This window comes from Crocodylus siamensis, chromosome 6 (genome assembly GCF_052110815.1).
Source record: "Crocodylus siamensis isolate JL-2025a chromosome 6, ASM5211081v1, whole genome shotgun sequence".
Classification (NCBI taxonomy): Eukaryota; Metazoa; Chordata; order Crocodylia; family Crocodylidae; genus Crocodylus; species Crocodylus siamensis.
In genome coordinates, this window is record NC_143400.1 from 50,051,553 (window position 1) to 50,193,654 (window position 142,102).

At 46.7% G+C, this 142,102-nt stretch overlaps 3 protein-coding genes and 1 long non-coding RNA gene across 5 annotated transcripts; 3 read left to right on the forward strand and 1 right to left on the reverse strand.

Annotated features, from left to right (window-relative positions):
• The first annotated feature begins 11,497 nt into the window (after positions 1-11,497).
• On the forward strand, positions 11,498-32,580 carry PTTG1IP (PTTG1 interacting protein). Its single transcript, XM_090053496.1, has 7 exons — positions 11,498-11,625; positions 21,155-21,207; positions 25,712-25,820; positions 28,417-28,519; positions 28,651-28,716; positions 29,521-29,567; positions 30,383-32,580. The coding sequence occupies exons 1-7, from the start codon at positions 11,559-11,561 to the stop codon at positions 30,427-30,429; spliced, it is 492 nt and encodes a 163-aa protein (XP_089909622.1). The 5' UTR covers positions 11,498-11,558; the 3' UTR covers positions 30,430-32,580.
• A 20,951-nt stretch (positions 32,581-53,531) lies between these two features.
• LOC149862807 (uncharacterized) lies at positions 53,532-55,374 on the reverse strand. The gene is made up of 2 exons (XR_016443026.1): positions 55,215-55,374; positions 53,532-54,656 (listed from the first exon to the last, which is right to left on the reverse strand). It is a non-coding gene; the product is annotated as an uncharacterized LOC149862807 (long non-coding RNA).
• Positions 55,375-55,541: 167 nt separating this feature from the next.
• LOC149862808 (small ubiquitin-related modifier 3) lies at positions 55,542-65,742 on the forward strand. Its single transcript, XM_090052270.1, has 4 exons — positions 55,542-55,704; positions 61,752-61,880; positions 63,445-63,516; positions 64,256-65,742. The coding sequence occupies exons 1-4, from the start codon at positions 55,684-55,686 to the stop codon at positions 64,316-64,318; spliced, it is 285 nt and encodes a 94-aa protein (XP_089908396.1). The 5' UTR covers positions 55,542-55,683; the 3' UTR covers positions 64,319-65,742.
• Positions 65,743-71,170: 5,428 nt separating this feature from the next.
• UBE2G2 (ubiquitin conjugating enzyme E2 G2) lies at positions 71,171-105,256 on the forward strand. Of its 2 annotated transcripts, XM_090053182.1 has the most exons (6): positions 71,231-71,405; positions 82,571-82,606; positions 82,695-82,740; positions 94,867-94,985; positions 102,887-103,027; positions 103,363-105,256. In XM_090053182.1, the coding sequence occupies exons 1-6, from the start codon at positions 71,363-71,365 to the stop codon at positions 103,473-103,475; spliced, it is 498 nt and encodes a 165-aa protein (XP_089909308.1). In that variant the 5' UTR covers positions 71,231-71,362; the 3' UTR covers positions 103,476-105,256. The 2 variants fall into 2 exon arrangements, with proteins under 2 accessions (XP_089909309.1, XP_089909308.1); XM_090053183.1 differs by lacking the exons at positions 82,571-82,606; positions 82,695-82,740 and having other exon boundaries at positions 71,171-71,405.
• The last annotated feature ends 36,846 nt before the right edge of the window (positions 105,257-142,102 follow it).

Here is a 142,102-nt window from a genome sequence, read left to right on the forward strand (position 1 = left end):
CAATAGGGCTGGAGAAAGAAGAAACCAGGCCAGCTGGACTCTTAATTGTAGTGCATAAAAGCGGCCACCTGCTCGGGTAGTATCTGGTCATGTGAGCCACAGACTGGGAGGGCCATATAAGATCTGAAAAGTACTTTCAACTTGCACAAAAAAGTCACCTGTGAATGGCATCTTTACAAATGTAATCAATTATCTGGAGAAATAATAGATCAATATAGTGCCAAACTGTGCAAGATGGCTACCACAGAAGATTATTACATCTGAACAGTAATAGGGATGAATGATGCTGGGGCTCAAATGAGAATGGTCAAGAGAACCCATACTGATTGTACCAGGCATGTGCAAGCTAAGGAATAAGTTCACGACCAAATGCAGAATATAAGAAGCTGATGCCAAGAAGATTCAACAGGGAGCTCAATGAAAAATACACTGAAATTCATACAAAGCAAATGCACAGATACAAAGCAGAGGAAATGCTCAAGATGTAAAAGACCTGAGGGTATTGTGGGGAAAAATATGGTAATGAAAGATGCCCTGCAAATGGGTTCATATGCAAAAGGGAAATAACTACATCAGTACTCGCAGACAAAAAAGCAATGTAAAAAATATGCACCCTATTGAGGATGCAAGCAGTGAAACTGAGGATGAGATTTTGCACATGCATGTTATTAAGTTAATGCAAAATAGTAACAAATAGGTGGCTTATAAAGCTCAGTCTGGGACCAAAGAGCAAAGACAAGGCAGCAGCACACAAACAGAAAACAGTATGTCAAATAGGTTGGATGGTTACAAAGACTTCCTCAGTATTATGCAGAAACTGCAACTAAGATCCAAACTAAAATTATACAATAGCAAGATAATAGTACCACTCAGAAAACATATGTTACAAGCCAAATTTGAAGGGAAAGGCGCACAGGCTGAAATTCCAGGTAAAACTGACAAAAAAGCCTTTGCTTTCAGCTACAGTAATTAGCCTACTAAGAATAAACCAGGGACAAAGAATTCAGGCAATGGATATTCAAGTAAAACAAAATAATAGGTTCAGCAGCAAACCACAACCCCTAAAACAAAGCTGTTAAAAGTGAAGGAAGGTAATGTCTTACAGAAAGATTAGTCCTCAGTATAGATACAACATCTCAGCCAGTCCAGCAGGAAAAGAAGGCATTATTGCTGAAGCCTCAGAGCTCGCAAGCTGGATAACTTGCTGGGTAGCCATGGAACAGGTACCTTAAACAAAGAGCTTACTACCAAATAGCTGTAAGTGTAGAAAGATTATCTCACTTGGCAAAAGAAAAAGCATTGGCAAGAGATCCTGGCTAAGGAAAGCAGGTCCCTAATCTCATTCTAGATACCAGAAGGCAATGGCAGATGGATGTGAATGCTGTTTGGGATTGAATCTGGAATGGAAGAACATCAGTGCCACCATGAACAAGTAGTATCAACAGGACCGACAAGGATCAGCCTCATGGCCAACAGCAGCCCAATGTGTGGACATGAAGACATTATGGCAGAGACTGTGGCAGTTCATGACCACAGCTGTCTGCTAGAAAGAGCCAGGGAAGCAAAACTAAAACTGAATTAAAACTAAAGGAATCTGTGACCACTGTATGTGGACTGCTTGCTGACTGCCTCGGGTAGATTAAGGAAAAGACATTAATAGGTAAAAGCAACACAGAAGAAGCCCACACCTAAAGCAGTTTAGAGACAGGTAGGATTTGTAAACTGATGGTTTCTTCCATGCCTCTCAGATAAATGGGAACCCCTGAAGCAAAGACAGGGAGTATGGACACTGTCATTGCATGTGATGGCAGTATCCAGGTGCATCAGGGACTTGGCGACCAATTCTATCCTATCAGAGCTGCCAAACATACAGCCTTTGGGGCTCCTGGAGAGGCCAGAAACTAGGGTGTAAGGAGAATGGTGGTGGGGCCAACTGCTGAATTCTGGGCTATCGAGCCATGTTGCAGACATGTTTTGGCAATGATGGGGTGAGCGATGGTTGCACTAACCGCTGCAACTCCCTTAGCTGTTACAGTGCCACTGCTGCTGCTCACTCCACCACCACAGGTGAATCTAGATCTGGCCTGCAAGGAGCCCCATGGTTTGGATCCAACCCAGGTGCCAAACAAGTTTGACACCCCTGTCCTTTGTGAAGGAAGAGGCAAACATACAACATGATCCTTTTCCCTAATCTACCCAACATGATTAAAAGTGCTCAGATCCATCCTTCTGTCAGAATGGTCAAAGAAAGGAGAAAAGCTTCACCTGTCTTTCAAGAGTACTGGAATTACCAAGGTAAGCTGCACACACCAGATGGCATCAATACATGCAGTCGATCACTGGGAACAGAAACTCTCTCTGCAATGCTTTGGAGCCATTCTGAATGAGAAATCTGTACCTGGTAAGACACTGATGTCATATACTGGTCAGATATGACCAAGGGTATCGCAATCTTAGTAAGAAAATACAGGCCAGAAGAAATACAAAATTCTAAAACTCTTCGTTCAGACGTGATACCTTTTATTAGACCAACTAAAAAATAGTCAAAAAAAGTCTTTCTTTCCAAACTTTCAGGCACACGTGCTCTTCCTCAGGCCTGAAGAAGGGTGCATGTGCCCAAAAGCTTGCAAAGAAAGACTTTTTTTTTGCTATTTTGTAGTTGGTCTAATAAAAGGTATCACCTCCAAACCAAGAGTTTTAGAGTTTTGTATTTCTTTTTGTCTCAGACCAATACAGCTTCAAAATAGATCGCTGAAAAATACAGGCCAAGCATTTAAAAGATCATGAAAAAAAAGTGTTTCCACAAGAAATCTTGAGGCAAAGTACAGATGGACCTTCTCTCCCCAAAACATGCAAACTTCTTCATTACTGTAGGTTATTATGCAAGTTCCTGGTAACTAGAGGACCTGCCAGACATTACCACAGCAACCATCACTGACAAAGCAATAAAGTGTTTCAGTCAGCCAAGGCTGTTTTACATTTTTCATTAGAAGCCATGATGCTTGCCCATCACCTGGCCCCACAATTCTGCGACCCTTGATGGCTCGACCCAGGAACAACAGAAAGGATAGAGAGCCCACCCACAACCTATTCGGTAGTTTAGAACACTCCCCTGGAAAATGAGAGATGGGGACTTGAGTCCCCTCGGGGGGAAAAGGGCATAGGAAAGATGTCTCCCACTTATTGGATCAGTGAACTAACAACTGGGCTATCATATACAGAAAGTGCACACTGCCACCACTAATACCACCTGCTCTGTGCTGGATTGAGCATGAAAGCTGCAATGGGTACTATGCTTGCATTGACCTGAGTGGTACTGGGAAATACCACCCCTTTGGGCACAGGACCCAGGATGATAGAGGCTCTTCCCTTGCAGCCCTGATTCAGACGCATAAACTCCAAGAAGAGGTAGGAATTCAGACACACACTTCTGCCTACGCATTTCCTTTAGGCCAGCTGCAAGCACCTGCTTGCTCAGTGCTCCAGAAGGCAAAGTAAAACTCAGTGCCTACGTGCTGATTGCACTTGGGAAGTGTAAACAGTTCTCCATTGACTGGATGGGAATCCTAGACAGCTGACCTGGGCCATCTGGATTGCTCTCACAAGATGACAACCTACCCATAAGCCTAACTCTTGCCCCGTATTCTCCCATGACCCTTATATCCCCCCTTCTCCTGGCCCATCTTCTCTACATATACACCTTGCCTATGGCCCCTGCTAATCCTTTCAATCCATGCCCTAATAGGAGCCTGGCTACCCCCATGTGCAGGAGGATGGCAGAGGGAAGTGTTTAGCCATGTGGGTCTGAAGTCAGGCAGAAGGCAGGGCAGATTTGCATCTTCTCAACAAAGTATACCAGAGATGCCCAGCATCTGATGGAGCAAGCTACTACTCTTGAAAGCTTTTACATCTCTTATTTAGTTCACCTAGAAGGTAAAAAATCTACCCTGCCTTCTGCCAGTAGTATTGAAGCCATCTGAGCATGACTTCAGTGTCACTGAATATAGTGAGATTTTAAAGCAAGTTTGTTGCCCCGGTGCAGCTGGACAACAGAGAACAGGCAACTGCCTTGCTGGCCTCAGCCTTACAGACTGGTGATGGCACCCATTTTAAATGGAGGAAACATTACAGCAGTGGTTCTCAAACTTTGTGGAAAATGCCTGCTCTGAGCTTTCAGTCATTTCTTGGCTACAGAAATAGTAACAGAACGATTCTCCTGTTGCAAAGATCTCAGAAAGACCACACCAGCTCCAAACGGCATGGCAACCTGGTTGAGAATCACTGAGCTGCAGGCAGGCCCTTTTCCACATTTCATCAGACAGGAGCAAAAGAACAACACTGAAATCTCGAGAGTTGTGAATAAAATGGTGAAAGCTGACAACAGGGAGAGTACCAACTGCAGCTGTTCTTGGTGAAAGAAAGGTCCATTTTAAACTCATGCTTCAAGGATTTCACTGATGATTGCATGGGTCAAAAAGGAATTTTTTAGCCATAAGACTAAAATCTGGAGAACTGATCCACAGGTTTATAGGCATTCCATCACCTTCCTAATGTACTTGGGAGCTTCATCGTGTTAGACACTGAATTATTGTTTATGTCATGGCAGGCCGTTCTTGTGATGCATTCTAGAGAAGGGGGTTGTAGGGAAGCCCCACGCTCCACTTTGGTCTGAAATCACCTTCCAAAGCCAGAATCATTATCCTGCAGTCCAGCCTGAGGGAGGTATACCCCCAGTCTACCTGTTTCATGTGATGGGCCATAAAGGGACCAGTGTAGTGCAGACCTGTCTGGGGGCTGCTTTGGAGCCTTTCAAGGAGTGCAGTGCATTTGCCAGGGCTCACAAAAGAAATTCCCATCTTCACTATCATACCTAATTCTACTGAAAACATTTGGTTTCTTCCACCAACCGTCCCAGCACAGGTAGTGCGGCACTTCTAGATACTCCAGCCTTCCACTTTTTCCACAAGGTGGTGACCAATATGTGGCTGATCTGATGTTTTCTCTTCATTCCTCCTTTCTTTCCTCTCTCTCTCTATCCCTCACCTTTCTGCAACTTGACCCTCTTGCTCATTCCTTTAACTTCTGAATGTAGTGGCAGTAATAATGGTCTGCACAAGGGTGAGTGTCAAGTGCTTGTCAGCCTAGATCAGTGGTTCTCAATCTTTCTGGACTTGAGGCACCCCTTGCTGGACTCAGAGCACCATAACTTTTGTGAACTGAGTGACTCCCAATGTCAAAAACTAATGTATGTATTACAATATTTAATTCCTTGCAGAGAGGCCTAGCAGTAAGGATGGGGGACTGTTCAGGCAAGGACAAGCCTGAACCTATGCTTATCTGCTTAGTTTATCTATCTGCTTATCTCCTAACACCTCATACCTCCTGATATCATTCAAAGGATCTGGTGGCACCTTAGGGTGCTCCAGGTCCCTGGTTGAGAATTCCTGGCCTAGATATTCCAATAGTGTGTGCCCAGCTTCTTATTCATATGAGTGCAATCTTGCAGCAATTTTGCCCACAGCTGGAATGACTAACTCTGCCAATGATATGTTTGCTCTTTAACCAGCTGATTATGTATGAGTTATGATTCCAGCTGTGACTACTGCTAGTTCTACCACATTCTGCTCCATCTGTGGTGCAACTAGTTTTGTGCAAATATTGCTCAGCCTGTTGACCTTTCCTTCTCTGCCCTATAAATCTTCTAAGCCGCTGTCCTTTCCTTCTCTGCCCTATAAATGGCTTTTTGAGTTGACAGTGAGATGCTATCTCAGATGCTGCTGGTTTGGCTGTGGTGCTGTAAGATGGGGTAGATCAGGTGGGAAGTTATAGTAATTCTTACTATAACTTGGTGAGTCTTACCATAACTTCTTAGGTTAGGTCATGCTGTGTAAGTCCAGACACTTCATGAAACCATCTCTTTGGTGATACACCCTCCAGCTCAGCTTAGACTGACTCCTGAAGAAGAGAAAAGTAGTATGAACGTTGTATTGGCCCAAAGAAAAATGATCCTACTCCGAGTGATTCATGTCTGAGAATCTACTGCTAGTCAGTGCTCTGTAACCTCTTTGACCCTTAAAGGCTCTCCAGGTCATGAGTTACTTCCTGCTGGCTGAGGAGAACAACACTGATCCCCATCAAGGCCCTTAGTCAAGTAGAGGTCTCTTTGGGAAATGGGGTTTCTCTCTGCAACAGCTGCAGGAAATCAGGCAGCAGGCTAACAGCACTGGAAAGTCATCCACACATAGTAACACAGAGCACTGGGCAAAGAGCTGTGGCTTGGCCTCGTGGGAGAGATGCATGAATGCTGTGATCTCTGGGAAACAGAAGAGAAGCTCCTGGATCACTTAAGGAAGTTTCATTTGTAGTACTGTCTAGAGCAGCAAAACTCGCTACAGCACGCCTCTGCACTATCATGCCACTACAGTAGCACAACTGTAGAGCAGAGATTCTCAGCCCGGGTGCCATGGCACCCTGGGATGCCTTAAGATCCATTCAAGGTGCAATGGGGTGCCCCACAATGTTTGCACGCATAGGTGTGCAAACATGATTCACAAGATAAAACCAGAGATTCAAATAGGAATCCATAGTGTGAAAAACATTCTGACCTGTTGTGGACTGAGTTCTTTGCAACAAAAGAGTTGCTCTATTATTTTTCTGCAGTCATAACTGAGTGAAAACTAAGAGCAGACACTGTCTGAGGGGTTCCTCAAGTCTCCTTAGGAGTGTCTCAAGTCTCAAAATGTTGAGAACCACTGCTGTAGAGTAATTTACTCTTTGTGCCCTCAGTCTTGCTGCAGAGAGCTTGCAATGGCCCAGATAAATATCTGCATCCCATCTGGATGCATCAGTTCATTTTGCTCATTGAGCAATGGACCTAGGGAGAATGGTCTGAACTACGCTACTGATGTGACCAGTCGATTCCCCAGTGGAGAGTCTGCAGGCCTAAGTCCACAGTTCCAGTGAAGGTGACAACGATTCTCCAGTCAGGTCCACCTTATGTGCTCCACACCTTACTGGGTTTCTTTTTCATTGCAGGTAGCTGCAGAGAAGCAGACTGGGCCAAGAAGGAAATGCTCCTCAGAATCAGAGAGGAGAAGCCAAGAGAGGCTAGAGTGAGTGAGGAGAAAATAGGGAACAGCATGGCACAGTGGGAAATATGCACTGTAGAACCCACATAAAATTCACCTCCATCATGAATGCAGCTGGATCCCTGGCCCAAGACCTGACCCTTTCCCCCATCTCCCTACAGCTTGATTCCCTGACCTCCCATGGACCTAGGGAGAATGGTCTGAACTATGCAACTGGGATGTGTGTCAGAGAGGGGAGGGGAGAGGAGAACTGCACCCCAGCACTGTGCTTAGCTTTCTTGAAGGGAGGAGGCCTTATGCACAGAGTGCAGGACCACTGCCTTGGCAGAGCCCCAGAGTACTGGCGGGTTCAGCACCAAGCCTAGCACCAGGCTGCTGTGGGGAATCAGGGAAATGAGCTCCAAAAGGCTTTAGATTCATCTCCACAGGGTATGAAACACTCATCTATCAGGGCTCCTTGCAGCCAGGGAAGGAGGGAGCTTTTTCTATTAGCCCTCACTAGAGAAGAAGAAACTGAGGCACTGAGAAGTAGAGGGGTTGGGGAGTGGAGCTGGGAGGATGAAACGGGGATGGGGACTGGCCCAAGGTGAGAGAGTAAGACTATATTTCTTTATTATATTAGGAAATTTACTTTTTTGCAAGAGAGCAGCTAAGAGGCAATGGGTCAGCTCCCAGCTAGTTCAAAGGTCCCACATTTCCTATTCACCCCAGCACACAGGGTGGGAAGGGGGCTTCATATGCTGTATCCCATTCCCTATTCTCAGGCTGCTTATGTCTACAGACTACCAGCCTTTCAAAGCTTGGATTATCTTTTTTCCATGGCTATGCAGCACCCTGCTCAGCAGGGGCTACCATCATATGTAGATAATGACAAGGAGAATCTGGTGAAGTGAATGAAGGAACAGATCCGCCTAGAGCAGGGATGCCAAATACATTGGCCCCATGAGCCAAATCTGGAACACAGGGCTTCCCACAGGCTGGATCCAGCCTGCAAGGCTTCCTAGAAGTGGGCTTTGAATACTGGCCAAAGACAAAGAGGTAAACACATGAGTTAATTATTTACTATTTGATAAGCATCCTCCCTATGGGTTTCATGAGATCCATAAGGGTTATGATTTTTATTAATTCAAAGTCCAGGTCTTGTCAGTTCAGTGCCTGATGGACACTCTCTGTAATTTGTGCCTTGTTTGCCTGGTGTACTTTTTCTTTATGCTTCATCTCTTCTCTTGTGCAAAGCACTGTTCCTCTGATGGATGTGGTCAAGAAAAAACCAGAAGAGGAAACTCGGTCTTTTTCTAGAACTTCACTCCCAGGCTGAAGAAGCTGAGATCATTTTTAGACATAATTCAAGCTCGTTGGCTTCTACCATGTTGGCTCTGGACATTGGCCAAAAGGCATTGGTAATGCAACCCATCCCTGTTGCCCCATGAGAACCCGCGACAATTCTCTTCTGAACTTGCTAACCAGCTCTTCTCCCTGCTACAGCTCCTTTGACCTATGGTGTCAGCATTTGGCACCTAGTTATAACACGCGAAAGCTCTGATTTCAGTCTGGATCACTTTTCTGGTCTGGCACCAGATTCCCCAAAGCCTCAGCATTACTATCAAACTGATGAAACTGCTGGCCTGCTCTTCAAATAGAAGCTAGAGAAACTGGCTCTCTACTGCTGGCTCCGACTTAGCCCAGCAAGGTCCACACCAGGTTCTGCCTGGGAGAACTGAACTCATTTGCTTGTTTTGATGTTGCTTCCTTCTCCCTGAAGAACACTTGAAGGTGGGGGAGGGGACTGGACTGTCTGATCCATCTGCTTAATCAACTTATTCCTCCTTCCAGAGGATGAGATCACAGCCTGAGCAAATCCTGACTCCAGGCCTAAAAGCACACTCCCTTCACCCTATGGCCTGGAAGCTGTGATTAGCCCTATGGCTGGAAGTCACTGGGTATGTGTCCACATGCGTTTTAATGCACATTAGCCTATTTTAATGCACATGAAAGCATCATAAAAAAATTAGCCTATTTTAATGCACATTAAAATAGGCTAATGAACCGTTTTTTAGTACTTCACAATGGAGGGTGCCTATACATAAGCGTGAAGGCTGTAATTACAGTGTGGCGGAGCAGACTTGATTAATTGTCTAATTACCATGGTCCAGCGGCCTCCTGTGATTTGTCGGACAAGCTTTACTTCAAGTGCCCTGCTGCCATTTTTAAGCATGGGGATGCTGATACCTGAGATCCTGTGGCACTTTAGTTAGAGCAGCTCTTGGAGCCACTCTAATAAAAATGCTGTCATCCCCATTGTTCCCCACCCCTGTCCCTGCCCCCATCACCCCTGAAGCACATGTAAAAGTGCCCAGAGGTACAAAATTTAATGAGCATTTGCAAATGCACATTAATGAACATGTAGACGTTTATCCATTGAGAGGGAATCTAATGCCCTTTCCACAACCACTTGCCTTGAGGGTACTGCCCTGTCTGTGCAGGAGGTGGCACAGTGAGGAAGAGGAGGGGATCTGTGGAGCAGGAGAGTGAGAGCCTTCAGAACGTGAATCAATAGCACCATTGTCCTTTTAACGTGGCCTGACCTCCAGAGCATCATAATGAGCAGCGCCCTTTACTGGGTCCGTGCTAGATCATGGGAATATGTCTGTGGTAGATTCATCTTGCCCCTGCTGCCCCCTGCCCTGCTGGAGCTTCCCCAGTGAGAAGTGGGGATCAGCAGAGCCTCAGAGTCCTGATTGCCATCCTTTTTTCATACTCATGTTCATCTCTGAAGACTGATACCAATCCCCACTCAGTTTTTCCCATCAATTGATGAAATAATCTTGATTCTTCCAGGCTTTCCTCACATGTCATGCTTTCTGGATCTCGATGGCCAGTCTCTGAAGGTTTGGGGGCACAGAGGAATTTTAGCTTCCAAAACTGGGCCAAGTGCTTCTCTGGCATTTCAGGGTGTAGCCCACACCCACAACTATCACCATCCTCTACCTCAGGTCATGTTCTCCAGGAACACTGTCAGCATCGCAGGTCTCTTCCTAAGTTCAAAGCTGGAGATATGCCTTGCTCCCCAGCTCAGAAGTGCCAGGCTGTAAAGGCCTGGCTGTTTCTGAGGGGCACCTTGCAGATAGTGTAAGGGCACCTCTATTCGTGGGTCCCCTGCCACCTTCCCTGGGCCTGACACTGTGAAGGTGGCAGCCTACTCCACCCTGGGAATGCTCGCCAGCAGGCCGGACAGACGCTGGGCTGGGCTGGGTTTGTCAGGGACGATCCTGCCTTGAGCAGGGGGCTGGACTAGATGTGACCTCCTAGGTCCCTTCCAGCCTGACTTCCCTAGGATCCTATCTCAGAACAGGGACTGTGTGGGGTGTGTGTGAGGGTGTATGTCTGTGTCAGAGTGGGGCTGATGCCTGTGCGCGTGTGTGAGACTGCATGAGTCACTGCGTCTGTGTGGCTGTGTGTGTGCCAGAGAGGAACTGTGTGTGCGTGCGAGTGTGTGACTGTGTGTGAGAGCGAGTCTGTGTGTGCAAGAGAAAAGGACTGTGTGTATGTATCTGTGATTGTGTGTGAGAATGACTGTGTATGTATAACTGTGTGTGTGTGAGAGAAGGGGGGGAGAGAGAGAGAGAGGGACTCTGTGTGTGTGTGTGTGTGTGTGTGTGTTAGAGAGGAACTGTGTGTGTGAGGGAGGGACTGTGTGGATTTATGTGTGTGAATGTGTGACTGTGTCAGAGGGACTGTGTGTCGGTGTGTGTGACTGCACCAGTGACCGTGTGTTTGTGCATCTGAGTGTGTACGTGCGTGTGTGAGGCACTTTGTGTGTGCGTGCATGTATGTCAGGGGGTCATTGTGTGTGTGTGTGGGTGCGTGTGCATGTATGAGGAAGGGTTAGCATGTGTGTGTGCTAGGGGGCCCATCAGAGGGGACAGTCCGGTTGTCATTTGCCCTCTACTGATATGAAACCGGACGCCTTTACATCCTCTATTTTTTTCTTGAACAGAAAACAGGACATAAAGGCGTGGGGAGCCGCATCAACAGAGGACAGGGCAGCAGAAAACCGGACTGTCCTCTGTGATGGCCACCCGGGCGTGCACACACGTGTGTCAGAGGGGCTGCGTGTGTGACTGCATAAGGGGCTCTGTGTGGGGGGGCTGTGTGTGTGTGGAAGCACGTGTGCACCCAAGGGACAGTCTTTGTGTGCGTACATGTAACTGAGTGTGTGTCAGGGAGGGACTCTGTGCGTGTGCGTGTGTGTGTGTGTAGGTCGGTGTGGGTGTCAGGGAGGGACTCTGTGCGTATGTGTGTGTGTATGCGCGTGTAGGTCGGTGTGGTCGCGCGTCAAAGTGGACGCGCGTGCGCGTGTGACTATGACGGGCTGGCGGGGCGGGGCGCAGGGGGCGGGGCCGGGGCCGGGGGCGGGGCCGGGCCGTACGTACCCGGGCAGGCGGGGCGGGCCGAGCCTGTCCCGCCGCCATGGGTCCCGCGCTGCTCGCGTTGCTGCTGGCGCTGGCCCGGGCCCTGGTCGCCGCGCCCGACGCAGGTAAGAGCGGCCCCGGGGCGGGGCGGGTGTCCGCGTACGGGAGCAGAGGGGCTGTCTTCGCCCGTCCGCGGCACCCGGCCGGGGCTCGCCAAGGGCCGACGCGGGGCGCCCTCCCCCGCGCGCCGGGCTGTGGCTGCTCCGGGGCCCGCGGGGTCCGCCCCGCCCGGGCCCCGCTGCGGCAGGGGCTTCGCGGGGGCCCGGTGCGGCCGCACCTGCAGGGCGGGCTCTGGCCCGCGAGCCTCGCGCAGCGGCCTCGGTGGGCGCTGGACTGACCCGGTGCTGACGGGCTTCCCTGGCCGGGGCGCGGGCGGTAGGGGTAGCGCCGTGGGATGAGGGGACCAGGCTCTTGGTATGGCTTATCAGCACCTCAATAGCTGGAGAAACTGGCCTCTGCAAGCTTTTGCTGCAAGTCTTTCCAGCTATCTTTTTTTTCCGCATTCTCAGCCAAATCGGTCTGACCAGATTTCAAATCCGAGAGTCCATCCTCCACCAGAAGTGGCCGTACCACTGGCAAACATCCTCGACTCCCATCTGGGCCTTCAGATGTTCCCAAATCCTTTGGCAGGCGTCCTAGTTGCAGTCCAAGTCCTCAGGCTTGGGGTTTGGGTGCCGCTGAGTTTTGCTTGTCCTTAGCCATATGGCTTCAGAAGCAAGCTAGGGAGGGGTCTCCCATTTCCATGAAGTGGGCATAAAGCCACGGTTAACTATTATGCATTACCTGTGTGGGTACTGTCCTATGTCAGTGGAGCGGTCTTCCCTAGGTGCAACTAGGAATGGTATTTCCCCTACCAGGAAAGCATAGGATTATGCTTGATCTGAGCCGAAAAGTTATATCGCATTTACCCAAAGCACCTTGTGCCTGTGTGCTGGAGCAGAGCTCTTTCAGCAGCTTTTCTTTTAATGGACTGTGAGGTTTGTACAGTCTTCACGTAAGTGAGCAAGATGCAGCAAAGAGGTTGAGAAGCTGGTGGAAGCAGCAGAGAAGGATGGAAAAACTCGTCTCTCTCCACCTCTTCTTTGAAGATGTGATGTTCTGTGCCCTGTCCCTGTCTCCACTGTTTCTCCTGTTTTCCCCTCCACCTCCCTCCTTTCCCCTCACCCCAGATTGTGACCAACTTCATACATGCTACACATGAACTTTGTTACTGAAGTGCACTTCTTAAATGGCATCACTGTGGAACTAATTCCAGGATTTCTGCCATGTGACTTCAGAAATCAGGCCCTCAAATGCATAGGAGGATGGTACCTCATGACTAACTGACATGAGGATCAAACTACAAGCATACTGCTGCTTAAGATGGTTGGTATTGGCCAGAAAATCCTATCAGAGAAAATGGGAAGCTCCCTGTCTTGGGATGTGGGGTGGCTGTTCTGCTAGTCATCCGTAGGACAATAAAATACTGATTTCTGGGCAGATGAAGATAAGTTCCCCTCTAGCACTCGCCATCATTGCTTCCTAGCTTTTATGCAGAGGTCTGCTTTAAATCTGGTTTAAGAGGACAGTCTCAGCTCTCTCAAAAAGCAGAGTTGCAAGTAAACTTCTTTTTCTCACTTTTTGGGTCATGAAATGCTGACTTGCTCCCCATGCTATAATGAGTAAATAACCTGAAGAATGGCTACATGGCTCCTTCATCATATGATGGCTATCTGCTGTAAATGAAAATGATAGTAGCCTACTGCATTGGAAGTGTGGAAAAGCAGCATTAAAATTTCTTACCCAAGTGTCTCTTTGGGACTAAAATGGCTTGCCTTCCACGTCATGTAGATAAGCGACTGCTCATTAATTCTTCACATTTGGAATGGAGTATGGCCAAGTAAAGGGGTTAAAGTCTCTATTCTACTCATCCTCAAGCAATGCTGAAGAGGAAATTTTTTGAGGCTTGTGAGGGGAAGGATGCAGATGGGTGAGGAGAGGGGTCTTGGAGAAGAAGGATATGTGGCCTACTCAAGCTACAAAAAAAAAAAAATAAATAAAAAGCAAGTATAGTACTGGCTTATTAACAGGGAGGTAGGTCTTGCGTCTTTCTGAGTTGAGGCTGCCGCAGCCAGCTTGAAGCAGCTGCACTGATGAGATATTGGAGCAGGCACTCAGGGGTGAGACACAGGGCCAGATAATTAGCTGATTATCTGGTCCAGTGCCAGCGTATTGCCTAAAACAGGGTGAAGATGTGCATTTCTCTTATTGCTCATGTCCACATATTGCTCAACATCTAATCTTTGTGGAAAAACAAATCCAGCCTTCAAGCCTGTATGGGGGGTGGGGGTAGGGGTGGACAGGAAGAGGCATGGAAACTGCATATAAAATGTGGGCAGATCTCCCTGTGATCCAGGGATTTCCATCTGAGGTCAGTACACAGTCTGAACAGATTTCAAGGCTGGAATATGGTCTTGTTTTGCTAATGAACGCTGCTGGAAACGCTGCTCTTGCTTTAATCCATGTTATGCCATTTGAGTTCAGTGACATGCCAATGTGCACAGTCTGAAAATTCTGGCCCCTCTTTGTAGGTGAAGCTTGAGATGGTAATAGCAGCTTGCTGAATGAGAGCAAATGATCTATCCATCATGTGTTTTCTCCTCTTTTTCTCTGACTCTTCTCTTCCTTGTTTCCTACTCCTTTCCTCTCCCTTCCCCCTGGAAAACCTTTCCTGTAGCAGTTGCTGCTTCCTTTTCATAGGTTTCACTCTATCCTATATCCTATTCCACATAATGCTGTGACTGGTGATTATGGATGATGATGGATAGAGAAGCCTACAGGATATCAAGTAGAATTTCTTTGGGGAGCAAAGAGACTCCCCCCCCCCCCACACACACACACACTCACTTTTTTGCATCTTCCTTCACCAGCCCTGTAGTTGCCTCCCACAACAGCAGTGCTCTAGTTCTCACTTTGCCACAGTTGCTAGAAGCTGGGGAGTCTGTGTGGCTCAAGAGCTGTTGTTGCTCACTGCAGTGGAAAGCAGTTAGTGTTAACTTGTATTTGGCTCTCACCTGGAAACTTCTCATACTCTTGAGGCTTGCTTGTAACTTAAATGTTGCTCTGCCTGTCCCATTCAATCTGAATAAGCCATCTGGGCTGTAAATGCAGCAGAGGGGCTGGATCTGCCTGGCCCTTATGTTTGACCCCTTCCCCCGTTGCCCAGCTGTACATCACTGCCGCAGATGGTTTGGCAAAGCAGACTTTGTTGCTTCTGGTAGAGCATTTTCAATATAAGTGTTGTGAAAGGTGCAAGTAAAACCAGTCTGTTTCAAATGGGGATGGCTGTTGAGCTTGATCTGCTTTTTGTTCCCTTGCTTTGTTAATCTTTGATCCCTTGCCTGTGAACACTTGTTTTGTGAGTCACATTGTATGCCTGTAGCATGACCCAGCTCCCTGCTTTGGTTAGCTTTAGGACACTGGGCCCAGCCGCTCCATTGGAAGGCCAAGGCAGAGATGGAACTGGGGCTAGCTTCCCAGATTAAGGACAATAAGAAGTCCTTTTTTTAAATACGTAGGGAGTAAAAAGAAGGTCCTGGGTAATGTGGGGCCCCTGCAGGATGCCATGGGAAACTTGGTCGTCACACCAGACAGCAAAGCTAACATGTTTAACGATTTCTTTGCCTCCGTCTTCCTAAGTAGGGACCAGAACAGCCACCTCCCTGCTGGGCCCCCCTCGGGCCCCGGGGGAGGCACACCTGGGCCACGGGTTAGCGAGGATTTAGTTGGGGAGCTTCTGGAGGGGTTGGACGTATTCAAGTCAGCCGGCCCAGATGATCTCCACACTAGAGTTCTAAAGGAACTGGCCGAGGTCATTGCAAGTCCCCTGGCACACTTGTGGTGCTCTGGTGAGGTACTGGAGGACTGGAAGAGGGCCAACGTGGTCCCCATCTTCAAAAAAGGCAGGAAGGAGGACCCGGGAAACTATAGGCAGGTTAGTCTCACCTCGATCCTAGGCAAGCTATTCGAGAAAATTATGCTGGCACACATCCAGGAGGGGCCAGCAGGGGACTGCATGCTTAGGGGCAACCAACATGGGTTCATCAGTGGCAGGTCCTGTCAGACCAACCTGGTGGCCTTTTACAATCAGATCACCAGATCATTAGATGCAGGGGTAGCAGTGGATATAATCTTCGTGGACTTCCGGAAGGCTTTTGACACTGTCTCTCACCCTGTTCTCAATAAGAAACTGGGGGGCTGTGGTGTAGACACCCACACAGTCAAATGGGTTGCCAACTGGCTGGAGGGCTGCACCCAGAGGGTGGTAATGGATGGGTCCTTCTCAACCTGGAAGGACGTGGGCAGTGGGGTCCCCCAGGGCTCGGCCCTCGGGCCCGCACTGTTCAACATCATCATCGGCGATTTAGATGAGGGGGTAAAAAGCACCCTATTTAAATTTGCTGATGACACTAAGATGTGGGGGGACGCGGGCACATTGGAAGGATGCAATGGGCTACAATCAGACCTAGACAGGTTACAAGGGTGGGTGGATGAGAATAGGATGGGTTTCAACACAGACAAGTGCAAGGTGCTGCACCTCGGGAGGAACAACTGGCACCATACCTACAGGTTAGGGAACTCCCCTCTTGTCAGCACGGAGGCGGAAAGGGATCTGGGGGTCATCATTGACTCCAAGATGAACGTGGGCCGGCAGTGTGGAGAGGCAGTCAGGAAGGCCAACCGCACCTTGGCATGCATCCACAGATGCATCTCGAGTAGGTCCAAGGAGGTGATCCTCCCCCTCTATGCGGCACTGGTCAGGTCACAGCTGGAGTATTGTGTCCATTTCTGGGTGCTGCACTTCAAGAGGGATGTGGACAGCATGGAGAGGGTCCAGAGGAGGGCCACTCATATGATCAGGGGACAGCAGGGCAGGCCCTATGAGGACAGGCTACGGGACCTGAAGCTGTTCAGCCTCTACAAGAGGAGGCTGAGGGGGGATCTTGTGGCCTGTTATAAACTAGTCGGGGGGGGGATCAGCAGGCATTGGGGGAGTCACTGTTCCCCCGAGCACCGCCAGGAGTGACCAGGAATAACGGTCACAAGATGGCAGAGGTCGGCCACAAGCTGGTTTAGGTTAGATATCAGGAGGCGCTACTTCAGTCAGGGCGGCTGGGGTCTGGAACCAACTTCCAAGAGAAGTGGTGCAGGCTCCTACCCTGGGGGTGTTTAAGAGGAGGTTAGATGAACATCTTGCTGGGGTCGTTTGACCCCCATACACTTTCCTGCCATGGCAGGGGGTCGGACTAGATGATCTGCTCAGGTCCCTTCCGACCTTAGAAACTATGAAACTATTGCTGTTGACCTGACTACATACCCCCGTATTCCCCTTTTTCTGGTATCTGTGTTGGTGATTGGCATCAGGATGCAAAATTTAATTTCTCTATGAGTGTGTGTGTGTGTGTGTGTGTGTGTGTGTAAAATATACACCAATGTATGCTGAGGTGAAAGACTCACAGCATTTCATTGTAGGGGATTTGTACCCTTCTCTTGGGGCATCTGTTTGTGGCCAGGGCTTGGTAACTTCTGTGCCTTAGCATGGAGCCCCTGCAGTTTTACAGTACCTCTTGGCTTGAACATGTGCAGTAGCAGCTTCCTTTCCTTGCTTACTGACGTTGGAGAGCCCCCCTTCCCCTTTCCGAAGCAAGAAGAGGAGCTGCTGTAGCAGTGGACATCATGGAGGCTGCCAGACTCTGGGTTATCATAGGGCCTTGCATCTTTTACCATCACACTCGAAGTTACAGTAAACCATGGGTCTGTCCCTGGCCCTCTGTTTTTCCCCCCAAGGTGGGCCTTGACAAACAAGGAGGCAAAGTCCCTGCAGAGAAGAGTGCACAAATTTAAATAAGTCTCTTGTGTATTGTGGGCTGGCAACTACTTCAACAAAGGCCTCATTAGCATTCCCTCTGGGGGGTAGTTGACACGGGGAGATGTTTTGTTCATTGTCTCATGGGACTGGAAGGGGCCTCCTAGACTCCAGATTCAATCCTCTGCATCAGCAGGGCACCCAAAGGTTCTTGAAAATTGCATCTTTAAAACCTTGCAGCACATGACTACAGGGCACAAGGCCAGAAATCCCAGACATGCCTTCCAAAAAAATTTTTTTCCAGCTGTTTAAGTTGGTCTAATAAAAGATATCAGAGTCACCCAAAGAACCTTGTCTGCCAAATGCCCCTTTTGCACATCCCAGGAAAAGCAGGAGAGATGAGGGTATTTTCAGTAGGCAAGAACTTACTAATACTTTGCCAACTCCAGGAAGAGGACTATGACCCATGTGTTGGAGAGGCACTCCCATCCCTGAGTCCATGCCAGTCTGACCGGGCTTGGGGAGGAGTGGACTTCTATTTTGATCTTGAAATTAGTTGTTAGCTGGACTCTGAGGAGAAGACCAAGATCTTGCAGTCCCATTAAGCACCTGACTACAAGTGCCTACCACACAGCAGAAGCATTAGATCTGTGCGCCAAAATGGGGATTGTAAGTACTTGAACCCCAGTCTGTCCCTGGAAAAGCTCTTAATTGTCTAAATGCTTGCAGGCTGGCTACATGCAAAAGCTGTTAAGCTGTGCCCTGACAACTCCAGCTGTGACACACCTTCAAAATAAGGATGCATTGTTTCTGGTCCATGCAGCTCCCTGGAGCAAGAGAAGTATGCGGTTGAGGCTTCCTCCTTCCAGCCAGATGGGGGTTGGGAAGTAGAGGAAGGTAGTCTCAGAAGCGTTTTATTCTTGAACACGGCTGAAGAGCAGTGAGCCCTGTGCCATAATAGCCATGATGGGCTGTGGTGTGCTCATGAAGTGAACAAAGAGGGACTTGTATCATGTGTACTTCCTGGACTAGGAGCTGTAGACTAGCTCACCCCCAAGGGTATTTAACTTGCATCTTGGGCAAGCTGCGGTTGGTATTGTGCTTTGATGTGCTGCTTGAGAAAACCTTAATTGCCCTTTGGGCTTGTGAACTGGTGCTGCTGCCTCTGCTGAGATGAAGCCCAGCTCTGTCTCAAAGAAAGCTCCCCACAGGGGCATTGGGGAAATGAATCTGTGGCCTTCAAGGAGGCTGCAGAAGTTACAGGGTGACATGCCATGCATGGTTAAGGCACAGAAGCATATCTGGCCCCTTTGTGGCACTGGGGAGGGTGGAGAGCAGCCAGCTAACCCAAGCACCTGAGGAGTCCTTGGGGCTTCAAGGAAGCTTCACTTGTGTTCTCCTTCCTGGAGTTCTAGACTTATTAAATAAACTCGTTAATAACACTGTTGCTCAAGCCATTAGTGCCTGCATTTGCTAGAGAAAATCTAGCAGACCTGATTTGAACAGATTCAGAAATACATGCATAGAGAAGATGACTTTAGAGGAGTAGATGCTTGCACTGAAATGTGTAAACATGGCTCTTTAACATCAAGAATAGTTTTTTCTACCCTCACCTTTAAATTTCAGTTCTGGATATTAGAAATAATCACATTTTAACTTGTGATATTTATGTTTGGTCTCTTCACTACTCTAGACCTGTTACTGCATCATCTTATTTAAGACGCAAGGGAAGCATTTGGCTATGGCTTGCATATTTGCATTTTATTGAACATGCACACCCCATCTTTGAAGAATTCTCATAGTCTTCAATAACTTGTGTACACTGATTTTTTTTTTTTTTTTTTTTTTTTTTTAAGCTTCTAAAAGACTGTGCGTATGTGTGGTTTGCATATTGTTTTTATTCAACCATAACCAAAGCTAAAACTGTCTAGTTCAAACTACATAAAACCATGGAAGTCGTGTGCCGACAAAATATACCGTTCTTTGGATCAGAAATGACTTAATGTGGTGTTTAAAAAATGAAACGAAACCAAACAAAAAATCATGTTATTGGTTATTGTCTATTAGTTCTGCCCAAATAGTTTATTCTTTCTTGTTGATTACCGTAGACTTTTCTATTGCCATATTTTTTCAGTGTATAAGGCTTCCCCTTTCCCCTAATAAATTCTGCCTCTTAAGGTGGCAGAGGTGTTGGCATGCTTTCCCTGGTAGCTTCTGCTCGGCAGTCATCCCAGGGTTGGGGATTGGTTGGGGCATTCACAGGGAAAGACAAGTGGGGTGCTGCAGCTCCCTGCACACCTTTACTCCCAGACCCACAGTCTTCTGCTAGAATCTTTAGGCTTGTCTTTATGGTACTAGTGTCTGTCTTCTGTTATGGGGGGTTCCCCTCCCCTCATCTCTAAGCCATAGCTTTCTCTCTTTTCTGTAGAGGGAGAGAGAGAACCCTGCGTTATGCCCTGGTAACATGGTGAAATGGATTGCATTTCTATAAGAAGTCTCTAAGAGAAGAGGCCTCCAGTGGGTTGTTGAATGTCCATAACTTGTAGTTGGACAGGTCTTGAGTGCTTATATTATCTGAAGGAAGTGCAACTGCAGCCAGTGTTTTTGTGCAGCCTGTTCTGATGGCAGATCATCTGCTTCAAGCACAGTTTTGCCCAGTTAAATTCTTTCTATGTTTAATACAGCGTCACTAGCAAAAGCCTGAGCAAAAACAGCCCCTCAGACTTTGGATTGTGACTAATTCCATGTTTTGGATATGGGGTGACTAGTTTAAATCACAATCAAGTACTACATTTATTACAATGGAAAACAGTAGACAAAACTTGTGGTAGCTTGCATGTGAAAGCTGCATGCTAACCTGTCCAGCTTCTGAGCCTGAATAGAGGAGCCCTCTAGAACCCTACATGCTGTAATTTTTTTTTTTGTCCCCCCCCATGTAAGTGTGTTGCTGGGAGTATTCTGCCCATATGTACACAGTTGAGTGGCAAAATAACCATGGTATGAGGTCCCCAGCCCTGATTTTGAAATGACCCTTATTTGCACTAGTGCACTAGTGCTGAGTTGCTGTGCTTAACATGGGTACTGGTCAGACAAACACTTGGCAGAGTTTTATTGAAGAACTAAGTATCTTTGCAGCCAGGGCATACTACTGAGTTCTCCAGTAAAACCTACCAGACATTGCTGTGACTGGGGGGGAAAAGTGCTGTTAAGTACAGCAGCTCCTGAGCTAAAAGCACACAAGGCTGGACTCTGACCCAAGAGGTCTGTTCTGGACTCTTGCTATTACAATCAGCTGGGCTTTATAATCCCACATGTGAACTCATCAAGTGCTATTTTTGCAAGTAGCTTTGATTTGAGGGAGGAGGAAAAGGGGCTTTTATTGGATTAAAGGTCTTGAGGCCTTTCCTGTTATGTAAGACTGTAAATGTTTGGGTTATCAAATGCTAATTGTGGAAAAGAGGAAGGGGTGTGCTCCTTGATTTTAGAGGATGCCGTGGCATTTTGAAATGAAAGTGGTCTCTTGTATGCATTGTCTGGCAGATGTTCTGACAGCTCTCTCACATGCTTCACTCTCAAACTGTCTTACGACTAGTAGATTGGAATTGCTGCTTTCCAGAAGTCTCCCACCCTTATGAAAAGTTAAGAGTTTTCTTATGAAAAAAGCAAATTATTGAAAAGCCCTTCTTTCTTTAAAATGCAGATACTGACATGACTCCTTTTTCTTTTTCTTTTTTTTTCCCCCTCCTCAGCTTGTCCCCAGTACACCAATACAAGTTGCGAAGAGTGCCTGAAAAATGTCACTGTAAGTAGTGCATAAGCAAAATCACAATTGCTGTACTTCTCCTTGATTTTTTTTTTTTTTTTAAAGGGAGCTGGATGCATTGTGTGGTGAGGGGCAAGCTGCCAAAGACCAGAATATCTGCCAGGTTCTAAAAGATTTGTCTCTGTGGATGAGGTAGTCAGCAGTTCTAATGACTGATTTCAAAGGGAGCTGCAAGGGGCAATGCTACAGCTATTAATCCAAACCTCTGGAAAGCGTTCCCCACCAAGCTTGGATCACTTCTGCCTTATGCTGTACTTGGCTGACTGGCTACTTCTGTCCTTCTCCAGCCTTTGCAGGGGCAAATTGCAATCTGTATGGATGCTTTTTTGGGTGTTGGCTAAATTCTAGCTTCCCAAGGTGGCTGACCATTGTGGCCAGCTCTAGTAATCCAGTCTGGGGATTTTCTGGAAAGAAATGTTAAGCGTCTAAAGCCCCAGTGGAATTTTAATTTGGGGGAGGGGAGAAGCGATAACATCCTCCCAATATTTTTGGAACTCAGTGTTGGCTTTAAGGATATGCAAAAGTGTGGGAGGAACTCCATCTCCCTCCTTGGTATGAAGGGGAGTCTTGCTGAAGTAATACCTTACAAGGTTGTGGAAGGGCTAAAACTAATTATGTACCTTGAAAATGGTCCCTGGTCTGGAACGTGCAAGGAGTGCGGGATGCTCAAAGTTGAGGCCTCCGTTTGGAAGGTACGTGTAAAATACAAGGGAATTCGGTATCCCAGTACATCTGTCTGCTTCTGCAATGCTGCTGACGACTGTTCTTTTGTCACCTAAGCTATGACATCTGGGGCTAGACCAACCTCATGCATTTACAAATATGCTTAATTGCTGTTGAGAAGCCCGTCCAGAAACTGGATTCAAAGCTCTCCCTCTTTAAAGCTTTGTCCTTTTTGTTCTTGTTCCCTGCCTCATTATTTAACCTCTTTTCATTAGCTTTGCAACAAACTGACAACCTCTTCCACAAATGTTTAGTAAAGGAGTGAGAAGATCTAGACTTCTGTCTTCCAAAGTAATGAGTTTTAGAATTGCAGTCATTTGTCATTGGGAGGAAATGGAGTGGTAAGCTAAATCTACGTGAGATCAGGAGTCCTGTTGAAATGGCAGCGCAGACATGCTATTGAGTAGTTCCTGTCCTCTTGGCTGGGTTTGTGTGGTGCTGATTCTTGAGTCACGAATCAAGGAAGTCAACAGACTACAGCAATGGTGTTTTGTTACAGCCTGAGAGATCTTCCATTGCTCTTTATAAATGTGCTTTTTTTTTAGAATACTAGTGTAAAATAACTGTAGCATGTCTTCCATGGTTTGTCTTTCTGCGGTATTGGCATTCTCATTTAGGTAACTAAGTGCAAAACTAGGGGAGGGAATCCTAATAAGGACATAACTACCCTGTAGTAGGCAAGGGTGTGACATGGGAATGGTGGAAAGAGACTACTTCTTTACCTGTGGGTCAGGAAGGGTTAATACCCCTGTTACATGACTAGGTCAGCATACATGCATTCCTCAGGCTGCAGTCCTATGCAGTTGTGCTGGATTGGGCGGTCTGGTTGGATTTCTTTCCTCTTCTCAAGAGGAATTGGATTGCTTCTAGGGTTCTGCAACTCCTTCTCCAAGGACCAACTATTTTAGGCCCCTAGCTGGAACAGGGAGACTAATGGGGACTACAAAATGGCTGGTGGACCTAATGGGATGTGGTAAATAATGCTATACTGTCCTCCAGAACTAATCCACTTTTCCTTTACAAAGCCAGGAGAGTGCAGTTCTGTAAGGGCACTTTCAGTCTGTGTCTCTGAGAAATACCACTTCAGTTCCCTGTATCTGGCCTCTAGTACTAATAACCTATCTCTGACTAAGCCAGATCCTGAGCTGGTAACCTTATGGGGGGAATAGACCTGAAAGGGGGGGTGGTGCACTGATAAGAGTAAAAATGGAAAAATCATTTGCACTTGGCATAGAGTGAGTTCCCTCATGCACATTTATAGTAGAGCAAAGTAGGCTGCCTAACGGTGCTTGTGCTTCCCTGAAACAGTTAATCTGTAAAGTGCCACCCTGCCTGACTTCTCAGCTTGACTTCAGACTAATCCTGCTGACCACCTCTTTGAAGACTTATAACACAGCTAAATGTCTGAGATCCTGTTGCTGCCACAGTCCAGCTCTGACATGGTTCATAACTTGGTGTGGGGGGTTTTAAACTATTCTAAAGTATGCAAAGAGCAACTCATTAAACTTAACTGTGGTAACATTCTGAGCCAACTAATGGCATCCCTGTGCTGCTTGATCTCAAAGAGCATATTCCACAAGTATTTATCAAATAGGATGGTAACCTTGTGAAAGCTTCAGGCTAACTATTGCCTGTTGTTTTGGGGATCTTAAGACTAAACATGTGATAGCTGGCTGTCATGGGTTTGAGGCTGTCTCACTGAGACAGCTGTATAGTAGGGAACTTGCTTTGAAGGGACTCCCATAGCTTATAAACTGGATGTGTAGTGCCTAGTGGATGGGCAAAGCATAGTTGACTACTATCTATTCGTGACAGCCAGTCTAAATAAATGCAGGTTTGAGTGGAGGGGAGTGGAAGTACTTGGGTGAATAAGGGAACCTGTTGATTTCCAGGATCTCAGGGCTCAATATGCTTATTGGACTCATGACTTGTAGGGTCTGTAAACTTGACGGCTTTAACCAAACCAGGTCTAAAGTTGTGTGGCTGCTAGGCCTAGTCTCACTTGAAAAGAAGTGGCACCCCAAGATAGCACCTTTTGAGTAGTGTTTGTTTTTTTAAGTCAGTTGTCAGAGGAGTACCTGCACCCATATCTCAGTCTGGAGAGGTGTGAAAATGTCTGCTCCCATGCTCAGCTTTTCACAAGGGTTCTATTAATAGTATAACCCCCGCCCCCCCCCCCCCCAACACACACACACACACACACTTTTCTCCCTCTACCCCCTTGCAGTTCAGGCCAAGTCATCTTGGCTTTTCTAAGCTAATATCATTGTGCTGGTTTGGGCCAAATATCATGGGTGGTACAGCAGTGCTGGGTGGCTTAGTTTCCCTATACTGTGTACTTCAAATAGATGGCTACCTTCTTTTCCCAAAGAACTTGTAAACTTGAGATGAGGGCTGTGGGGGAAGGGAGGAGGAGTGTTGCACTAATCTAGCTAGTCTGGTGATATGGACATTAACCATGTTATGACTGACATCCTATAATACCAAGGATAAAGGAGTGGATAAATCTCAAGCTTCTTGCATGTATTGCTGTGGGCTCTATCTGCTTTGTAAAAAGCTAGCGTGGGAGAATGTTATATTTGCCCTGTAACTTGCCTTGTAAGGGGCAGTATGTAATCCTGGGACTTTAGCATTTTAAAAGTCTCCTTTTTAAAAGGGTAAATTTGGGTATCTTAGTTATGTTTCCACACTGGCAGTGGCATCCCAACCCGCTTCTGTTTCAGGACCACATCGGGAACATCTGAGGCATCTCTGCCCATATCAAACTAGCACTAGGGAATTTGGAAGGGTACTGCATGTGCAGACACGACCTTCTCAGTGGATCAGTAGTGAGCTTCTCTATTTTGACTGGGTCTTTTGCTAGTAATTGAACGGCTTGCTTCTGAGATGAAGCGTTGTAATCCATAAAGCCTCATCCTAATCAGATGTTGACTAGAATGACTTGCTTCCGGACTCATGGGAAAATGCTTGTTAATATCCTTATCTTATCTGGTATGAAAACATTCTGTTTTCAAGCTTTTCTTGTGGGAAGGAGGGGGACACAGACATAGCTACAGTTGATGGCTCAAACTAACTCTTCAGTCATCATGACGGAATCATTTCACAGATTTTTTCAGCAGTCTTCATACAGTAGGTATGTTCATGGAGGCTTCTTTTAACATTTGTTTTTGCATTCCTTTGCTTGCTGATATGTTTGCCTGAGATGAGCCACCCTTTCTTATCAAAGGCAGAATTTCCTTGAACACTTTGGCAGAGGCCAAGGTGCTTGTATTTTATTATTTGCAAATCTCTTTCAATTGTTCTGGAGCTTTCCTCATGCACTCCAAGCCTACTCTATGTTCTCAACACTGTTAGCATACCAGAGCTTGTCTATACGAGGCAGCATCCCATAAAATAGTTGGAATATAAAGCTGATGAAAACAGCAGCAGCAGTTTTTTTAGAGGCCCCTTGCCTGTTTAGCTAAGTGCAGTTGGAGGACTTGTCTACACCTGAGTTGATTCAGATTTTACTCGTAGGGAAGCTGGGCTGGAACAGACCTCCAGCAGTCATCTAGTCCAAGTCCCCTACCAGAGACGGGATCTGCCCTGTCCAGCCTGTTAAAGTAAAACTCAAGTTGAAAAGGACATCTAAGATGAGTAATGAATGAATAGGTGTAGTATTGCAGTTGTCTATTTTTATTTATTTATTTATTTATTTTTTTCCCCTCTCTAGTCCCAGTTATATTGCAACACTTACATGCTTCCTTCTTACTACTTGCAGTGTCTCTGGTGCACCAACAGCAAGAAATGTGTGGAGTATCCTGTCAGAAGCATCCTCCCTCCCAGCAGTCTCTGTGAGCTGCGTTCTGCCCGATGGGGAGTCTGCTGGGGTAAGTGGGTTTTACTTAAGTAACATGTGAAACATACTGTAGTTAAACCTGATGATACCCTATCAGCTCATCATGGCCCCGTCGCTTGTACCACTGCCTGTAAAGGGAGAGACTTTTCCATTTTTCCCAGTGTCTAAAATTCTGGCCCTCTGTCTTAAATGATCCTAGATTGGGATTCTTCAGACTCCTCCAGGTGTGGGCAAATCTTCTGAACCGCCTTCCTTCCTGTTGGCTGGAAGTGACTTGTGGGTTGTTGCCTGCTTAAAATGTGAAACACTGAATATTACCATTGAACTCAAATGTGGCTTAGAAATGGGAAAATCTGCAGGACCTATGCAGGCATTTGGGATTGGTACAAGCTCTAGGGACTGCTCTTTCTCTTCTTTATGGACTGTAACTGTAGAAGGGAACCCTTCAAGAAGGAGCCAGGCTCATTCTACAGGAAGATATCCAGTCTCAGTAAAAGATAGCCTAGTTAAACCAGAAGTAAGCAAGGTGCAGGGAGCATAATGTGGAAAGCCTTCAGTCTGTGCTATACAGGAGGCCCCTTCTGGCTTTAGGACTATGAATATTACTTCCTTGAGTAAGGCAAATGGCTGTTACCTTTTGTGTTTGCACAAACAGCCCAAACCTGGCTGATTTTTAAAGGTTGCTTTTTCTACCAGAAAGCTTAGGGAGTTGGAAGGTGAGGTTCTTGAGCCTTAAATTGGGTATTGCATCAGCTAATTTAAGGATCAATAAATGCCTTCTGTGGAATTGAGGTGGGTGTGCCAGGATATGGGGTGAGGTAGGCACACTAGAAGGGAGGGACAGGATACATCTGGACCTGGACAGGTTACAGGGGTGGGCAAATGAGAATAGGATGGGGATTCAATACTGCCAAGTATAGGGTGCTGCACTTGAGTAGTAAGAACCAGCAGCATATCTATAGGCTGGGGAGCTCTCTTTTCAAAAGCATGGTGGCAGAAAGATCTTGGAATCATTATCGATTCCAAGATGAACATGGGCCGCCAATGCAAGGACATGATCAGTAGGGCTAACTGCACCTTATCATGCATCTACAGATGCATCTCAAGCAGGTCCAGTGAAGTGATCCTCCCCTTCAACTGTGACCTGACCAGTGTCGCATAGGAGTACTGTGTCCAGTTCTGGGTGCCGCACTTCAGGAGGGATGTGGACAGCATTGAGGGGGTCCAGAGGAGGGCCATTCACGTGATCTGGGAACAGCAGGGCAGACCCTACAAAGAGAGGCTCTGGGACCTTGACCTGTTCAGCCTTCACAAGAGAAGGCTGAGAGGGGACTTGGTGGCCATTTATAAACTTACAAGGGGGGGACCAGTGGGGAACATGAGAGACATTGTTCCCCCAAGTGCCTCCCAGGGTAACAGAATAATGGCCATAAGTTGTTAGAGTAGGTTCAAACTAGACATTAGAAGGTGTACTTCAGTCAGGGCGGCTAGGATCTGGAACCAACTTCCGAGGGGAGTAGTACTGGCTCCTACCTTGGGGGTCTTTAAGAGCAGGCTTGACGATTACCAAGCTGGAGACATTTGAGCCCAGTTTTTCTCTCCTGCCCAGGACAGGGTGTCAGACTAGAAGATCTGCAAGGTCCCTTCCAACCCTACATCTATGAATCTATGAAGTTGCAGGATTAGCATCAATGATGGAGTGGCAAGCAGAGCTCTGTTTTCCACACTCCAGACACTGTTGTTGCTATTTAATGATGTGGAGAAGATGAAAGTGAGGGATCTGCAACCCTTTATATCAAGGGTATCAAAGATGTAGCCCCTGGGCTAAACCCAGTTTACAGAGCCGTATCTGGTCTCCAGTGCTACCCCTGGGTCTCGGTTGATCCACATGCCACCCATAGCTATGGAACATGGAACCAGAAGAGTTTGACACCCCTGCTTTATACACAGGAAAAGGGTGTAGATGGGTGGAATGGAGAGAAGAGTGCCCACTTCCACTACAGTTGGGAGAGGACCAAGGGAAATCCAGACAAAGAACCCCAAATAACCTTGTCTGGTAGTGGCTGTGCACACATACTTTGGAGCCTGAAAGTTGAACTCTTAACTGGGGACAGACTTCAATTGACTCCTTTCCTCAGTGAGTAAAAAAATCTTATGTGGGGATGGGGAGGGGAGTAAGACCGGGAATGTGTATGAAGAAACTTGCCTTCAAGTTGGCTATGGAGAAGGTCTCTACTGATCTAATTCAAGAGCTGGGAACTTACCTACCCCATTGTGTGAAAAATGGACATTTGACTCGTGTCTAGTGGCCTGTTGATAGAATGCCACTTCCCCAGAGTCATCAGACTGCCAGGCAAAGTTCCTTATTCTCCGGTGAGTTCACCACTTATAAAGGCAAATGACTTATGAATGCTGGCATTTGTTCTAGTCTCCTAACCATTTCTTAAATAAATATACTTAAAAACAGCACTTGATATCTTGGGGTTTACAGCCAAGGGAATATGTGTGTTGTTGCAGAACTAGGCTACAGCAACACCAGTTTTGTCAGGTGTCTCTATATTGTTCAGTGTGGAGTGAATTAATGAACTACAATAAACAATAGCTGGTAATATTTCTCTTTCTTTCAGTGAATTTTGAAGCCTTGATTATTGCAATGTCTGTGGTGGGAGGAGCGATTCTTCTTGCTCTGGTCGTTTGCTGTTGCTGCTGTTGCAAGAAAAAAAGCAAAAAGCAAGTATCCTCACAGATTAGTCCCTCTTGTCACTTTTCAAAAGTACAGCTCAAGGTAACCTGAAGCTGCTGCCAGAATCATGGCAGGTGCTAGATGCAGTTAATGGCTAACAATGTCCTATTTCTTTCAGGCCAGACAAGGATGATGAAAGAGCTGCCAGAGAGCGGGAGAAGAGGAGAGTACGGCAAGAGGAGAGGTGAGTAGCCAGTGTGAGGACTTGATCATCGCTTCTGTCTCTGTACAGGAGAAATGAAGTGCTCCATTTTGCTCGAATTGTAAAGTAGTTACTGTCTGTTTACCAGTCACTTTGTTCAGGTAGTGGAGATGCTATCAGCCACTGCTGCATGTAGATCTGGATAGGTGCACACAGGGCTTAGTTACTGAATATTCCACATTCTGATAGGAATGCGGACATAAGGCTGTTTGGAGTCACAGTGTAGGAGATACCTTGGCACTGAAGAGAGCTTCTTCAAATGGCTTTCAAATGTCCAGTGCCAGCAGTGCACGTGACCTTGCACTTGCATGCAGCAGTGTCTGCCTGTAGTCGAATTTCATTCCAACTTGTATTATGTTCACAAATCTAGTTTGTTTGGATAGTTTTATGACTATTAATATTGTATTAAGAGATGCTATGATCCAATGGTGAGATTTGAGCATCTTAATCAAGAAGATGGAGCTGGACTGGGCTCTTGAGTAACTGTCAACCAAGCTAAAATATCAGCCTATTTGGAATTTTGATACTGTTACTTTTTAATCACCTCTTGCATCTGTACCAAAGCTTGCTTTCTTCTGTAGGAATGCTTATGTGTGTTGGGCTGCTGGCATTTGATCCTTTTCATTTTCAATTATTCTGGAGGCAAGACAAGTCTACATGCAGATGGAGTCTTTAGAGAAGACTTTGCTTCTCTGAAGGGAGATTAGGAAGAAGGCAGAACTTTATTTGCTTTTCCTCTTTCCCCCCACCCCCATAAAAACCTCTTGGTCTGCTCTTTTCCCACAGGAGAGCAGAGATGAAATCTCGACATGATGAAATCCGGAAAAAATACGGTAAAAAGTTGCAAGTGACTTTCAAGTGCATTTCTTTAAATCTGTGAGCTATGTTAAATCTTGCTGCCTTTCTGTGTACATGATGTGCCTTAATAGTGAGTGAGGAAAGCCGAAGCACTTATCCCCCACAGCTGAGATTATTGTGGGGTGTGGTCTGTAGGGGAACACGGCAATTGCCTGAATGTTCTGCTTGGCCTGCATGCCATGCATGGTGAACCAGGTGGGCAATCAGGAGATCAGCTCCCAGGTCTGGTGCCCAGTTAATCCTGCAGGCCCATTGCCAGCTGCTGGGTAGCAGAAGCCTTGCTATCCTCACCAGAGCATAAGGTACCTGCCGGGAAGGGTGGGGGATTTGCCAGGGCAGCTCTGAGCAGAGGGAGTGGATAAACTAGTTGCCAAACTGCCAACAGCTGCTGGACTGCTGCTGCTCATAATAGCACCAGTCCAAATTTGGTGCTAATAGGGGGCCACAGACCAATAGTGTTTCAGGACAAAATGGTGGGTGTGCTTAATTCACTCTGGGTGATGCCTCCTTTCTTTAAATGTGGAAGTTGGTACGATTTGGCAAATGACTTGTGCTTGTCCTGTTTTTAAATGACCTTTGTTACCGTTGGCATGCTAAATGGCTTGGTAGGCAGTATTTCTTGCTTTAAAGAGGGAGGGGAAATTAGCCTTGTGGTTTGTCACCTGCTCCTAATCTTAATTCAGAAAGGGAGGTTCGCTCACCTTTAAATGAGGAAAGGCACCAATTCATAGAGTCAACAGACTGGGACTGACATACGTATTCCTCTGACCTAGAGTTTTTTCTTCTCTAGGCTTGTTTAAGGAAGAGAACCCATATGCCAAATTTGAAAACAATTAATGGATCACCCTAAAGCTACCAAGCAGCACTGAAATATCCTCTTCCTTGGACACACAGAACTGTACAGCACAGAGGTGGAACAGGATACATTTCAGGCACCAAAAAGATTGGACATGTGCTCCACAGAGCCTTGTCCCAACCTCTGGATGAAGCCAGCTGAAATTCCAATGAGCTATTGAAACCAGCAGAGCTGCATTGCACCCCACTTGTTTTACCTCAGACTTTCCACTGCTGCCCATAGCGTGCAGCACTTTGTATCTGAAGTCCGTTTAATTTGCTGCTTCTGTTCTGTGCAAGACTCATGGCAATAACTTTTTCTCTTTGACTGTTTAATAGGTACGTAGGCAGTATTCTTTCCACCACAGTTCTCTCTCTTGCCCAACTTGTTTTAGACTGAATTAGCAAGCCAAGGCAGCAGTATATTTGCTTTTATCTTGAATAAGCAATATTGCAAGGAGCAGATTATCTTTCCAGTCCTTTGCTTGGTAAATACTTCACATCTGTGAGCAGAGCTGTTTATCTTCATGTTCCTTTTTTATCTGAAACATGAGATGGTGTCAATTCTTTTTCAAAGGCTAGATTGATTGATCGATTTGGACGACTTGTTCAAATTGAAGCCTTGGGTACTTTTTTTTCCCAAGTGACAGAGCTGGACAGTCTTAACTGTGTAGTGTTAGTATTGTTTCAACACACTTCTCTAGTACTGAGGATATGGGGGGTGGAATTAAGATCATACTTGCACTTTTTTTTCCTCTCCTTTTTTGGAATAGATGTTCCTTCTACTTCCAGAATTCATCTCGTGTAGATGAGTTCCTCAATCTTCTACCTCTGCTCTGTGCCTTTTCTATAACCTTTTGTAATTCAAGACTGAAAGCAGCCATTTAAGACTTGGGTATTGTGAGCCTATATTAGACACGTTAGTAAAAAAAAAAAAAAAAAAAAAAAAAAAAAAAAGCCTTGGCAATATTGAAGTGGTTACTGCTTAAGTCTGAACAAATGAATTCTGCTTCAGTATGAAGCATAGTTTGATTTGACACATTGCTTCAGCTAAAATATTGTTTTCAGTCATGTGTAATCTATAATGGAATATTCTAATAACCAAATAGGTTGAGTGAGGAAGTGGTACAGAAAGGACAGTATAGCATGGTAAGACAACTAGCCGGAAGTACAGGTCACATGGAAGCCTGCACGTGGTACAATCCAACAAGCTTGCATATCGTAATACAAGTAGTAGGTTCTTCTGGCTATGCTACACTTGTGCCCTGCGCATTGGGGTATGGAATGACTAACTCTGTGCTTGATGACCTGAGCCAGGTTACGAAATGCACACTAATCCATATTTTAAACCTCACAGGAATGTGGAAAGGGTGGATTAACAAACAGCCGTAAAGGTTGGGGGGGGGTTGTTTTTTATGAAACACTAGAACACAGCAAATGACTCCCATCCCTGACAGCAGAATGCAGGTGGGGCACTTGAGCCCTCTGGGCACATAGAGCAGTTGCATTTCACTGTTCCTCTGGACCATAGGCTCAAGTGCACTTGAAGAGGAACATATGATAATCCAGACTAAAAATAGCTGTAAAAAGTTCTGATGGGTTAAACTTCTTGCGCCAAAGTGAAGCCTGTCTGCCTTGCAGAGAATGGATGTTAAAATCCAAAATGTGGCAAGTCTCTTGAAAATGTAACCTGATTGGAATACTGCACAGCACCTGGGATGGAAGCATTGCTGTGGGCTTCCTTGGAAACACTTTGCTATAACTTCACATTTTTATGGCACTTTGGTCTCTTGATGTGCACAGTTTTTAAAATAAGAAGCCTTTTGAACTGAACTCTGAACTTTTTTAAAAAAAAAAAAATTATCTCCACAGGAGAAACACTGTTGTTTTTTATGTTGATTTTTGGAGAAGGGAGGGTATCTTAAAAAGGTCAAAGCAGTGTTGAGCTGTACAGAGCACTTCATGGTACTATGAAGGCACGTATTTGCTTCCACTAATCCTGGGTGTGAAATCCTGAGACTGGCAAGAGATTAAAAACTGTGCCTTTCTCCATGCTGCACTCCTTCCAGCAGCATACCATTCCAGATAAGGAAAACTAATTGATATGTAAATGACTGACTTGGCTAATAGCAAATAAACTGATTTAGTAAGTAATGTGGACTGGCTGAGTTCTTTTCTTTTTCTTTTTGTTTTGTTGGTATTATCCTCCTCTTAAAACAGCCCACATAAAGAGCAGAGTTGGCGATGCCTGGTTTCTTCTCCCCTCCCCCGCCACCATCCAAAGGGAAAAACTTTTTTTTTTTTCTTGGCTAACTGTCCTTCTACATCACTGGGGCCAACCTTTATTAGCAGGCATGCCCCAAATTATCATAGAATCATAATCATATCATAGAAGTTGGGTCAGAAGCAACCTTATAGATCTTCAAGTCTGACACCTGCCTGGGCGGGAGGAAAAACTGGACTCAAATGAGTCCAGCCAGGTAGGCATCAAGCCCCTTCTTAAAGACCCCCAGGGTAGGAGCCAGCACCACTTCCCTTGGAAGTTGGTTCCAGCTCCTAGCCGGCCTAACTGTGAAGTAATTCTTCTTACAGATGCCTAACCTAAACCTACTCTCCAACAACTTGCGGCTGTTATTCATTGTCATGCCAGGGGGGTGCTAGGGGAAATGGTGTCTCCCCCAAGACCTGGTTTCCCCCCTAGTGAGTTTATAGACAGTCACCAGGTCCCCCCTCAGCCTTCGCTTGTGAAGGCTGAACAGGTTCAGGTCCCGCAGTCTCATTGTAGGGTCTGCCCTGTTATCCCCGGATCATGCGGGTGGCCCTCTGGACCCTCTCCATGTTGTCCACATCCCTCCTGAAGTGCGGCGCACAGAACTGGACGCAGTACTCCAGCTGCAGCCTGACCAGTGTCACGTAGAGGGGGAGGATCAGCTCCTTGGCTCTACTTGAGATGCACAACAAGGTCCGGTTAGTCAATAATGACTCCAAGATCCCTTTCTGCCTCTGTACTCTCAAGAAGGGAGTTTCCCATCTTATAAGTATACTGTTGGTTTCTACTGCCTAAATGCAGCACCCTGCACTTGTCAGTATTGAAAGGCATCCTGTTTTTTGTTAGCCCACCCCTGTAACCTATCCAGGTCTTTCCCTCCCTGCTCACCTCACCCCAAATTTTGGTATCATCAGCAAATTTAGGCAGGTTGTTTTTCACCCCGTTGTCCAAATCACTGATGAAGAAATTGAACAGCACAGGCCCAAGGACTGAGCCCTGGAGGACTCCACTGCCCACTTCCCCCCAGGTCGATTATGACCCTCCCACCACCACCCTGAGTGACCCTTGAGCCAATCTGCAATCCATCTGACTGTGTAGGCATCAATGCCACAGTTACCTAGTTTTTAATGAGTTTGGGGTGGGAGACGGTATCAAAGGCCTTGCTGAAGTCTAGGAAGACTAGGTCCATAGCAACACCTGCATCCATTGCCTTTGTGACCTGATCATAAAAGGCAATCAGGTTGGTCTGACATGGCCTGCCCTTGATGAAACTGTGCTGGTTGCCCTTGAGCATCATCCCTGAAGCCGGCCCATCACAGATGTTCTCCTTGAGGATCTTCTCAAAGAGTTTCCCTAGGGTTGAGGTAAAACTGACTGGCCTATAGTTGCCTGGGTCCTCTCTCTTCCCTTTTTTTGAAGATGGGGACCACATTGGCTATCTTCCAGTCATCTGGCACCTGGCCCAAGCACCACAAGTGCTCATAAAGCTGTGTCAAGGGCCCTGCAATAACCCCAGCTAGCTTCCTCAACACCCTGGGGTGGAGAGCATCTGGACCTGCTGACTTGAAAACATCCAGCCCATCCAGAAGCTCTCTAGCCTGGTCCTCCCTAGCCTGAGGTCTGGAGGCATTCCCCTCAAGTCCATCTTGCATCACAGCAAGGCAGTCCTGGTCCCTGCACAAGAAAACAGAGGTGAAGAATTGGTTAAAGAGGTCCGCTTTCTCCTCTGGCGCAACCACCAGATTTGCCCAGCGTATTTTGCAGGGGCCCCACATTACCCAGTGCCTTCTTCATCCTCCCTATATATTTGAAAAAGGACTTTTTATTATCCTTGATCTTGGATGCTAGTCTTAGCTCTATGTCCATCTTAGCTTTCCTGACAGCCCCCCTACAGGCCCGAGCAGAGGAGGTATACTCCTCTTTGGAGATACACCTGGTTGGAAGGGGGGGTGCTATGCCGCCTTTTTGGCAATCAGGCATTCCTGGATGACCTTGGTGAGCCAGGGGGGCTTTCGGGCACTCCTGCCCCCCCTGCTTCTTGTTGGGATGGACACCCCTTGGGCCCTGAGCATCTTTTCCTTAAGGAAGACCACTTGTCCTGGACACTGAGTACCCCTGCCCTCAAGGACCCCAGTGCCTCTCCTACTTGTCTCCTCAACTTGTTGAAGATGGCCCTCGTAAAGTCTAGGGCTACTGTCTTGCTGCAGACCCTTGACACCCTGCGCTGAATGGTGAATTCCAGCAAGCGATGATTCTTATAGCCTAGGTGGTCAAGAACCTGGAGGCCCCTTACGAGGTCATTGCCTGTGGCCAGGACCAGGTCCAACAGGGCAATTCCTCTGGTGGGACTGTGCACCTCCTGAATCAAGTGGAGGTCCTGTATCTCGGCCAGGAACCTCCTGGAACAGTCCATCCTGGCTGACTGTTTCTCCCAGCAGATGTCTGGGTAATTAAAATCACCTGTGACAACTACATCCCTTGCCTTTAGTGCCTCTGCAAGCTGGCCCAAAAATTCCCGGTCCAGCTCCTCCCTTTGGTTGGGGGGTCTGCAGTAGACCCCCACCTTCAAATTGCCACTCAGCCTTCCCAAATGCTACACAAACCCCCTTCCTCTGCCTGATTTGGCTTCTCTGCTTCCTGCCCTGTGCTCCCTGTCTGATCTCTTGCTCTGCTTCATGCTTCCTGCCCTATCTGCTGCTGCGTTGCCCGTTGCCTCTCTGATTTGCCACGTACCGTACAAGGCTGCTTGTGGCCCTTGTGCTGCAAGTTGGCCCCCCCTGCTCTACACCTGAAATAGTCCCATCCACTGTTTGCAAAATGCTGGTGATGTCACGGGGTCAATGGCAATGCCCTATTGAGCATCAGCTGCTGCTCTCCCCACAACAAAGCCAAGTGCCATTGTCTTGAACTCCTCTTGTTGCTAGATGGAGTAATTTTAAAGCTTTATGCTTGCCTGCCACAATCTGGGTATATGATGAAGCTTTGTTTCAGACCTGGGTTGTGTGTGGATGTGTTGTGAAACTTTTTGGAAAAGGTCCACCTTCTAAATCTAAAGCAACTTTCCTCTGCAGAGCCAAGTAGTCTCACCTTGTCTGACTCAATGGAAGCCCTACAGGCCATGAGGGCAGCTGAAGTGGGCTGGGAAGGTGCCTGAGACTCCAGCAGGTAGGAACTAGAAGCAAGGGATTATCTGATAAAGATCTTTAGCTCTGAAAACTGCTTCCTCAATGGCATGGTCTAAATAGGATGCTTTTAGACTGTTACCAGACAGTCTGACCTTATTCATTTGTCTTTGGTGCTTTAGCAAGACATGGGGAAATGGGGATGAGTGCTATCCACTTGCTGCTGTTTAACAGTCACTAGCAAGGGTGCTCCTAAATAGGTGCTCTTTCTGGGGCCATTTCAGAACAGCTGTCCCACCTACACAGTTGGTCAAAAAAGATATTGCAGAGTCCTTGCCACTGGTCTTCTAGTATTCAGGGGGCAGTGAGGAATAGGGAGGTGGAAACAGCTGGTGAGTAATCTGGTTTACTCATGTGAACATATAAAAATGGGAGAGTGGCTACTGGAAGAGCAAATAAGAGGCCTAGTTCTTCTATGTAGATGCCTCTACAGCAGTAGTTTTCAACCTTTTTTCCATCTGCAGACCCCTTCAAGAATTTCAAATTGAGGTGTGGGTATTCACATACTTTTGACCTGATTACAGTCCTCTTTCGCAGACCCCTTTGACTTAATCTGTGGACCACAGCCTGAAAGCCACTGTTTTAGGGCAAAGTCCCTTCTATTCCCAAAACAGACCATGAGGAGGAATTATTCTGGCATAACCCTGTGGTATTCTGGTAGCGTCACCACATTTTCCCAGTTCAGCAAGGCATAATGATCTCCTAGCAAGCAAATCTCAGAAGGTGTGGGTGTGCTCCTTGACTTGCAAGCATCAAATGACTGATAATTTTACAGAAAAACCAGCTTTAGCCACAAGTCTCAGTAGTGACTATTTGAGCTCTTTTTTTTAAATATTTATTTTCTTTAAAAAATGCTATAGCATTTTTTAAATGGAATTTAAAGAGCTGAAGTCTAAAGCAATCACGATGGCTGCTTTTAGGCCTGTAGAAACAAATAATGCTTCCAACTTTCAAAGTTTTTTGTTTGTTTTTTTAAAGGGGGGGGGTAGGGGAGAGAGGTGGGGGGTTTTGGTTTTTGTTTTTAAGGCAGCTAAGTGATTGCTCCTGATCATTAAATGATGACAAAGCAGCTTGGTTCCTACTACAATTCATCTCCCAAAGTTTTTAGTCTTCTACCTATTAGAAGTTCTCAGCCTGAACATGCATCAAAAAAGAAACCTCTTCATTGCTTGCTTTGCGTGATGTGGGTGTTGTTGGCGCCGAGAGCGCCTTGTCATGGTGGGCCCGAGATGAGCGAACAGGTGGGATTAGCGGCGAGGAGTCAGCGCGATCGGAACACGTATGGTTTCAAAAGAAGGCTTTTATTTTTCTCTATACTTACGCCACTGATGGTATGGTAGCATAGGCCAGGTCAATCTTGGTTACAAACGGTACGAGAAAATGATGAACGAGAAACGAGGCCGAGTTGGTAATGATAACGGTGAACGAGAACGAAGTAACCCGAACAAGTTGACCGGAACGTGGTAAACGAGTAACCAGTTCGAGACGGATGATCAATAACGAGTAAACGAGTAATCGGAACGGACGGATGGTCGATAACGAGTGGTCGATATGAAGACGAACGTTTTCTAGGAAGGGGTACGCCGGGATACGACGGTGGCGGGGAGACCAATGGCTCTTACAAACCAGGATTCTAGGCCTGAGGCAGTCTCCGTTGTAGCAGGCTCTGCTGAGATCTGGTCTAGTCTCCGTCTGGTCTCTGCTGTGGGTGGAAACTCACTGGCCTTAAGTATGTTTCAGGCAGCCAATCACACGGCGTTCCCTATGGAAGTTTCTAGTTCAATTACATCATGCCTAGAACAAGACCGGGCATGCGCATAGTGCCAATTCAGGTTACCTCACTGTAAATTTCATAAAGGTCAAACGTGGGGCATGTTTAAGCATGCGTACTGGCCTCTTGGGGTTTTTCCATTAACTTGCCTGTACATGTTCAGCTTAACTCAGTGTTATCCAGCACCTTTCTTAAATTTGGTTCTGACAGGTGTGACCAGATCTAGCTAAAATGCCCTGTACAACTCCCCTGTCTCCAAAAATATCCTCCAGCCACGGTTTGGCCAGCTGAGACCAAAGGCAAAACTAGAACTTCTGGTCTTACCACTTGAGCTGCACAAAAGAAAGTTTACTTTACAAATCTTACTACCTAAGGCCTACCCTCCCCCGTCCAGAAGCTTGGCAAGTCTTAGATAGAGGCAACCTTTGTACACTCTTAACTTGCCCAGGCAGAGCTGCAGTTAAACCCAGCCTTATGAGGCTGAATGTCCAATATATATGTGCTTGGCTATCCTGTCTAAAGGTTTGGCCAGTGGGGGCCACAGGTTAGCCTCATATCCTTCTCAAGTGCCACTCTGATCCCTTTTCCTGCTCCATCTCCTGCTCTGCTTTCTGCTCTACCTGCCATTGTGCTACTTATCCCCTCCCTGACATGCCGCATGCCCTGTAAAGAAGTCGCCTATACCTAAATGAACTCTTACCTGAATCCCCCAGACCTTTGTGGATTTCTGCATGGGTACAAAGGTCTGCCCATGCCTATTATCTGCCTGTCATAAAGCCCCCTAGCTGCTATATTTTAAGTAAAGCATTCATTTGAATGTTTAAATTATTTATTCCTTAAAAAAATCTGAACCTGAAAACATTTATTCCTTTTTCATCTTTGGTGATCAAACTGTGCTTTAGATTTATGTTTACAACTGATATTTTTTGTTAGAGGTATCTAGCATTGAGTTATTCTTTGTATTATTGTTTCGGGGCAGGTTCTCACTTGCTCTTACTGACTTTTATTAATAGTACACAACAACTTCAATAAAACGCAGGAGAAACTTGATTTAAGATCAACGTTAGAAATCAAGATTATTTTAATGTGGTTTCCTTCCTATTTAACTGAAGCTAAGTTTTCTCTGTGTGTCAAGTAAAGAACTCTGAAAATAGAGACCTTCCTGCCTGCTGTCTCCTTTCACGCTACTTTGCCTGCAGTATCCAATGTTTTCTCTGAGGATGAAAGTATCTTTTAAGTGAGACAGGAAGGTAGCTGAATATCATATTAGTAAGTCTTTCCAGATCCTTTATTCAACTACATGTGTAAATAGAAAACCATACTCCTTTTCACTTGAAAACACTCAAAAGAGAGATTCAGTAGTTAATTATGTGGCTACACAAGGATTCCAATCCTCCTGAGAAAAGATGTTAAATGCAGAAGCTATAAATGTTTTGATTCACATCATAAAAATGACAGGGATTTGAGGCTGTCGGTGCCAACCTATAGCCATCCAGAGCCATGTACGGCTCCCATCGCGGTCAATGGGAATTTGCTGCACAGATATGATACAGCCTAGAGCAGTGGTCACCAACCAGTGGATCTCAATCCACTAGTAGATCTCAGAGCACCTTGGAGTCAATCCGAGGCTGAGGTGGGGGGCTGAGTGCCTGCGTGCGTGTACATGCATGCCCCAGCCCAGCAGGTCAGTCCGTGGTGGAGGGAAGGGGCAGGGGTTAGATTGAGGCTCCTGCAGTGAGGAACAGTGCTGCAGAGGCAGGAGTAAATTGAGTGGGGCCCCAGCCAGGTGGGACTTACCTGCTGGGGAGGATGCCCCCAAATAATTTTTTCTTCCTATGTCTTGATCTGCACCCCCCGACTTTCCCTCCCCACAGACCTGCCTGCTGGGTAGGATGGCAGCGGCACACGGTAGATCTTGGGTTGCTTTTAAATGCCAGAAGTGATCTCCTACTTAAAAAGGTTGGAGACCACTGACTTAGAGAAAGTTAGATGCCCACTGGGTACGTTTATGCTGCATCTTGTGTCAGCATAGACAAGCTAGCTTAGCTACTCAGCTGAATAGCTTATTTAAAGGTGGCCACCATGTCCACGCTATGCTCCCTGCTGCCACCCTTACGTTGGTTGCCATACCCGAGGTAGCTGGTTTGCAGCCATCTGGGGCATGCTGCTGTGGCAACAGTGACTGGAGTGTAGGTGTATCTATGCCTGCTCCAGCAGTGGACCTCCTCTGCTAGAGAAATGCTACAGTATCTCAAGCCTCAGAAGAGCATGTGGACAGAAGCCCTGCCAGGCTGGGAGGCCTTGTTGTAACTGAATTAGGCTAAAAAAAAAAGGACTGGTTTAATCCAGGGCTAACTGTTCCTGGTTTTGACTCCCATCAAACAGGCTAGGCTAAGAACTGCCATTGACTGGGTCAGACCATAGGTCCATCTTGCCCAGTCTTCTGTCATACCTGCTGGAAAAGCTGCATCTATGAACCGTCTGACCAGGGTTTTTTCCTCTCTTGCTTGCAGCCTCCAGCAATTAAGGTCTCGGAATCGCAGCTTGAATGGCAATTAACTCAAATTAGTCTTGATTGTCCCAGGCAGGCTGTTAATTTGGATCCTTCACAGGGACTTGAGTGCACAATGAGCTGGTACATCTGCCTGTAGGATCCTAAGAGAGAAGGTTTTTTTCTGAGATAAAGAGCAGTCTGTTTTTAGCCCTGTGGGGAGGCTACCGAGGAAGTGAAAACAGCAGGTCAGCAAGGAGCAGGGAAGCCTAGCACGAGTCATGGCAGCTGTGCTGTAAGGTCCCTCTGCCTGGAATAAGAGCAGCCAGGAATCTGGCAGGCACAGCTGCTGACCTTGCGGCCCACCGTGGTGCCCACCACTGCTGCTTCCTGGATGCCTTTCCCACTTGCAGAGGGCAGCATCTCAGACCTCTGCTGCAGGAATCTTAGGTGTTTCTTCACACGGGAAGACGCAGAAACCCTGGCAGGGGAGAAGGAGGCTGGCAACTCTAGAGAGCGCAGTTACAGAGGCAAACAGCAGGGAGGCAGAAGGAAGGTGTGGGAAGTTTCACAGAGCTGCTGGTGCCTGCTGGAGGGGGATGGGGGAAGAAATGCTGCCAGGGTGGAAAAAGACAGAAGGCGGAAAGGGAACCAAACGCCCATGCAAAACCTCCCAACATTGCCTGAGCCAGAGGCTCTGGCTTCAGTGGAGTGACTGGAAAGGGCTAAAATGCCTCAAACTTAGAAGCAGCTGAAGTTGCTCAACCTGACACCCTTGTTGCTGACACCCTTGTGGAAGGTAGGGGACGATGTGCTTGAGGCAGTTGAAGGGGACCAGGTACCAGACCCTGGCAGGGAGTGAAAGCCAAGAAAGGCAATAACCAGGGCAAGAAGGTAAAATGGATTTAATACCCAATTTGCATGAGAAACTGGAGCAACCATACTCCCATGCTGATCCCTTCAGCCCTGGCCGCCCCATCAGCTGTCTGACCACCAGCAAAGGCTGCTCTGTTTGCTAACCAGCGACTCATGCTGTGTGTCTTTAAACTTACAGACAAGAGCTGGGGGCAACTCCTAGCAGGGTAGGGAAGGATGGCCAGGGTGTGGTGGGTGGCCACAGCTGGCAGCAAGGAGAACTCTGGTATGGAGGGGAGGATTGCTGGAGGGCACAAGAGGTGGCATGTAGATGCCTTGCAGGGAGCAAGGAAAGAAGCCAGGAACCACTGGCCTGCAACAGCTGTGAAGTGTGGGACCCCCTCTTGGGAAGAAAAGCAGCTGGTTATTTTAAATCTAGCTAACAACGTGCATTCTTCTGTGTGTCTTTCTCAGACTGGGCTAACATTGTGTTAACATTAGCAATTTCCTATTGTGGGCAGTGGTCTGGGTGGTCATCACTGCCTTCTCCCCTCTTCCCTGCTCTTTAGGCCCAAGGTCCCCAGATGAGTTTATCCACCCCTGGCCAGAAGGTGAACTGCTTCCTTTGAGGGAAGCTGAGATGCAGAATCTCTGGGCATCACCCTGCCTGCACTGCTGGGAGAAAAGCAAGCAACAGAGCTAATCCACAAGCCTTTGGCTCGGTCCTGCCTGCTCATAGCACCTCCTTCAGGCAAGCGCAGGTCCGTGTTCTTCCTATGCTTGTTCCACGCTTGCTGACTCCGTGATGTTCACAGGGGCCTGGACACATCATGCTTGCGGGTCCTGCTTCTCTCCTGCTGGAACTGCTGGTAAGAGTGCGTCACCCCCCAAAACCGGGATTCAGTGGGAGCTGGGGGGGGGCACATGCTCACTAGTGATGTTCCACACTGGTGGTGCCTTGGGGATAGAGGCAAGCGGTGCTGGAAAGTACATCACCGGAACTGGTGGCTATGGGAGAGAGGACAGGGATCTCCCTGGGGCCCAGAGTAGGGGAGGGGGCATCTCCCAAAGGCACCTGCCTGCCAGGCCCACCACCTTCCCTGGCCAGCCAGGGACATTGGTGGGACAGTTGGTGTAGGTGGATGCAGCTGCCCTGCCTGAAATGGCTGTAATTCCATAGAGTGACCCTGCAGCACTAATGCACCTCCCATAACTGAGGCCCCGATGTGTGTCAGCACGTAACATCTGCCAGGCACTTGCAGAATGCACTCCTGCCCCTGTTCACTTACACATGCGTGAAACCTGGAGTTATGTGCAGGTGCACACTGCAAGGACCCATACCAACAGCCATGTGTACACACACACACACTCTCTTGCATGTGTCTGCTCCACAAATAGACCCATATGCTCAACAGCTAATTTTAAACACCCAACATACATGTGCACCACCTTCCTGTCCCCTGTCATTCAGGATGCATAGGTCAGGGGGCTCTTGAAGGTTGTTACCTGCAACCAGCCTCCTGGAGTTTGGGTGCAATGCAGAAAGAATGCCTCAGATTTGTGTCTGGGGGTGAAAGCTCAGAGGTTGATTGTGTCTTGCGCAGGAGCTAGTGGATTGGTACATCGGTCAGTCTAGCTCAGCAAAACTGCCCAGAAAATGGGAAGTGTTGCATGATATGCACTGATGACCCCTAAGTCGCTAGAAGGCAAGTCTCACAGGCCCTGTATTTATAGTCGATATCCATCCACCCCATGCCACCTCTTAGCTCTTTCTTGCTTCAGATAGCAAGGAACTAAGTAAAAAGGTGATTAAGTCCAGACACCTGTGGCTCAGTCCTTGCCAACATCAGCCCCCTGCTGCCCAGTTCAGGCATCTACGGCACACTCCCTGCTGATCTAGGGGGTCCCCAACGTTTTGGCTTGCTGCACCTTTTATCAGCTCATCTGGCGGTCAGTGAAGACTGTTACTCCCAAGGTCCTTTGCAGTGTCTTAGCTTCATTGCAGCTTAGCATCACTACAGCCTTCTCCAGACTCCTACACCTGCCAGGCAGAGCAGATCACATTGTGAACCCCGTGTAACAGTCAAGGGAGTGCCACACTCTACCACCTGGAAAGTAGTAGTAGCAGGAACCTGGGCAGAAGCATGGATCTGCCCTGTCCTTTGCTCAACATGAATCATGTAGGAACAGCCTGGTTTCCTCCCTGGGTAGACAAGGGATGGCACTGGACACAGCCCCCTTGGGGTGCAAGAAGGCTTTGTAAGGCATGGCAAGGGCAGTCATGAGGGAGGGGGATGGGGGCTGCTGCACACCCTGGCCTGGTGTGACTGGGCCCACCTGCCTGGGTCAGCACCTCTGCCCTCGGGGAGGATGCGCAGGGTCAGAGACAGGACTTGCACGTTCCTCTCATAGGAAGGGTGGCCCTGGAGATGTCCCTGCCTCATGCTCAGCTTGAAACTGGATAGAAGCCATCTAAAGAGCGGTTACACCCTTCCAAGCACTGACTTGAGACCTGGTTGGCTCTTTTTATAGCTGGAGAGACATTGTGATCTTGTGCTCATCACTTTGCACGTGTGGCCTGTCTATGTTTATTGTGTGAGTTGCCAGTGCATTGTGTGATGTATGTAACATGTATCCAGGCCCTAGAAGCCTGGAATGGGGAGTGAGAAGCACCCAACCCTTTCCTGCCTCAGCTCCCTACAGCAGCAGCAGAAGGCGTGGGTACTAGTCTGAAGCCACAGAGCAGGTGCAAAGGAAGTGCTGCCTGTCCAAAGGGGACAGGGGCAAATCCTGAGCCTCTTCTACACTGCCAGGGTGAGGGGGCAAAAGGTGGGGACCTGTGGAGGGGCCAGGGCGGGAGCCTCACGCGGCACAAGGGTAGGGCAGAGGCTGGTGCCTGGGTGCTGTGACTTAGGAGGTGGTGCTGGCAGGGCTGTTAGGGGAGGTGTTGGGCCTGGAGGTGGCTAGGGAGGGCTGGGGGCAGAGAAATGCTGGCAGCAGGGCTTGCAGCATGCTCAGGGAGGCCTGGGCTGCAGGTGGTGGGGCTTAGACAGTGGTGGAGCATTGCTTTTTGGTGTTTTGGCTAAGATGGAAGGTAGAAACTATCGACCACCTCTTCTGATACTTCCCATACACCAGGGAGGTGTGAAGAATAATCAGACTCTTCCTGATGGTGACAGGGCTCATCACCAACCAGAGGCAGTTCTGTATAGACACTTGACCAAGCATCAAGGGACTCTGACAGCCCACTTTGATCAGTTTGTCTCCTGCTTCAGGACCACCCTCTGGAAGACCAGGAACCTGACCAGGCCCTTATTCTACATGTATTTGCACTACATGCACAAAGAATAAGGGCTAAAATCAAATAGAATATTCTTGTTCTATTATTCATTGCTCCATTTTACTTCTTCTTTTAGATCATTGTACATTGTGTTCTGTTTTAATTTTTTGTAAACTAATAGAACGGATAATCTTATTGTATGCTTTTAGTAGAAATTATGAATAGGAGCTGCAATTTACAACGGCCAGTAAGCTGAATATAAGCCAACAGTGCACCCTTGTTGCAAAGAAGGCTAACAGCATACTGGGCAACATTAGTACGTGTGCTGCCAGTAGGTCAAGGGAAGTGATTATTCTCCTCTATTCTGCACTGGGGAGGCCACATCTGGAGTCCTGTGTCCAGTTTTGGACCCTCCATTACAGAACAGATGTGGATAAGTTGGACAGAGTCCAGCAGAGGGCAACAAAAATGGTGAGGAGGCTGGAGGACATGACTTCCGAGGAGAGGCTGAGGGAACTGGGCTTCTTTGGTCTAGAGAAGAGAAGGCTGAGGTGGATTTATTAGCAGCCTTCAACTACCAGCAGCCTGCAGGTGCCCTCCGGACAGGCTGCAAGTCCTTTGCACCTCCTCTGTTGCTGCAAACTAGTACCAGCACTTTCTACTGCTGTTACAGGGAGCTGGGGCAGGGCTAAGCTGGGCAGGGCAAGGCAGGCTGCTCCTCATCGTCCCCCACCCCCATGGCTCCTAAGGCCCTGCTACACATCAAATACATTACAAAATTCACTGGCGAATTGCACAATAAATTTAGACCAGCCACACATGCAAAGTGATGGTCACAAGGGCTGTTCAGCTACAAAAAAAAAAGCCAACCAGATACCAAGTCAGTGTTTGGAAAGGTGTAATTGCTTATAGGTGGCTTCTTTCCAGCTTCAGTCTGAGTGTGTGGCAGGCCCCTAAGGGACATATCGAGGGCCACCCTTCCTATGAGGAGAATGTGTTGATCCTGCCTCGGACCCTGCCACGTCCTCCCTGAGTATTTCACGGAACCTCCCAGGCAGGTAAGCCGAGCCACCCCAGGCCGAGGTGTGTAGCAGCCCCTGTTGCCCTCCCACATGACTGCCTTTGCTTGATGTGCCATGCCTTATAAACCTTCCTGCGCCCCAAGAGAGCTGCACCTGCTGCTGCCATCTGTCGGCCATCTGGGAAGGAAGCCAAGTTGTTCCCACTTAGTTTGTTCAGCCAAGGATGGAGTGGCTCCATGCTCCTGCCCAGAATTCAGGAACCCGCTGCTTTCTGGGTGGTAGAACATGGTGCTCCCTTGGCTGTTATGTGGGGTTTGCAGTCTGCACTGCTGACAGGCACCACATGTGACCAAGGCATCACAAGGTGTGGGGGTTGCATCCCTCCAAGCATCCTGGGCCCTGCTTCTGGCTTCTCCCCCGGTATGTGCAAAAGTGTTCAGAGAACAGAGATGTGCGGCAAAAGCCCCTTGCAAACCACAGGAGTCGGCCCGTTTCACGGTGGCTCATTTTCAAGTGTCCCCCACCAAGCCTATCAAGGACTGGCTGATGCCCAGAAACCGAGGGAGTGGGTGTGTTTTAGAGCTGTTCAGACCTGCCAGCGCCTATGCACAGCTGGGACATTTGTGCACACCAGCATTAGCTAGTGCAGGCATATGCACTTATAGGTAGAGACCTACTTAAATTGCAGCAAGAAAAAAGTGACTTTTTTGCAGGCATTTTGCAGTGCATGGAGCCAATTTTGCAGTCTTTTTATGGTGAACGTCCCCCCATCCCACCACTGATTGACCAAGGGGCCCTGGCAGTCCTGCCCTTCGCTGCTGATTGGCTGAAGGGCCAACTACTCATCTTCAGACTGCAGCATTGCATCTGGCTTTTTACAAGATGGTACCGAAACCCTTTTGTTTTCTTGATTTGTGCCTTCACTGAGTCTGTTACTAGCTCAGCCTCTCTTCTCAAACCACGTGCTCTATGGCTGCAGGGATTGCCGGGCTTTCTTTGTATTCTGGTAGGCTCTTTTTTTGGGGGTCGGGGGAGGATTCCACGGACAATTGTAGGAAATACCATTTTTCATGGTGATTGCAGAAACCACTGCAATTTAAGTAGATCCCTCCTTATAGGAGTATCTTGGTGCATCTGTATGCTTGCATGTGTACACTTGTTTGTGTGTGTGCATGTGCATGTATATGCTGGGCTATTTACATGCTTTGTGCATTTTATTAATTTGATTTCTATGTCATCTCCCATAAAAGGCTTAGGGCAGCTTATAATAACAAAGTCGTAAAGACAAATAAAAATAATAATTCCCCAAAGAACAACCAAAGGTTAACACTACCCTGCAGGTGCCTGCTCAAGTAAAGGTCATTCAAAAGATGTGCAGCTGGGATCTAACAGGCCTTAAGGGGAAGGGAGCAACAGCCTCCCATGTGGTTTGGCCAAGAGAACTGGTGCACAGATGGTGCTTGTTGGAGGTTGTTCTCTGGTAAGCTTAGGAATTGTGATTGAGCATAGCGGAGGAGAGCATCCATTATGTACATAGGACTGAGGCCATTTAGGACTTTATAGGTCAAGACCAGCACCTTGAATTATGCCTGGAAGGTTACAGGAAGTTATTGCAAACTCTGAAGCATTTGGTTAATCGTGCTCCTGGCACCCTACCCGTTCTGCACCAGCTACCACTGCCAAAGTGTCTTCAAGAGTAGCCTTACATGGAGAGCACTGCAATAGTCTAACCTTGAGGTCGTGGAGGCATGGAGGATGGTAGTGAGATCTGAATCTTGAAAGAAAAGGTTGCCAGATAAAGTTGGTGAAAGATGCTCTAAACCACTGCTGAAACCTGAAAATCCAGGTGTGGCAAGGGTTCCAGGAGCACCTCAAGGCTGTAGACTTGAGTGAAGAGAAGAGGCAAAACCGCTTAAATGATAGATGTCCCTATCTCCCCAAGTAATGAGATCTGCCAACTACCATCACCTCTGTCTTTTCTGGATTCAGCTTCATTGGTTCATTTGCATCCAGTCCTCAACTGGCACTGGGAAAGGACTCAGACTGGGGGACCAGGGTCAGAAGAGGAGAGGTAGAGTTGGATGTCATTAGTATATTGATGTCCTCAGATACACACTGAACATATCTTGGGGGACCCAATAACCAAAGTCCCAGAAGGAGGATGAGCACTCATCCATCATCACCCTCTAGGATCTCCCTGTTAGGAAAGAGCAGAACCAGTTAAGAATGATCCATGGAATACCCACCAGGTCGTAGGTGTGCTATCACTATGAGCAACTCCTGGTTAATTGTACCAAAAAGCTGCTGAAAGAGCCAATAGAATCAACGGGTGTGACTTATCCTGCTGATCTCCAGGCAAAGGACATAAGGACAGTCTCTATGCTATATGGAGGAAAAGAAAAAAAAATCTTTGCAGCTGGCACTGCCATAGCATAGCAGTCCTTTAAAAAACCATCTATGCCCGTATCTATCAGCTTTGGGACTGAGAACCATCTGAGCTGTAACCACCTACCCTACCACTCAGTTCCTCCCTTCAGGTCAGAAGGCCAGGTCAAAATGGTGCTATTTCACTTCCTCTTGAACCCGATGGGTATGTTTTTACTAATTCTGTAGTCAAGGGGTTGTAGACTCTGTGTGGGGTGAAACATATGGTTCAAGAAGAAAGAACTCTGCCTAGTCAAGGAGTGTTTGGAGTAGTTATATGTGCATTTTCCAAGTGTCAGTAAGGAGGACTAGTTGTTTTGTTGGAAGTTCAGGTAGCCTCAAATATACTGCTCCAAGATATGATTTATTTTCTTGGCTTGGTCATTCACCTGGCAATGGCAGGCAGACAAGAGGTAAGTGTGAACTCCCAGTAACTGTATAGCTTCAAACCAGAATTTGGAAACAAACGGCAGTCCTCAGTTGGATACAATATATTAGAATAATAGAATCATCATAGAAAATTAGGTTTGGAAGGGACATCGGGAGGTCACATCTAGTCCAACCCCTGCTCAAGGCAGGACCAGCCTCAACTAGATCATTCCACCCAGGGCTTTGTCTAGCTGGGTGTTAAAAACCTCCAAGGATGGAGATTTTAGCACCTCTCTGAGTAACCTGTTCCAGTGCTTCACCACCCTCCTAGTGAGAGTTTTTTCCTAATATCTAGCCTAAACCCTCCCTTGCTGCAACTTGAGCCCATTGCTCCTTGTTCTGTCACCTGTTACCACTGAGAACCATCCAGCTCCAGCTTCTTTGGAACCGCCCTGCAGGTAGTTAAAAGCTGCTATTAAATCCCCCCAGGATATTCTGGGAGTCCTGAGACTGACTGTGTCTTTTGCAGAAGGAAGGAACGTGCATAGGATGAAGTGGACTATCTCTGTAACTTGATCCATCACAGGTAGGATTGTAGGAAAACTGGTCAGACCATGGTGAGTCTGGGCAGGGTGGGAGATGTTAGGGTTAGGGTTAGAGTTGAGGTTGGGGTAAGTGAGGAGGAAGCGAGGAAGGATTGGAGGAATGAGCAGAGATTATTGGCCTTGTAGTAAGGGTACATACGAGTAAATAAAAGGCCTGTACCATCTTGTGCAGCTGTGGCCGCGCAAAGTAGCAGAAGTCCAGACAGTGCATTTTTTCCAGTCAAGGTTTCCATTTAGCAGAACTGTATCTTAAACAAAGTATGGTCAGCTTAGTACAGGGGTGGGCAAAATACGGATCCGGCCCACGGGCCGTAACAGCAGGGCCTGCCTGGCCCTGCCCCCCAGGCGGAAGCCCCACCTGGGGCTTCTGGCCTGGGAGCGCATGGCTGCCCCACACTGGAACCTCAGGTAAGGGGGTGGGGGCGAGGGCAGGGGATAAGCTGATGCAGAACATGGGGAAAAGCTGCCCCTCCCCTGCCCTGTGGATAGTGCTCCCTGCTGCAGCCGCTCACAGCCCACGTGGGGCTGTCCTGAGCAGGCACAGGCAGCTCCATGCAGGCTGCGAGAGGCTGCAGCACGGGGTGTCACCCACAGGGTGGTCGAAGGGCTGCTTTTCCCTGTGCTCCGCACCAGCTCTTTTCCTGCCAGTGAGAAGGGGGCCAGGGCTGTGCGCTGCCCCCCCGCCTGTACCGCAGGGCTGGGGGGCACTGGGAATGAGCAGGCGCAGGAGCACAGGGCCTGCACTGGTGTCCCAGGGCCAGCGCCGGGAGGGCCCAGAGCAGGATGGTAGAGGTGTAGGTTCCTGGCCACCAGGGGCTCTATGCAGCTGGGCCAGCTCCCCTCTCTCCCTGCTGGTGCAGCCTGCGCTCGGCTCCACAGACCCCTGCCAGCCTGCGCCCTGCCCTGGGTCCCACCGGTGCTGGGTCTGGGACATTGGTCCCAAGATGGTGGCCAGGGGGTTAGGCATCTGTCAAGGGGCAGGGCTACCCATGTGGCCCTCCATAGCTTGCCAAAACTGGGTAAGTGGCCCTCCACCCAAAATAAATGCCCGCCCCTGGCTTAGTAAGACCAAGAGGCACCACCTTTTTTCCCCTAGTAAAGATAACCCTGTCCTTGACATTATGTGGTTGCTTTGTGAAGACAGACTCCTCTGAGGGTATTTCTTCCCTGGTGGTTGCACAGAGCAGGGAGAGCAGATCTGAAGGTAGTGCAGTACTGCTGAAGTTATGGGGCTTTAGTATAGGGCTAAGTTCTGGATTGTCTCCCAGTGTGTCATATTCAGCCTTATGTCTGCTGTCCCATTTTGGGACCTGGGTTTGGCATGCTATTTGGAAATCAAACCATAAAAAAGAGTCTGTCAGAGCTGAGAGCCTTTGCTTTCCAAAAGTTTTCTAAAATTCTGTGGTCAGTAAAGAACCAAATTGTGTGGTGAACCCCTTCCAGGTAATGCCACCACTCTCCATAGGCCACTTCAGTGACTAGGATTGAAGATTTCATAATTTTGTTCTGTGGAGTGCGCTTGCGGGGAAAAGAGGCACAAGAATGTAGTGCCTGTTCTGGCCCTGCTGTTGCAAGAGTACTGCCTGTTCCCTGTGATGAAGGCATGTTTCTCCCACAAGGGCCAAAACTGAATCTGGGTAAGCCAATTCAGAGGCTGAAGTAAAGCCCTGCTTTTGATGCATGAAGGCCTGTTGGGCCTCAGGAAACCAAGATGACTGATCATTATTATTATTTTTTTTTTTAACAAAATGATGGCAAGAGGGGGGACAAGCTGGGCAGAATTGGTGATGAACCCCAGAAATCTCTGCAGCTGCCTGAAATATTGGGGCACCTTCCATTTGTGCACTGTCTGTACCTTCCAAAGGTCCATTTTCAGACCTTCTGGGGATAGGATAAAGCCAAGGAACTCAATGAAGGTCTGGCCAAGGGCATATTTCACGAAAAGGCCATGTTGGCTGTCTTTCCAGCACCATATGGACATATGACTGGTCTTGTACAAGGTCTTCCAAGAATTTTAGGATGTTGTCCAAGTAGGCAATAACAAACTTGTCCAGAAGGTCCCGCAGTACATTATTGATAGCGTTGGAATGTAGCTGGTGCACTGGCTAGCCTCTTGAAGATTTCTAGGGTAGGTGATTGCACCATTTCTGGAGGGAGCTTATTCTACAGTCTGGACACCCTAGCTGTGAAGTTTTCCCTAATGTTGAGCCTGAAATGGTTTTCCAGGAGTCTGTGACCATTACCCCTAGTTTTCCCCAAGGGTGCCCTGGTGAACACTTGTTCACCGAGCCCTTAATGTACTCCCCTGATGTAGTGTTAAGCAGCTACCAAGTCCCTTCTCAGCCTTCTCTTTTTCAGACTGAAGAGGTCCAGGTCCCTCAGCCTTTCCTCATATGGCTGGCCCTGCAAGTCTCTGATTATATGGGTGGCCCTTCTCTGGATTCTCTCGAGCTTTACCACATCCTTGTCAAAGTGTGGCACCCAGAATTGGACATGGTACTTTAGCTGTGGTCTCATCAATGCCAAGTAGAGTGGAAGAATCATTTCCTTGGTTTTGCTGGAGATGCATCGATTGATGCATTCAAGGGTATTATTAGCCCAGCTGATATGGTGTCACACTGCTGGCTCGTGTTCATACTGTTGTCTATTACTATCCCCAGGTCCCTTTCATTCATAGTGTTGCCAAGCCTGTAGGTGTGCAAGGGGATTGTTCGTCCCTGGGTGGAGCACTTTACATTTCTCAATGCCGAACTTCATCTGGTTCCAATCCGCCCAATTTGCCAGCCTGTCTAGGTCCACATGTATCTGCAGCCTATCTTCAAGTGTGACCATACTTCTCCGTAACTTGGTGTCATCCGCAAACTTGGCCAGTGAGCTCTTTCTTCACTGATGATGAAGATACTGAATAGTACTGGAACAAGCATCAACCCCTGTGGGACCCCACTGGCCACTTCTCGCCAAGATGACACAAATCCGTTCATTAGGATTCTCTGGGTCCATCCCACAGCCAACTTCCTATCCACCTGTCTTGCAGTTAAGCCCGCAATGCTCCAATTTTCTCGTGAGAACATCATGGGATACCAGATCAACTGCTTTTTGAAAGTCAAGGTATACAATATCAACCTCTTCTCTCTTATCCAGGTGGTGATTTACCTGATTATAAAAGGAGATGAAGTTGGTAAAACAGGATTTACCCACTGAGAATCCTACCTTCTGCAAGCCTATAACACACTGCATATCTCACCCCAGGTAGGACTTGAACCCACAGTCAGCCAGTGCCTTATCCATTAGGCCACTAGGGCTTATACTATAGGTTGGGAAGCTATTTTGTATTTGTCACCATCTGTCATTCTTACCAGGCTATATGTTCCACTGTAATCACATTTGGTGAATATGCAAGCAGTCTTTAAGCAATCTGGTAGCTCAGGGTTTAGAGTAGGGGTAGGCAAGTATTTTGGGCAGAGGGCCACTTACTAAGTTTTGGCAAGCCATTGAAGGCCATATGACAGGCAGCCCAGGGCAGATAAATATTAATTTTCTAAAATTATTAGGGGCCCTGCGGGCTGAATAGAATGGCCTGGCAGGCTGCATGTGGCCCCCAGGCCGCATTTTGTCCACTCCTGGTTTAGAGGTAAGGACTGTACTGATTTTGGATGGTGATTTGGTCCAGGACCTGATAGTCTACAATGAGGCAGAGGCTCCTGTCCTTTCTGATGAACAAGGTAGGGGCCCTGGCAAGAGATATGTATTTTCTTATAAACTCCCAGGCCAGGTTGTCCTGAAGGCAGGGGCAGATCCTGAGGTGGGGTGGGGGCGATGAAGTGATACAGTTGCACCCCTCTTTCATTCCTGCGCCACCCAAATTCTAGCTAAAAACCTTAACTCAGGTCTGGTAATATTAACTCAGGTTAATGAGGAAATGACTGACAGTGAAGTATTGGAGGCACTGGTGAGCCACTCAAGAAGGCTAGCTTTGGTTTAAAAAACTGAATAAGAAATGTGTATTTAACTGCAATGACTACAGGGCTAATGAAATAATATCTTTTGACTATTTTTTGCCTAGTTTGTGGTGTCTTTTAAAACTTTATACAGTATCTAGCAAATTAGTGCACAGTCTAATAGTTTTATTTGTTTTTGCTTTGACCTTAAACTAAATAATATACTACTAGCTCTTTAGTATATTAGTAAAGCATCTAATTCCTCTTGAACTAGAGAAAAATGTGTGTTGCATTATATGTGATAATCAGTCACACCATCTGCACCCCTCTTTTCAAAATCCTAGATCTGCCCATGACTGAAGGTACTCTCAGAGGGCAGCTAGTTCCTGCTCAGACGTGGTGTAGAGTGGTCTACCGAGATCCAACTCATGAAAGCTTATGCTCTATTATAGAAATTTGTTTAGTTTAAGGTTCAAATATACACTATCTGTTGGGATTCCAGCCTGAAATCATAGGGTGGGTCAACCATCCAGGGCTTCTAACAGTGTTTCCTGCAAAAACTGGATGTAAAACACTTCATAGCTTTTCCACGGGACCAGGAGACCATAACAGGCAAGCCAAAAGGATCTCAGGATCAGGGAGTAATGTGGGATCAGACTGCCCCAAAGCAAAATTTCCCTGTGTTTGCAGATTTCCACATCAAGGGTGAGGGTTTCCAACTCCCAGGGAGCCTGATGAAAGAGGGGAGCTATAAATTGTCTCAACTATTCCCAGCCTGAGCTGTTATCATAAAGGGATACATAAGGCTTGGATGATAGTTTCATTAATGAAATTTCTAGTTGCCCCAAAGTCCGGTAGGGTAGATAATACCAGCAGTAAAACAGGCTCAGCCTGGGATCTGCAAGTGAACAGGTAACTTTATCTGAAAGGTCTGCAGTTTGGTTTGGCTACAGGTTTCACCTTTATTGCAACCCCAAGTCAATACCCCTTGCAGGGCTGGGTGAGAGAAGGTGGAGGCACGTTTCCCTTCTTGTAGAGCAATAGTCAAGCACATGTCCTGATGTCCCACAACAGAAGCAAAAATTGTGCTGGCAGTGTCATTCCCACTTGCTCAGGGTAAGGTGGCAGTCCTCACCCATCTACTGGCACAGGTTCAGGAGCAGAGGACAGGGACAAGGAGAAGACAAAGAGTACCTCTTTTCTTCTTTCGTTTTCTGTAGAGTGCAAGACCGAGAATGCAGATCACTAAATCCACAAAGTCATGAGGTTTGGAGGGCACTTCCACCTAGGCAAGTTCAGCCTTCACCTCTTCTCATGGACCCTATCAATTAGAATTCAGCACTGTTGCAGTTGGTGTCTGCCACACAGAGCTAGAACAGAAAAGCATCAGCAGCAGCTGTACTCTGCTCCTCGTAGAAGTTCCACAATGCAGACTCTGCTGTACAGCCCCAGTGGGGCTCACTGTTGTACACAGCTGCAATGGCTTGGAGAAATGCCTCCCAGTTCTGAAGGACTGGGCTGCTATGCTCCAGGAACAGGGAGACCTGGACCAAGGCTTCCCTCAACAGGAGGTCTATCACAAGGTTTACTTCTGCTTGGTCACTGGAACAAGCTCTGGCCTGTGCCAGAAATGAGACAGCATCGATCAAGGAATCCCACAAAATGCTGCTGGTTCCCAATGTACCTTTCAGGTAATGGTCTCAAGCTCAGGGTTCCAGGTGGGCCCAGAACATACTCTCTTCTCTCAGCTGCCATGTTTCCTCCAACCAGGAGGTCTCCTGAAGACAGGCAACTGGGGATTGAAGGGTCTGGTTTGCAGTAGTCAACTGCAGCAAGTGAAGCTCCAAGACTTGTCAGGTAGAGGCAAGCTGAATCAGCCACTCCTGCATGGCCGGTAGGTCTCCTTGAGAATTGGCATCTAAAGCAGGTGGGTCTTAGAGCACCATCAGGGGAGAGTCATCCATAACACGCTCTCTTCGCCAAAGGGTAGTCCAGGCAGACTGGCAGCATCAGGTCATGGGTGACTAGACGTGGAGACCAATCAGAGATCAAGGTTACCAGAAGTGGCCACATAGGAAAGTGGGAGAGGGCAAGCAGAGTGCAGGGGCAACCCAGGAAATTAAGAGGAAAGAAAAGTCCGTGAATGAGCTGGGTCATAGAAATCAGACCATTAGAGTGATGTCTGCAAGCAAGATGAGCCAGAAAAGCAGACAGCCAAAAACCAAGGGTGCAGGCTGAGATCAGGAGAAGCCCCGTTAGCCAAATGCTCCCCACCCCATCCCTGCAAGTGTGTCGTAGGAACCAGCAGCTCAGGTGTTAGTATCGGGACTCTAGCACTGATGGGGCTTTTGGAGGGCCTCATCCGCGTTTAGGACCAGCGGCAGTGGGGCAGAAGGCCATGCTGGCCGATGGGGATCTAGGTCTTTAGGTGAGGTGCAAACACAACAGCGGGGTCTTAATAGCACCCAGCGGCTGCCCCTGTCTCCGCCCTCGGGCACGGGCACGGGCACAGGCACAACACACCGCGTCGGCTGCGTGCCCGCCCCGAGCAAGACTGAAAGGGCCCCTGCGGGCTGCGATACCTCCGGGCTGCGCGAGATGCCGCGTGCCTGCCATGAGCCTGCCTGACGCGCGCTGGTGCCGCCCTGCAGCCCAGCTCGGTGCCCGGCTCGTGCAGGTTGAGGCCACCGGGCCCTGCCAGGGGGAAGTGGGAGATACGCGCGCGCGGGAACGGCCGCGGCTGAGGGAGGGATGTGATAGGTGTCGCCCCTCCCCCACTCCTGGGCCACCCGCTGCAGCGCCGTTTCCGGTCCTGAGCTGACGCACTTCCCCGAGCTACCTGCCCCCGCCCCCTCCCGGGCGCGCCCCCGCCGGGCAGCTGGCTCGCGAGCGCGCCTCGTGAGCGCGCCCCGGGTCCACGTGGCCCCGCCAGCTCCAATCAGGGCCCGGGGATTTGGGTGTGGGGGAGGGGTGACGCGCGCTCTCGCCAGCGGCTGCGGCGGGAGAGAAGTGGGAGCCGCGAGCGCCATCGCTCCCCTCAGCGCCGCCGCCATGGCCGAGGAGAAGCCCAAGGTAACGACGCGGGCGGCCCCGGCTCCTCCGCTCTCCTCTCCGCCCCGGGGCCGTGCGGGTCCACCCGGGAGGCGGGTCCCGTCGGGCCGCGGGGGGCGGGGCGGGGCGGCGCCGCGTTCGAACGGCCGTTGGGGCAGTTAGGACAGTTGGGCTGGGGCGGCCGCTTCGCTCCCGTCTGCGGGCTGCGGCCCGGCCCGGGCACCCGAATGCCCGCGAGCGGGGCGGGCGCCCCGGCCGCCCAGGCCGCAGGAGGAGGAGCCCCACGGGGCAGCGGGCGCGGGAAACGCGGTCGGGAGCAGGTCGCCCGACCTCTCAGTCACGGGCCGGGCTCCGCACCTCGGGGCGGGGGCTACTGGCTGCCTTACCCGGGCAACGGGAGATGCCCCATGCAGCTCCCTTCCGGCCCTGCTGCTCTAGGGCACCAACACTCATCCTGCAGAGCCCGAGTCGGCCTTGAGGGATGAGCAGTTGCACGGTGTCAGGCTTGAGCCTTCATTATGGGTCTCCCATGCAGTGATGGCTCTTGGTGCCACTTTGCCTCAAACTAACACTGAAACTTTCAGTTCTGTGCGAATTAGATAAGTCCATGGAGACCAAGGGGCATTGCTCGAAGCTGGCAATGGAAGTCTGCCGAGGTAGCAATCTTGAGCTGAACTAAATGGGACTTGGCGGTGGGCCTCGTGGAGATAGATGAAGCAGATGTCATATTTCAGAGAGCTCACTCTTGAATGAGAATAGCAAGGGATGGGGCTCCTGCCTTTCCAGGGTTAGGTTAAATCTTCCTGCTCTTGTGATGCGCAGAGATCCCCCGACCATGACACTGCAGGCCATGCGTGTTGCCATCCGAACAGTTGTTCTTAAGTAAGTGGTGCGTAGTACTGTGCCTGGCAACACTCCTTGTTTCTTGGGGTGATGGAGGGGTTTCTGCAGCTCCTGAAACCTTCATCTTTCATTCAGGAAGCCCACTTCGAACTGTCTTTCTTCCTGCACTGGGCACTTGGCTGATGAGGTTTCCTCATCTGTAAAAGAAAGCAGTCTAACAGTGACTTCCATTTGATGGAGTGAAAAGGATGAAAAGTTTAAGCCAGTGTCAGCAGGGGTTTGTGGCCGGGAGCCAGAATGGCCCAGCTTGGCTCTGAGATGAGATGGGCTGGTGCTGGGACCTGGCCACCACCCCAGCAGTCACTTCTCTGCCACTGCTTTTTCTTGCATCTGCTGCAGCTCAGCAAGGTGTAGGAAAGCCTCTTGTTGGTTGGCCACAGTGCAGTATGGCCTAAGATGGACAAGTCCCAGCTGACAAGGCTGCAACTCCTCAGGCATAGCCAGGTCTTCCTTTCTTTCTTACCCACCCTCCACTCAGTCACCCACACAGTCGATTGGGTCGCCAACTGGCTGGAGGGCCGCACCCAGGGAGTGGTGATGAATGGGTCATTTTCGACTTGGAGGGATGTGGGCAGTGGGGTTCTGCAGGGCTTGGTCCTTGGGCCCACAGTGTTCAACATCTTCATCAGTGACTTGGACAAAGGGGTAAAAAGCACCCTGTTCAAATTTGCTGATGACACTAAGATGCGGGGGGATGTGGGCATGCTAGAAGGGAGGAATAGGCTGCAATTGGACCTACGCAGGTTACAAGGGTGGGCGGATGAGAATAGGATAGGATTCAACACCGACAAGTGCAAAGTGATGCACCTGGGGAGGATCAACCGGCACTGTACCTGCAGGCTGGGGAACTCCCTTTTTGTCAGTACAGAGGTAGAAAAGAATCTTGGAATCGTCATTGACTCCAAGATGAACATGGGCTGGCAGTGTGGGGAGGCAGTCAGGAAGGCCAACCGTACCTTGTCATGCATCCACAGGTGCATCTCGAGCAGGTCCAAGGAGGTGATCCTCCCCCTCTATGCGACACTGGTCAGGCCGCAGCTGGAGTACTGGGTCCAGTTCTGGGCACCGTGCTTCAAGAGGGATGTGGACAACATGGAGAGGGTCCAGAGGTGGGCCACTCATATGATCAGGGGGCAGCAGGGAAGGCCTTATGAGGAGAGGCTATGGGACCTGAACCTGTTCAGCTTCCAAAAGAGAAGGCTGAGGGGGGATCTAGTGGCCTGTTACAAACTAGTCAGAGGGATCAGCAGGCACTGGGGAAGTCCCTGTTCCCCCGAGCACTGCCAGGAGTGACCAGGAATAATGGTCACAAGCTGGCAGAGGGTAGATTTAGGCTAGATACCAGGAGGCGCTACTTCACCATCAAGGTGGCTTGGGTCTGGAACCAACTTCCAAGAGAAGTGGTGCAGGCTCCTACCCTGGGGGTCTTTAAGAGGAGGCTAGATGAACACCTTGCTGGGGTCATTTGACCCCAGTACTCTTTCCTGCCATGGCAGGGGGTCAAGACTAGATGATCTACTCAGCCTTCTGACCCTAGAAACTATGAAACTATAAGGGCTCAGGGCAACTTACAGGCAAAGAAACACAATAAAATACAAACACAGGAAGGTACAGCAAAATAACCCCCTCCCCCAAATTCAAAAGCAATCCATCTCCATACAGCCCTTTCACTACCCAGCGTCTGAGGAGAATTAGGGTGTGAATTTAATACTTCCATAAAAGAAAATAACAATTCCCCTCCTCCCTTCCCATAGTAATTTTTTTTTTAAACCTCCCCTCTTTCTTCTATCTCCATCCCAGCCAAAAGGTAATGACAGAGGATGCCCTTTGGCAGTTTTGGAAGCTCTGGTGGTTGGTTGAAACTTGTCCTTGAATCCCTGTCAGAGAACTTATTGGGAACACTTGTCTGAAGAATTCTTTAGTGCTTTTTTTGTTGGAGGTCACCTGAAAAATAATGCCACCAAAGGGAACTTTAATAAAAACATCCATATTGCTTGCAGACTCATATGCTTTAGCAAGCTAGAATGTTGCAGTGAGGAGGCCTTGGTCAGGAACTTGTTAATGTACGCATTATAAAAAGGCCGGACTTCACAGAGCGTAGGTTTTTTTTTCTTGATTCTTTTTGGCCAGTCTACTTATGTGCACAGAGCAGGTGATGCAGTCGTACAAGTGGTGATTGTGGACTTACAGTCCTTGTGTAGGATGATATGCAAGTATCAAAAGCCCGGATCCTGTGAGCTTTTGAACTTTCATTCCCCAGAATCTTCAGCCGTCCTTGCTCCATCCATGGGGAAAGAAGGACTTCCTAAGCTGAAGGAAACAAGAGGACCCAGGAGCACTGGTTTGGATTGATCAGGCTCTACCAGTACAGCTGTTGTGCTGTGCTTCTGATCGTTTTCTTCAAGTCTGGCTTGGGTTATTCTATCTGCGGTCATCATCTAGAGACCATTTTAGAGAAGACTGCTGCGTGTCTTGGGTTTATCTTGCAAGAATTTTGAGCAGGTTGCACCTGGGAGGGTGGGCCCTGGGATGACTGTCTGCCTTTTTCAAGAAAGAGTAAAATCCCATGTTTGTAATGGCAGAGGAAGTAACCCAAGTTGTTGGTCTGGGCTGAGGCTTATTCACTGACTTTGCCCTTCTGTGCTGGTAACTCAAGTGAATGTTTCCAGTAAAAAAGGAAATAGTTGAAGAACAGGGAAACAGGAGAGAAGCTAAAAATCTAACAGGAAGTCAGTGAAAATATAACTAGGTAAAAACTGGAAAACAAGAAAACAAAAAGTAAAGCAGGAAAGGGAGGGGGGAAAGGCCAAAAGGAAACACTACAGTGGTAATAATACAAGGTAAAGAAGAGGCTGTCAGTGGCAGAGCAGCAGATGTGGCAAGGAGCACTGACCAGGCAGTAGAAAGCAAAGCAGCAAATCAGGCAGGGAGCAGAAAGGGAAATAGTTGGAAATCAGGAAGGCAAGGGCAGCAAAGTAAGGGAAGGGAGGGGAGAAAAGGTGGGGCAAAGGAAGAATGTAAAGAGTCAGGTCAGGTAGGTACCAGATGAGTCAGATGTCAGGCAGGTTGTACTGTATCATAAATCCAATGTCTGTATTGAGTCCATGATGTTTTCTGTCCAGTTGATTTATAAAGTGAGGTTTGTAGGCTCATCTATGAAAGATGTTTTGTAAGTTCCCTTTGGTAGAAATGTCATCTAGGCAAACACTGGTGCTATCATGAAGTAGGCTGGAGAGTGTTGTGATGTCAGAAATTGTTGTTTGTAACGGTCCTGTTTAGTTTAAATGCATTTAAATGCATTTTAATTGTTCAGGCTTCCAGAAAATGTTAGAAAAGTACTATGGAATGCAAAGGTATGCATATCAGTTGTTTTTATTTTAAGGTAGTGCCTAGATTCCAGCTAAGACAAGGGCCGCTTGTTCTAGGCGAATGTGTTGATAGTCCCTTAACTCACAGCTTAAGTAGACAAGCTGGACAAGGGGAAGGGATAGAACATGAGAAAAGCAAACTGCAATTGTTTGCAAACATGTTAGTGTTAATGACTTTACAGACTTACAGGAAATTAGCTAAAGGGAAAGAAGAAGAGAGAGTCCTTGAATGGAAGGAGGGGCTGGGAATATAAAAAAGAAGTGGGAGGGAGGGGGAACATGGAGAACAGTTACAGTATGGTGGAGGTGACAAGATGGTAGGGGAGGGCACAGTTTGGGGGTGGAGCACATGCAGCTAATCTACAGAGGAGAAAGTCTAGCTAAGGGCAAAACAAGAAAACAATTTGCTATCCCAGCAACTGACAGTATGTGCTGCAACTAGTTGTGTTTGCTGCTGCTAGGTTCTTTGGCTGGCTCTGTCCAGGCATTTCTTTCCCAGATCCACAAGCTTGAAACTTACTGCCCCCCAAACCCAGTTCTTACTTACTGTCTCCTGTCTTCATTTTCATGTCATTACTATTCTTTATTCCTGGTTTGTCCCTGTTTCTTTCTTATAATGGGCATTGATTCCCCTCCCATAAATTAATAATTCAGTTGAAGTGAGTTGAGTGTGCACTCCTATTACTGCTGAGCAGGAGGTTCCTAGTGCTATATAGTAGTTCTCTTTTGTGCCTTTTGGAAGCCAAGGTGTGAGTGGCCCCTTGTCTCTGTTCTTTGACCAGGGATTGACAGGAAGAGATGGGGATTAAGAGATTTGTGAGAGAAGGACTTGCATTCACAATACATTATTTTGCACTGTTTAGAAAATATACTACATCCCATGTTAGCAGTCTGGAAGTAATGTCTCAAAGCATGGGAAGAGCTATACTGAGTCCTTTTACTATGAATGTTGTGATAATATACATGATCTAGGCATTTAGGGTGGGATTTGCAAAAGTGCAAGGAACGGATGTTGCTTCCATGGAAGTTATTGGAAATTGCATTTAATTTTTTATTTGACTAACCTACAAATCTGACACTTGTTAAGAAGTAATTGTAGTTCTGTAGTGCAAACAGGAGCTCATAGTTTATGAAATACTGACCTTTGTAAGGAGACTGATCTCTGTTTATCCCTTGATCTCTTCAACTCGCCATTGCCCTTCTCAGCAGCATCCCCTCCCCCTAGCCTTTCTCTCCCTTTTCCATAATTTTGCATTTAAGTTCTACTTTCCTATGAGTCCTATAACTTTATTCCTTTCTATTTATTACTCTGCAAGTCCATTTATAGCATCTGACAAAATAGACTATTGCCTGTGAAAGCTTTTGCCTTTTTTAATGAGTTAATCTCTGAAGTGCCACCCTGACCTACCTTCTGCATCACTTCAGACTAACTTGGCTAACAACTTTTAAGAACTTCCTAAATGTTGTAAAGCTGTAGATCTTTGCAGTTTCTAATACATGTAATACATTCTAATATATGTAATGCACTCACTTGTACCAAAAGTTCTCTCAGTTTACAGATGGAAATGTTGAGATCTATTTCCTTTTAAGGTGTTTTTGAAGTCTTTGCGTGCAAGTCTCAGAAGAAACCACGAAACCAGAATTCTTCCCCAAATGGCATGGGAAATGTTGAACTCTTTATAGGAAGGAAAGCTCCTGATATTTTAATAATTGGCTAAAGGATTATTAATCTGCTGGATTCTGTAGGAAACTTTTATGCATAAATACTGATACCTATTTTCACTTTCTGTTTTGCAGGAAGGAGTAAAAACAGAGAATGACCACATCAATCTGAAAGTAGCTGGTCAGGATGGATCAGTGGTCCAGTTCAAAATAAAAAGGCACACACCGCTAAACAAACTAATGAAGGCTTACTGTGAGAGACAGGTACATGCATTAAATGTAGTATTAATTAACTAACAAATGTAGTAATGAATATTGTAGTTCAGTACTGCTGTTGAATTAATGCTGACTAAGAGTCTATCTTGTGGGGAGACTCATAAATTATAGAAACATTACAACTTTTTATGACATACTAAATACTAGTATGTCAAGGAATAAACCCATTATATGGGAACACTATAGAAAACAGGTTTAGGAGCTTATCTTAAGGTTCTCAGGCTTGAAAAGATTGGTTTTATTTATGGCTTTAACTAAACAAATATTCTTTCCCCACATCTGCAGTGAAAGAAGTAGGGTTAATTTGGTTCAGAGAAGTCTGAGGTGGGCTTTGAATTAGTTTTCAAATACCTGAAGGGTGATTATAGAGAGGATAGAGATGGGCTTTCTTTTGTAGGGGACAGAACTAGGAACAACAGATCTAAGCTGCAGCGGGGGAAATTTAGGTTGAAGATTAAGAAGAGCTTTCTGGCTATGAGGGTGATCAGGCATTGAAACAGGCTTTCTAGAGAAGCTGTCGAATCTTCCCTCTTGGAAACTGTCAGAAGCTGGGCTGACAGGTACTTGGCTAGAATGGTTTAGTCAGGGATGATTCTACTTTGAGCAGGGGGCTGGACTAGATGACCTTGTGGGATCCCTTCCAGCTTTACTTTCCTATGATTCCTTATATATGTCTTGTTTTCTGTAATATCTTGTGATATTGAAGCCAAGAGTCAGAAGCCCCTGAGTTTTAATCCTCACTCGGAAGTGAGTTATTTTATGGCTGTAGCAAATCATTTAGGTTTTAAACCATTTACTGTTAAGAAAGGGGGCCAAATTTAGATTGCACAGGCCACTTTGATATTGGCTTTTTCTAACTTTTGAGCGTTTCACTTTGCAGCCTTAACTTTCTTCTTAAATTTTTTTTGGAAAGAGTGATCTGTCCAAAGCCTAACATCAGCTTTGCTTCATATTTCCCTGGTTTTATTGAACTAGGGAACTGGAATGGGTGAGGCTGCCTGGCAAAAATTGGAATATGGTTTCTTGTCTTGTGCCGGCCAAGACTTCATATTTCGTTAGTCAGAATGTAGCTGCTTCAGTTTTGGGTCAGTGGTCCCATTCTTTTGAGTAAGCGAAAAATGAAAACGTATGTTTTTCTGCTGCTGTTATATAAAGACATTTTTAAATATATGTGACTCTTTTTTTCCTTCTCGCTCCTTGACACTTCTTATTGTTCTGTTTTGGGAACTGGGGAAGTGTTTCCTCCTTTTTTGGTTTTTCTCCTTGCTTTCCCCTCCGCCGCCTTGGTGTTAAATGTTACTTTCTCTTTCCTTGGTAGAATGTATGCAGGCTAGATTTTGATGCACTTGCTCTCATGGAACAGAAATTAGATTCTGATCTAACAGTGTTCATCCAAAAGGGGGGCTGCGTTCTGAGACCTCAAACTAAACAGTTTTGACTATGGGATCATAGAGTAAGATTTCTTTTGTCACTTTAAAGCTTCAGTAACCATACTGTATTAGGTTCAACAGTAAGATATCAACATCTCATGTCAGTAACTTTCAACTTTCAGGGCTTGTCAATGAGACAGATTAGATTCAGATTTGATGGACAACCGATAAATGAAACGGACACACCTGCGCAGGTATGGAAAAACACTTAGTAATAACTGTAGCAAAACTCCTAACATTTTTGGATGACGTGCCTAAAGCAAACTTTAAGGGACATTTTGATTTAAAAAATAAACACTTCCTGTTGTATACTTTATGCAAATCTTAGTTGCTGTGTCTGTGGGAGGGCTTTCTTTTTCCCCTTAACTTTTCATGACTGCTACCACTTGCAGAGCTGCATCAGTTTGTGTGTGATTTGTAGTGGTGTAATATACAAATAGTTGTCAGAGTTTTTAAGAATTGTATTTTGAACCCTGCTTAAAGTAGGTTGGGACAAAGCCACAGCTGAAATGCTGGTGGCCAATGATGCTTTATTTACAATGGTGAGAACTTGCCGGTGGTTGGTTTGGAAGGAGGACTTCTCGTATTGGCAAGATTATAATGGGTAATTCAGGAAACGGAACATAGATGTTTTAGGTGGTGTCAGTTGGACTAAGGAGCCCCTCCAGTGATTGGTCTGGCCTTCTAAAGCCAGGAAGAAATTACACATGAAAACTAACTCATAAAAGAAAGAAGATCTAACTTGAAAAAGACCTTGACTAGCTGGCATCCTGGGGTGGCTTGCTGAGAAAGGAAAGGGGTATCAACCCTAAGTGGTGGAAGGAATTGCATTCTGATTTTAGCACTGCTGCTTAACAATGCTGTTTAAGAATGAGTGTAAAGTTGATACCTTTTAAAAGTATGTAGTTGTGGATTTGTGTATTTATTTAACAGCTGGAGATGGAAGATGAAGATACAATCGATGTATTTCAACAACAGACAGGTGGAGTGTGTTAAATATGCTGTCCTTTTGGGAAGAGAAGTTAAAAGACCCTCATCGCACCTCACTTTTGTCATCTGTCCTTGGATTTGCTATTAAATAGTAAATAAATGAACATGCCAATCACACAGGATTCTTCTAAAATTTTAGAGGACATTTTCCAAAATTGTTTTCCTGTCTCTGACATACTGCGTGTGCAACTCCAAACTGTATCTGCAGGGATTAATCTACATCTTTAATTTGGGCCAATCTGATTTAACTTTTCAGTTTAATTAAAGTAAGGGTTGTTTGTCTGCTGTTTTCTTGTTTCTACAAACCTGTGGCCTAAGGTTTCCAGGGCATGGATTGTTCTTTCCTGGTTCGTGTTATATTCTTGCCCTACTGCTTAAGTCTAATCATGTAAATAATTCAGTATATTCTCACTTTGGTAGTGAGCTTGATAGTTTCCTCCTAAGATATGGCTAAGAGGAGGAAAGGAAAAGTTGATTAAAAGCATCTAGTGTGTGTTGTAAACACAAGTACTTTAAAGCTATTAAGCCTATGATACAAGGCCTGTACATGCAGATATAATGCTTCGCATAGAGTGAAAGTTTAAAATATTGTAAATGTACATGTGCTTTGTCATAATGTGATAGCATAGACTGAAATGTAAACTTTGAGAATTAAAAATTAAAATTGGCTAGAATTAATGTCAGCAACTGAGCTGTTGCCAGACCTAGTGCTGATGGCTGAGCAGTAATATATTCTGTTCCATAAGGAAAATACATCTTGACAGTTAAATATCAATTTACTGAGGGATGGACAAAAAGTTAAGCAACTCGTTCCCTCGTCCTGTTTAATACAAGCATAACAACTGTATCTTTATTTTATCTTGGTACTTGTAACTATATGGCCTCAGGATTCTTTTATTGCTTGTTTCTGGTAGTTAAAATTGGTCTTATTAAAAAATCAAATGTTTTTCCTTGTTATGTATAAGTTTGTGGTCAAGGTGTATGCGCAGAAGTGCTATTGAAAGCTTGATAAACATATAAACCATGGACAAGTAATTTAAGGTTCTGCTGAGAAATTTCTGCTCTGCTGCTTTCCAAAATGTATTGAATTTTAAATGCATTTGTGTGGTGACTTTCAGTTCTATATGAAGTTTTGGGATCTATTCCAAATGAACGTTTTTAAAAGGTCATCCTATTGCCCTAAAATAGGTTGTCCGTTGCTGCTTGAGGAGGTCATTATCTGCTTTTTATATTTACATGACCAATTTGACAATGCTAGATCATCTCCTGCTTGCTTGAAATCTTGCTGAAAAAGTTCTTATTTTCTTTTTCATTTTATTGTATATGGACTAGGGTGGGATATCTTGTTAGATCTCATTGTTTTTTCACCAATTTGTACATTATTTGTTGTCCTTTACTACTGTATACAGTAAATATAGTTTGGTACTCTGTCTCTTGGCTTCTGTTTTTATGCTGCTGCATTTCAGATGACTTTACCGCACGTTAGGTCACTGAAGTGCCACTGCTTTATTTGTTGGCATGTCTTGTATAAAATTCTCAGCTGGGACACTTCTGATTTATTTACACTTAAATAGGATCAGTGAATGCGCGCTTCACAGTATTTCTGTGCTCACAGACACCTAGAATTACTGCAACGTAGTGCTCCCTTGCTTGGTAATTCAATCTCTGTTACTGTTAACTGGTAAGAAATATCAAATAAATTACGTGTATTAAAGACAATTACTTGCATAAAAAAAAGTGCATGATCTGAAGGTGTGTGTTCTAGTTGTTTGAAAGGTCAGCACAGTGTAACTAAAAATAACCTCTTATGGAACTACCTGTTTTTGTAGAATGCTTTTGTTTGTGGGTTGGATAAATACATTTTGTTTGTACCCCGGTTTGGAGTAAACAACAACAACAACAAATATGTGTGATCCTACTCAGCTGAAAAAGACATTTATGGAAAGCATTGTCTTTCTGTTTGAAGTCCTTAGCGAACAATGGCCTGTATGTTTTCCTAAAATCAGTAGGAATATCACTCAGTGTACTAAACCAGGTACAGCACCTAGCACCCGAAAGAAATTTGCGTGGTATATTCTGGTAGCAATGTTCCCTCAGCACAGTATCTGCTTTGGTGTTTTCTGCTCGGTGCTTCATACGCCTCACTTCATTGTGTCATGTCTTCAGAAAAAGAGCTTATAGTGCTATGGGTGCTGGGCATTTGGCTCTTTAGAAGAAAAAATAGTCTTTAATGTGCTTAAAATGGGCCTGCCCTGTCGTGGTTTCTCTTTTCCCCTCCATCACTCTGGACTGGTTGGCCTCTTAGTTGGCTTGTCACAGAAAAGGAAGGAAAGGCTCACCCTGCCCTTAGTTGGAGGGGAAGGGGAAAGCTCTCCCTCTGAACTTCCCCAAGAAGCACCCTTATTTGGTCTCCCTTTCTTCAGAGGATGCCTTGCAGCCAGCCCCAGTGTGGCTTCAGGAGGGGCAGCTGCTGACCGTGGCTCTTCTCAGTCCCTGGCTTCCCTAGTGATCCATAGCACCCTCACCTCTGGGAGCTCCTTTTCAACCAGCTCCTGGGGAAGGAGGGTGGTGGTGCGGGAGCATCTTCTTTATAAGATGGTTATCAGAGTGCTGATGTCTCAAGCAGCACAGCAGACTGCTTCAAAACAAGCAGTCTTTTTTGTGTCATTCCAGTTCCCTCTGTCCTCATTCAGACTTCACTTTGTCTGCCTTGGGACTTTCTCTCTGTCCACACTGGGACCATCTGCTCTTCCCCAGTTCTCTTGGAGCTTCTCTCATTCTTGTCAAGCCCAGTCAGCCAAATCTGCAACCAAACTAACAAAACTATAGTCTTAACTTGGGGACAACAACTCGCCCAGTACAGTGAAACATGCTACGAGTAACTGGTGAAAGAGCAACCTCTGGCCTGTTGTCAGGTCTAGACTGTCATCTGCCCCTGGGATGAAAAGGGGGCATCTAGACATCCTACATAGAGAATTATTTACAAGTACTATATACAGGAAAGCATGCCTACACTAAGCACCCTAAAGTACTTCCCGCTGGATTGGCAGGCTAGAATCCAGTTCACCTAGTTTCTTTCATCATATGACTGAAGCAGAGAATTTACCTTGCAGCTTCTACCGTTGAGAGCTGTAGGAGAATATAAAACATGGTAATGAGAAGAGGGGGCTTGTTTTTTCCTCTGCCCTGAGAAAATACTGCTCACTGCTGGGATAATTAGGTTTCCTTTCCATCCCCATCTCCAATGCTTTTTTTCAGGCTTATTGACTATGGTTAAGGTTCCACCTACCTGTGCTCCTGTCTTAAATCCACAAACTAGATTACATCTCTGAAGCTTTTGTCTGCATGTGTACAGTAACCAAAAAAAACCATTGAAAGTTTTTAGTGAGATCTTAGGCTGTTTGTGACTAACCATCAGCTTTACACACTACAAAGGAACTAGAGAGGGAGAAAGTTTCTCAATCAAAAAGCAAGAGCAGAAAAGGCGTGGACAGACATAACAAAACATTTCAAACACCTCTGAAATACTTCAAACGACCAGATCCAAAAGTGGCTGAAAGACTTCAAAAGTAGATCTTTATACAAGGTACTGTTTTGGAGCATTTCACTTTTTGGTTCTGGTTTCATAAGGAAAGGAGGGAGAACAGGTAGTCATTCTGCCAGTCAGCCATCCACCAGCCCTACTCCAGGTCAGGGTTGTGCTGGGTCTCTGTTGGGACCCCCATCTCCCAGAGCTGGGCACGCTTATCCCACTGACTCTCAGGGAATGGAAGTGAGGTGTTGCCCAGAGCTGGACTGTCTGGCCCCAGTCCCCTCTACATCTACTCTGCTGAGGTTGGGGAAGGGAGAGCTGGAGGGGACCTACAGCTAAGTGAGACTTTCTTTGATGGGACCAGGAAGCCCCCACTTACTTCTCTTCAGCTCTGCTCTCTCCACTCTACCTGTTGCTCTTTGAGGAGAGGGGGAGCCAGAGTAGAGCTAAGCAATAGGCTGCTGCAGTGTTTGAACCATTCCTGTTAGGAACTGCACAACAGCAGTGTGCGCATCCCTGGCTTAAATGTTTCCTTTGTGAAACATTTCCAAACACGTTTCAGTTGCTATGTCTGCACCCAAAGCAAGTCAGACTGAAAGCAGAAGCTAGATTAGTTTTTCAGAATTGGTTAGCCATTGAAGCAAGTAACGAAAGGTGGGCATGGATTCTACAGCACTCAACTCCTTTATTACTAATTCAACTGGTGATTGCTGAGCTGGAAACAAGTACCGGAGTGAAATTCTGGGTGCTGTGTTTCAAGGAAAGCAGATATGGCACAGGTTAGCCACCCCTGCTCTAAAAAGGCAGAGGCAGCTTTTGTGCATGCCACATGGCAGACTTAGGAAGAGACATGCAGCACAGTGGCAGATAGGGCAGGGAGCAGAAAACAGAGCAGCAGATGTGGCAAGGAGCACTGGCCAGGCAGTAGAAAGCAAAGCAGCAAATCAGGCAGGGAGCACTCAGGAAGTATGTGGGCCTAGTTTGTGGCAGACCTGCCAAAAAGATTGACCCCCACTGGATTAGAGAATCCTATTAGTCCTGTAAGTCAGTGGGATATCTCATCTGCTCATGCCTGGTATCACAGCCCTGCCCTTGCACAGATGCAGGACTTGCTGGCTGTAAATCATCTGAGACAGATGCCTTATGAGGTGAGCTGTTTTGTTCCTGAGTATATTCGGCCATTTTCACTGCTGCTGCAACCTATCATTGCAATTAGTGTCTGCCTAAGCACTTTGGAATCCTTTGGGTGGAAGATGCGTTGGAAGATACTGTTAGAAATTACAAAAAAAGGCTATGAACCTTTTTCTCTTGGTTTACCAATACCCAAAACTGCACCAGCAAAGGAGTAAATGGGGGGTCTCAGTTGTGAAGAAACTGCAGGAGCAAAACCTAGAATTGCAGAGCAAATAAAAGAGAACATTTGCCAAGTGATATGCCTTCACAGCTCAGTGCCTCACTGCAAACTCCTGTTGTTGCCCCTGAATGTTCCAGGCCTAAAAGGTGCAAAAATTAGTGTTGCTACGGTTGCCAAAAGTAAAATGCCTCCCCTGCCTCACCTGTGGATAAGATGTGGGAGTACTGTACAGTGTAATTCATTCATAGCCACTACTTAAGGCTATGTATTTGAGACACTGAATACACGTAACTGGAGATCCTGTGGCCTTTCTCTTGATTGGCTCTAAAGTGTCCCCTTCTTGGTAGTTTGTTGGGATCTGGGGTTGAATCCTGCTGTGGTGCACAGAGCCACCAGCTGTAACCACTACCGTGTGCCCATGGACATGGCTCCCCTGCCAGGCTTAGGTGATGTCTCAGTCCCCTCTAACAGTGTGACTCCCCTTCCAATGTCTGACCCCTTAGCTTTGCCCACCTGCCTAGTGACACTTGCATGGCACAGACCCCTGTGCTCTGGGCTCCCTCACACTATTTCTGTTATTCAGAATGAGGAGTGTTGGGAAAGAATCAGTCCAGCTTTTCTGTTGGCTGTAGCCTCTTCCCTGCATTCTCATTGTGGTCCATCCAGTTCTTACTGCAGCTGCTTCACTTGTATGCCCCTTTCATATCTCTGCCCTCCCCAGCCCATGAATAACCACCTCTCTCCCCTTCCCATGAAAGTGCATGTGCACCAAAAAGGAACTGGAACCAAATGTAAGCAGGGAAATGCATGCCTCTTTTGGCTTAGGCCTCACCTGCATGTATGTGTTGCTGCTGCCAAATACTGTCTGCTTGCAGTAGCCACCACTGCCAAGAAAGCGTGCACATCCATGCACATGGTTCCCATGCACGTGCTGTGCTGCTACAGCATGAAGTGGCCCCCAGGAAGGCACCGACAGCTGAAGGGACTGTGGCAGCCAGAAGTCATGGCCCTGTCTACATGTGCCTTCCATTGAAGGTAGGCTTCAGTAAATCCCAGAGAAGTGGAAAAGCAGAGTTGAATTTAGATGCTCTTGAAGTTTTTCCAGCAGACCAGGCTTTAGCAATCTTTACTGCCATCACCTGAGGCTGGCATTAGCTGGATTCCACCGCATGGACAGGGCTTACAGAAGAAGGATTTGAGTGGAATTGCTATCTTTCATCAGGGCGACAGGAGGAGAGGTTTGAGGTGGCTATTTTTTTTTGTCTTAAAGTTTGTTACTGACAAGTGCATCTCTCTAATTAAAATCTAGCTCAAAGAATTGGGTCAAAGAGAAGGACTGTGTGGTGTGGTCACTTAATTTTTTTTTTTTTGAATGATCTTCCTCCCCTTTTCCTTACCCTTTGTATACAGATTACTGTATTCCAGCCGCGTCAAACTCTTCCGGCCCCGTGGACTGAATGAAGGGTGTGGGGATGCTCTGCAAGCTGCATCAGGCCCACGGTCTGGCACAGGCACCTTACAGTGATCCCTCCAGCCGGCCGGTGCTTCCTGCAATGCCCGTGGCACTGGGCCCAGCTCCAGCCGCTGCGTGCAGAGCATCAGACCGGCTCCGCGTCTCGGGCCAGCGTTGGCCCATGCCACAGGAGGCGCGTGAGGTTGGGTCTGTCCGGGGGCGATCTGGTTCTTTCTTTGACACCCCTGCTCTATTCCTTTCTGTGTAGTACTGTCTGCCGGTCCACACGCAGCACCTGGCAGTTTGCTGCCTAACGAAGCAGTCGGTAACAGCCCTTCTCAACCTCTCAGGCCCCTTGGAATATCCCGGTGCCGAGCTTTCCCTAGCGTCTTGAGGCCAGAGTAACCGGGCTGTTGCAAGCCGCAGAGACGTCCCACCGGCCCCACCCCCTCAGCGGCCAGAGCGCCGCTCCCCGGCCGCGGGCAGTGACGTCATGGCCCCTCACATCTCACGCCAGCACCCCACCCTTGGGCGCGACAAGGCCCGCGCCGCCCCTCCCACCTCGCGCCCGGCGGACTGCCATAGAGAAGGGCGGCCCGCGCGGCGGCCTGACTAGCCACCGTCGCGCGCGCTCTCTATGGCGCTCGGCTGGCCCCGGAAGCGCTGAGGTGGCCGGCTCGGCTCCCTGCGGCGGCGGGGTCGCGGGCGGCCATGGCGGGCACAGCGCTGAAGCGGCTCATGGCCGAGTACAAACGTGAGTGGGCGGCGGGCGCGGGCGGTACCCCGGGGGGATGGAGGTCTTGGGCCCCGAGGCCTTCAGCCTACCGTATTTCTGGCAGACGCGCGCCCCTCGCTTCTCGGCGCCCCTGAAGCGCCGCCCGCAGCCTTACCATATTTCCCGGTGACGTGTGCGCGTGGCTTCCCCGGGCGGTGGTGGTGCGGGGGCAGCACGGTGGAGGGGGCGTCCCTGCGGGCTGTCACCCCCCCCCCCAGTCCCCTCGGGCGTGGGGCGCCCGCAGCACCGGGCTGGCCTGGCTCCTCGTCCCGCCGCGCTGCAGGTGGTTGTGGCCTGCCGGAAGGCGAGGTCCAAACGCAGGCCCATGTAGGCCCTGTGTACCCCATCGGGCTCACCAGGGCATTTTTGGGGAGTGGAGCCAGGCACCGGGCAGTTCTGCCACAGTGATGGAGGCCTGACAGCTGGCATCAGCAAGGAGCTCTGCCTGCAACAACAAGAAACATGCATCATCCCCATTATCTCCAGCCGGCCCACCTGCTGGCTCCAACCCAGAGTCACTGCTGGGGAGACATTGTTGCTCAGGGCAGGGTTCCGCCTGCTGTCCAGGCAGCGCTGCTGTTGAAGAAAGCTGAGAGCCACAAAGCCAAGTGCAAGTGAGATCAGTGCAGTTTTGGACTGAGACTTCAAAACATTCATCACCCCCTGCCCTCCTTTGAAAGCAGCCAGAGGGAGGCAGTGCCAGCAGGCGGTGCAGGCATCCCAGCAGAGGGAGCCCCCAGGTTGCTTTGCTTCGTCCTCACGGCTGCATTGTTGCTCCCGATCCCACTGTTGGCAGGTCTTTAAATGCATGTCTGAATAGAGCCAGGCTGATGCAGATAGCCTGCAGAGATGTTGCTCTGTGTTTTTTCTTGTTGCTTCTAAGTTGGGACAGCAGGCTCGACCTGCGTGGCTTGCAATATATGTTGTTGCTGGGCCTGTGGTATTTCCGTTCTTAATTTTCTTAGTTCTTTGTGACATGGAAAAGGAGAGGACCCTTTCCTCAAAGAAGAAAAGGTCACTTGCTGCAGGTGTTGGATAGATGTTGGACAGAAGGCAAGGGAGATATGCACCTTTAATAGACTAACTCACGGCTGCTCAACCTCTGTGGCTGATGGGCCGGATGGGCAGTGGCTGGTTCATGGTCCTTATCTGGCACCTGGGGCAGTTGCAATGGGAACCCATCTGGCTTTGCGGAGTGGGGGAAGGGTGCTTGGCACCTGATGTTGCTGCAGGGAGGAGGGGACATGGCCCATGTGGCCTGGCCCCGACCTGCTGCATGGTGGTTGGGGTTTAGGAATTTGGCAGTGAGGGAGAGTGGCCATATTAACTGCCACTGTTCTCCCACTGCCAAATTTCCCACTGCCTGGCAAGCCTCACAGGCCACATTTGGCTTGTGGGCTGCAGGTTGAGCACCCCAGACTAATTAAACAAGATCTATATAGAGAGAGAGCAAAGCTTTTGTGAACTAAAGTTCACCTCCTCAAATGACAGCATCTGATGAAGTAAACTTTGGTCCACGAAAGCTTGTGCTGCATGTGCATCTATCTTGTTGCGTTAGTCTATAAAGGTGCATTTCTACCCTGTGTTCTGAATGACTGCAGACTAACTGCGAGCTACCTCTCTCTGCTTATATATGGTGGAGTCACAGGTCTTCTGCTTGTCAAGTACATGCTCATTTTCCTAAACCTGTGGTTCTCAAAAGTTTTGGACTCAAGGGACTCTTTGTTAGACTTGAGGCATAGCTTTCGTGACTTAAGCAGCACCCCATTTAAAAAACTAATGTATTACACTGTTTACCTCTTGGCAGTGATGAGCAAGGGCAGCAGTGAGGCAGAGGGGAGCACTGAGAGTGTCCTGGCACTCTGGTTGAGAATTGCTGTAACATGACAAAATTAGTATGATAAATAGAAGTATCACTGCTTCCAGAATGGCCGGTAAGCAGCTTCAGGACCTGTTCTTCATTAAAACAAAGAAACCTTGGCAGTGTCTTGCTTGGTGGTCCAGATAGGAAATGCTTAGATAATTGTTCTTCTCCAGTAGGAGGTTGATGCCAGTGAAATCATCTGGTCGCATCAATCCATTTAATTTCTTGTGAGTAACTATACTCCAGATGGGATGCAGGAACTTATATAGGCCCTTGTGTGTTTTCACAGTGAGAGTGAAGATTGACTGGGCATGAAGAGTAAACTATTTGTGCAACTGCACATTAGCAACAGGTTAGTAGCAAGGTATGCTGCAGCTTCTTCTGATGCTCTTGACAGTCCTACAAATGAAAGTTCTCTTACCACCTTTCAGAAGTGCAGATTAAAAAAAAATATATCATCCACTTGCAATTGGAAGTCTCAACAGTTTTTTGTTTTGTTTTTTTTAAGGAAACATTCCCAGTTGGAAGGACTTAGCAAATTTCTGTTGGACAAAGCTGCTTATCCTGGTTTCAGTTGTTTGCCTAAATGCTCTGTCCTTGAAACAGTGGTCTTAGTAGTCTTAAAAATTGAGCAGAACAATAATAATGTTGAGCAGAACAACAATACTGCCAGGCATTGTATGAATTCCACAGCTCTGCAGCAGGTCCTGATTGGATTGTACTAGCATCATTTCCTATTCTAGTTCTGGGTCTCCCTTGAGATGAAACTGGCAAACTATAATAGAATGTAGTCTTATGAACAACTAACATCATTGGCAATATTAATATACCATGGAGTAATGTTGCCTCTGGAGGCTCAAGCTGGAAAGTTTGGTATGCTGAATCTCAGCTTTCATGTCTCTCTGGAGCATCCTCCATTTTAAAAGATGTGGAGTTCTTTGCTTACTGTAGTCAAAACCATACGTCTGTGCAGATAAGTATTTATAGGTAAACTATAAACTGTCTGATGCATTTTTTCCATCAGGGAGACATAATTGTACTAATAGGCTGTCTCTGTTACGTGTTTCTTACCAAAAGCAGAAGCAAATCTGAATACTAATTTCTCTTTCTTTCTTTTTTGCTGTATGATGAAGTATTAGAAGCAAATGCACAGTCATAGTACTTTATAGAAGTCACATTTCTATCTTACCCCTAGAATTTTTAGTTTAACACAGCTTTTGGAAGTGAAACATAATTTAAAATTTTACTCATAATCCTAGTCAAGTCCCTTGAGATGTTCTGTTTTCATTGTAAACTTGTATGCTTATATTTTTTATTTGAGTTCCTTATCATTTTTGCTTTTGTTTTTGGGCCTACACTTTATATAAAGTAAGCTACTTTACTTATTATGTTAGTTATCTTCTGTAGTAGTGATGTAGTTGTGTTGTAGCTGTGATGGTCCAGAGATGAGAATATGCAACTAGCAGGATTTGTTTGGCAGTATCTTTTTAGATCACCAGCAGTATAGTTGGGAGAGATGTTAGACAAGCTAAGCTTTTTGGCAGAATGCATACACAGTAGTTGGCATCTCTGCCAAATGCATAGTTCAGCCAATAAAAGATAGGGCTGAACACATCCAGTTTCTTGGTTATCTTCCATGGAAAGAGCTAACTCTGAACTGTGCCAGAGCCCAGATGCATTGCTTTTCAGGCCACGTCACAAAGCTCATTTGTTTTCTCTGACTCATGGATATTGCAGGGAGGTGAGTAGATAGGTGAGGGTGACTGAAGGCAGATTTAGTTTTTCTTATTTTGGTGGTGACTTGCATGTTGATTGATTTATATGGCAGATTCTTGTGTGAATCCCTCCCCCCCAAGCACCCCCTCCATATATCGTGTATTTAATAATAGAACAGTTAAGCTTGTGATCTTTAATTCTAGTGTTCTGAAGTTTTTACTGTGTAAAATGTGAACTTGATTTAACATTATCTTGAGAGAGAAGCTTTCTTTTGTTTGAAACTTGTGTTTGAAGATTAGAGTCCTCTTCCCAGCTCTGCTTCGGGTTGGCTGGGTGATCCTTGATGCATCTTGCTTCCCGTGCCTGAATCTCCCTGTTTGAAATGGTGATCCTTTTGAGATTGCATTTCTACAGTCTGCATCTAATAAAGCAGTAGTGTTTGATTATGCATGATATAAGAAAAATATTTCCTTTCTATTCATTGAGAGATTCATTGCTACTAGTTATTGCAGCCATTAGACATACACATACAGTGTAGATATGTAAATAACATGTGGCAAAGACTATCCATAGTTAGATCAGACAGTATTAAAAAGTACTTAGAGGGGATATGATCCTTCCTATTTCAGGACAGAAGCCAACATTGTTTCAGTCTGATTGCTCTTAAAATTGGAGAAAGCCCATCTGGAGCTGAAAGAGAAAAATCTTGCACTGCAGCTGGACAGGATATAATCGGATGCTCTGATGAAATAGCAAGTGATGAATGTTTAGGCAAGGTCCCTGCAGCTGGTAAATGTTATTTTGAAATCTGCCACTGAAAATGCCCTTCCATTTCTTGAATAGTATACTTAGAGCTTATCCCTAATTGGTTACTGAAACTCAGCCCCTAAAGAAATACTGTAACATGATCATAGTGTCATAAAAATGCTTCAGCTTCTGACAGTAGTGACAAGGGGGATTCACTTGCCATGACAAGGAATTGTAATAATAAGTGAGGTGGATGGGCTCAGTGGAGGGAATGTTTCTACTGTGGATAAGCTGGCAGGGCAGGATGGTACCTTAGGCTAAAAACAGACAACCAGCTTGAGGGAGATATTGGCTTAGTCTCTGACTGCCTGGCACCAAAACAGGCAGGATCTAGCTGCTTACACCAAGGCTTAAATGGTAATTAAGTGGAATTAGCTGAGGCAGAGTGTTAATTTGAGTAATTCACAGGTATTTAAAGCAGGCATTGAGTTTCATTGTCTGTATAGTCTGGATTTGGTGCACCCAAAGGTGTTTATACCCATGCTCTGGGCTGGGTGGGGGGAGCCTTTAATTAGCTCAGCTCTGAGATTCATGCTGATTAAAAGTACCTGGCGTGTCACATGTATTGGCATCCCTGCACTGAAAAATAGTGGTGGGGGGTTTTGAACTAAAGCTTGTTGAATGAGCTTTAATTTAAAGCTCCCTGCTGCCATTTTCAGTGTGGGGATGCTGATATGTGCGACTCCAGAGGCTGCTGGAGCATGGGAATTTCTGTGCTCCAGCAGCTTAATTGAGGCTGCCCTGATGTGCTGCCATTACAGTGCATTGGAGCAGGCTCCCTGCACATGTATAGGAACCCCAAAACACTCTGTTTTGAATCAGTGGTTGTCTGTTTTCAGCCGAGAGATTGACTACCGTTGTTAACCTACTTAACTAGATGCTATAAATGGACTTGCAGAAAGTAGGAGAATTTAAATGCAAAAGATAAAGGAAGGGGCACTGCTGAGAGGGAGGGAAGAAGGTGAGGGTTGAATAGGCCAGTAGGGATAAACAAGGCAGTTAACCCATTAAGGGATATAGAGTTTAAAAAAGGTAGGTAATGGGATAATAATCTGTAGTCTCACTGTGTTTAACACAATCCAGTCTGTGGATGATTTGTTCCACAACTTTGCCTTCAAATTGCCTTTTGCCTGTCTTCAGACTAACATGACTAACTTTTCTTGTCTTTGATAAGAGTGAGGAAAATATTGACTAATAAATGCTAGATAAAATACCTTCATCTTCAGATCGTCCCCATTTCTTCCGCAGCACTGGGAAGTATCAGGTTCTGGTTTTCCAGTGGGGATGTTGAGGCAGAAGTGGGGAGTGACTTGTCTACAGTAGGTTAGTATTGGAGAGGAAGGACAGACCCTTGGTTTCCTGAAGCCCAGTTTGGAGTCTTGTCAGGCACCAGCACTTGAGCAAATCTGTGCTCTTCATGCTTTCCAAGCAATGCATTTAATAACTAATTGGAAGCCATGCCAAACTGATGAGTGCATAATGAAGTTCTCAAAAGGCTTCTGAAAAGGCAGACTGTTTACACACCTAATTGGTCTTCAGTAAAATACATATTCTTGGTAACATTGTTTCATCTTGGGCTTTTTACAAACCACTGTGCTTTAAACTCCCTGCATCTTGCTTTTTTTTCCCTCATGAATTTCTTTTCTGATGTGATTTTTAACAGCTGCTGCCTAACTTAGTGTTAGGGATTAATACTATGTGCCACTTGGGAACTGGAATCCTTGGGCTTCACTTAAATCAGTAGGAGCCAATCTTTCTGGCGGGCATGCCATAAATTAAGCCCTGCACCACCCAAGTGTAGTTCTTACCTTCCTGTGCACAGTCTGCTTTTCCCTACCCTGTGGTCCCTGCTTGATCTGCGGTTCTTCCATCTGCTCCCTGGTGTATCTGTCATTCCTGGGTCCGCCATGCACACAGAGGCTTCCTTTACTGCTTGCAGCACACATAGGTTGGCCACCTCTGAAACTACTAGAGCTGGAGATAAATTGTGGAAATGTGAAAGGAGGGTTGACCCTTCTCTAATAGCAAAGCAAAAACATGGTTTCTTAGTTTCATAGTTGGTAGAGTCGGAAGGGACCTAAGCAGATCATCAAGTCTGACCGCCTGTCATGGACAGGAAAGGATGCTGGGGTCAAATGGCCCCAGCTAGGTGGTTGTCTAGCCTCCTTTCGAAGACCCCCCAGGGTAGGGGTGAGCACCACTTCCCTTGGAAGTTGGTTCCAGCTCCTAGCCACCCTGACAGTGAAGTAGTGCCTTCTGTTATCTAGCCTGCATCTACTGTCAGTCAACTTATGGCCGTTGTTCCTTGTTATTCCTGGTACTGCTCGGGGGAACAGGGACTCTTCCATTGCCTGCTGGTTCCCTTGGCCAGTTTATAGATGGCCACCAGATCCTCTCTCCGCCTTCTCTTGTGGAGGCTGAACAGGTTCAGGTCCTGTAGCCTGTCCTCGTAGGGCCTGCCCTGCTGCCTCCGATCATGCAAGTGGCTCTCCTCTGGACCCACTCCATGTTGTCCATATCCCTCTTGAAGTGCGACACCCAGAACTGCAGTACTCCAGCTGCAGCCTGACCAATGTTGCATAGAGGGGGAGGATCACTTCCTTGCATCCATAAATACATCATGAGTAGGTCCATGACAAGGTGCAGTTAGCCTTGCTGACCGCGTCCCTGCATTGGCAGCCCATGTTCATCTTGGAATCAGTAGTGACTCCAAGATCCTTTTCTGCCTCTGTGCTGATGAGAAAAGGGAGTTCCCCAGCCTGTAGGTATGGTGTGGGTTCTTCCCTCCCAGGTGCATCACCTTGCACTTGTCAGTGTTGAATCCCATCCTATTCTCGTCAGCCCACCCCTGTAACCTGTCTAGGTCTGATTGTAGCCTATTCCTTCCTTCTAACGTGCCCACATCCCCCCACATCTCAGTGTCATCAGCAAATTTGAACAGGGTGCTTTTTACCCACTCGTCCAAGTCACTGATGAAGATGTTGAGCAGTGCGGGCCCAAGGACCGAGACCTGGGGGACCCCACTGCCCACATCCCTCCAGGTTGAAAATGACCTGTCCACCACCACTCTCTGGGTACAGTCCTCTAATTTGCAATCTATCTGAATGTATAGATGTCGACACCACGGCCGCCTAATTATTTAATGAGGATGAGGTGAGAGACTAGTGTCGAAGGCCTATGTCCACTGCGACACCTGCATCCAAGGCTTTTGTGACCTGGTTGTAGAAGGCACCCAGGTTGGTGTGACAGGACCTGCCTCTAACGAACCCATGTTGATTGCCCCTAAGCATAGTCTCCTCTGCTGGTCACTTGCAGATGTGCTCCTGGATAATTTTCTCAAAGAGCTTCCCCAGGACCGAGGTAAGACTAACAGGCCTATAGTTTTCTGGGTCCTCTTTCCTTCCTTTTTTGAAAATGGGGATCATGCTGGCCCTTTTCCAGTCCTCTGGCACCTTGCCAGAGCACCACAAGTGCTCGTGCCCGGTTATTGAGATTATGTCAATTCAAGGCCTGCATCTCTAGCTGTCAGAGTTGGATATTCCACCAGCTGAACAGCTGGTGCCTTGCATGAGCCTACATCAGGACTGTCAAACTTGTTTAGCCCCTGGGCTGAATCTGGATCCAGACCCAGGTCTGGCAGTGGAACATGCAGCAGTGGCATAAATAACATCCGGGAGCTGCGGGGGTTAATGCAGTTGTCACTTGCTCTGCTGCTGAAATGTGCCCCAAACAGCTCTATACGGCAAATTTTGATAGCAAGCCCTGCCCCTGCTTATCCCTGTCAAACTCTTGGCCCCTCCAGGAGCCCTGCAGGATGTGACATGGCTCCAGTGTCTAGCTCTTTGATGCATCTGCCTTGCAGTGATACACATCCAAGGATTATTTACTGCTCTGTCAGCTCGGAGTCCAGCATCTGAGTGCTCCTCTACCATTTTGATAGCAAAAATGCCAGTTTAGAAGTGTGCTTACACTTAGGGGAAATAACACAAGTATTTCCTCTCTTGACTTAAAGGCACCATGTTTTCACAGGCCATACTACAGCCTCGATTACTGACATTATGCACTGTCTTGTCATCAAACACTCTTGGTGAGGCAGAGCGATAACTCCTTGAACTCCCTTGCTTGTCTTTTTTTCTTCTTTCATATCCCCCCTCCCCACCTAAATACTCCCCTTGTAAGGAAGTCTGTTATTAGGGATCTTTTCTACTCAGAGAGGTGGAACACTAGAAATCCTGTCTGTAACTGCCTGTTCCTAGTTTTCCAGAGGGTTAAAATCATTCATAAGCCTAAGTTTAAATCTATTCCTAAAATTTTATCAGGAGACTTCTGTGACAGGCTTCTATTCTGATCTTCATTCAGCTAAAGAGCTAGCTCCTACTGAAGCCATTCTCGTTTTTACTCCAGCAGGGCATGAGAAGCCTGGGGCACAGAGCTCCATTTCATACCAGTGTCTGAAATGAGATGCTCAGGTATTTAAGTCTACTGTAACTTGGAGAACTAGGAACAACATGAAGCTACAAATGAAATACATATTGATGAAGTAAAGGTTTGTTTTAGCCAGGCTGTGGCTGTCCTTAGCCCACAAAGATGCCTTAACTAGCAAGCTGCTTCAGCCTGTTCTGTGGTCATCTCCCTGCCTCCCCACCTTGTTTTCCAAGCCATAAACTAGGTTATATGTGTTCAGCGAGGGGGTATAACAAGCCCTGAAGGCAGTTATTCCCATCAGATCTTCTTGCTTCTTTTCTTTCTACTTCTGGTTCATGTCAGCAATGTAGGTGCCATCCATTCTGAATGAGTCCAGTGACAACCTAGACCAGGGGTAGGCAATGTTTTTTTGGCCGGAGTGCCAAAAAACACCACAATGCCTACTTAGAAGGTGCCAGAGTGCCGGCATGGCAGAAAAACAAAATGAGGGCAAGGGGTACATGGCAGGATGCCCTACTTGTCCCCCACCCTGCCACCCCGTGCCCCCCGCCCTGCGCCTCCCAGCCCTGCTGCCCTTGCCCCCCAACCCGGGCTCTGGCTGTCAGCAGCTACCCCAGCTCTGGGTAGCTACTGGAGCCCAGGCTGCTCCCAGCAGGGCTTGCAGCATCCCGGCTCCCGGCTGGTAGCAGCTCCCCAGAGTTGGAGCCGGCTGCAGACAGGAGGCTCCAAACAGCTGTGCTGGGCTCCAGGCTCTGGTATCAGCTCCACACCGGCACTTACATCTGCGCATAGGAACAGGCGGTAAGGGAGGGGCCTGAGGCAGCGCAGCCCCGGTCTCTCCCCTGCTCCCAGCACAGAAGTGATGGTAGGCTTTTGGAGCCCGGCGCAGCTGTTTGTAGCCAGCCTGGGCTCTGGGCAGCTGCAGCAGGCAGGCTGCAAATAGCTGCGCCAGGCTCCACAGCTCTAACATCAGCTCTGTGCTGGAGGTGACTACACGGGCACCTCAGGGCAGGCTGTGCTGCCTCGCTGTCCGCCCCAAGGTGCCCTTGCAGTCGCTGCCAGCGTGGAGCTGATGCTGGAGCTGTGGAGCCCGGCGCAGCTGTTTGCGGCCTGCCTGCTGCTTGCTTGCTGCAGCTGCCCAGAGCCCGGGGCTGTGCTGGGAGCAGGGGAGAGACCGGGGCCGCGCTGCCTCAGGCCCCTCCCTCACCACCTGCTCTCATGTGTGGGTGCATGCACTGGTGTGGAGCTGATGCCGGAGCCCAGCACAGCTGTTTGGAGCCTCCTGGCTGCAGCCGGCCCTAGCTCTGGGGAGCTGCTGCCAGCCGGGAGCTTGGGATGCTCCCAGCAGGCAGCTGGGATGCTGCAAGCCCTGCTGGGAGCAGCCCAGGCTCTGTCACTAGTGACAGCTACCCAGACCTGGGGCTGGCTGTGGAGTGCCAAGCAAAATGGCCTCGTGTGCCGTGCTTGGCATGAGTGCCAGGTGTTGCCGACCCCTGCCCTAGACATGCATTGCTTTATGCTGTTTCATACAGGTGGACAGATAAAATATAGCCCTCTTTCAGTATAACTTGAATCTGGTGTAGAATTATCCCATAGAAAATTGGGGGTAAAACCGCACTGGTGTAAGTAATGCAGATATAGTGGTCATGTCTGCAGCTTATCCTGGAGTAGCTTTTTACTTGTTGTAAACACATGGGTACCTGCTCCCTCCCCTTAGTAGTATTATAACAGTGCCTGCTTTTGTGTACAGTTACCTCTGCATAGCAGCATGTTTGTCTACTCTGGATTCTGGTGGACACTTTGAGTGTACAACACTGATGTAACTTAAATTGGTGTAAATGCATCCTTTGCCTCGGTGGTGAGGCGATAGAAGTAGGATTCTCTTCTTGTTTGGATTTCATTCACTCTCCATGAGAATTCAGGACATTCCACCTTTAGAAAGAAAAGCGCACATTTGTCCTGGGTTTGTGGAACAGGTGATTTTTTTCCTCCTAAAATTCAGATTGTTGTAATCTAGAAAAGTTGTCCTTGCTAGGCTTAAGATTTTAAGCTAGGTTGGCTAGCAATTCATTTCTTGTATTGTTTATGGAAAGCTGTAATATATTGGTCCTTCTGTTCAGGAAGTCTTGGTAGGGAGAGTAGAATATGATAGGAGGAACTAGACTGTTCCCAGGCTTTCCCTGATGTCTAGCTGTTCTTTATTGTCAAGAAATGGCATGCTAAGGATTAGTAACCCAGTTGAAAAGTTAAACATCCTCCTCTTGGAATTTTCAGTAATATGAAGAGATTCTTATGGGTCCATAACAGTCTTTTCTCATTTTGAATTTTACAGAGTTGACTCTGAATCCACCGGAAGGGATAGTAGCAGGTAAGAAGTTAAATAGATTTAATATATTATAGGAATGTGCCCTTTCCTGTTCCTAGTAAAGCAGTACTGTTCCTTTCTTTTAAAACAGGGCCTATGAATGAAGAGAATTTCTTTGAATGGGAAGCCTTAATCATGTGAGTCAATACTTTGAATCTACATTTTATCTGATTACCATACTCCATTATGACAAGCTAATGTAGACTATCATTTTTTGTGCAAGAAAACTTGGGTCATGTTCAGAGGGGATACCATCAGGCTGCGATCTCCTTTTGAATGTTTTCTGTGTTGGTGGATGTGTTACTGAAGTGACTGAAAAATATAGTGCTGGCTCAATATTAGCAGAGCCACAAGAAATAATATGCCAAGTATAACACATGAGGCTCCCTAGAGATCGCAGCTAGAATCATGACTTTTAACATATACATAAGTCACAGGATGAGTTGCCTGATTCACCAACTGTATAAACTGGTGGGGAAATTTGCTGAATTTACAGCAAAGGGGCAATTCAGAAGTAGCAAGTAGAACAGAATGGACAGTGTAAATTAGGTTTATTTTGGCCTCCAGCATAAATTTTCTTTTTAAACTCTCTAGCTCTTAACCAAGATGCTAGTAAGATTTAGCAGGCTTAGGTCCAGATCCTATTCAACCTAGTAGATCCTACACTTGATCTGAGCCTTCAAGAGGCATTCCACCCAAGTAAAGTCCCTGAAGAAATGATAATGCAAAAGGTGAACGAGTTCTCCTCCATCTCAGGTTTTTGTGTGACTTAGTATTAAGGCTGCAATGATGGTGTGTTACAGAAGTAGATGTAGTAATGGATTTTTCTGGGACTTGAACAGACTGGGATAGTACTTCAATAAAATACTTAGGTCCACTTAAGCACCTAATAGATGCAATAGGATCTAGTTTTCAGTGTTTATTGCTGGAGAGTTTACAGAATTCTTAGGCATTGTCTACCAAGATCACAGATGTCATCTTAGATTTCTGGAGGAAGCTCAGATAATATAGGGTTTGGTGTGATATAATTAACATCTTGCATTTCACCTAGAAATCAGCTGACAGTCGGCACAGATCAAGTGACACTGGTGTTCCTTATGGAAAGGTGCTGTATAAGCAGGCTGTCCCATTTGCAATAGCTTGCAGATGTACTTCTGTGCATAATGCCCTGCAATTATTCTAGTCTGGAGTGAACCGCTATAGCTTATTATAGCTGGCCTGAAAGGAAAGAGTGCAACCTTCTTGCTGTCAAACTGCTTGTCATGTAATCTCCACAGTGAGTGTTACATACCTGCAATAGCTTCTGACTTTTGCTGGAGAGCTTGCAGAAGTTATGGCCTTGACTCGGTGTTCAAAGGATTGTAGCAGGAAACAAACAAGTTACATCACATCAAAGGGAGTCCCTGTTTAAGAAACTTTTGTTGACAGCTCCCTCTAAATGGAGTCTAGTGACTTGGTAACCTTCTTGGTGGTAGCTGGGTGACATTCTTTCTTGTACTTCAAGGGCTGGCAGCCTTTAAGAAGTTGTGGGCTGGAACAGCTTGGCTCCAGTCTGACACAGGGCCAGGTGGCCTTAGTGGGATGTCAGCAGTGAAGGGTTTTTCCTGTGCCTGCACTGGGATGAGGCAACTAGGAGCTATTCCCTCTCTCAGCCCACTGCTTCCCATCCATGGCACATGTGCAGCTCCCAGCTGCTGGGGACTTGTGCTGGGGCTGGGCCATATGTTGTTGACCCCCCTAGTTGATGCTACTGAACTCTGACAGCTCTGGTAAGAGAGGATGGAGGGCAACAGATGATATTCCCCTACATGCATTCCCCCCCATTTAGCGGGTCATGGTCTTGTTCAGAGAACGTCATTTTGTGTTTGTTATGTGATCATGCAGACTCTCCCTTTCAAAAGTCTCCCATGCTTTGAAAGAGAAGTTATAACCTCTTCCAGGGTTGTTGGAGGCCATTTAGGAATGTATAACATCTGTTGTCACGGCTCCATTCTGCTGCCTGTCCCAACCCTGGGGTCCCATTCACCACCCTGGCTGGGTAACACCCCCAGCTTCAGCCTCAATGTAAAATTTTTCAATAGAAAATCTCTATTGTTGCACCCCTATTAGGTACCTAGATTGATATGCCAAATGATGGATATAAATATCTACCTTGTAGACATCTAAACCCCAAGATGCTGGGTGTGATGTCTTATACCTTGCCTTACATTAGGATGTGGTTTGTCAGTGTTATCAGAAGTAGTATCTCAGTAGTTGTAAGAATGGACCTCCCAGTCTGAAGTAATTTATAAATAGTGTCTCGATTTGACTGAGTATTGAAATCTCTTAGGGCTCAAAACATTCCTTGTAGTGGAGAAGTACTGATAGCTTGGAGTTTCTTTTTCTACACAGGAGTGCCTTGCTGTTGAATAGAACTTGCCCTGAGAACACATGCTGAAGACATTTGAATGTGTATGTTTAAATATAAAAGCATTTGTTTCCTTTGTTATCATAAAGCAGATGTAAATAACCAAAGGGATTCCTGCTGACATAGAAAATGAAATCCCCTTTAGTGTAGGCTTTCAGGTGTGTTTATTGTGGTTTTTGCCAGTGCAAATTAAATATTATTACGGTCTTATTTGTTTTTATTTGGTGTGCCCTGATAAAATTGCAGTTTAACACCTGCTAGATCTGGAAGGTAGAATATAATAATCAGAGAGGTTCCTTTAGCTTAGTCCTCATCTTGGTTGATTTTTCTTTTTTACAAAAAACCCCTTTTATTAATAGAAAATTTTAATGGCTAGAGAGAGCAAACATATTTACATGTAAACCTCTTCATTATGTGCAGCCCAAGATTGTGGTACTGTTTTAACACTGCATGAGATTCAAGCACCTAAAGAAATTATACATACAATGAAATAACAAGTATGGTCTCACATCCAAGCAGATGAAGTACCAAAGGTATATATGCAGTTTAATGGGAAAATAGTGAAGATAAAAGGTATTTGAGATTAGTCTAAATAAAAAAAACAAAAACTCTTAATTGTAGAGATGTGTGTGTGACTGTGTCTGTGTGTACATATATTAAAAAAATAGAGTGGGTAAAAAGCTTAAACTCAAATGTGGCCCCTATATAAATATAAAAGCTCCAGTAGGTCAAAATAACCTTGAGAAGGGGGAGGTGGGTGTGGAAATTGTTCATTGAAACTGAAGGGCAGGGTGGATTTGATTTAAATCATCCGGTTAAATCATAATTTAAATGACTGGGCAGGAGGCCTTAGTTTAATCATTGTTTTCTACAGAAAGTGCATTCTTGTTGGTTGATATCCTCTATTTATTTAACTTCTTGAAACCTTGCACTTTTACAGAGAGGTAAGGGCCTGACTGTGTGTATACAAACTTGCAGAGAAGAGGGCTGATGGGTAGGCAATTAGGTCTGTTATCCCTCATCTCCATATACTGCTGTTAACAAGGCTGTTATCTCTGGAGACACACATCCACAGTTTGAGATCTGAAACTTCTTTAATTTTTACTAATCTATAGAGGAACCTCTGGGAACCCGATAAGATTGGGTCCCTAATATAGTCCATGGCCAGTTGTGACATTTATAAAACTTTTCTAAAAAAGTTACATGAATATATTATCTCAAATGCTATATAATTAGAAGTTATCATTCCTATTTCATGATGATATTTTTGAGCTTTTAACCTATCTTAAATTAAAACAATCTTTATATAGGTTTATTTTTTTAAAAGCATCTTAACAAAAAATTAAGAATACAAGTAAATAAAAAATCTGATTAACTTTTTTTTAAAGAAACAACTCTCATTTAAAAAAACCAACAAATCATTGATTTTTTTTTTTTAATCCACCCTGCTGAAGGCATTTCTTTGCTACCTGAAAGCAGTTGAATAAACAGATTTCTGCAACTTAGATGTTGCAGCAAAGGCCCCAGTTGTCCATGTTGTATGTCGATAAGTCTCCAAATGTCAAAAAATGTCATCAAAATACTGGATCATACTTTGACACCATGTGGGGTCCAAGCTGTTTTAGCATGTTGTACAGGATCATAAGTTTAAAGTTTCAGGGGCAAGTACATTTGCCCCATTTAGTTATAGGATTCGGGCTTGTGAACTTCAAAAGCAGAATGCTCTGAAAGCATCTGTTGTTACAGGAACAGTTTAACTCAAAATGATACAAAAACACTCCGTGTTTACACTTCATTAGCCTAAAGGTTGTTTTGTTTTAAAACTGTAAACAGTACAAATTGAAGCCAATTTTTCCAAAATCTGTCTAGAAATGTAATTAGATCTCTGTTTAGACCTAGGCCTGTTGTTGAGAGCAAGTCTTCTTTGAGTGTGGAATTCCCCTTCCCAGGATGAGATTGTAGCTTTTGGTCTCTTTCCAGCTTCTTTCACAAATGAAAAAACAACCATTTACAAATGGACATAAAACAATTATTATAGAATTAACTGTCCTCTCATCAATATGCTTCCCCTGTTATTTTACCAGACACCTGCATGGTGGATTTCATTCCCTTGTCTTTTCCACCTCCCCTCCCTTTTAGAGTCATGGAAAATGAGGGTTGGAAGGGGCCTCAGGAGGCCCCATCTAGTCCAACCCCTGCTCAGAGCAGGGTCAGCCCAAACTAGTTCATCCCAGCCAGGTTTTTGTCTAGTCGGGTCTAAAAACCTCCAAGGATGGAGCTTCCCCAACCTCCTCTGGGTAACCTGTTCCAGTGCTTTACTACCCTCCCAATAAGAGTTTTTCCTGTTATCCAACTTCCCTTCAACCCATTGGTCCTTGTTCAGTCATCTGCCACCTCTGAGAATAGTGCAGCTCCATGCTTTTATTGAACCACCCTTCAGGTAGTTGAAGGCTGTTATTAAATCTTCCTCAGTCTTCTTTTCTCTAGACTAAATAAGCCCAGTTTCCTCAGCCTCTCCTCACAAGTCACATGCCCCAGCCCCTGCACCATTTTTGTTGCCCTCCATTGGAGTCTCCAATTTGTTCACATCCTTTCTGTAGTGAAGGGCCCAAAACTGGACACAGGACTCCAGATGTAGCATCACCAATGCCAAATAGAGGGGCACCTTCCCTGAGGTGTGAGACTTTTTTTTTAAAATCCTCCTTTTCCAGCATTCTGCCTAGGTTTCTTGGATTGGTGCTGTGCATGTGCAAGTCTGTGATGGGGATCTGGCTGTAGCAAATACAGGTGATCCAAACTCCAGCTTTCTTTAGGAAACTGCAAAAGCATCTTCTTTTGGAAGGGACCTCATGAGATCATCAGGTTCAGCCCCCCTTGCTCTGCGCAGGAAAGACTGCTGGGGTCAAATAACCCCAGCAAGGTGTGTATCCAGTCTCCCTTTGAAGATCTTCAGGGTAGGTGCCTGCACCATGCCTCCTAGGAGTGTATTCAAGGGTCTGGTCACATGAGCCGTGAAAGTTTTTCCTTGTATCCAGACTGAAACCTTCTAGGACTTTATGACCATTGCTCCTGGTTTTCCCCTGGGGCGCTTTGGTGAATAGTTGTTTGCCTAGCCTTTCATGCTCATCCCTGATATATTTGTAAGCTGTCACCAAATCCCCCCAAAGTCTTCTCTTTTCTAGGCTGAACAGTCCCATATCTGTCAGCCTTTCCTCGTATGGCTTGCTCTTTAGGCCTCTGATCATATGAGTGGCTCTTTGGACTCTCAAGTTTTTCCACATCCTTCTTGAAGTGCAGTGCCCAGAACTAGATGCTGTACTCCAGCTGCAGCCTCACCAATGCCAAGTAGAGTGGGAGAATGACTTCCTTAGTTTTGCTTGAGATGCATTGGTTGATTCATGCCAGCGTATTGTTAACTAGCATCGCACTGGTAGCTCGTATTCATTTTATGGTCACTAATGACGACCAGGTCCCTTTTGGATGTGGTGCTAGCTAGCATAGCACCACTAAGCCTGTAAGTTTGTTCCGGACTTTTCCTCCCGAGGTGAAGCACGTTGCACTTTTCAGTGTTGAACAGTGTCTGGTTCTGGTCCACCCATCTAACTAATGATGATCTTGGCTCTAGGACCGCAGCAGAACATGCTTGACACTGATGTGGTCCTGGAGCTGGGGCCGCCCGTCAGTTGACTCTGGATCCCAGCATCAGGGCTGCACTGAGGCTGGTCCCAGAGCCCCACCATGCCATCAGCATCAGACTGTATGGCAGGGACTCTGCTATACCTTCAATTTAAGGTGCAGTGGAAACCTGTCACAAAATTACGTGCGACTTGTGGAATCATTTTGTGGCTTTTTTCTTGTTTTATTGTGCCATTAGTAGTGTGAGCGTGTGGATGTGTTACTACTGAAGTTCTGATTCATTGGTTAATTGAGTCTTAAGTGTAACTTCTGCTATGGGCCTGACTGACTGCAATAGGATAACATTTTTATAAGGTTTATCTTGCCAGCCCTTGCTGGAGTATACATACACCTGCCATGTAAAACTGGCTGGTAAGAGCGAAGTCCCTAGTGGGCTGCATGAAGTTGTTTCATGCTTGTACTGCTTAAGATAGGATTATGCTTATTTGATTTGCTGGACCCTGGGGTCGGCAGTGACTATGTGGGAAGAGCTTGCATCATCCTCTGCCTTGCCATCAGCTTCTGTATCATCCTTCCCAGCCAAATAACGCAAGTATTTGACTCTGGCTGGCACAGTGCTTTATTGCTAGTGTAAGGGGAGCCCAGTCCTTGCATCAGCAAGAAGCATGCTCCCATGGGCTAGGAGCTGTCTTTCCTGAGGGGGCTCCCAGCCATGGGGACCACATGCAGGTGGGACTGAATATCCACACCTGATGGGAATTCCTGGTCTTGATGTGTTCATGGCAAGCCGTGGGGCACTGCTGCAATCTCCCAGCCGTGGAGGTGCCTGGAGCACCCTATGGCTGGCAAACTGCAACAGCTGTGATCTCCCAGCCACTGCCTGGAGCGCCCTCTGCACTCCTGCAACCAGGAGACTGCATTGGCTGCAATCTCCCAGCCCTGTAGTGCATTGTCCTTCTCAGTGCCTGAGAGATCACCTGCATGTGCAAATTTAAAGATGAATAGAACCCTGATATAAAGTTCTAACACATTTTCGAGCAATAATGTGGCTGGTTGGCCCTTTGTAAAGTGCAGTAGTTAATTTGCACATGTAGCCAATCTAAATTACTGCACAATTAAGATAATTGTGCAATAGATGTAACATGTAGAGGAGGCCACAAGGTCAGATGAGATCAAAGCATGAGGCACTGAGCCTTTGAGTTGTGTAAAGTTATTGAGACCTTTACACAACAGATGATGTGATTGCAAAATGATACCGTGCTGTTGAACATCAGTGCTTTTGGCAGACTGCTTGAACTTAATGTAGTGGGCCTGAGTAGTTTCAGCCTGAATGCACCTTTCTTTCTTGTGTGCCATATAGTAGTAAATGCCATTTTTGTTTCACTTAGTTTCTCTTTGAACTTGATCCCTGCACCAGTGATTGCCTAAAAACAAAGCCAACAGGACATTTAATACAGGTTGCTGCAACCCAGTGTGCTCCTTTTTAGTGCATCTTAGCAGAAAGGCCCTCAAGGCTTGTTAAAGTAGCATCTATCAGGGGAATAAGAGGCACAAGAAACCAGACACAGTTGCAGAATTTCAATATGCACATCTTTAAACTGCGGCTCAAATGGGTGCAAGCTCTTGGAATTAACTGCTGAAACACAGGACCGAATTATCTTGACTAAATGTGGAAAGACAAAGAAAGGGAAGAATGACAGGGATAGGTGTAAATGATTCTTGCTGTGTCATGGCTAATGTCTTTCTCTGACTTTAAACATGCTGCTTGTTTTCAGCCCTTTCAGTTTCTCTCCCTCTCATACCTGCCAGTACAGCCAGCCTTGCTGTATTTCCACACTTCTGCAGAATTGGAACATTTGGTCCTTAGGCTTGGTAGATCTCATGTGGCTTCCTGCAGGTTGCACTGCAAACTTTGTTCTGGGATTTGCGTCACTTAGCAGCTATAATGTTCCTTTGGTGTAAGTCCTGTTGTGTTCTGTGCTAAACTTTCCTCCCAATACCATCAAATTCCTGCTTCATGATCTTTCTGCTGGTCAAATCAGGTCTTGCAATTAAGACTCCCATGAGAAAACACATCCAGATCCTTCTGCTGAGGAGAATAATCTAAGGAACTTTTCCTAAACAATTTCCTCTTCTTCTGCTTTGTAGAAGCCAGAGCTATCCAACTGATGGCGCCTGAAGCCTTAGCATGTGGCCCATGGGTTTCCTCCCAGTCACTACTCCCAGGTCCTAGTTGCAGCTTCTGCACAGCTGGGAGGGGGCTTAGTGTCCAAGCTGCACACAGCAAAGGTGACAGGTGATGCGCAGAGCCCAGGGAGAGGGGCGATGGGAGTTGAGCTCTCTGTGGTGTGGGCCCCCACCCCAGCTGTGTACACAGCACCCCCTCACCCCCCACCAGCTAGCTGTATGCACCATGTGGTGGGAACCAGGCTGCCTGGAGGGGGAGCTGCCTCCAGGCTATGTATATGGTTGGGGAGAGCTGGGATACCTGTGCAATACCTGGATCCTAAGCCTCTTCTTTGGTGGTGGGGGGAGGTAAAGAGAGGGGTGGCAAGTATACCAGTGGGCAGCCAACATAGGGGGACTTGGAAGAGACCCATCTGTATGGCATGCAGCCTCCAGCTGCTTGGAAGCTGGATATCCCTGGTATAAGCCATGACTAATACAGACTTAGCTGTTTCTTCTCTGGTCTTCCAAGAAGGGTGGGTGGTGTGGTGGATGTGTGGGAAGTGGGGAATGGGACAATAATTGTTTCTGTAAATTAACTTGGCTATTTTATGAACTAGATGCATGTTACAGTACTTTCACTAGAGGTCTGGTGTGTGTGTGTGTGTGTGTGTGTGTGTGTGTGTGTGTGTGTGTGTGTGTAAGAGAAAGCAAGCTAAACACCTTAAGCTTGTCAGTACTATATATGGGACTCCAAAACCATTACATTTCCTGAAGCATGGGTTTTGGGTTTTTGTTTTTTCTTTTATAAAATATGGCTGTAGGTTTTGTATTAAATGGGACAAGTCCTGACATGCAGTTATATTCAATACTGGCAGTTCAGATCTTTTTGGGTCGATTAGAGGAGGCCTTGCCTACTAATCCTTGTTTTATAAGTTGGTTTCTGAGCTGCAGGATTTGACATTTCTGTCCATGCAGCACAACAGCACCTTCAAAGACACAGAAGCTCAACACCTGCCAGCTCTTCCCCTTGGCGTGCAGACTCTGCAGTCCTGGAACATGCCTCTGGGGCAGATTGTTCAGTTATACTCAAACACACCCTGCTAATTAAGCAGAGTGTTGTGACCTTCCCAGTAATTAAATGTACAAACTTTGATTTCTCCCTCCTTCTCCTGCCCCATATTTGGGTTCAGGTTGATGGGGAGTGGGTAAGAGGGAGTTAACCCTTTGTGTGCTTGTGAAAAGGACCCTTTTAAGCAAAGTTTCCTACTGGACTGATTAGTAGCAACTGTAACAAGACAGAAATCCCAGTGGCTAAATGCAGGATTATTGCCAGGTGTTGTTTTGGGCAGCTTGTTTTATAACAGCTGTGGTATTTGGATCCTGTTCTCCTAGCTACAGGTGTGGGGAGAAGGAGGAAGGAGCTGATATCCAGAGATTGGAGCTGCTAGACACCAGCCCTAGAAAAAATGCGGGACCCCAAGAAAGATGCTAGATGCAAGATTGGAACTCTAGGAAGAGGGTTCATGGAAGAAGGAAACTAAGCTACCCCCCACTACAGAAAGGGGAGAAGGCATCCAAACAGTGAAGGAGCACTAGGGGAGGCAGGAGGAGGGTAAAACCTTGTATGTAGCTAAGACAACACCTGCTTTGTTGCTGGGTTTTTGAAACATAAACGTGCCACAGGCACATTGTTACAGGGGTACAGGTTGTAGCTGTGTTGGTCTAAGGACATAGGTAGACAAGGTTCTTAGGATAAATCACAGGCATATTGTGTAATAGTGAATGAGAGGGAAAGGCATGGGCTGTGGGACATGCTCTCTTTAGTGCAAGGCCATACAGATAAGCTTCTGAATGCCGCAATGATCTCAAAGTCTGTTCTCCCTCTGCAGAGCATGAAGACATAGTTCCTAGCTAGGAAAGAAGTACACATGAACCAGAAGAGTTGGGTTCGACCCTTTTAATGAAGGAGATGGCAGCAGCAGAGTTGAGACTTTAGTGCATTGCCTTGTGCTGCACACATGCTGTGGAGCAGGTTGTACAGCTCTTCATTCTTCTGTAGGCTAAAGGCAAAATATTAATAGCCTCCTGGATCCTAAGTCTCTTGTTCCATGCTGTGCCAGGTGGGAGCCTGTTAGGGCTGAGCGAGGCTTTGGGTGCTGATCCAATTTGGAGATTAGGCCTGATTTGGTGGCTGAATCTCAAAATCCGGACTGAATTGGGGGAACCAATTAAAAAGTCTGAATTGATTCAGAGAGCTTTGGCAATTTTGGGCAGTCCTTGCTTGCTGCAGCAGGGAGCTGGACCCAGACTTGTGCTGTTGAGGAGGGGAGAGGGGTTCATGGGGGGACCCCAGCTCCCAGCCCTTTTAAAAAAAAACCAACCGAACAAAAATCCTGACTCACTGGCTGCTGCAGCAGCCTTGGAGCTTCTGGGGGCTCATGACAGAGCCCCCCCATGCAGCGTGGAGCAGTAGCAGGCAGCGGGGATTGCCGCCCCCTGCTGGGCAGGAGCTGGTGAGTGGGGGCTTTTTTTCCCCAAAATGCTGGGAGCTGGGGCGAGCGGAGGATGAGGCCTGTGTAATTCGGCAGCAGCCGAATCGATTCAGGACAGCGATTCGAATCACTGACTCAAATCACTGTCCCCCAAATCAGCCGAATCCGAAGTGAATACTAGCCACTTTGTATATGCCTAGGGCCTGTGTCTCTGGTAGATACAGCTTGTTTGCTGTACTCTGCTCGTTCACCTCTGGTAACTAGGCCTGTACGACAAACTACTCAGTCAGCAGTAATAATTGCACTGCAGATTGTGGTTTAGTATCTCGGGCTCTGGGAGGGGAATGTGATGCTTATAGCAGGTATTCAAATCCTTCTTTCTGCCTGGCAGTCTTTTGGGGGTGTTGCAGTTTATATGTATATGTGGTGCAAAGGGCCCTTTTGGTGGCTGGACAGTGATATGAAGGTGTACTGCACAGCCTTGTCTGCCATATTCAGGTTGCATTCGGTCACACACTTTGTGCTGCATAACCAAGGGCATAGATTTTACTGCAACTTGGCCCTTTCTTTTCTCCACTGTTTGCTGTGTGCCCCTAAAAGAAACTGAGATCTAAAGTAATTGAATGTCTGCAGTCCTCTATAAGTAATTCTTCAGCAGCAAGCCAAGGTGTGTGTACAGTAGAGGAAGACTTGGGGAGACGCTTCAGCTCCCAGATCCAACAGGCTCTTAGAACTTATGTGGTGGAGACTTTATACCTTAAAACAGGGGTTCCCAAACTGTGATTACATGTACCCCTGGGATATGCAAGACATCTCACGGGGGCTTGTGAGAGAAATTGTATAATGGCAGATTTCATTTTAATTATATTAATAATTGACCTTTTAAGGGTTTAAAATATAAAATGTATGCTGGTAGGGGTACACAGGCAGCTGGTAAGTCTGGAAGGGGGTACACAATAAGAAAAAGTTTGGGAATCTCTGCCTCTAAAAGAAATAACTTAGCAAAGCCTTTGACCTCATTCTTCTGATGCTTTTAATGGCATAGCATTCACCATGGGGAAAACAGTTTGCTTAGTACCTCTCAAAGGTGACCGAGTCACCTCTGTCCCGAGTTCAGCTCTCATGTTCCCAAGAAGGCATGTTGTGAGTGTGTGCATTACAGCTTACCTACTCAAGCCCCGGAAAGCGGTGACTGAAAGAAGCATAATTTTCCTTCCAAAATACAAACTTGAAAACGAATAACCTACTTCCATAGGATGTGCATACACACAATCTTGGCCATTAGCCAGCTTTAAATAAGGGAGATTGATGACAACACTACATGTCCTGGGAGAGGTGAAATTTCTTTTTAAATGCCTGTTAGCTTGGTTTTACATGTCTGGTTTAATTTCTTGTAAGGATTCTAGGGAACAACAGGGAATGTTGGTCCGATTCCTTTTTGACTGTTCATGCCATACAGGTTAAATAGTCTTTCTCGGATAAATGTGACTAATCAATGGTTACTATAGATGTGGGCATGTAACCTGCAGCAGGTATTTAATTATCTTCTTTGTCCCTAGGGGCCCTGAAGACACCTGTTTTGAATACGGCGTTTTCCCTGCTATTCTAAGCTTCCCTCTTGACTATCCTTTAAGTCCCCCAAAGATGAGGTTCACGTGCGAGATGTTTCATCCAAACAGTAAGTTTAAATCATTGTGGGGTGTTTTTGGTGGTTTAAAAGCTTTCTTTTTAACAGGCAACTGTCATAATAGGACAGCAGGCATTTCTACCAATGGACTCTTCTACACATTTAACCTTAGAACAGCAGTACATGGTGGGAGGTCTCTCATCCAGTGTCCAGTTTTGTTTCATCATGAGACTTGTCTCTTCTCCTTAAACACACTTTCATGCTTTCCTGGTGCAGTAAAGGTGGGCTTGGCTGTGGTACGCAGGAGTATATGCAAGTGTACCAGAACTGAATTCTCTGAGCCTGCCCCACACTGAGTGTCACTGGTGCTATGAGGCTTAAAAAAAGTAAAGATGGGGGAGCCCCTTCTGTGCTGTTCTGTAACTTAAAAAAAAAAAAAAAGTCAGTAATGACTGTTGTTAATAGAAGTTGCCTCCACTGGAGCAGATAATGTTTGTGTCCAGACTTATGCAGAAAAGGCTCAGTTGTCAGTTATATCCAAGCCAGAGGCTTCTTGACATGATCCAACATCTAGCACAGTTCAGAATCTCCCAGTTATTCACTTCAATATTGAGAGAGTCCTTTAGCTTTTTTTAACTTTCCACTGCAATACTGGGAGATTGGTATATTCCAGTTGTATCACCTTTATGAGACTTTTTATGTCAGTGGCTGCTTAAAAATGTCCTGATGAATAAAACCAGCATTTGTGTCTAAAAGCACACATTAAAAACATCACAAAACTCAGCTCTTAAATCTCATGATCTGAACAAATCCATCGCTTTCAGCACAGGATTGCTGTTCTCGATTTATTAAATGAACATGGAAAAGATGTTCAAACTCTTTATTACAGTTCAAATTGATATGGCTTGGATGCATCTTCCAGTTAGGTCAGGGCTATCCAACTGGTAGTGGTTAAATTACAGCTTATTGGTGCCACTTCTCTCTTCCCTCCCCATGCTGGCAGCCAAATTCTAGGTATTGCTGTTCACAACTAAAATCAGTGGCAGGGGAAAGAAGGTGCAGGTAGCAGTGGTATTCACTCCCTGGGTTCTAGAGCTATGTTGACAAGCTACCCTCTTGCTGCCTGGAGGTGTCTCCAGCCTGCATCAAGCCCCACAGTGTGGATCTGGCCCACAGGGTAAAATGAGTTGGACACCCCTGCATTAGGTAATTAACATAATTTCATAGTTTCTAGGGTCAGAAGGGACCTGAGTAGATCATCTAGTCCGACCCTCTGCCATGGCAGGAAAGAGTACTGGGGTCCAATGACCCCAGCAAGTTGTTCATCTAACCTCCTCTTAAACACGCCCAGGGTAGGGGCCAGCACCACTTCTCTTGGAAGCTGGTTCCAGACCCAAGCCGCCCTGACCGTGAAGTAGCGCCTCCTGATGTCTAGCCTAAATCTACCCTCTGCCAGCTTGTGACCATTATTCCTGGTCACTCCTGGCAGTGCTCAGGGGAACAGGGACTTCCCTAGTCCCTGCTGATCCTCCCCTGACTAGTTTGTAACAGGCCACTAGATCCCCCCTCAACTTTCTCTTGTGGAGGCTGAACAGGCTCAGGTCCTGTAGCCTCTCCTCATAAGGCTTGCCCTGCTGCCCCCTGATCATATGAGTGGCCCGCCTCTGGACCCTCTCCTTGTTGTCCACATCCCTCTTGAAGCGCAGCGCCCAGAACTGGACTCAGTATTCCAGCTGCGGCCTGACTAGTGCTGCATAGAGGGGGAGGATCACCTCCTTGGACCTGCTTGAAATGCACCTGTGGATGCATGACAAGGTACGGTTGGCCTTCCTTACTGCCTCTCCACACTGCCGGCCCATGTTCATCTTGGAGTCAATGATGACTCCAAGATCCTTTTCTGCCTCTGACGAGAAGGGAGTTCCCCAACCTGTAGGTACAGTGCCGGTTGTTCCTCCCCAGGTGCATCACTTTGCACTTGTCTGTGTTGAATCCCATCCTATTCTCATCCACCCACCCTTGTAACCTGTCTAGGTCTGACTGTAGCCTATTGCTCCCTTCTAGTGTGCCCACATCCCACCACATCTTAGTGTCATCAGCAAATTTGAACAGGGTGCTTTTTACCCCCTCATCCAAGTCACTGATGAAGATGTTGAACAGTGCAGGCCTGAGGACGGAGCCCTGCAGAACCCCACTGCCCACATCCCTCCAGGTTGAAAATGACCCGTCCACCACCACTCTCTGGGTGCGGCCCTCCAGTCAGTTGGCGACCCAATTGACTGTGTGGGTGTCGACACCACAGTCCCCCAATTTCTTAATGAGAATGGGGTGAAAGACAGTGTCAAAGGCCTTCTGAAAGTCCAGGAAGACTATGTCCACTGCTACCCCTGCATCTAATGATTTGGTTATCTGATCATAGAAGGCCACCAGGTTGGTTTGACAGGACCTGCCACTGATGAACCCGTGTTGGTTGCCCCTAAGCATGAAATCCCCTGCTGGCCCCTCGTGGATGTGTGCCAGCATAATTTTCTCGAACAGCTTGCCTAGGATCAAAGTAAGATTACTGGCCTATAGTTTCCCAGGTCCTCCTCCTTCCCCTTTTTGAAGATGGGAACCACACTGGCCCTCTTCCAGTCCTCTGGCACCACACCAGAGCACCATGAGCGCTCGTAAAGCTGCGCCAGGGGTCCTGCAATGACCTCTGCCAATTTCTTTATTACTCTAGGGTGGAGATCATCCGGACTGGCTGACTTGAATACATCCAGTCCCTCCAGAAGCTCCCTAACTAGTTCCTCACTAACCCTTGGCCCAGGTGTGCCTCCCCTGGGGCCTGAGGGGAGCCCAGCGGGGGGGGAGGGGAGGGGGGGGGCTGTTCCAGTCCCTGCTTGGGAAGATGGAGGCAAAGAAATTGTTAAATATGTGGGCTTTATCATCTGGTGTGACGACCAAGTTTCCTAGCGTGTCCTGCAGGGGTCCCACATTACCCGGAACCTTCTTTTTACCCCCTGTGACTTATCGTCCTTAATCCGGGAAGCTAGTCCCAGTTCCATCTCTGCCTTGGCCTTCCTGACTGCCCCCCTACATCCCCAAACAACTGCAGTATAGTCATCCCTGGTGACCTGGTCCCCTCTTTTCCACTGGGTGTACGCCTCCCTTTTAGCTCGGAGACATTCCCGGATGCTTTTGTGAGCCATGGGGGCTTGTGTGCCCTCCTGCTTCCTTTGATCCTCGTTGGGATTACCTCTCTTTGGGCTTGAAGGATCGTCTCCTTGAGAAGTGACCACTCTCCTTGGATACCTGGCTCCCCTCCCCTCTGGGACCTCAGTGCATCCCTGACTAGTCTCCTTAACTCAGTGAAGTTTGCCCTCCTGAAATCTAGGGTTGCTGACAGCCCTGAAAGGTAACCCCTGCCCCACATATCCTCTCCTACCCATATACAAGATCTGGAATGTCAAACACCTCATTTCCAGCCTAAGATCTAGGTAGCTGTTTAATCCATATTTTGCATCACACCAAGGATCTTGGCAACTCCTGATGACCTGCCTACCCTTCCCTTTCTTGCATGCTCCCCAAGTGCCTTCTCCATATCATTCCCTCCTCATTCCACGGAAGGACCTATCTGACCTTACCCGTCCCTGTCTGATGCTGAGGGATCTCGCACCAGACTCAGTTGATTTCTGTCCAGAACTGCTATTAACACAAAGGACAGTTTGCAGGGGAGTGCTCGCTGAGGTGGTCCCACATGTCCAAATGGCATTATTTTGCAGGTGAGGCCAGACTGACCATCTATAAAGCTGCAGTCTTGCCTCTGAATGTGCTCTGTGTAGTATAGCAACTTTTTTTTTTTCCTCTCCTGCCTATCAGAAATGGTAATCAGCCTTTCTGTTCCTTGTGCTTCTGAAACACTTAGCTGGCCAGTATAACAGGGGCTTTCAACCTTTTTTAGTAAGTGCACCCCCAGCAGCTGGATGCAGAGCGGGGAGGGGGTGGCACATGGCTGGATGCAGGGAGCAGTGGCAGTGAGGGGTGGTAGATGGCAGCAGTGTAGGGGGCGCCACTGCCCTTTCCCTGCCTTGGCCCAGCTCCTGGGAGGCAGCCGTGTGGGTTGGTGGGTGGTGGTGCTTCGTCCCTGCCTGCCCACGCATACCCCCTAGGGCCTTCCCAAGTACCCCCAAGGGTACGCGTACCCCCAGTTGACAACCTCTGCAGTAGGAAATTGCAAAGGAAAAGTGGTGAAATGTGTGGATTCTTTCCTGCCCAGCTAACTTTAACTGGTTTCAATGGCTTGTGATAGTTAGGCTACAGAGTTCAGTGGGCTCTGGCCAAAATGAACTTGGTGAAGTATAAGCTAAAGGGGAATCCTTGTACAGCTGCATGTAGCAACAAAGTGGAAGACCCACTTTCATGCCCGGAATCAGCTTTTCGAGTTTTGTCTGGGCTTTCCTGGGAGTTAGTGGGCAATAAGCTGGATGTGAGCCAACAGTGTCCTTCTTGTGAAGAAGGCTAATGGCATCCTGGGCTGCATCAGTAGGAACGTTACCTGCAGATTGAAGGAAGCAATTCTTCCCTTCTATTTGGCACTAGTGAGGACACACCTCAAGTTTTGATTCCCCCCCCGCACTACAGAAAGGATGTAGACAAATTGGAGAGTGTCCAGTGGAGAGTAGTGAAAATGTTTTGGGGGCTGAGGCACATGCCATGTGAGGAGAGGCTGAGGGAACTGGGCTTATTTAGTCTAGAGGAGAGAAGACCGAGGGGGGACTTAATAGCAGCCTTCACCTCCTTGGAGGGGTGGAGTTGGACTTTTCTCGGTGGTGGCGGATAACAGAACAAGGAGCAGTGGGCTCCTGTTGTAGCAAGGGAGGTTTAGTTTGGATGTTATGAAGAACTTTCTCACTAGGAGGGTGTTAAAGCCCTGGAACAGGTTACTTAGAGAGTAGGTGGACTTTCCATCCTTGGAAGTTTTTGAGACCCGGCTAGAGACAGCCTTGACTGGGATGATCTAGTTGGGGCTGGTCCTGCTCTGAAAAGGGGTTGGACTAGATGTGACCTCCTGAAGTCCCTTCCAACCCTGATTGTTTATGATTTTCTTAATTGACCTTTAGTAAGGAAAACAATGTTGAAAAGCAGGTACTCTATTGAACACGTTAAGTGTCTTCTGCACAGTTTCCTTATTACAACCCGCATTCCCATTTTGCATGGGAGGAGCATTGATTCAGCCTGCATTGTCATCTCATCTCCCAGCCATGGGTAAGCCAGCCCCAGTCCCCAGCTCTGGACTGTGGGAAAGGGTTTAAACGTAGTAATTAACAGCCCTTATCACTTGCAGAGTGCTTTACCAATTCCAGGCCAGGACAGCTAATTGGATGGAGAGTTCTTGAGATAAGCCTTGCTATTTTCAGCCCTCCTTCCTTGGGGGTGTAGAAAATGGTTGGCTACATAAAATAATTAAAAGTACTAGGGTAAAGTTCTAATGTCTAATAATACTTTTTATGCCACTCACTCTTGAATGAAACCACCTGGCTCGAACAGCCTGACAAACTCCTTTCTGTCAGAGCGCACATTTAACCTTCTCTTTAATCCCCACAGGGCCTGTGCAGGGAAGCAGCCCGTTCCCTGGGGAGGAGACTTAACTGGTGGAGGCATTTGCAGAAAGAGACCTGAATTCTTAAATAATGGCAAATGCCCTTCGTTACACATGTGCAGTGCCTGCTCTAACGCAGCTTAACATTAAGCAAACATGCCCACAAGGGAATCGTTCTTCAGTCATAATTCACTAAAGTCCAAATGAAGCTGAGTTTCTTGGGTTGCTTCAACAGTAATATGACTTAAATTAATTCCTTCTAATAAACACCCAAACCTAGTAAAATGTCTGATTACTTGTGCAATTTGTAAGTATAGGCATACCTCGGAGATATTGCGGGTTCGGTTCCAGACCACCGCAATAAAGCGAGTCACATGAATTTTTTGGTTTCCCAGTGCATATAAAAGTTATGTTTACACTATACTGTAGTCTGTTAAGTGTGCGATAGCATTATGTCTAAAAAAACAATGTACATACCTTAATTAAAAAATACTTTATTGCTAAAAAAATGCGAAGTGAGCAAATGCTGTTGGAAAAATGGCGCCGATAGACTTGCTTGAGGCAGGGTTGCCACAGACCTTCAGTTGGTAAAAAACCGCAATATCTGCGAAGCGCAATAAAGCGAAGCGCAATAAAACGAGGTATGCCTGTACATAGGTCAGGTATCCAGGTTGTAGCCATATTGGTCTAGAGGAAAAAGCAATCAGTGTTCATGGTAGAGGGTGATATCTTTTATTAGACCAACAAGATTTTTGTGAAAAAATGTCTTTAATTGCAAGCTTTCAGTGCCTGATGAAAGGTGTTTGTGCCTGGAGAAAAGATTGTAAAAGTTCTCCTATGTAGAAATAAAAGTTCATTTCTGGGTAGAACTTTCATTTCTACCCAGGAGCACTTTTACAATCTCTTCTCTGATGCCTGACGAAGGGTGTTTGTGCCCGAAAGCTTGCAATTAAAGGTGGTTTTTTTTTTTGCAAAAATCTTGTTGGTCTAATAAAAGAGATCACCCTCTACCATGAGCCCTTATTGTAAGTACATGAGCACTCTCTTTTTACTTCAGTCAGACTACTTGCTGAAGGTTATATACATGCTTTAAGTGCTTTGCTGGACCAGGGACTCAAGGATTGTACTCTAGAACTATATTCATTCATGCAAACAAGTTCCGGCAGTCCTCTCATATTACCATATGCCATCAAATGCTCTCTGGTCTTGTGTTTGTTTTCCTTTTTCCTCTCAAGAGTACCAGTTGCCTTCTGACAATACATACCCTGTTAACTTACGCTGGTTTTTGAAACTGGTGAATTTAGTGAAAATGAGTTTCCATTGAATGTTTTGGGCTCTGTGCTGTTTTCCCAAGAAGTGCAAAAGTGCAAACCATGACCTTGCATCTAATTTTATTTTGGATCCTAGTTGGGCATGGCCAGTTACTAGAGGAAGGTATTAGCATGTACAGAACTTGAGATTTTCAAGTACACCAGGTGACTTAACTGCATGTTGCTTATGCAAGAATCCCTGTAAGGCAGGGGTTGGCGACCTTTTACTAACATGGGCTGCAGCTTGTGTCCTGGTTGGTACCCTGGGCCACTCTAGGATGGTGAGCAGAGGTTGCAGTGAGGAAGAGCACCCTTCCAAGTACGTTTGATCAGCCAGTTAGTGAATCAAACGCTGGAGATCAGTGCATGCTTAGTAAAATGTGTACTGGATCCAATCCCTTTGTGGGACAGATCCAGCTGGGAAGCCGTAAATTGTTGACCCCTGCTTTGAAGGTAGAAAACCCAAAATTTTAGCTTGGCACTGACTAGTAGATTTCTCAAGTTCTCCTGCTGGGTAGTTGGATGGAGAAGACCAGCAGGGTGCTGTGGTGATGAGCGTAATTTAATACCTTCATCCATGGTCTGGAACAAGAGATCATGTTAATGAGATCTGTGGCTGACAATTTAGAAGAGGTGATAAGGACAGAGCAGTAATAATCCAAGTTGGCAGAGAAGCTAGAGACATGAACAGAAAGTGAAGTGAAGTGCAGGTTAGTTTGGAAAACTGCAGTAAATCTCTGGAGATTGTGGAGTCCAGATGGTTCAGTCCTTGGAAATAAGTGATGCTGAAGCATGCTTGGCTTTAATTGACTGCCCTGCCTCAATATGCCAGAGTGGTGCATACAATCAGTGTTTTAAGGCCTGCCTACATGACCTGGGTTCTAACATCTCAGGGTGTGAAACTTGTTCTGCTGCCTTCTGAAAGAAGTGCATCCCTGTTGAATTTTGGGGCAGTCCAGGGAGACAGGCTTGGTGAGGTGTTGTCTATATGAATAATTGCTGTGCTGAGATGCCAGATGCTTCCTCCATGATGAGCTTCATCCCCTCTGCTCCCTCTGCAGTTTACCCAGACGGGCGAGTTTGTATCTCCATTCTTCATGCCCCTGGGGATGACCCTATGGGGTACGAGAGCAGCGCTGAACGGTGGAGCCCAGTGCAGAGTGTGGAGAAGATCCTCTTGTCAGTAGTCAGCATGTTGGCAGGTAAGGAGTGCTGCTGCATGTAGTAGGGATAGCACCTTTTAATTCCTTCTTTTGCTGAGTGGGCAAGCAAAGGTGTCCTAAGCCTTGCTGTACAGGAGCAAAAGCTCTTGGTGCCATAATAGTGGTCTGCCCCATTTTTAAGGTACTGGTATATGAAGCACTAACAATAACCAGACTTGATTAGCACCCTGTCTGGAGTCCTTGATTAGCACCCTGTCTGGGGCAATGGTGCCTCAGGCTTGCAAGAGGGTGAATTGTGCAGGGTTAGGGCTGGAAGAACTTTAAAGCCCTAGGTTTGGTAAGTAACTCACCTGTCTTTTTGTCTCTCATTTCAGAACCCAACGATGAAAGCGGAGCTAACGTAGATGCCTCCAAAATGTGGCGGGAAGACAGGGAACAGTTCAACAAAATTGCCAAGCAGATTGTGCAGAAGTCACTTGGACTTTAAACATGCACACGCATGCACACATGAGAGACTGCAGTGTTTTGTATTTCTTCAGCTGACAGCAGTGCTCAGAGCTGGTACCAAAAAGGCAAATTTTTGCAAGATCATCGGCCTCACTTTTTTTCCTTAATCTCTTTTACCTCCTGTCCTTGTCCCCGTCCCCCTCTCGCCGCCCCTCCTAACTAAACTCAAGTATATAGGAAAGAGGTTTTATTAGAATAAAAAAGGAATTAGCCCTGTTGCAGAGGCTGTTCAACGCTACCTCACTCTGTAATGTCTCCAAGCTTTCAATGCAAAAGCATGAATTTCTTGAGCCGAATTGAATCATATGTAGCTTGCCACACTCTGTCCCTGAGTGTCTCATGAAGAACACAAGCAATTGTACATTTTTGATCAGTGAAGTAGGTTTGTATTTTCTCCTGAGTTTCAGTGATTCAGAACAAAGGTTAGTGAGAGCATACTAATGGTGGGGAGGTGGTCAGGGCATTCATCTCATAGGGATCTCACTCTGCCCAATCTGCTACCAGTAGCCCTTTGAGAAAAGAAGTGTGCTGTTTCTGAGGTCACCGGCTTCAAGAATTAAGTATGAATGTCTGTGTGACTAACATTTTACCCCTAAAATATTTGAAGAGCATGATTCATTTTTAAGCTCATGATATCATATGGAAAACCAGACACACGCTCTGTGTTAAAAGCCAGAGTTCAAGAAAGGTTAGAACTATAGGAGAGGCTATAAACCAAGAATGCAGTCGGGTTTTAATGTAGGTAGTGACTTTCATTTTTTCTCAGCCAAGGCCACTCAAATTCTAGGTAGTAATTATTATCTGTGGCTGGTGCTCCTGCATCTGGGTGTCTAGAAAAGCCTAGTGTTTTTGTATCTCACTGCTCGTCTAAATAGAGCTTTTGAATTGGCTTTCACTTAGAAGAAATCCTAAGGACTGTTGTATTGCTCCTGAGTTGTACTTCCAGTTTCAGTCAGAGGTACAAAACCAAACTCCTGACTCCCCTGAAACCTTGTGATCACTATGTCCTCTTTGGTACTACCATGTTGAAGCCTGAGGGGTAGATCTTTTATGTTTGGCAGGTCCTGTGAAAGTGTGCTCAGCTGGTCCTGCTGGTGAAGTGAAGCATTTCCATGGTATTGTGAGATGTGAAATCCCGTTCTCCCACCAGTGGATATCAAAAACCTATCGACCCTGACCTGAATCTTTCCCTCCTGCTCAGATTATTTATCTTCAAGTGAATACATGAAATATGACCTTTTGACAGGAAATTAGAATAATCGTTAAATTATCAGGAGTTGCTGTTTCTTGATGCTTAACTTCTTTTGCATACTTAAGTCAGTATTGGCGATGATCTGTATCCTCCTTTGTTAGGGCATGGAAAGAGGTATTTTGCTGAAGAATGCTCTACCAATCCATGCTTGTGTGCAGGGGTTGTGCAGGGCAATGGACTGCAAGGTCTGTTCAAATTTCTGATAAAGACATTCAGTCTTTTAAAGTGCGGGTTCAGTGCCCCTTGCGGTGCTCATATTTTACCTCTTGTCTAGGTCTGAAACTTCGCTAGGCACTGCATCAGCAATAATGTACACGTCTATTGGAATTGCATTTCCTTGATCCTAAGCAGGCTAAGTTTGGGTAGAGGTTTGTGTCTCTGAAAGAAAAGAACCAATAACTCAAATGGCTGAAATAACTACATGGGGGAGAAAGTTTTGTTGAAGTGAAATCGTGTGTATGTGTCTATATAAATGCCTATTATATATAAATGTCTATGTAATGCTGTCATCTTAGTGCCTGGTGGCTTGCAGTTCATATTGCATATGCATGTGCTGCATGTCACTGTTGTCATCTTTCTCTGTCATAGAAGGGAGTCTGGACTGGGATAATTTGTTGGGTTTACCATCACAATAGGGAATAGTACCTGTAAGAAGAAATCTAATTTTGGGGATAGGGAAATGATGGAATAGTATTGTACCTTCCTAGTATTTGAAACCATATGGAAAAATGTAGCTCTTATATGCAGAGTGGAGGCATTTTGTGCATTAGCTAGAGTACAGCTCATATGAGGTGCAATAGATGTTTACGGAGATAGCTTCATGAAGGAGGGTGCTACATGCCTGATTCCATGAGGATTGTGATCAGTCAAGGAAGAGACCTGTCAGAACTAGTCTCTTTTTAAAAACAAGGTATTTTTATTCGTGTATACTCAAAGACTTGTTATCCTTACTTTACGGTGGAATTTAATCTGCATATTGAAAATAAAGTGATTTATATTTTCCCCTTTCATAAAAGTATAGAAAGATATTTCTTCAAGTTTCCTTTGTTCAGTGGTTCAGAGTACATCCAAGGTTAATATGCGCCAGACGTGGGAAGGAAGAAAGATGTGCATCTTCAGGTAAAGCCACAAGTGAGATCCGGAAAGCTGCAAAAAGATGTAGGAATTGCCAGAGTGAGTATGGCTCGAAGTAGGTCAAGCCCAGTGTTTTGTCACCAACAGCAATGAGCATCAGCTCCTTCAGAAGATCTAAGAATCCCACATTAGGCAGATGTGGGATAAGTGTGTCCCCATCTCTCCCCCCACTCCCCTCCAAAAGAAGGGCTTGGCTTTATCTCTGAGCTAGGGATCAAATCAGACCCTTCCCCATGAGATGTTATGTCATTCACAATTTTTGCCCGAATCTGTTGTTAAGACTCCAGAAAGAGCTATTAGGTGCTGAGGTCCCACTGCAAGTCAAGGGATTTGAACATCAGCTTCTATTTTGGGCTCCTAGAAATCTCCATCTTTCCCCCCGAACTTCTGCCATCTAAAAATGAAGCTAGACTTGCTAGTTGGCACAGAAAATGCTGCCGTTAAATAAACTTACTTTTTGAAGGCAGAGCAGAACTGCTAAATCAAAATAGTAAAATTTACTTAATTTAGTAGTAAAAATACATGATTTATCAACACAACAGCTTTTAGCGACCTTTTAAAATCTAAATGGAAGGTAAACTCTCAACAATTGGTTTGTAAGACTGGTTCTCCTTATTCAAAGTGATCTCACTTAGGGCTCCTTTACACTTGAAAGTCAGTCCAGAATAAAAGAGTACATGAATTTAAAGCACAGTAATGTAGGTAACTGTATGTGTGGAGACTCTATTTCTAGAATGAAAGCATCCACACATGGAGTTCTTTCCCTGAATAGGTATTCAAGTATTGCATGTCTTGACAAGACTTAATTGCATTTATTCACATTTCTATGTTTATGGTATGGCTAAAAATGACAAAGTATCATATCTACTTTGTGTAGGTAGACAATTTATTCTTCAAAACATTTAAACTTTATTAAAAAATTGAAACCAAACACTGTAGTCAGCATTTTCATGCTTTTCACTAGCTGAAAATAAAACTAGACCAGCAGCTTAGAAAATAACCTTAATATGGACTAGTTGCAAATAAAAAATAAAACTTGTTCTTTAAAATATCACAAATGAATCGAATACTCGACGCACTTCATCCTGAAAAATCAGGGCCTTGTACAAAGTGATTTCATGGAAGAGTAATTTGGCCATTACCAAAAATGCCTTGAATGTAATGCTGCAGCCTTTCTGTGCTAGCAATTTGATATCCCGGGGAGTTTTTTTAGGGTTTTGTAAAGTTGGTCATAGTTTATAAAGCTGTTGGGTGTTTCACTGGGAGGAGAAAGCTAAGAGTATTCATGTTAGCAAGTTCTGTGACACTAGCCCCTAGCAACATTTCTGATCTGTTTGCTTTTTTCCATAACCTTAAACAATTACAATAAAACAGTTCCTTGGGAGTATTAGAACTCAACAGGTGTCATACAGAGATACATGCATGTGAATAATTTTTTAATATTTAATAATTTCCCTCTCTTGGATGGATTATGGTTAAACTGTTACAAAGCCTAGAGCAAGCTGTTGAAAAAGATGCTATCAGCCTCTCTCTTAAAAGTCTTTTCCGCCCTTCCCCTCTTTGGCAACAGAGCCAGAGTCAGAACACACACAGTGGGAAACGAGACATAAATTATTTGGGGCTTTTTTTGCAAATGTTTCTTTGAAAGCAGTAACTGCAGTAGTAAAAGAGTTGGAAGCACATTAAGCGGCCGCACTCAAGGGCAGAGCAGGCTCGGGGATTCTCACCAGCTCCTCTTGCTTGGACTGGTTCTGGTTTCTCAAACAGTGCTGTGAGTTGAAGGGAGAGGCCTATAAAATGAAGCAGGTTCATTAGCTGTAACCTCTTGCGTGAACAGGAGCTGCATCAGTTGTAAGATTTCCTCCCATTGTAAAAGACCCCAGTAAGGATGGAAACAAGGGTGGAAACGGATGTTGCCAAACTGAGGCAGATCAACTGTGATGAAACAACTCCTCAGGATACATCTCTCAAGCCGGGAAAGCCTGATGTTCCCCATTTAAGGAGATGCAACTGGGAGATCCCAGGGGTACCTCTCTGTAAGTGGAGAAACCTGGGCTTTCCCCATTTACTGAGATGTCCTGAGAGAGACAGGGTGTGTCTGTAAGAGGGGAGACCCAGGCAAGTGCTTTAGGGGCGGGCTTCAGGTATCCAATTCTGCCCAGAAATTCCTGGGGTGCACAGGACGGGGCCTCAAACCTCTACAGCACCTTTCCAGGGCAGCTGAAAAGTGCGGGCCAGTCTGGCTGTTGAGGCTGTTCTGCCACTGAGCAGACAGGCATCCACTGCAATAGAGCGACACAATCACCTTTGTGGTGCCCACAAATTTTGGGTATTTGTGGCATAGCAAGGGTATGGATGTCTGTTTGCTTTGTCTTTGTACCTCCATAAAAATGTTAATGGCAGCACAAAGGTGAGGAATGACGATGCCTGTCTGTTTCCACCTAAGGAGCCTACATCACCCAAGAATTGGAAAGCAGAGAAGGTGACCTGGGTTTCTGGTTTTGGATGCCTTGGGCCTGAACTTTGGCACATACACAGGTGGCTTGAAGTGCTGCTCACGTTTGCGCCTTACTGAGCCCAGTGGAAGCTGCTGCCTCCTTTTTAAGGGCTGACTATTGATTCGATTTGAATCCAAGTGATTAAAAGATATGACTTCAATCGAGGCTCCCTACTGGCTGATTTTAAATAATTTGATCTTAATCTTTCTTTGCATCTTCACTTCTTAGTTATTTTGTCACAGGACAGTTGATTCTCTTTAGGAACCCACAGAACATGGATTTGCTGAATGTATTTTTATGCTAAATTTGGCACTTCTGTTTTTCTGAAACAGGAAAATATGGTCTGGCTACACACATTTAAACAGCGATACAGCTTGGCATAAACTTATTTTGGATTTTTAATGTTCACATTCTTATATTGGGAAGCAGTGAACGATGCATTCTTTACTGGATCATATCTTTTTCCATGGGAAAGAAGTATTGTGCTGTCTTTGGGATAGAAATTGACCCTCAATTTCAAAATGCGCAAAACCAGTGTTTTAATAATGTGTTTCACCTGAATAAAAATTACACTTTATGCACTCTGGATAAATAAGGACAAATGAGATCATCTGAACATGTTTTGTATTTAAAGCTGATTTATTAAGACAAGGACGAGTGATCTACAATTAATGGATCAAATCAATTCTTTCAAGGTCCCTTTCAGTGTTCTAGAACTAGTAGCTTTAGACTGGAAGAGGAAAATGAGCTTTCCTACTTTTTCAACACTCAGTTTCTCAGCTTTGAATGAACTTGTCACTGAACTGAACCAATAAAAGACATTCTCTGAAAGAGAGAGACATCATTTCTTTTGACAGTAGCAGCATGTTCTGCAGTTGACTTAACATGTCATCAAACAGATCTCAGCTGCTTAGGTAGAGACTTCCCCCTGTTCAGGGGTTTGACTTTTTACAGAAAGTCCGTAGTAAATATTTCTAATCTTAAACTATTTTAATGGCATGCAGCAACATGGAGTTTTAACATAGGTTGTTGTGATTACAGATTTAAGTAAGCTTATTTTTAAAAGGAAAAAGTATTTAAATCAAGGACCAGATTTGAATTTAAAATCTGGTTTCAAGTAAGGTTCAATTTATTCCTTTGGTTTTAGGTGCTGGACAGGGTAGCTCTTTGCTGAATGATTGTAAAGGATGGGTCCTGACTTCGTTGCATCAGCCCCATAACCTGATGTTTTTTGAGAGACCGCCTCCTTGTTCACCTTTTTCAAGCGCAAATCTGTTCCCTCTGTGGATTGGGACTATTTTTTGTTAGGCATTTGTTTTAGGCACTGTACAGCCCAGTTTCAGTGATTCAAATGATATCTCATTTCAGCTGGATTGGCAGATGACCAGTCTAGTTTGCAAGTGGTCCTATCAAACAGCAAGGAAACACTCCTACCTCCTGCTATTAGGCCTTGGGCATTATGTGGCTCTGTTATTCTACAAAACTACTAATCTGAGGATCCTCTATAGCTTCTTACATGGGACTTGACCTCTAGGAGACTTGGGAAGGAAGACAAGTGAAAAGCCAGAACCTGGGGTGTTGAATGATGCAATTAGGAGAGCCTTTCTAGGCCATAGAGTCCAGCCCTGTATGATCACAGGCCACCAAGCAACAAACATCTGGAGCTGCAAAGCACCTGCATCCCATGGAAGAGGCCTGTGTCCTAGTGAAGCTGCTCAGCTGGGGTGTGAGAAGGAAGACCAGGATCACTATAGGTCTCTCCCCAGCTGGAGAGTGGAAGTGCATCTGAGCAGCTGTGGCTGGGAGGAAGAGGTCTGTCTGGGTTAGGATTAGGAGTGCAAGAAACATCAGATCATCTCTCTTCCTTGGAAGCCCTTGTCCTGCTGGGTGAGTAACTGATTTTGCACTGATGCCTGAAAGCTGGGAGGCAAAGGCACCCATCCCTTGCTGAGAACTGCTTAAAGCCAAGGGCTCTCTGCTTGCCAGCGGGGCCTCAAGTATGTGTGTATGTGGTGTCAGGATGTTAATTCTAACTAGCTTGAGTTATGAACTTGCCTGCCTGCTCCTCGGCCTCTCCCCTGGCCCTTTCCTACTGGCTTTGCCGGACTGAGATCACTCGTTAGGATCTCATCAATGCCATCATTGCCCCATCCTAGGGGGATGTTGGGCCAGGTGAAGGGAGACTGACAGTAACACCCTTCCTCTCCCCTGCCCTGTTTTACTAATCCTAGCATGAAGCCCTCCCCAGGGTGCATACTCTCCACCTGGCTTCTGTGTCCTCATCCCAGTTTTCTTGTCCTGCTTTTCCTTGCCAGCAACCCCAGAGATACTGGGGGCTCCCTGCCTGCTTCTCCTCACTCCCAGCTGCTGTGTTTTTGGAAAGAATATGACATCTGCTTTCTTTTTACTGCCTCTTGTATAGCCCCTCGCACAGTGGACACCTGGCTTGTGGCTGGGGTTCTCAGGCTTTACTGCAGGGGGCACATCTGGGAGCTTTATAAAGAATGGCCTTGCACTGAGAACATTGAAGAAGCCGATGCAGTTACACAGTTAAATAATGCAACAACTTTGGGACTGTTGTCATCTGGTCACTGATGTTCCACAGAGCAGTAACCAGTCTCAGCCATGAAGAGCGACTCCATGCTTGCTCTCATGATGCTCTGTATGCATGCCCATTTCCTACCTGTTCTGAAATAGGCCTTTGCTGTCCTTCAAGTGAGCTAGCTGTATGCATCAGATGTCTGTGTGAGTGTGATTTAAGCATGGCAATCCAGAACTGGAGCTGTACTCTCCAGCTAGGTGGGCATCAAGGCTGGGGCCCATGGAAGTAAAGTTGGAAGCACATGATTTTGGCATGTGAGCATGCTCTTTTGAAGTTCTGCTCTGTTTTCTCTCCTTTTCAAATCTGCCTGGCTGTTCTGCTCCTATAAAAGCAGATTATTACATGAAAAGGAAGTGCTTCCTTGGATTTTGGCTTTCTATTTACACATTTGTGAATAGAGCCCAATATTCTTCTAGGTCAATGGTTTTCAAGCTTTTTAACTCAATGGCCCTTACTCTTAGATGCAAGAGCCCCTCATAAAATGCTAGCTCTGAGCTTTCACTCAATTTTTGAGTATAGAAAAATACCAGAGTAATTTTCTGAAAGACCATAGAAAGACCACAGCAGGTCAGAGTGTTTTTTGCCACTATGAATTCCTATTAGAAATCTCCTGAGTTTTGTCTTTCCTGCTTAGTGCAGGGGGACCAGACCCGATGAACTTGTGAGGTCCCTCTATGAATCTTTGTGATATTGTGTTTGTGCACCTAACAGTGCTAGTATTGCAAACCCTCCCTCAGCATCCTAAAAAGCATACTGCTGAACCCTGGTTGCGAATCACTGCTGTAAGCATTTGCCATTGCAAATTATTCATGAAATATTGGCATCTTTTTCCATGTGTGAATAGTTCACAAGTAGTTCATTGTAAATGCAGGATGCCTGTCTCTAGATAATCCCCATTACACTCACATGCCTGCCTGGAGTTGTCTTGAAACACATACATTATTTATGCCTCCCTTGAGGACCTTCTACTTTCCAGCCCACAAGGTCCTTGGCATCAGTAAGCATGAAGCAGGCCCACAGTGTTCATACTTAACAATCCCTACCTATGTAAGTTATACGCTTTTTAAAAAGGCTCAGTTAGGCTCCGGAGCGGTGAGAGACGCGTGGGTGAAGCCTGCTGCGCCCCCGCTCCCCCGAAGCCCCCCAGACACCCTCTCAGCAGCCGCGGAGCCCCCTGCCGACCCCCAGCACTGCCGGAGGTAAGCGGGCTCGTGGTGGGAAGGGGTTAACTCCTCGCTCCCTGGGAGGAGGCCGCTGCCTGGTGCTGGGCTGGGTCAAGCCCGGCTAAACTGGCCAGTTGTGGCCTTGGCTCCACCACGATCTGCTGGCTGGGAAACTGGCTCCGTAGTCGGACCCAGAGGGTTGTAATCGATGGCAGTCACTCGTCGTGGTGCCCTGTGACCAGTGGGGTCCCTCAAGGCTCTGTCCTGGGACCCATCCTGTTCAACATCTTCATTAATGATGTGGACATTGGAGTCCGGAGTGGACTGGCCGAGTTCGCCAATGACACCAAACTTTGGGGCAAAGCATCCACGCCAGAAGATAGGTGGGTGATCCAGGCTGACCTGGACAAGCTCAGCAAATGGGCGGACGAGAACCTGATGGTGTTTAACACTGAAAAATGCAAGGTTCTCCACCTTGGGAGGAAAAACCTGCAGCATCCTTATAGGCTTGGCAGTGCTACGTTGGCTAGCACAACAGAAGAAAGAAACTGGGGGTCATCATTGACCACAAGATGAACATGAGCCTGCAATGCGATGCTGCGGCTAGTAAAGCGACCAAAACGCTGGCTTGCATCCATAGATGCTTCACGAGCAAATCCCAGGACGTCATTCTCCCCTTGTACTCGGCCTTGGTGAAGCCGCAGCTGGAGTACTGCATCCAGTTTTGGGCTTCACAGTTCAAAAAGGATGTGGAGAAGCTTGAGAGAGTCTAGAGGAGAGCCACGGGCATGATCAGAGGTCAGGAAAACAGATCTTACGATGACAGGCTGAGAGCCATGGGACTCTTTAGCCTGGAAAAGCGTAGGCTCAGGGGTGATCTGATGGCCACCTACAAGTTTATCAGGGGTGACCACCAGGATCTGGGGGAACGTTTGTTCACCAGAGCGCCCCAAGGGATGATGAGGTCGAACAGTCACAAACTCCTGCAAGACCGTTTCAGGCTGGACGTAAGGAAGAATTTCTTTACTGTCCGAGCCCCCAAGGTCTGGAACAGTCTGCCAGCGGAGGTGGTTCAAGCACCTACATTGAACACCTTCAAGAGTAAATTGGATGCTTATCTTGCTGGGATCCTATGACCCCAGCTGACTTCCTGCCCTTTGGGCAGGGGGCTGGACTCGATGATCTCCCGAGGTCCCTTCCAGCCCTAATGTCTATGAAAGCTATGAAATTTATTTCTGTCTCCTGATCAGATGACCTACATGATAACATTCAAAGATTACAGATGAATATGCACTTTGGAGCAGGCTTTGGGTAAATATTCCAGTGCTTGTACTTTAAACAAGTTTTCCCCAAGTGTTTATGCTGATAAAGATCAGATTTCTTTTTTCACCAAAAGCAAGTAAGAAAGGATTAGGAACATGATCCACCTGCAAGTCAGAGGCACTGATGGAATTAGGTTCCTACTTTATCTTCCTCCTCAAATTTAGTTCTGTATTACCATTCTTTCTGTTGCCCAAAAAAGAGGAGTCACAAGAGGAGTATGAGAAGCCACTGAGGATGGTTCCTTATCCCATAGCAGAAAAATAGAAATACAGGCAGTTCTAGACTTGCAATGTTTCGAGTTACAACGTTTCGCACTTACAAGATTTATAAGTTAACACCATTTCAAATTTCTGACATCAGTTTCAACTTTATAACACTTGATCTGATGCAATGCCACACCCGTGAACAAATTCGCTGCATCGCCCATCTCCATGGAGAACATCTGTCCAAACTTCCTTGGACGCTTTCTTTAAGAAAGCAGACAAGACTCCAGGAAAAACCTGCAGGCAAGACTCCTGAGAAGACTCCAGCCAAGAACCCTTCAAAAAGTCCAACAAAGCCACCTCAAAGAAGTCCTTCCAAATCAATATGATTGCTATTTTACAATATAAATACATTAATGTAGCTATATTACTCATCTATAGTTGATTCAGTACAAAATTCTGGGGTATTTTTGGTGAAAATAGGGTATCGGGCCTTGGTTCAGGAGCCAACCCCCATTTATAACATTGTTTCTTATGAGAAAATTGGTTCCAAGTTACGTTTCCACTTAATTGGTTCCTGAAAACCACACTTTATGTCATAAGACCAAGGACTGCCTGTATCTGTGTGTTGTACCATAACCGTTGAACTGTAGTGTGTAACTGTGTAAGTCAGTAAGTGGTGTGCTGTAATGGACTGACACCATCGGCAGAGCTAGGGTTGTGTCTGCATCTTTTCCAAGCACTCAGCTCTGCACCCTTAATATTCACTTAATGTGAACGGCTTTCCAAGCCTTGTTTGAAAGGACAGTGCCTGTTATCTCTCACTGTTTGTCTCACCCCTGACATAGCACTCCCCCCCTGCACCCTGGGTACTCACTGCGTTGAGGTCTGAAGACTGTTCTGTTTGCATGTTAACAGCTGTGCTGTGGTCAAAGCATTGCCTTTCTGGGCACTACTCATCTTAGTCAACCTGGCGTGGAGCTTCTCCTTGTTGAGACAATTGTTTTAAAAAGTGCACACCGAACACCACACAGTAAGATTTTGACACCATCACCCCAACAAATCACAACCAATTCTTCACCCAAACCCCATGAGGCACTGCTGTCCAGCAAGGGCTGTTTCCCTGCCAACTTTCACCTCTGCCTCCATCTGTGACAAAGCTTCAAAAAAGCAGGCAGGAAGGTTCATTTGACAGTGGGAAGGTGCATCTTCTGCATGCTTTCTTCTGAAAAGTCCTCGGTAGAACCCTTCTCTTCAAGTTCAGAGAAAAACCCCAGAGCGTTTCTGGCACAGCCCAGCAATGGGAAATTTCATTCCAAAAGAGAACAAACTGGGGAAGTTCCCAGAAATTGGGAACAAAGACTACAGTCTTGTGGACAGTCTTAGCTCAGATTGCAACTCACCTGCTGGCTAAAGCAAGGCCACATACAATAAACACCAAGCCAGATTCTGACACGGATGCTTGATCCTGGGAATGAAGGGGGATGGGGACACAATACTTTCTCCTTACAGAATTTATCATCTTGTATGAAACAAAAATCCTGGGGGTAAACTTGAGTTAAAGCCAGCAGCATCAGTGCATTTTGTGACAATGGCCACCAGGTGGTGGCCAAAGCTTGTTCCTCATTGCTGAGAAATGGTCTTGGAAAGGAGGAACAGCTCCTGGATGTTACTGAGTCAGTCTGAGGTGAAGCATATGGGGATGTGGAAGCTGTGGGAGGGTGCAAGCAGGACTAGTGGGTCTGAGTGAGAGCAGATCCCATGGCATAATCTGAGCAGAGGCATCCATCAATGATAGTGAAGACTTGTGAAGCTGCAGGCAGTCTACTGCAGGGGAAGCCTGGGCACAGGGAGGAGCTGGGATGGGTTGGGGAGGCCAGGCCATGGTAACTGGCTTGAAAGAGTTCAATTAAAATAGTAAACTAGAGTGTGGCAGGGTGTGGCAAGGCAGTTGGTGTGACAGTATGGGGACGAGATCCAGCCTGGCAGCAACAGGCTGGTTCTGGAAACCAGGGTCCACACACGCCTGGGTGTTGGCTCTGGACTCACTCCCCCACCACTTTGGTGCAGGGCTTGGGGAGCTGTTGAAGCCCTTGCTCAAAGCGCCACCCCAGCCTGGGAGAGTTGTGTTGGGTAATGAAAGGCAGCGCCCTGTTCCCAGGCCCCAGCCCCAGTCTGCAGGACAGGGTCAGCTGCTGGGACCAGCAGAATGATGAAGTTGCAGTCTTTCATAGCAAATCCCAGGGTAGGTGGCTTTGCATTTCTATTAGAAAATGTTACCATGCTGCCACTGCATCGCACACACACGGATGCATCAGCACAAACCTTGAGTAACAGCAGTGCAGTTGGGTGAGTTGTTCCAGATTGACACCACTTTATGGCAAGATCAAAAAAACAGCCTGTAGATTTCCAGAGAAGCCACAGGCTTCATCCTGTGCGTCTTGATGCCCATGGCAGGTACCATGTGAGCCACATGAGCTGCCCATGAGGAAGGAGAGCAGCCAGTTAAATCATGTGAACAGCACTGGTCATTCCCCAATTCTCACTGATTTCCTTGTGGAATTTATTTGCTCAGTGGTGGGGAGTGGGGGAGGATGGGGACCAGCCTGCTCTCAGCTGTTCACACTTCATTAATGCTCTTTATGTGGTTACTGAGCCTCTGCTCAACAATTCCCACCTCATTAAGGCTGTTGCCTCCTTACCCAGAGGACTTGCTTCTAATAGCGGCCTTGATGCTGACGGGACCTAGCCAGCTTCAGTGTTACTAAGGGGTGGAGGTGAGCTAGCATTAACCACCTGCCCTGCATGTCAGGCAGTTTTCTGCCTGTCACCTGTTTAAACAGCAAGGTGAAAGTCACCACATATTTTATAAGCAGGGAGCCAACACACACAAAAGGGAAGTGACTTGCCCAAGGTCACCCATTCATGCATGTGGCCAAGACACAAGATAAACTCAGATCTTGAGTACCTGGTCTGTACCTGGGCCCCCAACCTGGCCCTTGCTCCCTGCTCGGCCTGGTAAGCTTCCCAGTGCTACAAGCAACCATCCTGGGGGCATGGAAATGTCCCTCTTGTGCCACTTCAACCTTGCATGTTCACTTGGATATAGGCACCCAGGAGGGGTGTTGGGTTGGGAGCACCCACACCCACTCATCCACTCTTTATGATGACATGACCAAACACTTCTGTTCACCTGAGGTTTCTTCAATTGACTTCATCCCTGTGGCCATTCACACGTGTACAGTGGACTGAAGCACATACCCTACACTAACCCAATGATATACTATTACTGTTAATTATATGTATTAGTATCCTTGTAACAGGCGACCCTTGTCATTTACTGGGGGAGAGCTATAAAGCCAGACCCCCTTAAGGGAAGGGCTATTTTGGCCTGGGCAGAGGAAGCTGGCACTAACAAGCAGCCCCTATGCTCTGGCTGGCAGGAAAGGGCCGGCTCAGAGGGTAAATAGGCTTGTCCTCGAGCTGGAGGGCAGTGGAGCCCTGATCACAGAGGCAGATGCAGCCTGAGTGGATGCTGCAAGTAGCCCCAGAAGGGGAGTGACTTTTGTTGCTGTTTTCCCTTTTTGCTTCTGGGTGGTTTAAGCAGCTGGCCTGTGGGGCAAAGCCGGGAGTAAAAGCTGTGTCCATCACCCTAAGCAGGGGAAGTCCCTTTAGTCAGGATCTTTTCCTTATTGTTTTGTAATGGACACCCCAAGGCCTGGCAGTGACTGTGAGGGCAGGTGGCATTGCTGTGCAGGTGCCATACAGCGCCCAGTTGAAGATGAGGGGGTCACACTCTGAGAACGAGAAAGGGAGCAAGGGGATTTAAGCCCTTTTAGGCAGGGCAGAGAGCCAGAGCCCGAGCCCTACTGTGGAGTCTGATTCCCAGCTGTGCTGCTGCTACCGGAGAGCTGAGGCCAGACTGAGTGGGGCCAGGGCCAAAGGGAGCAGCTATTGCAGATCAGGCCCTGGCTAAGAGGGTCAGGGCCTGGACAGGGCCAAAGAGAAGCCAAGTGGTGCAAATAAAACTCCTCCTTCAAGGCTCTGGACATATCCTGATTAATTAAATCCCTCAAGACATGTCATGTCATGGCCATCATAGAGGACAGTCTGGTTTTCTGCAACTCTGTCCTCTGTCAATATGAAACCTAATGCCTTTGTGTCCTCTATTTTTCTCTTTAGGGTAAGCAGGGGGATGTTATAGAGGCTTTGAAGGCCCATAGGTTGCATTTAAATAGCCTCATCAGCAGGGATCCTGGTTTTCTCTGATAAGAAAAAAATTCTCAATTTTTGGGTTAAAAAATGTAACCCGAAATCCACATTTTTCTGTGATTAAAATGAAATGTCACTAATACATACATACATATATAAAAATGAAACTGTACTCTGTGTGTGTGTGTATTAGTGATACACACACACACACACAGTGTGGTTTCATATATACACACAGAGTGCTGTTTCATTTTGATCATGGAAAATTGTGGATTTTGGGTTGTTTTTTTTAACCTGAAATTGGGGATTTTACCAGAGAAAGCCAGGATGCTTGCTCATTGGCCAAAACCAACCCTTTACTGCCACTCAGCTTGAGGGGAAAAAAGAACAGTGTTTCTCTAGGTTACAACCACAGGGGCAAGGGCTGTACTGTGGTAGGCCTGGGGGAAGGAGGAGTTTTGAGAGCACCAGAAAAATGCCTGTCATTTTTTTAACTGAATTATTTAGCACTCTGCCATCAGCTGAAGGACACTAGCTTCTCTCCCAAGGGCCAGCTCCTTGTTGAGCCTCAGAAGTGTAGCTTTGGCCCATTTTCAAGCCCAGAGTTGTGAATAAACCTGCCTCAGCTCATGGGATAGAGACTATTATGCTAAATGCCCCTGCTGCCACCAGTGGTTATAATGCAACGGTGGATATTATGTGCTTAAATGTATTTGAACTGTGGAAAACACATCCAACTTGGGGTTTCCTTTAACATTGGAAGATGAGAAATGCTGTGCGTTGGCACAGATCTACTGATGCTGCTTTTGTTCTGGTTTGTACAGTGGTCTGTATGAGCAGGGCCTGGTCTGTTATGGAGGCTCCTAGTTGCCAATCGTATAGGATGTTTAAGAGGATGGTGATGAATTGAAGAGGGGAGAAGAGGAGCGGGGTAGGATCCGGTGCTTGGCGGGTCTGCGCTGCCCCAGCTGGGAGGCCAACCTGTCCCTCGTGCCCCACCTGCTCAGCTGCCCCACAGCAGAGCCGGAGTGCCCTGTTGCTCAGGTTGGGGAATCCAAAGTTGCTGAACGTGAGGTTGCCAATGTTGTTTCCATTGGATGCAGGACTTGGCATCCTTAACCAGACTGGCCTGATGCGCTGTGCCAGCTCAGTCGGATGATTACCCTCGTGCATTCAGGCAAAGGGATACTGTGGGGGCCTCACTCCTGCTGCAGCCCCCAGGATGCTTCTGGTACAGCAGCATTGGCACCTGATGCACACAGGTATGGGGGCCTGTGTGAAGGCGAGGCCATGGGGAAAAAGCCTGCTACGTGGGAGGTGGCTGGCTGGCAGGAGCACAGCTGGACCTAAGCCAAGCCTGACTTAAGTCCCTAGAAGTGAATGAACCATGTTTCCCTCAGTCTCCCCCGCCTTTGTTAAAACAGCAGCTAATAGCAGGGAACATCCTGTAGGAGTCCTATATATGGGAGCCACCTGGCAGGCATCCCTTTGAAAATCCCCTCAAGAGACAGAATGCAAATGCCAATAATTGCAGTGCTGAAGGATATATAAATGTGGGGAGATCTGGTATTGAGGCACCCACAATGTAAAGCATCTACAAAAAAATTATGGGCCATTTACCTGCCAAAGCATATATCATAGCATGGGTGACAGGCACTTCGTTTCAGCTCTGCTTTGGTTGAAATAGTTACAGGCCCTGGCCAAGATCCAGACAGGAATGGTGGCAGCAGGGATAACTGGCTGTCCTCTCCGCCTGGCTGGCTGGCATCTAAGCAGGTTGACCATACGGAGGCATTTACAGCTGTGACGGGCTGGCTGGTAGTGACTTAGCCCAGGGGTTTTGAAAGGGTAAAAGACTTGGAGGACTTTTCTCACTAATCGGGCCCCAGAGACTCACCCTCCGTGTCCCCTGATTGGCCCCTTGGGTCACCTGGAGGGGGATAAAAGGGGCAGCACGGCTGACTCAGGAGAGACCAGCGAGGGACCACAGGGAAGGAGCTTCAAAGAGCTGGCAAGAGCTGGGCCAGTGGGGCAGGAGCAGTTGCCCCAGAAGCACCTGAAGGAGTGGGATTTGCAGGCACTAGTTGGACCCTCAGCAGCGCAGCATACGGCCGGCACGAGAGGCTCCCCGCTGGGCTCCAGGATCCCCTGGGAGAGGCTGCAGCCAGCAGGAGAGGCTCCCCAGCTCCAGCGAGGGTCTGAGCAGTGACCTGAGAGGTCCCCAGCTCTGCTTGCAGCTCCTCCAATCAGAGGCCAGGCAGCTCAACATGAAGCTGGGGCTCCAGGAAGGTCAAGACCCCTGGCAGCTTGCAGTAGCACCAGCACTGGTGACTGGAGCCTCTGCCCCCCACATGGGAGACCTGAGTTCAAGTCCCAGCTGGGGTGGGTGAAGTAACAGGGAGAAGTTCTTGTTGCAGTGGAAAGGGGCCATTGTGTTTTCCCCCGCTCCAGGTACCTAGGTCCTATATTCCTTGTCATTTGACGTTTTGTATTTTGTGCCTTTTATATGTCACCAACCCGTATTGTTTGTTCTGCTGTTTGTGTTTTACGTTTTGGGTTAACCCTCTTTTGTCAACTGGATGAATATGTCTATGATTGTAAATGTCTAACCTTTGTTGAATCCTGCCCCCTTGGGGCATTGTAGTGTCCCCTATACCTCCTGGTTCATACTGGTTATGTTCCCAGTACTGTTCTCTCATTAAAAGGTATATGGTTAAGTCCCCATCGGCAGTCTGGCTCTGCTCTGTAAGGGGAGGAGAGTCCCTACACCTCCCACAGCGCTTGAGCACCTGCTTTGATCCCTTCAATTGGAGAGGGGGTACCTCTTGGAGTACCACCCAGGTTGCACAGCCATTCTGGCATTGGTGACCCTACACAGCCAGTGGCAGAGGTGGAGACTGAGTCTGCTTGCTGGAGGAGCAGGCTGCTTTTCCATGTCACCCTGTTCTCAGCCTCTGATGAGGGAATCCATTGAGGCAGCACATTCATCCAGGTAGGTCCACTCTGCCTGTCCCTCTTCTGGCATAGCTGGTTTGTAGGGGAAAGACATTCTTCCCCAGGAACAATTTTGACAAAAGCAAAAGGATTCTTCAGTTTTGTTTAATTGTTTTTTAATTGGTTAAAGCAAATTCAAACAAGAAATGAGGAGTCCTTTCTACAGGACTCCTGTACGACTCTGTTTCTAATCATACAGTTAAAATGGGCGTTAAGCCCTCAGAACAAACCGCTAAGGGAAATGGTGGCTTTTCTTTCCTCTTGCTGCCTTCGGATCCAGAGACTGGACATATGCCTTGCTGGAGGATCTGCTTCAGCCAACACAAGTTATGCAGCACCACATGTGAGTGAGTGATTTCTCTTCTTTCTTAACCCCCTGTAGGTCAGAGTAGATGGTCTTCTGGCCTCTTCTGGCTTTAAAGTTTATGCATCTTAGAACTGGAGAATCCCAGAATCATACAAGAGTAGGGCTGGAAGGGTCCCCAGGAGATCTAGTCCAATCCCCTGCTCAAGGCCGGATCATCCCTGACTAAAACATCTAAAACAGGTGTTTGTCTATCCAAAATATTGAATCACAAGATCACAGAAAAGCAGGGCTGGAAGGCACCTCACAAGATCATCTAGTCCATCCCCCTGTTCAGGGATTAATTCTGACTAAACCATATCAGCCAAATGTCTATCAAACCTGCTTGAAAATGTCCAAGGATGGAGATAACACAGTTTGAATCTTCTTCAACAAAATGACATTTGTGAAGGTTTTTTCTTTGGTTGGAGGGTGTAGAGGCTCATTTTTTTTTTAACTGTTTTTGGACAAAAGTCTGCATATTTTTAAGCAAATTAATTCCATCACTTTCTCTTCACTGACAATCTGTTTTCCATCAGAAACACGTTTGACTGAAAGTTTTCGATTAACTTGCCTTGCAACATGCCTGGGCTTCCTTTTTCATCATGGCACCTTCTTGTTTTTATACAGCACCCAGAGGTCAACAGGGTAAAATCTTGGCTCCACTGAAGTCAGTGGCAAAATCCATGGGCATTGTCCTGGTGACTTTCTGATCCAAATGAAGACAAGACAAGAAAGGAGAAAGTCAAGGGAATGGGCAATGGACTGGAAGACAAGGCTTCACTTGGCCAAAGCTCTCTAGGCTGCAGGCTTCTTTTATTAGAAATATATTTCAATACCTTGTTGGAGTAGAGGTGGGGCCTCTTTGGGAAGAGATGGGTTTGCAGGGGCTGTAATTAATCCCTGTTTGGCTCCATTTCTACCCTACCAGCTACTGACAGATTATGCTTTTGACCTTCACTTTGACAGACATAGTTGCTAGATGGATCTGACACATGCCTGACAGTCGGGGCAGCTTGGGCAAGAAGCCTTGGGTCTTAGTTCAGCTAGAAACTCCTTGGTGGAGGGGCAAACCCAAGTATAGCCTGAAGGCAAGGCTAAGGGAGCATCTGCTGTGGTGGAGCATGGCAGAGCTCATCACCGTGCTGACCATTGTAACAGACATTAGGCAACAAAGCGGAGACAGGGATCTTCCACACTAAGCTCACCCCCACTCATCACTGTACCTGGGAGCCCTGGTCAGGGATCAGGACTGCATTACATTTGGCATCTTAAAGCGTCTCCCTGTAGATCTTGGCCTGGGGGGCTCTGCACATCGTGCTGGGTGGCTTCCTACCGGGGCCCCCCGAATGGTCCTTTGTACTGATATGAGGATTTGTCTTGACTCACATGAAAGCACTGTTTTATAGCTGAGTGCAGCAATTATTTCTGGAGTCAACTCTTGCTTCCTCAGGGCTTGTGGAAGAGAACCAAGGGCTTGGAGCCTCCTGGGAGGTAGGCAGGGTTTTCCCCAGCATGTGGCCTGTGATAAAAGAGCCTGGGATTCCCTTGCCATGAGCACCTTTCATCAGCCAGTATCTGTAACTCATACAGTAGCAGAACTAGGAGCGGGCGAGCAGGGCATTGGCCCCAGGTGCTGACTTCAGGGGGTGTCATAGTGGCGGTCTCCTGGGGGGTCTTTCCTGCAGAAGTAGGTGCAGGGCAGTAGCAGCCCTGTGCCCTGGCCATAGAAAGGTGGGCAGCTGGGGACACCAAAGAAGCAGCTGGGGGTGGGCAGACAGCAATGCTGCAGCAGCTGAGATCTGAGAGTCCCTGGGGCAGAGAAGCCTGGCTATCCCCCTCATCCTCTAAGGGTATGGAAAGGAGGGTGTTGCCTGGGACCAAAACTTGTTAGCAACACCTCTGTTTTCTATCCCTAATCTGTCAGCTCTTCCACTTCCTAACCAACTTTGCAGGCAGTGAAGAAATGCAGGTGTGGTTGGCACCAACCCCTGTGTACTGGGAGGAGTCCACCTCTGGGGAGTTGAGATGGGACAAAGTTTGCAGAGAGGCTGAGTGCCAGCCTATTGCCCTGGCAGCTGAGCACTCAAGGTAGCTCTTGGAAGCACAGTAAGGCCTGTCACAAGAGATCCACATGCAGGGAAATCCTAAAGGTTGCAGCACAACCTCTCTGACAAGACCTCCCCGCTGTGCAGAAGCAAGTTCGGAGCACCTGAGACCCTCCAGTTCACAGCCAGACCCACAAAGAAGAAACAGTTCTTCATGGCAGCCCTACCCGCAGGGAGGCTAGGGGACCCCTGAGGCCCCACACCTGCCACTGTGTTCATGTGGCCATCCTTCGTGCCCATGTGAAACTCCCATTGACTTCAGTGGGGACTTGTAGCTGTAAGGGCTGTCACAGGCAGCTCTGACTGTAGGATCAGGGCTTATCAGTGTGCTCTTTACAGGGCAGGAGCCAGCTGGTAATGTATTTTCTATGTAACATCATTCTAGGACACATGTAGGTGCTGTCTGATAGCAACTGTGAAGCCATAAATATCAACTCAGTCGCCTGGCCTGTCTGACCGCCTTCACCTCTGAAGAGAAACACACAGGTTCTTCTTGCCTCTGTCCTAATTTTCCTTGTATTTTGCAGCCTGGCCACTAGCACAGGCTCAGTATCTACATGGCTATTTGCCCAAGATGCCATAGTGACATGGGCAGTGGCAAGAGGACATCGTGGAAACCTGAAAATCTCAAACTCTGGCCTATTGCTTCCTTCCCAAATCACAATAGTTTAAAGTACTGCATACCTTTTTGGCTTGAGCAGATAGGTAGTATTTTGGGTCTCATAACTGGCTACTGTCAGGAGGAAAAATTGATGATGGACTTCAGTGCTTCTTTGATGTGGTCCTCTTTATTTATGAAAAATGTACAAAATGCCTTTCCCTTGAATGCAGTAAATACCAAACAGCAGAGGCTTGTTTCTTTGTGTCCTTCTAGCTCTTCCCAGAGGACTCCCTCTCTTGGCTTTCTCTCAGGGCTAGGTTTACAGACAGTGCTTCAGTTTGGGATGTTTCTCTTGGATTCTTTTCTAAATGCTTCTCCTTACACGCAGGCAAGTCTCCGTCAAACAATATTGAGCTATATTTGGTCATGTAGCTTAGTTTCTAACTGGCCTTGCATGCAGCCTGTGTTTTAGGGCAGTGGCTCATAGTGTTTCAGCAATCTTGGTTCAAAAATGAGCTCAACTGGTATTACATTACCCTGAAGGACAGCTGCCACACCTGCCAGCTTCAGCAAAATATCACCCAGACTCCATCATAACAGCTATGGAAACTAAGACAAGGTGTTAGTGAGTGGCTACAACCTTTACACCCATTCTCCCTTGTAATGCTGCATAGAAAAATGTGGTTACTATAGGCCTTGCTGGAGTATGGATTAATACAACCATTGATTGGCACATACAGCTCACACAAAGGGCCCTGCTACATGTTCAAATGAAAGCTGGATAGAAACCAGCTATAGAGTTGTTACACTTTTTAAGCTGGACATTTTTATCATGTGATAATTACTTTGCACATGTGGGTGGTCTAAATTTATTGCACAATTAACCAGTTATTTGTGTGATAATTACTTTGTACAAGTGACTGGTCTTACTTTGCATTTTTGAATATATTGTGTGTTTAACCAGTTAATTGCATATGTAGTATAGCAAAATATGTATAGTATAATATATATAATATAGCAAAATATACATAGTATAATATATAGTGTAACAGGGGCCAAAGGCTCTGCTAAAAGCCTCAACCACAGTAGGCCTCACTAAGTATGGAACTAGCCATGACCACATTGCTTACATAGATTGGGAGCCACTAGGAAATATCAGGCTATGTAGACTCCTCACAAGGCCACCAGATAAAGGAGGATTGATAAGACCCAACGGGACATCAAAATAAGGCTCAAGATGACATGGCAAACCTGTTTTCCTATTTGATAAGAAGGTTGCAGCAGCACAGGCAGCATCCTCACACGGCGTAAAGACGCATCACTCAAATTAAGGCGGCCCGACCGTAGTGACCATCTCCCAACAACACTGGTGACCCTGACAGCTAACTTGGTAGGTGACATACTTCCCCCTCATAGGGTTGTAATCTGCAACGGCAGATTCCTGGGACTCATTTCCTCCTCTCCCTTCCAATCCCCACCAAGTTTGATGAGGTATGACCTCTCTGTGTAGCAGAAAAAGATAGGCCTGTATGAATCTAAAAAGGACAGTGGGGAGACAAGGACAGAAGTAAGAAAAGTTGTGTCAGGAGTAACTGCATTGAAGGCTAGGAATTAAGACCAACTACACCACTATGCATGGTCTCAGCCTCCCTGCTGGCAACCAATACAAATGGAGAGACTAGCTTGCTGCCATAACTCAGCTGAATGAATATCAGTAAAACAGCAGATTTCTCAAGTGCCGTGAGACTTCCTCGATCACAAAACTTCAACAGTTTTCTGGCCTGGACATGCAAATGTGCAAGCACATTATAGTCAGTGGGCTGTATTTTGGAGGAACAGCCTTGATTCTTTTGGGTGCTCCTAGAACTCTTGAACAGCCACGCTCAAGGGTTTGAGGACAGTGTCTCCCAGATGATGAAACAGGCAGCTCAGAAACATTTAAGGGGACTCTTGGAGATGGCTGCCCCATATTCTGCTCAGATTTTCTGGTAAGAACCTTATGGATTTAAGCAACAGGGTGATGCCCTTCTTTGGCTTGATAAAGGAATAGGACTTAGAACCAACGGTTCTTAAAAACCTTTTCTTGCCACAGTGTCTAAGAGTGGATGATGATTTGATGTGGAAATAGTTTGGATATGTCTATAGTTGAGTGGCTAAAAGAGGTTGAGGCAGTTGTTCGGCAGTAGGATAGTATTCTTGTTAACAAGCTCTGTCTGCAGCCTGGGCAGTGAAAGACAGGATCCTGGATATAGTCCCCAAGGTTGCAGCAACGGTTGGAGAAATTGAGGTAGGAGTAGAGGTAACGGTGCAGGAAAGGCTGGCAAGTGGATTCTGGCTGGATGGTTGGTGAATGAGAAAAGGCATCTTGGAGAGGAGAATGCAGAGCTGCAGGTATGTTTGATAAGCCAGGCCTTGGAGGTTAAGAGCCTGTGAGTTAGTTGCTGGTTTTGCCTCTGGGCTTAAAAGCCTGTTGCAAACCATCTGACAGCATAGGCCAACCCTCTCCAAGCCCCAGAATAGATTTTCACCGGCCCAGGCATTTGGATGTTTGGAACGCCCCCAAGTTTGCATTTGAGTTGAAGACAGGCTCACTGATTTTTTGTACTGGATACCAGAAAGGAATTTGCAATGGCTGTGAATGAATTGAGTGCTTACCCAGGAGTAGACACAGTGACAGTACAGGGAATCTTGGGTGTTAAACAGACCTACAAGGTGAAGAGACTTCCACTTTGATTTGGCTTTATACCATTGGTGAATACAGTTTCATTAAAGGAAAGAACAATTTGATCAGAGCAGACACCTTGAAAAAACTTGAAATGGTTATGGACTTCCCATATATGCACCTCTGACAGATTCTGAATGCAAGAGAAAAGTAGTTCCCATGGCACTAGTGATGCAGGCTGTGAAGGTAGTAAAATAGAAACAACCATCTCCCCCTGTTGAAGGTTGGGATGTTTGGTAGAGTGAGATAACAGATGTCTGGGCTAGTGATTCATTAGCTGCTGAGACAATGCAGACACTAGTTACCTGGGAAGGGAGTATGCCTCCCTCATTAAGCAGTATCTTATACCATAGGAGGTGAAAGACCCCTTGAGACCAGTCATAGAGGCATTAGAAAAGCAAGGATTAATTTGGCATTGCTCACCTCATGCCACATCAGGCTGGCCTGTAGAAAAGCCAGCTAGAATCTGGAGGCTGACAGTTGACTATAGTGGTTAAACAAGACTGCTAAGCAAGGGGCACTGGTGGTAGCAGCTTCTCCGTAACTGTTGGACGTGGTTTCTCCTGAAATGAAACGGTTTTTGGTTTTCACAGCAGGAACAGTTTTTGGCTTTTGTCCTGTGTCCTAGTACCATACAGCTTTCGATGTCCAAGGGACTCAGTATTGTTGGACTGTTTTGCCTCTAAGTTATTGCGATTCCCCAGAAATATTTCACATGACAGTGAGGAAAATGCAAGAAGGGGTGTTGCAGGTGGGCAGAAGAAAGTAGCAGGTGGATGATATTCTGGTGGTGAGTAAAACAACAGAGGAGCACGAGGAATTACTGCACAGGGCTTTTGCAATGCTGTCAGAAGGGCAGTATATAGCTCAACCTCTCAAATTCACAGATCAAGTGGAGAGAAGTACAGGATATGGGAATTAAGCTTAGCCCAGGGAGGTCAGTCTCTAGGGGAAGAGTAGAGGATGTTGTGAAATGACCAGCACCAACAGATGCTAAATCCTTGTGGTCATTTCTAGGGCTTACAAATTGTTGTCGAGAATCCACTGAAAGATGCATAGATAAGGCAGGACGCTACTATGAGGTTCTTAAGAAACCTCAGTGAATGTGAACATAAGTAGCAACTGAGGCATGGGAAACTGCAAAGAGCTTTGCTGGAGGCTCCCACCCCAGCAGCTCTAAGCAATGATTTTCCCGTTATTGCTTATCCTACTTTATCAAATATCTGTATCACCAGCATGATCCCACAAGATACTGGGGCACGGGAATAACCAATTGCATACTGCTGTTGTAGCAGAGCCTTAACAGCTCTAGAAGGTAAATTGGGAAGCTACGAACAAACTGTTGTCCTAGAATACCAGACCATACAGGAGAGGTCAGGATCATGCCTGTGAACCCCAGATGGAAGCAAGGATGCACTCTGTTTTTTAAGCAGTGCTACAACAGCAAATGTCAGGAAAGCCACTGGTTTGTGGACAGGAGTTTGTACTGCACAGGAGGAAAGACAGTTACAAGGTTCCCTGGGGCACATGCAACAGGAGACAGGCAGGTGCAGCATTTGCTCCAGTTTGGGTGGGAGCAGGTGGAATTAGGTGGCTGATGTGGCAGCAGTCATGGAAGTGTTCAAAATGCTGAGAGGGAAACAGTTTGTTGTTGCTGATTCAGATGATGTGCCCAAGGGTCTTGTGATCTGTGTCCATTGGTGGGTGACTAAAAATAGTCAAAGAAGCTGCCACTGTCAGCCCTTTGGGTGAAGAAACACCAGTGGCTGCAGCCACCTATGCCCATGCAAGGAGCAGACCTAAGATAGACAAAGAAAAGCAGGAAGGATTTCAGGTGTAACAGGCATTGCAAGGGAGATGATCTGTTGGAAGAGTAGGTTTTAAAGTGCCCCTCATAGATCAGTGGTGTTCCACTAAATCGGGGAAAAGCCAGAGAATGACCGAGTTCTGGTAATCCCATGGCAGACACAGCACCTGGTATTGAACTGGGTAAATGGGTCACTTGGAGGACACCCTGAGTTAGAAGTGGCTATAAAAAGGCTTAGGAAGGTAGGACAGTGGCCTGAGACGAGGGAGATGCACACTTTACAAGGGATTGATGTGTGTGTGACAGGACCCTGAAGAAGGAGAGCTGAGTTATGCATCAGGCTCTTAAAGTGTTGCTTCAGTGACCATAATTAGATTTTGTGGACCCGTTACCCACTCCCCCTACACTGAACAGATGGTTGTTTGATTGTGGATGGCTTCAGTCAATGGACAGAGGCTTTTCCAGATGGGGCTTACCCCATAGCATTGACTCTGGTAACAGACTGGCATGTATCTGACAGGTATACTGTGATTTGGGCACTGGGCTGTTCTCACCACACACTCCATGTCACCACCAGGCAGGAGGAAACATGGACAGAATGAAGAAAGCTTCAAAGTTTGAATTGTCTAAAGGTGCAATGAACTGGGGACACACTGGGACATGGTCCTTCCTCGGGTAGTGGTGAGAACTCATTGCTGACCCAACCACATAACAAGGTTTGTCCATATGGAGAACTACTTGGAAGACCTGTGCCCAGCTGGGAGACCCTTCTCTACCCCCAGATTGGAAAACAATTCAAATGAACAGTTTAAAATGCCAGTTAGGCCAAGGACTGGCCACAGTATGACAGGCTGTGGAGCAGCAAGAAGTGGATTGAGCAGTTAATAAAAACACTGACACTCAACAATGGCAAGTAGGTGATAATGGGGCAATAGCTAAAACTTACCCTATACCTATGAGAAAGTTCTCTAAGGAAATGTAACAGTCCACACCCAATTACAGACCAGCTGAGACTGTTGGTGTGTCTGATGGATGCAAATGCTCAGCCCCAGTGGAAACATGCCATACAACTGGGAATGTATAAAGCGTAAACTATGTGTGAGCCACTTTTGCTCAGCTGCCTAGTAAATGGATAATGTTCCACCATCACTTTGGCAACCAAAACTGCTCTTTAGAAACCTCAAGTACACTGAGATACCTGAAACATGCTCTTGTGTTGAGTGCCCTCTCTCCAGAACAGATGTATCCTGCAAATCAATACTTGGCTGTGCAGGTGGTGTCACCATCAAAGCTTTGGCTTCTTTGACCATGGGATGATGTTCTAAGAAGAAGGATTTCTGGGAAGAGATGGGATCCACATGATGAAGAGGGGAAGAGTGTCTTTGCAGATTGGCTCACTAATCTAGTGTGGAGGGCTTTAAACTAGGTTCACTGGGGGATGGAGACCAAAGCCCTGAAATAAGTGGAGAAGCCGGAAACCTGGAGGAAACACAAGCTGGGGAGATGCTCTTATGCTTCCTGAGAATCAGGGCAATCAACTAGTTATCTCAGGTGCCTGTACACAAATGCATGGAGCCTGGGAAACGAGCAGGAAGAATAGGAAGTCCTTGCACAGCTATGGAGATATGATGTGATGAGAATAACAGAGACTTGGTGGGAGCTCACAGGACTGGAGCACTGTCATGGATGGGTATAAAGTGTGCAGGAAGGATAGGCAGGGAAGAAGAGGAGGAGGAGTTGCACTTTATGTAAAAGAGCCATATAATTGCTCACAGCTCCAGTATGAAGCTGGAGATAGGCCTGTTGATAGTCTCTGGCTTAGAGTCAGAGGGGAGAGCAACAAGGGTGATGTCGTGGTGGGGGTCTGCTATAGACCACCAGACCAGGAGGAAGTGGTGAATGAGGTTTTCTTCAAACAGCTAGTGGAAGTTTCCCAATCATAAGCCCTGGTTCCCATGGGGAACTTCAATCACCTTGACATCTGCTGGGAGGGCAATACAGCAGCGCGCAGGCAATCCAGGAAGGTTTTGGAGAGTATTGGCGGCAACTTCCTGGTGCAAGTGCTGGAGCGGCCAACTAGGGGCCATGGTCTTCTTGACCTGCTGCTCACAAACAGGGAAGGATTGGTGGAGAGTGTAGGAGAAGATGGCAACTTGGGCAGCAGCAATCAGAAGATGATTGAGTTTAGGATCCTGAGGAAAGGAAGGATGGAGAGCAGAAGAGTATGGACCCTGGACTTCAGAAAAGCAGACTGTGACTTGCTTGGGGAACTCATGGGCAGGATCCCCTGGGAAGCCAGTCTGTTGGGGAGAGGAGTCCAGGAGAGCTGGCTGTACTTTAAAGACACTTTACTGAGAGTGCAGAAAGAAACCATCCTGATACACAGGAAGACTAGCAAGTGTGGCTGAAGACAAGCTTGGCTTAGCAGGGAACTCTTCAGTAAGCTAAATCACAAAAAGGAAGCTTATAAGAAGTGGAAACTTGGACAAATAAACTGGGAGGAGTACAAAAACCCTGCATGGGCACGAAGGATGAAGTCAGGAAGGTCAAAGCACAGTTGGAATTGCAGCTAGCAGGGGATGTGCAGGGTAACAAGAAGGCTTTCTATAGGTATGTCAGTAGCAAGAGGAGAATCAGGGAAAGTGTGGGCCCCTTACTGAATGGGGGAGGCAACCTTGTGACAGAGGATGCAGAGGTGGTTAAAGTGCTCAATGCCTTTTTCACCTCAGTCTTCACAGGCAAGGTTAGCTGCCAGACCACTGCACTGGGCAACACAGTTTGGGGAGGAGGTGAGCAGCCAACAGTGGGGAAAGAACAGGTTAGGGATTATTTAGAAAAGCTGGACGTATACAAGTTCATGGGACCAAATAGGATGCACCCAAGGGTGCTGAGGAAGTTGGCTGATGTGATTGCAGTGCTACTGGCCATCATCTTTGAAAACTCATGGCAATCAGGAGAGGTGCCAGATGACTGAAAAGGGCAAACATAGTGCCCATCTTTAAGAAAGGGAAAAAGAATCCAGAGAGCTAGACCAGTCAGCACTTGGAGGAGAAGTCGATTAGCAAGGATCCTAGTTTTTTCTGATTAAAAAAAAATCCCCAATTTTTGGGTTAAAAAGGTAACCCAAAATACACATTTTGGGGGGATCAAAATGAAATGCCACTATATATAGCTATGTATTAGTGGCATTTAATTTTTAATCATGGAAAAATGCAGATTTGGGGTTTTTTCCTAACCTGAAAATTGGGGATTTTTTTTTTTTTTTTAAATCGGAGAAAACCAGGATCCCTGGTGATTAGGAACAGTCAACATGGATTCACCAAGGGCAAGTCATGCCTGACCAACATGATTGTATGACAAGGTGACTGGCTCTGTGGATTTCATAGATTTCATAGACATTAGGGCTGGAAGGGACCTTGGGAGATCATCGAGTCCAGCCCCCTGCCCAAAGGGCAGGAAGTCAGCTGGGGTCATAGGATCCCAGCAAGATAAGCATCCAATTTACTCTTGAAGGTGTTCAATGTAGGTGCTTGAACCACCTCCGCTGGCAGACTGTTCCAGACCTTGGGGGCTCGGACAGTAAAGACATTCTTCCTTATGTCCAGCCTGAAACGGTCTTGCAGGAGTTTGTGACTGTTCGACCTCATCATCCCTTGGGGCACTCTGGTGAACAGACGTTCCCCCAGATCCTGGTGGTCACCCCTGATAAACTTATAAGTGGCCATCAGATCACCCCTGAGCCTGCAGTTTTCCGGGCTAAAGAGTCCCATGGCTCTCAGCCTGTCATCGTAAGATCTGTTTTCCTGACCTCTGATCATGCGCGTGGCTCTCCTCTGGACTCTCTCAAGCTTCTCCACATCCTTTTTGAATTGTGGAGCCCAAAACTGGACGCAGTACTCCAGCTGCACCCTCACCAAGGCCAAGTACAAGGGGAGAATGACGTCCCAGGATTTGCTCAAGAAGCATCTATGGATGCAAGCCAGCGTTTTGGTTGCTTTACTAGCCGCAGCATCGCATTGCAGGCTTATGTTCACCCTGTGGTCAATGATGACCCCCAAGTCTTTTTCTTCTGTAGTGCTAACCAACGTAGCACTGCCGAGCCTATAAGGGTGCTGCAGGTTTTTCCTCCCAAGGTGGAGAACCTTGCATTTATCGGTGTTAAACACCATCAGGTTCTCGTCTGCCCATTTGCTGAGCTTGTCCAGGTCAGCCTGGATCACCCGCCTATCTTCTGGCGTGGATGCTTTGCCCCAAAGTTTGGTGTCATCGGCGAACTCGGCCAGTCCACTCCTGACTCCAATGTCCACATCGTTAATGAAGATGTTGAACAGTATGGGTCCCAGGACAGAGCCTTGAGGGACCCCACTGGTCACAGGGCACCACGATGAGTGACTGGCATCAATCACAACCCTCTGGGTCCGACCACGAAGCCAATTTCCCAGCCAGTGGATCATGGTGGAGCCAAGGCCACAACGGGGCAGTTTGGCCAAGAGGTGATCATGGGATACCAGTTCAAAAGCTTTTTTGAAGTCAAGATATATGACATCAATCCCTTCTCCCTTGTCCAGGTGATCACCTGGTCATAGAAGGAAATGAGATTGATCAAGCAAGACCTACCCGCAACAAACCCGTGCTGGCTATCCCTTAGGATGTTAGCCTGGGCCAGTCCCTCAAGGATGGCCTCCTTAATAAACTTTTCTAAGATCTTCCCCAGGATAGAAGTCAGGCTAATGGGCCTGTAGTTAGCCGATCCACTCTCTTCCCTTTCTTGAAGATCGGCACCACATTGGCCTTCTTCCAGTCTTCGGGCACTACACCAGAGCGCCAGGAGTTTTCAATGACCCGTGCCAGGGGCTGGGCTATGACGCTCACCAGCTCCTTGAGTACCCTGGGGTGCAGGTTGTCAGGGCCAGCTGACTTGAAGGTATCCAGCTTCTCAAGGTGTTCCTTCATGAGGTCAGCATTGATGGAGGGTAGGGGATTCCCCTCAGCCAGATTTCCCTGTCCCATAGCAGGCATGGGCATCCCGTGTGACTGATGAAAGACTGACGCAAAGTACCTATTTAATAGGTTGGCTTTTTCCACTGGAGACCTGTGGTATACCTTAACTTTAGCAAGGCTTTTGATACAGTCCCCCACAACATTTTTGCAAGCAAGCTAAGGAAGTATGGGCTGGATGGATGAACTGTAAGGTGGATAGAAAACTAGCTGTAGCATCAGGCTCAGAGGGTAGTAATCAATGTCTTGATGTCTAGTTGACAGCTGGCATAAAGTGGAGTGCCCCAGGGGTCAGTACTGGGGCCGGTTTTGTTCATTGTCTTCATCAATAACCTGGAAGATGGCATGGAGTTCACCCTCAGCAAGCTTACAGATGACACCAAGCTGGAGGGAGTAGTAGATGCACTGGAAGGTAGGGCTAGGATTCAGAGTAACCTAGACAAATTGGAGAATTGGGCCAAAAGGAATCTCACAAGGTTCAGCAAGGACAAGTGCAAAGTCCTAGATCATCCCAGCCAAGGCTTTGTTTAGCCGGGTTTTGAAAACCTCCAAGGACAGAGCTTACACCACTTCCCTGGGTAAAGTGAGAGTCTAGCAAAAGGCAACAAAAATGGTTTGGCAGCTGGGGCACGTGATTTATGAGGAAAGATTGAGGGAACTGAGCTTAGCCTAGAGAAGAGAAGACTGAGAGGGGATTTAACAGCAGCTTTCAACTCTCTACAGGATGGCTGCAAAGAGTATGGAGCTGGACTGTTCTCAGTGGTGGCAGATGACAGAACTAGGAGCAACAGTCTCAATTTGCAGCAAGGGAAGTTTAGGTTAGATATTAGGAAAAATTTTTCATGAGGAGGGTAGTAAAGCACTGGAACAGGTTACCCAGAGAGGTAGTGCAATCTCCATCCTTGGAGGTTTTCAAAGCCTGGCTAGACAAAGCCTTAGCTAGGATGATCTGGTTGGGGATGGTTCTGTCTTGTGCAGGGGGTTGGACTAGATGTGACCTCCTGAGGTCTCTTCCAACCCTCATTTTGTATGATTCAATCTGAATTTAAGTACATATACTTAATCTACTTTCCCATCTATCATGCATATTGTTAATCATAATGTAGCTCTAGCTTATATAGATATAAGAACAGAGAGAGGCAATTGTTATTCTTGTATTGCAAGCAACGATCCTGGCCTGCATCTGCAGATTCTTTATCTTAGTGCAGCCAGATATGCCAGCAGATGGTTTGGCTGACACCTACTGGTTAAATAGCACATATACTATTATTTGGAAAGTCTGGGCTGAACTTCAGACATACTGGATGCTAAAGCACTGTCATCAGCACCATATGATTGGGACCAAATTAATTTTAAAATGCAAAACAAGTTATATAAAGAAGGTGGGACCCAGTGGAGAAACCTGTTTTGTACCTTTGTCTTATCATGGACTTGGACCAAATTGAGTATAACTCACATTTAGTTATATGGCTCAACAAAAAGGATTCAGAAGCAGGCAACAAAGAGGATCAAGGGCTTGGAAGGCAAGTCATCTAGAGGAGAGACTGAAGTAGCTGGGCATGTTCAGCTTGCAAAAAAGTCACTCAAGAGGGGACATGATAGCAGTTTTCAAATACTTGTAGGGCTGCCGTAAAGAAGAAGGAAAGCACTTTTTCTCTTTTGCTGTACAGGAGGGGCATTGAAATTACAGTAAAGTCAGTGTAGATTGGATATCCAGAAAATCTTTTTCACTGTGAAAATAGTGAGGCAGTGGAATAGACACTTAGGGGAGTTGTGGACTTGCCATCACTGGAGGTGTTCAAGAGGTTGGACAGTCTCTGGTCAGGGATGATTTAAGCATCGAGATGCCTATGTTCTCCATGGGGATTTCCCAGTCTTCTAGGCCTCACTTTTTTCTCCTGCACCCCCTTTCTCCCTTCCTTTTTCACTACATGTGTTAGGGTGTTTTTAAGCCTTCCCAGAGGCACTGGGTGTTGGCTACAGCCAAGACTGAGGACTTTGACTGGGCTGTGCCAATGCTCCTGCTAGGACCAAAGCTGGAGGTTCCTGGCTAAAGGGTCTTGCTCCTTCTCTCAGGGTCAGACCGATTGCCATGTTTGGGGTCAGGAAGGAATTTTACCCCATGGTCAGATTGGTCATATTGGTATGGACTGGTTGGGGGTCTTTGCCTTTCTCTGTAGTAGGAGCATGGTTCCCTACCTGGGATTTGTTGAGCATATATTGACAATTTTCTATAGAAGCAGGATGTTGGCTGCTGTGGTTCCTCTGCTCTGCGTGTGGCAGGTTGAGGTGCTAGGTCTATGTTAAGTCAGGCGTGATGATAGTCTTAGGTAGAGTTTAGATTATGGTTTGTCTGGCATGGTTTGGATAGGGATGATCCTGTCTCAGGCAGGAGATTGGATTAGATGTGACCTCTGGAAGTCCCTTCCAGCCTCACTTCTCTATGATTCTGTGAATTTTTGTCTCCCATGAATGTAGTGTATGGGGTACACCCATTACACACTACAGAGACAAACCCAGCCAGGCAATTGGGAAGGATTTGCATGAACATCACTGGCCTATCTAGATCAGGGCTACAGTTGTATTTTTGTCAACAAGCAGGGGAAGCCCTCTAACTGAGATCATCACTTCCCCTAATGGGACATTGCACAACCTGCCAATTCCTTTGTTTACACCTATTATAGGATTGGATTTAAAAATACAGGATTTTATGACATGCATGAAGGAGACATTAGTCCCCATGGCTGATCTGATTCAGCAACAGAGTCAAGAGGCACAGAAAGAGGTGCAATGCACTGGAGGAGGGGCAATCCAAGAGAATGTTTCCCTACATCCCATATTCAGATCAGTATAATACTTCTGATGGTACAAACAGTGACAATGATTGTTCCAATGCCATTAGGCTGCCGCATGTGCCTCTGACATGCAAGGGCCAGGTTCCAGTGACCACAGAAAGGGGCAGTCAGCAATGCCATAAGATTAGATGATAGATAAAACATGCTGTTGTGTACTATAGATACTGCTGCTAACATTTACTAAATGGCTATTAGTATATTCTGTGCATTTCATTATCCTATGCTTTCTGATTGTAAAGTTCTTTAAATAGTTAGACTGGTAATGGACCTAATATACATGAGTATATAAAATGAGAGATTTAGATGGGTGAAGTTCACTTGTCACTTGAAGGTGCCTGAATGTGCCAGAATTAGCTGAGCCTGCACGAATGACTGTGATCCATTACACAAGGGATTGCAGTGGGGAGGCATCAAAAGGAAAACAATGGCAGCGGTACATGGGGAAGAAGCAATCATTAAAGACTGGGGCTAAAATCAGTATTACACATTGCATGGGCAGGGTGATTGCAGGTGGGACTATGCCGATGCTGGAAGACCAGCAGCACGGAGACTTCTTCTGGAGGGACGCCAGACTAGAGGAATCTCTTTTAGCCACCATGGTTAACTAGAACCTCACCTGGATGCTTAACTAATAGTTTGTCATAAATAACTAATATAGCAATGCAGCAGTCATGTGATGTAGCAATATAATAACCTGCTGCTTTATTATGTCTCCTTCTGGACTCAGATACACCTGTATATTTCTTTCTGTATTTGCATAAACATCACTTTTTTATTTTGCTTAGCAATGCTATTTCTTACCTCAGCATAATATGTATAACCACTAATGATGTGGTATAATACCACAGTACATGCAGCATGTTCCCACTCTTCGAGCAGTACAAAAATACTAATAACCTAACATTCCCAGGCCCATTCCAAGGAACTAAAAATAAATTGGAAGAAAACTATATGGTTGTATGAGGGAACATGCAGATCAAAGGCAGACAGAAAAGGAGCATGATAGTAGGGATGGGTATAACTGAATGGCCCACTGGATCATCTTCTATCTATACATTATGCTTTTCCAGGATGATGGAGGGCAATGTAGGCCTCTCTGGATTATGGATTAATACAACCATTGATCAGTACATATAGAACTCACAAAAAGGCTCTGCTAAAAGCACTGACCTCATTACTGAAATGGATTTAGGTACTACCGCATTGCTTACAGAGACATGGATTACAAGGCACTGGGAAAGTTAGGCTGTGTAGGTTTCACAAAGCCACCAAATAAAGAGGGATTGGTAAGACTAGACAGGACACCAAAATAAAGTGCAGGACAACCTAGTAAACATGTGTTCCTACTCAGTAGAAAGGTTGCAACGTCAGGTGAGAACTAGGATGTGTCGAAAGATGTTTTAGTGTTTGGCAAGAGTTAGGATGTGCATACTGCACACATGAAGTTATTCTGATCAGTGTGTAAAAAAAGGTCTAGGAACCCCACTTTGTACAAGGTTTGGTGGATGCACCTGTGAGCTACCCCTGTGCCTTATTGCATGTATCCTAGCCAACACTATGTACCAGCTCGTCATGTGCATTTATCTTCAGTTGCTTTGTAGACAGCATATCTGGCCAAGCTTTTTTCATGTGAACTGGGTCTGTGGTTATTCTTTCTGTAACAATGAGGTCTTCACACACTGGCTGTAGCAGCAGCAGAGATGGCACACACAAACCACTCAGACTAAGGGAGCTGATCCCTGCATTCCCAACAACAGTTATTTGCAAGGGATCCTAGAGCAAGCAATTACTTTGCAGCTATACTAAAATCTTCTTGAAACTGAGGAAAATTGGCTAATAAAATGATAGAATCATAAAAAAAAAAAAATGAGGGTTGAAAGGGCCCTCAGGAATCACATGTAGTCCAACCCCCTGCTCAAAGCAGGGCCAGCTCCAACTTGATCATCCTAGCTGAAACTTTGTCTAGCTAGGTCTTCAAAACCTCCAAGGATGGAGAGTCCACAGCCTCTCTGAGTAACCTGTTCCAGTGCTTCACCACCCTCCTCGTGAGATGGTTTTTTCCTAATATCTAACCTCAACTTCCCTTGCTGCAACTTGAGCCCATTGCTCCTTGTTCTGTCATCTGGCACCACTGAGAACAGTCCAGCTCCATCCTCTTTGGTACGACCCTTCAGGAAGTTGAAGGCTGTTATTAAATACTCCCTCAGTTTTCTTCTCTCCAGATTAAATGAGCCCAGTTCCCTCAGCCTCTCCTCACAAGTCATGTACCCCAACACCCGAACCATTTTCATTACCCTGTGCTGGACTCTCTCCAATTTGTCCACATCCTTTCTGCAGGCGGGGGCCCAAAACTGGACACAAGACTCCAGGTGTGGCTACACCAGTGCCAAATAGAGGAGAAAAAAATCATTTTCCTTGATTTAGGTGCATCTCATTTAAAATAATGCTTTTTGTCATGTTTGCCTTTCCTTCAGTTGCTTTGCCAGGTCAGGGACTTGATAGCTCTGTGGATACTTTTAGTCTCACAGAGAAGCGGGGCCATGAGACACTGTACAACTCCAAAGCAAGAGCGTGTAAATAACTGGGATTTTGGTTCAGGGGCCAAAATGGGGGGGGATTCCAGACCAAAATGCAAGTCAGTGGAGATTTTTTTTCTTCAGGTTTTTCTTTCAATGAGAAAAAAAAAAATCTTTCCATGTTGGGCATCGTACCAAAAATAAAGCAATGGAGGTAAAAGTGTGGGCTCAGGCACCGCTCCTAAGTCAGCAAGGAAGAGTTGCTGATGCCACGTATTTTTCAAACACCCAGTATATGAGGCACTCACCTGTATATTCAGGCTTACTGAATATACACAGCTTCAATCTAAGGTAAGCCGGGGTCAGGCTCTGTTAGCCTGGTGCTTAGCACACTTGATTTGCAGGTAGGAAGCCTGGTTTCAAATACCTTACTTGAACATGACAAAGAGTGAATCTGGTCGTGGGGCTTCTGCATCTCAGCTGAGTAGCCTGTGCCCAAGGTCTTAGGGTGCTGGGTCTTCCTCAAGCATTCTTTCTGGAGCTACTGTATAAGATGCTTCATGATGCATCGATGTAGATCCCAGAACCATTATATCTCATTTCTCAGTGAGTGCCCTAACCACTAGGCTTGAGAGTTGTTTTCTCTTGCTTGGGCTCAAGGAAACTTTAATCATTCCAGTAAAGAAAGAATAATACCAATAGGAGGGAATGAGAAAACTCCACCCTAGAATCCCTTAGTGGTTAGGGCACTCTTCTTGGACATGTGGGTTCAGATCCCCTAAGGAAGAGGGAAGGATTTGAAGCCAGCTCTCCCACACCTGGGATAGTACCTTAACCAGCAGGCTGCTGGGCAAGAGAACTCCTGCCCTACTTTTGTGTCACACCTGAAAAGGTTTTCCTCTGTCAAAAGCATTTGGCCAGTTCAGTCTGAGTTTGCAATGAGATTTAGACCTGCCAAAACACTACTTTTCAGCAAAAAAACCCAAAGTGATTTGTTTAAGGCAATGCCCCAATCTGTGCCAAAGTTCTTTAGGAAAAAAAAATACCTTTAAGCTCATGAACTCAGAAAGCCCTGGGAAGCGATGGGCTTGCAGAATCTCCCTGGTGTAGACAAGGATTGTTTGCTTGATAAGAGACAACTCAATTAAATCCCACTGATATATGATTCAGCACCCCCGCAGGTAGTTACAGTTGGGGACAGGTGCTCGGCAGCTTCAAGACTATCTATTGAGTGATGGATTCATTTTCCTAGCACCTGCCTGAAAAGGTTATTTTTCCATGGCCAGGATCAGGCAGGATGATTTCCTTTCTTGCTGCTTTACCAGGTGTCTCTGCCTTCACTTCATTTGCAGGTTTAGTCAATAAATCAATCCTGGTGAGCTCACTTAGCACAACTGGCCTGAGCAGCAGTGACTGACATAAATTAGACAGGGAGAAATCTTGTCCTACAGGATAGTCCTGTTAAAAAATAGATTGAAAAGCCTAAGGACAGAAATCACTGGAGAAATTTGAAGTGAGGAAGGGGAAAGGAAGGCAGGGAAGATGGAGCAAAAGGAAGGAATTACTTGGGTGCAGACTGTCCTCAGTCCCATGCGGGCAGTGCCACTCTCTGTGCCTCATAGTCTTCCTGGCAGGCTCCCTCCTTCATGAAGAGGCAGTAATATAATGAGGGGTGGGTGATAGGAGGCACTAGCCCCAGGCACCTACTTAGAGGGGATTAAAGGAAGGCAGCAGCTGCTCCCACAATCAGCCCGGCCCAGCCTGTGTCATCACCCCTACGGCTACTGTTGTTCAGGGCACAGACCCTGGTAGTTGCACCGCTGCAAAGAAAAGCTGTTAGCAGACAGATGCTCCCTGCCCATCTCCCTTTACAATTGTCTGAAGTTTTCCCGTGCCAGGCACCCTGGGTCTATTCTGTATGGTCCTCTGAGGGTGCCTTGAGCAGGACACTGCATTGTGACAAGGCAGGGGTGGGTTTGCTCAGTAATCTTACCTTGCCTATGAACCCTGAGGCCTCCTTGTTGCAGGGCTTTTCCATGTGTATGCTTGTGCCTGCCCACTTGGGTCCAGCTGAGCATTTCTGCAGCAGAGCAGGAATAGGGTTTTTCCCTTGGCTCTCCAAAAGCTGCAGTCTCTAATTCAGCCACAGTACTTCTCTCCCCAAATCAGAGCACCACTGACCATCACTTGCATCCCAGCCAGGTTGTCCAGGGGCCAGGGAGTGGCTTTGTGTTGCACAGCAGTTGTGGAGGTGATCCAGGAGGGACATGACCTACACAGACATCTAATAAAAAAGATTCAGAGGTGCAGGGTTTTGCCTTGTCTGTGCCAAGGCTGACCTGCCAGGACCCTTGATTGCATTTTGAACTCAAAACACTCCTGCCTCTGAGAGTCTTAGCTGTTCTCATGGTGCAGCGCTCACATTTAACAGCCTGATTCAAATCTTAAGGACCTATTTAAAAAAGTAACTTGGTTGGTTTTATGACACAATTGAGCTCTTAGCAAGGCCAGCAGAGGTCTGAACTGGCTCTGTAACAGCTGATTTTATCCTCTAGTCTACTTCAGCTGTTCTTTGTTATCACTCATTGCTAATAGGACTTTATGCAGTCCTGTTTGGTAGCAAATTGGAAGTGATATCAAATGTGTCTCATTAAAGACTTTCTTCATTGCAGTCTGTGAAGTGCTGCTGATGAAATCCTGAAGTCCTACTCCACAGACAGTTTATACAGACATTTTTCATTGGGATTTGCTGACTGTTTTTCAGCCAAAGTACAGGCAGGGTTTTCTGTCTCCTTATTTCTGTTTTTAACACAGACAGGCCAGCTTGGCAGTAGGTCTTTGACCTTTCTGGACACACTAAACTTGAATGTGTTGCTTTCTGTTCCTGGGTCTATTTTGCCTGTCTGTTACCTGTTCAGGTTCAGAGGGCTTGGCTTTGTCATGGAGAGATTAAGAGGATAGTTGGCCATGGCCTTTCCTCCAGTTGGGTAGGATCCAGACTGGTGCTTGCTGCCACAACAACTGGCCAACTTCCCCTGCTCTGGCAGAGTGAAGCAGCATTAGAGCAGGGTCCTACAAAAGTAAGGGCTAGATTCACTAGGCAGCTAACTGACCCCTTTAAGTGCCCTAAGTCTAACTCTTAAATGCAGCTGGTATTCATAAAATCCCTGCTTAACAGCTGCCTACCCTGTAGGTGCCTACTTCTCTGCTAATGAGTGAGCCCCAGGGCACTAACTCTTGGCAGCCCCAAGCAGCTTGGCCGTTCAAGCATGCCTA

What these genes read in the sequence shown, in the direction of transcription:
- PTTG1IP (XM_090053496.1), top strand. Translation starts at nt 11,559, where the DNA reads ATGGGTCCCGCGCTGCTCGCGTTGCTGCTGGCGCTGGCCCGGGCCCTG. An exon ending in AGTGCCTGAAAAATGTCACT is followed by an intron (nt 21,208 to 25,711) that starts GTAAGTAGTGCA and finishes TACTACTTGCAG; the next exon opens with TGTCTCTGGTGCACCAACAG. An exon ending in CCGATGGGGAGTCTGCTGGG is followed by an intron (nt 25,821 to 28,416) that starts GTAAGTGGGTTT and finishes TCTTTCTTTCAG; the next exon opens with TGAATTTTGAAGCCTTGATT.
- UBE2G2 (XM_090053182.1), top strand. Translation starts at nt 71,363, where the DNA reads ATGGCGGGCACAGCGCTGAAGCGGCTCATGGCCGAGTACAAAC. An exon ending in ACCGGAAGGGATAGTAGCAG is followed by an intron (nt 82,607 to 82,694) that starts GTAAGAAGTTAA and finishes CTTTTAAAACAG; the next exon opens with GGCCTATGAATGAAGAGAAT. An exon ending in CGAGATGTTTCATCCAAACA is followed by an intron (nt 94,986 to 102,886) that starts GTAAGTTTAAAT and finishes CTCCCTCTGCAG; the next exon opens with TTTACCCAGACGGGCGAGTT.
- LOC149862808 (XM_090052270.1), top strand. Translation starts at nt 55,684, where the DNA reads ATGGCCGAGGAGAAGCCCAAG. An exon ending in TGGCCGAGGAGAAGCCCAAG is followed by an intron (nt 55,705 to 61,751) that starts GTAACGACGCGG and finishes TCTGTTTTGCAG; the next exon opens with GAAGGAGTAAAAACAGAGAA. An exon ending in AGGCTTACTGTGAGAGACAG is followed by an intron (nt 61,881 to 63,444) that starts GTACATGCATTA and finishes TTCAACTTTCAG; the next exon opens with GGCTTGTCAATGAGACAGAT.